The sequence below is a fragment of the Anas acuta genome, chromosome 18 (genome assembly GCF_963932015.1).
Source record: "Anas acuta chromosome 18, bAnaAcu1.1, whole genome shotgun sequence".
NCBI classification, from domain to species: Eukaryota; Metazoa; Chordata; class Aves; order Anseriformes; family Anatidae; genus Anas; species Anas acuta.
The window spans coordinates 6,199,724-6,324,976 of NC_088996.1; the positions used below are offsets into that span (position 1 = coordinate 6,199,724).

Below are 125,253 nucleotides of genomic sequence, written 5' to 3' on the forward strand. Positions count from 1 at the left end.
ATGGTGGGAAGGATAAAGTAAAAATAGGGAGTATTAAGCAATTGTATTGTTGGAGATGTTGTTCTCTAGTGAAAATGAGCTAGCTTATTGCTTTGATTACTTAATCTGCTTTTCCCTTTCAACGTTTTTTTAACCTAGTATTTTCTGTGTGTAAGTACTTGTTGCATGTTAGGTACTACACAACATCATTTATTTGCTTTTTAATTAAAAAGAATATATGCAGATACAAAAATAATAACTGATAAAAGGCTGAAGTTTTTTATCCCAAAGCTCGTAAGTGTAAAACAATTGAGATGTAATCAGTCATGTTCAGCAATGATCAACAAAATGTAAGAAATTCTACTTTTTTTTTTTTTTAATAAATAAATCAGATTGTTCTGAAAGCATTGAAAATTTTATCACAAGCACAATGACTTTTTGGGATGCATTCTGTGGTGATCACCATGATGGTTTTCAACCATGTTCTCATCTCTCTTTCCTTTAATAAATAGATGCTGTTAATTCTGTTGCAGGCTAGCAGGGAAACAGATGGGTTAAAGCTACTGATGGTGAGTGAGCTGTTAGTCCTTGCAGGGGCTAACAAATCTAACTGTTGTGATGCATTTTTTCAATTGGATATCAGTATTTTCTTGGAATAAGTATGACTTTGTATTTAGGGTCATAAATAATTTATTGTCTAGGAACATTTATTATTATTATTGTTATTATTATTATTATCATTATCATTATTATTATTTTGTAACAAATTGCTCCAAAAGCAAAATGAAGATCCACTGCCATAGGATACTATGAAGATTAAGTGGGTTCTAAAAGGGATGCAGTTCCTGGAGTATAGGACTTTCCATACCTGTTCAAGGTAATGGTTTGCATTCAGCCTCTCATCCTCAGAGTCCTTAAATCACTGATAACTGGAAACTGTGAGAATAAAACAGATAAAAGATTGAGCATCCCTATGCATTCTGGAAACAGGCTACTTAGATAACTATCTTTGTGTATTTGCCTGTGTATTTTTTTTAATGTATTACACAGATAAATTACTTTTATATGGAGAAGTTTGCATTAGCATTTACAGGGAACAGTTTTACATTCCTGTTTCACAAATATATGTAAAATGTGAAATAAGTGGGGTATTTAAACATTGCTGAATTTACTGATTGCTCTTGGAGCAACATAGTGCATTTTGTATTGAAAATTACATGCCTCATGAGACAGTAAGCTTCGTAAGTTTGTAAAGTACATTACTGCTGCATTTCTATGCTTACATTTGGAAGCTAAATATGCAGGAGCTCAACAGTAATATGCTTTGCGCTGAAAACTAATGATGCGTAGTAAAACATCAGAAAAAGGTGATAATAGAGCCAGGAGAGATGTAGTGGAGAGACTGCTATAAACCATGTAAACCTCTGAAACTCTTTCCTGCGTGGCTGCAGTTGTGGTTCAGAAGGAGGCAGTATGCTGCAGCTGGTGCCCTCAGTTAGATTTCTCTGCATTGCTGGAGAGAAAAACGAACCTTAACCTTTGAGCCTGGAGTATTGGCTTTGAAATTTCATTCCTAAGTGGCAGCTGCTCCTGTTTTGCAACGTACACCTCATTGTACTAGGAAAGCATGTTTAAAGGACTTGTGTGAGACAGTTCAGGACAAAATATAAAGCTTACTTGATGTAGACATCCAAGTGGTAAAATCAACATTAATGTGAATATTGGTGGGATTAAAACCATTCCCTTGCTGTGACTGTCACACAGTCAAAATGACGTGGAGCATGCAAAGTTAATACTGGCTAGCAGACCTCCTTAATGAAAGGAACATATTAATATGTGTATATTTGATAAGATACAGCTACTTCTTAAAAGCTTTGAAAATTTTCTTATCTGTTTAATTCATGATTGAGAACACAGACATGCAGCTTTATTTTTAAATGCTATTTTTAACTTTACAAGTGTGTTTAAGAGCATAAACTTGCTTAAGTTACTAAATTAGCATGAAAGGTGAGTCACTACATATTCGCTTATGTTTGGTAGAAAGAAACAGTGTTAGCATCCCCTTGTTTCTAGCAGCTTTGTTATTTTTAGATAAGCGGGAACTTAAAAGCACACAACTTTCAATAGCTTACACAGTAATGTTGTTTGGAATGTAGATCTATACAGATAATAGCTATATTTGTCAAGTAGATTGGAAGAAATAATTATAAAAGCCCCTTAAATAGCCATATTTCTTTGTGAGCATCAGCATCAAATATGTATTGCACATATATGATGGTGAGAGAAGAGGAATTATTGCATATTTTATATGAAAAAGGTGAAATACAAGGGATTATCTTCACATATGTTCATCACAGAGAATTTGTGCAATTCTGAGCAATTCTTATTAAACCCATAATTATACTACAATAATTATTTTAAAGCTTACAGTTCACAATTAACTTTCACTGAAATGAAAATCTGCTGACATACTCCTGTAAATGATTAAACATAATGACCTGTGTTTAAGTACATAGTGTCTTTTTTCTTTTGTTCTTTATTTTCAAGTGAAATCTTTTGATTTTTTTTACCACTATTTACTTTACTTGGGTCAAGTTGTTCAGCAGAGGCAAATAAATGCTTCTATATGCTAGAATCGTTTGCTATATGCTCGTCATCCATTAATTCTTAAGCTAACCCATTTGACTTATTATGGTGATTCTATTAAAACTGGCAGTAGAAATAAAATTATTAAAAAATGGCTGGTGCAATCGTCCTCATTGTTTAGATAAAATTACCCAGAAACATTGCTAGGAAATCTGCTTTGTCTTTTTAGTCATTTATTTCAAAATGTAGTATATGGAAGCACTGAGAAACTGGCAGAATGCCTGCTCTGTGTAATGCCTTTGTTATAATACATTGTGACAGCACAGGCTCTACATTTTAAATGTTTAAATTTTTTTTTTGGTATAATTTATTTAGTATTTCCCTTTCGACACGTAAGTCAAAATTCAAATGTTTCCTGCTGCTCAGGAGAACATTCTAGTTTTGTCCCTGAATCTGGCCTTTCAGAAGGTAAAATAGAGTTTTTGCAGTTCGTACTGGGAAACATCACTTGGAAGAAAAGCATTTTTTTGTTGTTTATAACGCCTTTACTGAAGTTATAAAAGGCAGATTTAAAGTTTTACTGTCATAATACCTTTTTACTGAGTACATAATACCTTTTCCTGAGTACTATTTGATCAGCCGAAACACTGCTGTGTGGCTGTGACACAGCTCGTGAGGTGACGGGTCGCCCACCAGTATAGGACAAAAGCCCAGTGTCACCAGTTGTAACTTGCTTTGTGGCTGCCTCTTGTTACCTCAGCATCCTTAAATTCTAGAATCATTAAGGCTGGACAAGACTTCCAGGATCATCTGCTCCAACCACCCCCTACCACCAATGTCACCACTGAACCATGTCCCCAAGCACCACATCCAACCTTGAACTCCCCCAGGGACAGTGAAGCCGCCTTGGGCAACCTGTCCCAACGCCTGACTGCTCTTTCTGAGCAGAAATGTCTCCTCATTTCCAACCTGAACCTCCCCCGGTGCAGCTTGAGGCCATTCCCTCTGGTCCTGTCACAGATACCCGTGAGAGGAACCTGACCCCAGCTCCCCACAGCTTCCTTCACGTAGCCGTATGCTGTGAGTGGATAGGAGCGTAATTAAGCGCATGCCTTAACATTTTAAACGTGATTTTAACACTTTAGAAGGGAATTTAACGTTTCAGCAGGGATTTTAACCCTCGGAACCGTTGACACCCCGTTATTCCCCGATTTATTTCCCCCCAACGTGCCCGGCGCTGAGGGACGGACGCGGCCCCGCCCCGTGCCCCTTCACGGGCGGCCGCTCGTCATCAGCGCGCGCGAGCCCCTGCTCTGGTCACGTGCCCCCCGTTTCCCTGAGGCGCCGAGCGGGCCGCGGGTGAGGGTCGGGGGGGCCCGGCCGGCTCAGGGCCCCCGGCCCGCTCCGCTCTGACTGGAAATTGCCGCCCGGGCGGCCCCTTCCCGCACGGAGCGGCTCGGGGGGACGGGGAGGGAACGGGTGGATCCCTCTTTAGGGCCGGGCCGCCGCGGTTCCCGTCAGCGCGGCCGCCTGGGGCTGGTTTCACCCTCACACAGCCTGGCAGGGCCTTAAAGTCGTGGGAGGGGAGGGCTCGCCGTGGTGGTGCCCGAGGGGGTTGCAGGCGGTCACCCGAGCTCTCGTAACGGCCTCTCCTCCGCTTCTAGGCTCGCCATGTCGCTGCCAACCAAGAGATGCGGAAGGCCCCCGGTGTTGTCGTTTTTGGAAAAGAAAAAGAGAAAGCAGAGCCTGGATAGGAGGAGGGGGAAGACGAGGATCTATGTGGGAAGCCACATCGACCGCTGGCTGACGCTCAAGGAGAAGCTGGACTTCAGGAACGATGCTGAAGTGGCGGGGTTTTTGTTGGACTTGTGAGTAGGCTGTCTCAGTTCTCCTCTGTTTACCAGTCCCAAGTAAATAACGCCTGGCATTAATTTAACACCGGTTGTATGTTTTCTTTATAGGTATGACAGTTACGACCCGTTGTTAAAAGCTCCGATCTGTTCCCTCCCAGGTGGTGTGAGGAGAAAGTGTGTGAGAGACGAAAAAGTGTTGTCAGACAGCACTTCCTTGATAGCAGCTGATGGAACGTTAGTATTATGCTCTCTTTGTGTGTGAATGGGGTAGATTAAATCTCTTTCTTGATAGCATTTAGAAGATGGCAACTGCTTTTAAAGAAAGGGGGTGGGTCATATGCAAGAGAAAATTGTACAGCTAATTTTATCAAATTGTATAATTTGGAGACCCTTTGTAGAAGCTTTTCTGTGTAGTTTGTTGTTTACATTGTTAAATATCTAGTAGTTTAGACAAAATAGAACTAAAACTTCCCGTAAAAAAAAAAAAAAAAAAACACATTCTAATTATAAATGTGGGTTGTATTTGCAGGTATGACAATGATGACCAGCTGTCTAAAGAATCTGCTTGTTCTGAACCTGGAGATTTAAGAATCATCACTGTGAAAGACGAGAGAGAGATGCCACATGATTGCTTGTCAACAGAGATGGATGACACGTTAGTGATACTATGGGGTTCTATTTGCATGGCTTACATTTGAAAATATTTTGTATGGATTTTAATTATCACTTTTAATTTTGCTTATTAGAAACTCATGTCATTCATGCTCTAATTTCTTACCTAAAAGCATCTCAGTAGTTAACGGTTGGTCCAGTCTTTGTGAGGCAAGAATCAATGAGAGATTTTGGAAAAGTTTTCTCTTGGAGTACACACAGTAAACTTGCTTGTTCAGTGACTGCCTTCCTTAATCATATATAATTTGTGAGTGGAACAAGAAAATAGCTGCTCTACGTATATTAGTCACTTTAGTAAATAATGAGCCTTCACGGTGATACAGTCTACAGGCACATGTGATTGTAGTGTGTGCTTTAACATTTCTAAAAAGAAAAATGTTTAATTGTTTACTGTTTGAGTAATAATACATACAAAGTGACATGTTAACCTGTTTAAAAATAGTGCTGTGCTCAACGAGGCAACCACACCGTCAGTCGACTGCTGATTTCTTTTACTGCAGTGTCATCAGTCACTAAGGCATTCACAGTTGAGATCAGAGGAGCCTCAAATAGGTATGCTTGTCCATTACTCTTTAGGTTTCAATTATCCACAAGTATTACTAAATAACTGTAATTTCATCCATGTCTTAGTTATCAGACCTTTAAAAATGTATCTTTTAATGTGTGCAGGGGGACACTGAGAACCTAGGACATTACATTGGCATTGCATGATGTGTCCAAACCCTTCGCTAATATGAAGTATGTAATGCATGTAGCATGTTTGTCTGAATCTTGTTTTCCACTGTTCTGTTTTTTTGCGACTTCCCTAATTCTTCTTACTTTTGATTTTAGTAGGTGAACATGTTGGGGTTCTGAAAGCAATTCAGTGGCTCAGAAGAATTCTTGGAAGCTAGGTCAGGAGAACACAAATATCAGTGCTGATGAAGCTGAAAATTTCAAGTGCATTCTTCAAAATAACATTTTTCTCTGGCACTATAGCTTTAGTTTGGAGTGCAGCCAACAATAATTGAATTCCTGGGATGGATTTTATTCAGGTGAGACAGAAACCTTGTTCTTACTTGATTGCTTATTTCTGCCCTTTGAGCTGTGAGAAATAATATGAAAAATTGTTTGGTGTGAGAAAAACTTTTTCATCTGAAAGGTAAGGTATGGGATGCTTCGTTACAGACTTATAGTGTGTGCGTGCTAAGATATTAAGTCACACTGATTATGTGAAATGCTGGACAAATGATCAGGCATGTATGCAGTGGTTGTACAAAGCCAAGGCAGCTGTTTGAGAACAAAGAGATTCAAAGAGAAGTAGTACTTTATAGAGCAGATACCTTAGTGCATACCGTGTTGTTCTGTGGAACATTCACCCACAAGAAGTAGTTGTATAGCCTGTCTGTGAGGATAAGAATTCTGTGTTTCAGTCTCTGAACACCACATCCTCAGTAATGCTTTTGTTTTTCATTCACAGTATACTGATGAGATAGAGTGATAATGTTACTGGAGGATTCTTAGTAGCTGTGGGAAATTCATACAGTGGTCAAGTGATTTGCCTAAAGTCATGTTGGTAGCTGAGCTTGGGTCTTAAAAGTAAGACTAAACTCAATATTAACTCAGTGTTTGTAGATGGATGTGCAAGATTCTTAGCTATTTTAGAAAATACTGGTTTACCTTCTGAAAGGAACAGTAGCTCTGTTGATGGATTTAAAAAAAAAAATCCAAGAAACCTACACTTCCTGTTGAAGGGTGGAGATGAAGTCAGGTAGCTCCTGCTTTCCAGGCATTTGGGTGTCATGTTTTTCTGTTGCTGTTACTGTTTTGAGGATGGTAGAGTATGTCTTTTCATTTTGTACAGCCGGGAAAGAGCCAGGAAAAGAACAATTTGAAGTACAGTTTCTGCAACAAGTTCTTGTTGAAGGTCCTTTCTTAACAAATTGTGCATTAATGATCATAATCATAAAGTGGCTGTTTTATTTTAGGCCTTTCATCTAGTCTACTAAGTTGGCTAAACACTAACTGTTGAGGAACTGGAAATAGCAAGTACAATGAGGAAGAACACTTAAATTCACCTGTTTCTTCAGTGGCTTTAATATTTGGTTCGTCTTGTTTTTGGAGTCTTGCCCACTGGTGTTAGCTTTCAGAGGTTGCTCTTGCTGGAGAGAAGTTGTTGGAGAAACGGTGAGGGAGTCAAGTAGTGGGGACTCTAGGATTTCAAGATTCTTGCCAGGTGAACTGGCATTGTATTTTGAGTTCTGGCTATTGTGAAGAGTTGGAATGTTGAAATAACGCAGGAAGAAAAGAACACACGGAAATTGCTTTAAAGCATTATTGGCAGGGCGTAGCCAAAGGGAAGTATTACGGAACCATGTCCAGTTAGGTTCCTGAATACATTCAGTTCTTCTATAATGCTTCTTCTGTTACTTACTTTCACCCTACATTTTAAAATTCAGAATACTAACCTAGATCTAACCTATCTAGATTCAAATTGTTTTTCTGGTTTTAATGTAAAAAGTGCAGAACTGTCGAAGCACATAATTGACTATTTTTTGTTTGTTTGTTTGTTTTCTTTAATATTTGTAATTTAATGTAAAGATTGAAGGTTGATTTAAAGTAGTTGACTAGGGAGTTTTCTTTGTTTTAAAGGAACTGTAGGGGATTTTAGATTATTTTTAAATCTCTGGCACTCAAATATTTCAGTAGTAAAACTCCTTTGGCTGGACTTCTGTTACTGAGATGTTGTCTTGATAGAGCTGGCTTTCCTGGAATTTGATTATTCAATGTATCTTTTACATTCATTAAGAAATAAACCAAGAACAATATATACAAAGAATGCAGATAGAAAATACTCAAAAGTGCCACAGCAGTTGGATGAGGAAGACTGAAACCTGTACAGTGGGTTGGTGTCAGTCACTAGTAAATGCTTAGTTGGGAAGCCCCTTCTTTGAAGTAGACTTCATCTCCAGTTCCTGTCTTCCCTGAAATGGTAGTGACAGCTCCTTTTATAACGATTTTTGCTATGTAGCTTTTCTTACAAGCGAGAGAGTCTGTATTGCAAAAGTTCTCTTAAGTAATCTGTTGTCTGAAAAGCTGTATGGCTGCTGTCCAGACAAGGTAATTGTAAATTGTAATTACCTAGCTTGAAAACAAAATAAACAATCATGAAGAAATGTCCAGCAGAATGTTAATACTGAAGGCTTGCCATGACAACAGTATGAACAGCTCAGTGATGGAAAATAGAGTGGAGTTTCTTAGCAAGCAGGAAAGTAAACCTTTAAATTACATTTTAAAATAAATTAACAAAATAATCTGCTTAACCAGGAGAGCTTCCTGTGTTCTACCAACAAATTGAATTTGAATCCCTTTTTTTCCAAAATTGTTCCAACTAGTCTACGTTTAGATCCTCTGAATATGACTGAAGTATGACACAACAATTCTTGATTGAACTAAAAGACTCTATGTGTATTGGTTTTGGTCTTCAGTATTCATAGTTTGTTTTTAATTACATCAAAAAAACATCAAACAAACAAAAAAGACAAACCACAATCAGTGATTATTTCTCTAATGTAACTTGAAAGTGAATGTAGAACAGTGCTTTTCCTTACAGAACATTGAGTGATTAGTCTAAGACACGGTGCACTTAATTAAGTAGTTGACTATTGTAATGCTAAATGTTGATCTGTATTTTGCTCTAATCAAGTCATGTGTATAAATCATCAGACCAGTATCTTTTATTTTATATACTGCAAGTACAAAAGCACAAATGGGTTGTTCATAATTTTCCATCATTTCAAAGTTAGACAAAAGTATTAGGGGAATGTATTAGTCATATTTCTTGAAATAATGCAAGCATACTTTGTATTTAGGTACTTGAATGTCACATAATAATTATAATCATTGTGTTACTTTTCAGGATAACCAGTAAGAAGAAAGTCAAGCACTTGAATGACAATACCGGGGCAGTTTTTGGTCTTTTTTGATTTTGTTGTGAGGGTATTGTGAACTACAGAGAATCACTGTAAATTCTAATATGAAATCCTGTGTTACTTGTTGAACAGCAAATTAAACTTAAATAAGTAAAGTTTTATTGTGTTACTTTAACACTAATAAAGCGTGTGGAGTGTATTTATTTCACTGTGAGAGTCTGTACATGGTTTTCTGAAATGGCAACAAGAAAAAAAAACGGTAATAATAATAGGTACATCTCAAGCTTATTCAGAATTTTATTTATTTTCTGTAGTTTGTATTAATGAAAACATTCCTCACATTTTATTTAAAGCTCAAAGGGTTAAAGTAGAAACAACTTTCTAGTAGCAGCATCAAGCATCTTTACTTCTTGATGTATTTATTTGAATGCTGTTTGCTAGGGAGCAAATTTAAAATATCCCACATAATGGAAGGCATTCTTGGAGGCTATTTATGCACTTAATATTGACGGTTAAAGTAATGGACTATAAAGTGTGTTGTGTTATTTCCCTCTAAAATATGAGTAATCAAGATCAGATATCATGTTGTTTATTTAAGTATATTTCATTACTGAATAATTTGATCTCTTGCTTTGGCTTTTGACACTGTGAAAGCTGATACGTAATGGTATTTATTATGCCTGTGATACGGTGCATCTTAATTATTTTCTCTAAAAAAGATAAATTAAATATGGAGTACTTTTAGTAATTGAAGCTCAATAGAGTGGAGTTTGCAGTTCTGATTTGGTTTTGTAGTTACTAGATATGAATAATCTTGGAAAGTTTTTAAAAGAGAAATTACTGTGATTGTATTCAACATATGTTTGTCAAAAGGCCAGAAACTCCCAATCTTCAGATTTTTTTCTTTAAACCACACATTTTCATAAGTATTTAGGTCCCAGTCTTACTCTATTCAAGCCAATTGGGATTTCCCATTGACTTGCAGCAGAACAGCCTTTCTCTATGGAGTAATTCCCCCAAGTAGGTCTTTCTATTCAATATTCTGTATTTTTAATGAGCTACTTCACCTGCAGTAAGAAACTTCTGCTCTTAAATATTCTTTTGTTGCATTTGAATTATAAAAGTTGTGTTAGCTTATTACTATAAGCTACATTGTCAAATGTTGGACAGGTAGTTTCAACAAATGATCTCCCGTTTATGTATAAAAAGAGCTTTCTTAACGATGAAAATGCTGTTTCCCATGCCTTTGTGTTCTCCTTGCTCTGCGCCGTTCAATGTTTTGACTACCAAGCTGTCACTTGTATGACTCAGTTTGGCCTGTGGAAAATAGCATGACTGGTGATACTAGTTGTCAGTTAACGTGACTTTCAGCACTTGCAGATTTTGTATTGTGTGTGTCAGTGAAAAGGGAAGAGAACTCAGCCTTCAGTAGAATCAGTTATGTTTGCCTCCAAAGGCGACAAGATCAACAGAATAATGTGCTACTGCAAGAGCTAATTGCAGTAAGGAGCTCTGTCCTTCTGTGGCATTTGAGCACCATTTGTCAGCCTTTTAGGCTAGTTCTTGTGCCTTTATAAATGAACAGTCCAAGTACTATTTAATGACATCCTCTTGGAAGTAAACTAATGCTGCAAATGCATTATGTTTTCAGGTGTATTCACTATTTAAAATCTTGTAGAATGGTTATTCTGATAGATGGTTCTTGAATCTGGTATGATTCCGCTCCTACTACTGTGTTTTCCCCAAAAACACTACCGTAAACTAGCAATTCAGGCTGAAGAAAAGTCAAGAGAAAAATAGACTTAAAATTTCTTTTTGTAATTTTTTAATATGCATGATATATTTGGGGCTGTTATATCAACATGTTTAAATATCTGACTTTTCTAGAACAGAATATTATCATTTGTATTGTCCAGTAAATTTTGCAGAATACTTGAATTGTAATGATTCTGACACAGATTTGTGCATCTGCTGAGAACAGGATGAGCAGTGGCTATCTTTTTGTCAACCATAAAACAGCACTGTCAGTTTTTCTGCATCTGTGCGTCTATGGCAATTGCTGAACAAGAATGTGCTTAAATGTAGAAACTAAATCTATAAATACTGCTTACACTGTTGTTCCAATTATGGGTTAAGGATATACATGTAGAATTACTCTAAGCAAAATAGTTGGGGTTTTTAGCAATATCGAGTATAGATTTCTAAACCAAGTACTGTGAAAATAAGGAAGTTTGTTATATGGGTTTAGAGTGAAAGGCAAACAAAGGCTGTAAAACACAAGGGGGTTTTGTTCTTTGTTTATAATGTGGCTTTGCTGTTCCATTTGTTTTCCTTAGGGCTGTGGCTCTATTAAATGTTTAAAATGTGATCAAGTACAGAAGCTGAGGAATTCTAGGAAACTTACATCCAGATATGGACAGGATTATGTTGGAATGTAAATTTCAGCCATTAGCCAAAAAACTTAACTGACAATACACCAATTTTCAGAATGCTAACCTCAAATCCCATTATTTTGCCTTGACAAGGCAAACTTTTTTAAATTGCAGAATTAAACTTCTTAATTGTTTTAAATTGCAACAGTGATTATTGTGCTTTTAGCTGAATAACAGTATCAAACAAAATCTTCACGTGTATGTTTTTTTCAGGAAAGGTGATCTGTTCTATATTATGACTTATGTTGTAGTTAATTACTACAAAATTTTGAGACAAGCTTATTTGAAACAGCTCTTGTAGCTCTTCAAAATGTAAAATAAGCAGCTTTGTAGGTAGCTGCAGACACGAGAGAGAAGTAGAGCTGAGGTGATAGACTGTGGTGTAGGTTGCTGTAGAAAATAATTGCATTTCAATACCCTTTTTTATTACCATTTAGAGTGGCTGTTTAATTCCGCACCTCTTTTTTTAGAGAACAAGTCTTATGAGGAGTAGCTGAGGGAGCTGGGGTTGCTTAGCTTGGAGAAAAGAAGGCTCAGGGGAGACCTTACTGTGCTCTACAGTGACCTTGAAGGAGCTTGTAGCAAGGTGGGCATCAGGCTCTTCTCCCAGGCACCAAGGGATCAGATGAGGGGAAATGCCCTCAAGTTGTGCAGGGGAGGTTTAGCTTGGATACAAGGAGAAATTTTGTTACTGGAAGGATTGTGCTGCATGGGACCAGGCTGCCCAGGGCAGTGGTTGGGTCACCATCCCTGGAGGTCTTCAAGAAACATGCAGATGTAGAACTTCGTAGCACGGTTTAGTGGTGGAATTAAGGGCTAGGTTACAGGTTGGGCTAGATGATCTTGGAGGTGTTTTCCAACCTAAAGGATTCTATGATCCTTTTCTTATTCTGAATGCCTGTTTATAAACTTGATTGCACAGCCCCATGTTCAGGATGAAGAAGAATCTTCCACCATATTATTTAAGAATATAACAGAATATAACATATTATTTAAGAATATAAAATATCACAGTGTGATATTTTAATTTTTTAAGTCTCAAGTCCTGTACCTGTTACCAGTGGCATGTTTTCTGTGTTTCTAAATCAACCCAGAAGAGTTTCAGCAGTGTGCTATGTTAAGCACGTTCTCATGAGTCACTGCTGAAAATACTGGTCAGTGGATGGTAGGAGGGGAGAGGCATCAAAGGAGGAATTACGAAGGTAGGAGTAGTGGAGTTTCAGTTTAAGATGTGTAAATGAAAAGTGGGTTAGAAAGGAATGGTGTACCTGAACGTTTTTTTGTGGTTTGAGAGGTTACCTGGCTCAGGACAAGCCTGTTTCCTCTCTTTTCTGTTGTCTCAGCAGAAGCAATTACTGTTTCATCCCTTTATGATTCTAGCAAGGTTCCTCACCACTCTTGGAGTCAGTGTCTGGGTAGTAAGGACTGTGTTTTTGTGAAGCCAAGGGTTTGACAGATAAATGGGATACTTCTGAGATTGAAGATAGAGAAGTCTTAGATCTTTGCCACCACATTTAGGTCATAAAGCAATACTTCTTTCTGTAGTTCTTTGTTTATATAAGTGTAAAATCCATGTCTTTTTAAGATAAGTCTACCACTTAGTGATATTTATAATCTTGCTTTACATGCAGGTGTTTGTGCATACATATGCGTCTACAAACACATTCCCACTCTGATTTTGTCATGAATGTATGTGGGTTGAAAGTGACCTCATGATGAAAGATCATCTCATCCAACCTTCTGCTCAGTGCGGGACTAACTTCAAGTTTGGATCAGGCTACTCAGGGCCTTGGCTAACTGTTCTGAAAGTTCTGAAAATAGTGTTTGTAGTATTTTGAAATGTTGTTTAATAGATTGTAGGATCCAGAATGGAAGACTCATATTGTTTACTGCTTTCCATTTCCTGTGTATTCTTTCATTTGTTGTTGTAGTGGTAAAAGCATTGACTTGCATTTTTTTAAGGTATGTGACCTGACAATATGGGGATGTTTAATATTTATTTGGACACGTAAATTATACAATTACAGGTAACTTCTTATTTTAGTAGCTTCATCTGTGCTAAATAAACACGCATGCACATAAAGCATGATGTGCCAAAAAGACCGTGTTTTCTCGGTCTGTAGGAGGATATGCTCTGAAGTGAGATGACCGCACATACTGTGTGTGGACACATACTACAGAAGTCCTCTTTCTTAATTATTACCATTATGTTTGGTGTTTGTAATCAGGTCATACTTACGTTAGTGAGAAAGCTTTGGTGAATGTGCTCTGAGTATGCAGTACAGGCATAGAAAAATCAGGGTATCCAGTATGGAGATAGGATGCTACTTAAAAAGTTATGCTTGATTTTAAGTTACATTTCTTTGCCTTTTAAACGTGTTCAGTGAAACTTTGCATATGCATCTTTTGGGAAAAGGTTTTTTAGACATATTAAAGCTAATGATTATAGAAGACATTGTTTTTCAAGATAGGATATTGTACCTTTTTGAAGTTAGTGTTTTCCTGTTCTTTCTCTCCATCCTCAGAGGTAAAGCATCCTAAGATATCTATGAAATTTTCCAGTAGGAAGAACCTTGGCAACTTAAGTGATAAGATCGGGGCCTGGAACTAAACCAGAATGTTCTGGTTTTGTAGTAGTTGATGGATGCAGTTTTCTTAAAATGCCTTTTGACAGGTCCAGCTTAACGTGTATCAGGCCTTACCTTTTCTATGTCGATTTTATATTTATGCCTACTTTCCTCTTGAGGCTCTACAGAATGAAATAGACAATAGGCTCCCTGTTTGTATCATAAATCAACAATGAATCCATATGCATCTGAGTAACCAGCATCACCTACTGTCTGTATCCCCCTAAGTCATTTGTGTTGTTCCAGGGCAAAATAGAGGAGGAAGTTTAAAGGCAAGAGCAAAAGCTGAATGATATTTAAACCACTGAAAGGTTCCAGTGCTTTTCAGTAACTTTTTCTTTCTCTACATGATTCTTTCCACAAAGTTTTGTTTTTGTTTTTGTTTCTATCCTATATGCTGCTGCTTGGATGGTCAGCCTCGTTGCAGACTTTAGAAGACGTTCTGGTAGAAGAATTTTATCTGTAAAGTTTGTTTAAGCAATCATTTCAAAATAGTTTTTTGAATTGGCCTGTTTTTCAAATGAAGACTTTCTGTGACATTAGGGCAGTAGGTAGTACCTTCAGTGGCAAAACAAAACAAACAAAACCTTCTGTGGTAGGATTTTATTGTGGTTTAAAAACTCACTGGTATTAGATAACCTCAGCCTGGCTTGAGATTAATAGTGGTGTTTGTGCTGTGCTTCAGATACTGATCTGAGATGACTTGAATTTATTCTGTGCAAAGCAGCTCTGATGCTTTTTGTGTCATTTTACAACCACAAATTAGATAAGCCTATTTGTGGATAACTACAACATATTTAGTATATCCTAGTAACTTGACTTCTTTTCTCACAGTTGAGAACCTTTCTTGTCTTTTAACATCCTGGCACTTGGATTTGTTATATTACTGTGGTCTCACAACCATCAGCTTTGAAAAGGGTAGGTTTGAGCACAAATACCTCAGCAGAATGCACTTTGAAGTTTGATGTACATTAAGACAGCTGCAGACATAGCATCTTGTGTGCTTTCATGTGCATCTAGAAAACATAATTGTTCTCTAATTCGTGTAGATGTTGCCTACCTATATCTAAATTAGTCCTAAAAGGGCATTTTTTGTTGAAGTCTAGCTATAAGATCAGGGGTTGTTTAATTTTATTTCAAGATTGTTCAGTTTACAGCAAATATACATGTGAGAATAAGGTACTTGATTTTTCTCCTTTTTTCTTTAGATAGCTTGCAAGAGTCATAGTCTCTAGCCAGAAAATGATCCTTAAGGCTGAAAATGCTGCAGCGAGCGTACATAGCGTTCTTGTAAGCTTTTCATACTGAGAGCGTATCCTTATTACAAGGCTGTCTATTCAGGGTAACTGGAATACAGCTACTGAATGGAGAGGCTGACGTGCGTTTGTAACAGGAGGCCAAGGCTCGCGTTTCAGCAGCACTGCTGACGCAGCTGCTCCGCTCCCCTCCTTTTCCTGGGCATTTATTCTGGGCTCACCATGGCCTCTCCCACTGGCAGCACAATTTCTGAGTCCATGGGGTGAACCAAACAGGGGAACTCATCTGGCTACAAAAATTCACCTTCAAAATGGTGTTGTAATTTCTCTTCATTCCTGTCAGTTTCTTAATCTGGTTTGTCACTTAGTCATACAAACATTTGCTGGCACAATGGGAGGTGCTGTAAGGATGGGAACTAGTGGCAAGAACAGGAAATGACACTACCATTGAACTGTTGGCTAAATATTTATCTTTGACATGAAATACCTTTTAATCTTGTAGTCATTCATGAAAGTGTTGAGGAAAAAGCCGATCCAGTTACTTAAGTTACTCCGGAATTTTAGAAAAATAGTACTTACTTACTTTCAATGACAAATTAAAAACTTGAACATTAGAAGCAGGATATGAAGATTCTAATTTAAAATTACTTCCAAAGCTTCCAAAAATGCTGCTTTTAAGAACATTCTTTTCTACATTTCCCTGCTTTGCCTCATCCTGTCTTTAAAAGGGAGGGGGGAAAAAGAGGGTTTGGGGATACTTTGTGGACATTTCAAGGTTTCAAATTAACTTGTTCAAAACTGATTACTTTGATATTGTCGGCAAGATAAGATGATTTTACTATATAGATCTTTTTTATTGTGTAAAACAGCAAAGGTGACTCCAAAATGCAATGTTGTGCCAATGCATTTAATGGTATAGTGAAACCACGAGTTCTCAAAGAGGGCAAGTTCTCTATTTAAAATTCTCTCCTGGGAATTGAAAAGGCCAAGAATGATGATTAGATAGGAGTGTGTTTCTGTTCGGATGTCTTGTGATTTGTTCTCCTCTCCTGCTTACCTCCATTCCAATCTTGTTGTATTCAGTTACGGTTTCTGTTCCTGTTGAGTCCTGCTTTCCAAACGTTTAACTATTAGTTGTTTTTGCCAACTTCAGACCGCCTGTTGGCTCACAAAGGAGTTAAAATTGACTGATGAATAATAGTACGCTGTATGTTTCTGTGATCGTTGTACATGTTTTTCTTCCCCTCTCATGTTCTTATTAAAAGCCTGGCTCAATAATTGCCATAGCTCCTGTATTGAAAAAAATAGCTTTTTGGTCTCTTCTTACAAAAGAAGAAAATGAATGGAGTGATTTTGAACGACATTTACATTTTTAAGCTTGCATAAAGATGGAAAGAATCGCAGGTGTCCAATCTTCAGAGTAAGTTGAAAACATGCACGGAAAATGGTATCTGGATATAATTCAAAACTTACTGCTGGTAATTTTAGGGTATGCTCTTATCTGTATTTTCCTTTTTTGTTTAATCAAAATGGAGAAATGAATGAATGAGAGCATGCAAATCTTATGACATTACAGAAACACACTTTGATTGTACATGGGCTATTGAAAAGGACAAGAGCCCTAAAAGGCATCTGAGATAATAGGTTAAGGACTGCAGTACTTAAGGGTATTGTCATACTGGCACAAAACACATTCATAATGCCACCTGCAAAGCATGTCCAACCTGAGATCAGCATCTTGGGATTAGTGTGAAATTAAAAAATAATAATAAAAAAATTATGTTGATCATAATTTCTATTAAAAGCTAGAGGAAGTAAAACACACACAACAAACCATAGAAAAACCCACTCACCTCATGTTCAATCTGACAAGTCTGTGAATTTGCAACTAAAATCATCACTGGGAATCGCTGTAGGAGTATGTCAAAAAGTAATTTAATTGTTATTTATCTCAGGCGAGATTGCATAATTGTGTGTACATCAGTAATTATTTGATTCCTGCTAATGCCTATTTACTAAATGGGTTTGGGTGTTCATGTTTTTTTTTTTTTTTTTTAATTATTTTTTGAGGGAGGACCTTTATTGAGCAAAATAAAGGTAATTTCATCCAAAAATGGTATTAGTGGTGTAACGAGGAAAAATAGTAATTTGAGATTCATTAGAATAAAGTTAGAAATTCAGTTTAATCCCAGAAGCCTGGCAACACACTAACTGAATCATTGAGTTGCTGGCATCATATTCATTGAACTTTTAAAGTCACCTACCAGCACTGACCAACCGCAAGGAAGCGAAAGCAGTAAGCAGTGTAGGATTTGGGTAGCAGATATATTTATGGGCATGTTCTAAAAGTAATAATCTCATAGGGAGGCATGTTTTGCAAAAATATTTTGAATTAGATAAGTTGATAGTGATGTGTAAAAGCTGATTTGTAAAAGCAAATTTTGAGTTTGTACCCTTGGGAGAGAGGGAAATACTATGTATACTTCAGCTGCTCCCTACTAGTATGACTGCTCTATTTCTAATCTGTTTTCGGTTTAGTTTGTATCTTCGGATCCTGTTAGAAAATTATTAGATTACTTCCACCATATTTAGGTTCTATGGTTGCTATATTACTGTCTTCAGTAGTAAACTGCAAAAGCTTTGTACTCAGCAAGTTTCAGGTTGCTTCTACCAGTCAGAAGCTGTTAATGCATAAAGCCCCATAGCTCATGCTACATATGCTGTTTGCTATGGAGTTGATGCATGTTACAGTTTTTCCTTCCGCTGCTGTAGTCTAGCCTCAGACAAGTTTTAAACATATATTTTAAATATTGTTTATTATTCCGTATATATTAAATGCATGTAAGTGCTTCTGTTTACATTAGTGTTCAATAGCTTCTGTTGAGAAACCATTTTTCTCCTGCTGCTTCTTTTTTGGAGCAATGTGTTTATTTTTCTTAGATGCATCTTTGCATCTGACAGAGTTATTAAGTAGCAAGTAAATGAAGGAACTGTAAAAATAAAGGAATTGCTTCACATTTTCCTTCTGTTCAGTTTTGTCCAAACAGGCAATTCCTTTTGGCAATGGGTCTGCTTTGCAGAATGCTGTATAATAAATGTCACAAGAACACTGGTAAGAAACTTCAGATCTGAGTCACGAGGAGGATTGTTTATTTGCTGCTTTGAATAGTCTGTTGCATGGATCCTTTTCGAAGAACGAAATGCAAATAGACCGGTATCACCTGATATTAACCACAGACTAATTCAACTAGCAAAATAAACAAATTGGGGTAGAGTAGTTGAGCTTTAGATATTTTCTTGAATGCTCAGAGATGAGAGATTTATTCCTCTGCCTGTTGAAAGACTGTCAGTAATTGGTGGCGTTCTGATCACAGACTCTGGATGGCTGTTCTCTAACACACTGTAATGGTCTGACTGCTGAGACTTCATTTTTTTGCTCTCAGTCTTGATATTTCAGTGACTGTATGTTGGGATTCTGAGTATCTGCAGGAGGGAAAAAAAGGATTTTGGTACTGATGCTTTGATAACCATTAAAAACAAACAAACAACAAAATCTAAGACCAGTCTATGCTGTCTTTTACATATTACTTTCCATGTTAAGGTGTCTGTGAATCTTGAAAAGATCCCTGCATGTTAGAAATGTTTGCAGTTTGTCCCCTCTGTGATATTTTTGGAGGCTGGTTGAACACCTGATGACTTGTGCAGGACTCAAATATAATCAGTACAGCCTGGCATTTGTTTGCTTTTTTTTTTTTAAAAAAAAAAAAAGGATTTTTTTTTCTCCTGCTGTTCAGATCATTTATGTAGTCTTTTTGTTTTATTCTCATCATCCACTTTGGGATAAAATAATAATTTAATTCTGCTGCATCCAGATTTCCATACATCAGTTTTGTTTCTCTAGTGGCCCACAGAGAATACAGTTTATGATAAGAAACTGTTCAGTTGTTCCCCTCCTCAAAAGAAGTTAATGCTCTTATTTTCTCCCCTCTATCAGATCTTTACACACTTGTATTTATAATTTGAAGATTAGGTGTAAACTTCATTCAGTTTCACAGAAATACCCTTACATGTGAGTACCATTCCAGTTGTTTTGAGACTTTATTAGGAACATAAGAATGTATCTTGGGCCAGACCTGAGGCTTCAGTACTTCAGTATTTTGTTTATGTATTCGGCAGAGAGATCTGCAAACAGCTCTGTCTTGTGTCTGTAGTACTTAGAAATGCAATCATGGTCAAGATGAAATCTTGTTAGGTTTTATATATACGTGGTAACTGGATGAAAATTGACTGTTTTAAATTGTTCAGTCTTTAGCTACACTGTTAAAACGACTAAAACCAAGTACATGATAAGGACATGAAAAATACTGTTACTATCGTCATATTCCTTACAGCATATTTTTGTGTGCTTTGAGTTTGAGTCTTAAGTCATTTTTTTTACCTTACAAGAACCTTCTAACATCTGTTTATGGAACATGAGATGTTTCTCACTGACCTTTGTCCTTGTTATATTATTTTGATAATGTTTGTCCCTTCACTACTGAAAACAATTGCAATTTCTTAACCTTTGTTTAAAAGTGTTCTTGTACTTAAATCATCTCAGTCACTCTTCTCTGAATCTTGCTTAGATCTGTAGCTATCCTTTGGGACAGGGTAAGAAGTATTTCAGAAAAGGCAGATGCACAAAAAAATACATCTGTTTTTAAATGATCTTCCTGTGGTTTTCTATTGGCTTAGGGAGTAGCACTGATCTATTTTTCAAAAAAAAAAAAAAAAAAGATTTGGATAAAACTTTGTTTTCTGAAAAGACAAGAATTAGAATGCTGTATCATGAAAAGAAGGTTTTAAATTACATTTTTCATACTGAATTTAACTACACTTTGTGGGTTTTTATTGAAATTTGCCTTCATCTTTTTAAAAAATTATTTAGCTTATTCACATTTATGTAACTTCTCTTTGATTTTTGACCAATGTAAAGGATTTTATCATGTACTTATTTGGCTATAGTCTTACTCTCCATTCCCACTTGTCAGCTATTTTTCTGCCATCTGAACTACAACTTCTATTATTGTTTTAGTAGAATTTGCATCTGGCATGTATGATATGGGTAACACTGCCGTTTCCTCCTTCAGATGCCAAAAACATATTCCAGATAAGCTGGACCTTGGCAACTTAACCTGCTTCATTTTCTTGGAAGGTTAGGTTTATTTACCATACCATATCATAAGTTATTATGTGACATGGAAGTGCTGGAAGGAGACTGAAGAAGAGTTCAGTTAAAAGTTAAAATTCTTCTATGGTGGTGAATAGATTTCATGGATTGTAATGGTGATGTTCCTCTAAAACAGAAGTGCCAGCCTTTCTGAGTTTTCATGGCAAGTTATATAATTTTATTCAAATACCTGTAGTGGCATATGCATAGCAAATAGTCTGAACAATTGGAGCTCTCAAAGAAATAAAAATCAGCAAACACCCTTTCCACAGTGATATTCCAGGACTGATGTATTCTGATAGCAAAAATGGAGAAGTCATTTCAGTCTGAGGTATGTTTTAACAGGTACTGTGAACTGTTGACTTGGAGTTATACAGCTCCTGATCAAGTGACCAGGTATGTAAAATATACAGTGGCAAAAATGGCAAAATAACGTGAAGAAAAATCAAAGAATTTTGCTTAGTTGCAATTATAACTAATAATAACTGTGATTCTCAATGTTAAGTATGGTAAATGTTGCATCTGGTAAAGGTCAGCTTCTCTGATTATTATACAAGCCTAGTGGTAAAACCAGTAACCTGTTGGGAAGTGGAGAGTTGCAAAGTAGTGGGGGTTCTCAGCTCCCAGTTAACATGCAGTACTGCTGCTGTGGCTTTTAAAGAAAAAAAAAATCCTGTGGTGTTTTTAGAGCTGCTGCTTTGTGAATAATTATCCTCTGAGGGTGAACGGGATATTTTAAATTTAGAGCGTTTGTCTGAATTTTGTCGTCTGCTGTTGCTTGCAACAAACCGAGGCGTTAAGGTTGTGTACTTTATCTTTATTTTTTGGTCGCCAGCAGCATCTTCTCTAACTCCATTGCAGTTTCAGGCGCGTGACCGCCTGCTTCCCAGAACCGCTCGAGGGTGACGGTGTCGCCTCCCAAAACTGCTCGTACAACCCAAGAAAACGTGTTTTAACTTCAGCCGGCAACGGGCTGTGGCGTAACCGTGAAATAATCCTGTCAGAAAACGCCGCTACGCCGCCCTCAGTCCTGCCCGGACCCGTTTTTCTCACAGAACCCTTGGGGCGGTGCCGGGACCGCGCTCCCGGCGCCGCCCACGGCCTCGTAGTGTTTACAAACAGCCGGTGGAGCCGAGCCCTGCTCGGTTCATCCCGTAAAATCCCCGGCCGGTGGAGCAAAGCCCCCCGTGGTGCCCGGCTCCAAGCTGTCAGAGCCCGGGGCGCCGCCGCCATGAGGCGTTGGGGGCGCGGAGCAGGCTGGGTAGCAGGGCGGGAAGCGAGCTTTCCTCACAGGAGAGACCCCGCGCCTGAGGGGGAGGTTGTACGGGTAGATGCCGGTTGACAGGACTGTCCTGGCTCTCGAAGCCCTCGTTTCCTTTCCTCCGAGGTCAATAGGATGCTGTAGAGTAGGGAAATGGGATAGCGGGCAAGGTTAAACATCCAGTTTTGGTCTCCTGTGGTGTGGCCACTCCGCACCCCAAAACCAGACTCTGAAACTAGGGGAGAGAAGTTCATCTTGGGGCCATTTCGGATAGAAAAGACCCTTAAGAGCAGGCACTTTAAAAAGTGTTACGCTTTCCAGTCTTTTTCTGTTATTACTTAAGTCGTGAGATCTGAAAGACTCCTTGGAAGAAAAAGACAAAACTCTTCTGAGGTAAAACACTATCTTCTATTAGTTCTTAATGTGAGGTAAAACACTATCTTCTATTCTTAGTTTAAGACATGATCTTCTATTAGTTCTTAATTTGAGGTAAAACACTCTTTTCTATTAATTCTTAAGTCACTTCAAGAGTTGGCTGGGTGTTTAACATGGGAGCTTCACACCATCCCGATCGTTTGGTATTTTTAACATTTTGCAGTACTTACATGATGCTTTTTTAATACTTACCCTTGACAAAAAAAAAATGCATTTGTGAGAAAACGAGCGAATCACAGCATGAATCCTAATAAGTTTTACACACATTGTTAAAGTTAAGCATGTAAGGAGTTCAAGTGTGGTTATCAGGATTACTTAAAAATGTGGTCTGCATAGCAGCAGTTTTGAGGCTGCGTTGGAAGGAGTTTTTACTGCTTACTAAGGTCTTCTCACCTAGTAAATAGAAAAAAATGTGTGCTTGGCAGGTGCTGAGGAAGGGGATATAAATACATGAAATCTTTATTCAATTGTGCAGGTTTTGATATTTGAGGTGCTTACCTTGTTAAACTGCACGTGAATGTTATTGAAGAGTGGTTTTGCAAATTTACTTTGTAGGTTTTTGTTTAACAAAAATCAAATCTCACTTGAAAGCTTGTGACACTTGCTGTAATAAAAAGATTATGGATAGCCCCTAATGGCTTTTAAAAGCTGTTTAATGCTGCTTGTGTCAAAGTAAGCAATTAAGGTCACTTAATCCATTTGATTATTCATCAAGTTGCTCTGGTAGCATCCCATGTGTTTGGATTGGTGAAAATATGCATCTTGAGAAGGCTGCTTTGTAGCCCTCCACACAGAGCACGTGTGTAATGTGAAAGCTGAGGAAAGAAAACCTCTGTTTATATGACAGTTCACTAGCCCCAAGCACAAGCAGACTGTAAATGGACACCCTTGGGTTGCCACAGCATGGGCTTCAGGAAAAAACGATCACATCCAGTGTAGTCATTTAAAGGAAGCTTGCTAATTAAAATAGTATTAATAAATTAGACCTTAATGTTTATACATTCCCGTTAAACTCCAGTCAGATTGTTGTAAGGTTAGAGGATGAAATAAGGTTTGCTGAGTCTCAGTTTCTGTGGTGCAAACACGCTGCTGCATAATTCGATGTGAACTGGAGAGCATTTGGCCACTTGGTACAGAGGGCCAGGAGTGGCGAAGTGCAGAGACTGCTCTGAAACCTTCATTTGCTTCAGTGGCAATGGCAGCACCTCAGAAGATTAAATTTTGGTCAGTAGGTTGGAGCCCCAGTTCTGTCCTCAATAGTCAAGGTAACCATAGGGCAGTTAGGGGAGATTCAAGTCTTTTTTGCTAACCCTTAAAGGTGATGGGTAAAAAAAATGTGTGGAATAATATGTATCTGCTGTACAGCTCTAAGATAAGGACCAGGTTATGTTCACTCAGTGGACTTCTGGGGAGTGCGGTGTCTTAGAACAGCTCAGGAGAATTGTGTGTAGATTGAATGGTTCTTCTACTTCCAACTGCTCCGCTCCCCGCCTTATCCAACAGAAAACAGAACTACAAGCGGGCAGGTTGGAATGACCTTAAAACTGTGATTTTGTATGGTCACAAAGAAAATGACTAAATCTGCACCAGTTTAGAAAAACATTGGCAGAAAGATGTCAACAAGATCTTAAAATGAGTATTACTTTTGACAACAGAATTTGTTGTTTGCTCTACAGTGTTGGAAATAGGGAAGTAAACAGACTTTCTGCTAGACGCTTTCCATCGGGTAGCATACTGATCGTTGGACACTCAAAGTATTTTCAGTGTATATTATAAAACTCTACTTGGCATTCTGTGTTAGCAACTGTTCTCTACCCCGTTCTGTTATGAGAAGCACAGGAACTAATATCAGCTTGTGAGTTTAAGATCGGATGTTATTAATAAATTAACACAAATTAAACAAAGTTGTGATTCACATAATGGAAAATGTTAAAAGTATCATTAATGCTTCGAAGCTTTGTGGACTGAGCAACCGTAAGAGCGGTAGAAAGTGCTGCTGGCCTGATGGGAATCTGCCTGGCTGCTGTCCCAATCGGCCTGTTTCCTCTCTCTGTGGGTGTGGGAGCGTGTTAGGAGATGGAAATCCATCGGTAATGTTCAGCTGCTGTACCCCTCAGGATCCCTCACCAATTGTTAGCAAAGCAGGCACAACATTGCTGTAGTCAGACCACAGCCAAGAGATTTAAAAAAAAAAAAACATTGAGAATCTGGGAGTCATAACTGGCTCTCTGATGCTGCATCTTTTCTGTGCCAAACATATGTTGGTATAGAAGAAACTCTGATTCTAAATAACAAAGTGTGGGCAAGATTTAACTGAAGTTTTCCGTAAAAGAAACCAGCTCTCTAAATGTTGCTATATTTTTCACTGTGTCTGATGTGATAATGCAATCAAATAAATGGACGTAACTGTTCTGGAACTGTATTGTAGTTGTTTATAGCACGTGTTGACACAAGCCTAGGAGTAAAAAATAAGGTTTGCCAGACCTTGCAGGTAGCGTGCACCGTGTGCTGTTCTGGCTCATACACGTAGGATTTCTACGATTAAAGCCTCTGTTGGCTCAGACGTGCAAAACCAGAAGTTTGAATTTCAAATTTAGTACTGGGTGTTAGTGAGTTGATTGGTTTTGACCAGAACATAAGAATGTTCTTAAAGATTATTGCCAATACTTGCAGAGCATGTACCACTGAGGAAAGTATTTATGTCTTCTGAATTAATAAATGAATTTCAGTACTGTCTGGGAAACAAACACAACTTAACTGCTTGGAAACCTTGTAAGGCTATTTGGGCTGTTGCGATGAGGAGTGCCGTGTATACATCTGTTTATAGGCATAGATAATTTCTAGCACCCACTTCACTGTTTATAGGCAAAAATGCTTCTTAATTGTTTTCTTCTCAATCCTGACAGTGCCTGGTCTTTGTAACAGAGGAGCACTGCGGATGTGTTGACAGGGTTTTGGTCAGGTACGCTGTTCCCAATGCAGGTGCTGCATTTGGGTGAGCACAACTAATGCCTTCCGTTTGGGAACCTGTAATATTCTGAAGCAGAAATGCTGATGTGGGTTCTTGATCGCTTTTTCGTATTTTCTGACACTTCTCTCTTTGTACTCTGACCCTCAGTGAGGAATCAGTTACAGTGATTGGAGGTCTAATTCTGTTTTGTCACGTCAGATCGCTTGCTTACTTTCTCGTGCCCTAGTTCTTAGAGAAAACTAGGGCTGAGTCAGGTGTACGCACAAATAGACTGTCTCGCCTGAAACTTTTAAATTCAAAGCACTGCACTTGTATGATGTGGATGTCATAGATGCGGAGTTGCCTCTAGCATCGCCCCCCTCTCAAAAGGCTGTCAAATTCCTGTGGTGTGCAAAACCTTATTATTATAATTTTTTTTTCTGTGATCATTTGAGGCTGACGGGGGGAGTTCCAGCACACGGCTTCCCAGGTGCAGCGTGGCTGGGTGCCCCCCCGCCTGCCTTCCTGGGGTCGGGCTGCTTTCCCCCGCAGCAGCCAGCCCCCGGCATGTGCCGCCCGCCCGACCTCGAGCTGCGGGCGGGGCCAGCGGCCTCCCGCAGGTGCCCCCGGCCCGGGGAGGAGGGCAGGGGCCGCGGGGGGCAGCCGGCAGCCCGCGGCCCCGGCGGGCAGAGCGAGCGCGCCCCGCCCGGTCCCGCCTCGCCTCCCGGCCCCGTTCTGCCCCGGCGCGGGGGCGCTGCCCGTTGCCGGCTCCGCTCCGGGCTCGCGGCTCCGCTCCGCGTTTTGCCGCCCTCCCCCGCGCTCCCGGCCCCCGCCAGCCGAACGTGCAGCGCGGCTCCGTCCTCAGCGCCGCTTCTCATTGGTTGCTCCGCCATAGCCCCATGGGCGTGCGGGCCGCCCATTGGCCCGGCGCCGCCGTCAATCAGCGGGCGGCGGAGTGCGTCAGGGCGGGCGGGGGGGGAGGGGGAGGAGGAGGAGGAGGGGGGAGCGGCGGCCCCTTCTCTGCCTGTGGCTGGCGGCGGCTGCGGCTGCGGGGCCGGTGCGGGCGGAGGGGCGCAGCGCAGGGCGGCCTCGCTGCCTCGCGGCCTCCCGGCCTCGCTCCCTCCCTCGCTCGCTAAGATGGCGGCGGCGGCGGCAGCGGCGGCGGCCGTGGCGCGGCTGGAGGGCCGGGAGTTCGAGTACCTGATGAAGAAGCGCTCGGTGACCATCGGCCGCAACTCGTCGCAGGGCTCGGTGGACGTGAGCATGGGCCACTCCAGCTTCATCTCCCGCCGCCACCTGGAGATCTTCACCGCCGCGCCCCCGCCGCCGCCACCGCCGCCGCCGCCGGCCGGCTCCGACGGGCCGCCGCCTCCTGCCCCTCAGGGCGACCCCGCGGCTGCTGCCGCTGCTACCGGCGGCGGCGGCGGGGGGGACTTCTACCTGCGCTGCCTCGGCAAGAACGGCGTCTTCGTGGACGGCGTCTTCCAGAGGCGGGGAGCGCCGCCGCTGCAGCTGCCCCGAGTGTGAGTACACCGGGGCCGGGCCTGCCGCCTGCCCCCGCCCGGCCGCGCTGCCCCGTGCTCGCCCCGGGTGTCGCGGCGGGGTGCTGCCCCCCCGGCTCGTCGCCGTTCGGCAGCCGCACGAGGGGTGACAGCCGGGGGACAGCGTCGCCGTGCCGGCTGCCTCCTAGGCCTCCTTCCCCGCCGCCCCTGCTCCCCTTGCGGCACCAGGGTAGCAGCCCCTCGGCCGCGTCCTCCCCGCCGTGTGCCCGCTCCGCCGCCCCCCGTGCTTGGCCCTCCAGGCCGCTGCAAAGCCGGGGAGCCTGAGGCTGGCGGCTGACAAACGGTGACCCTGCTCCAGCGCCCTGTCTTGCACGGAGCTGGTGTGAGTTTGGGAGCAAAGCTGTCTGCAGCAGTGCTCGGAGGTATTGTAATGAGCAAACAGAACTGGATACACCCTTGAGTATTGTTTACGTGCTTCAAAGGGAACCAGTCAAGTGGTTATCCGCATATCTGGGATTTTTGAATTGAGGATTGGTGCTGAGTAAACCTTGTGACACCCTCGGTGCTTTTACTGAATGTAGAGGGTTTATTTTTTTAGGGGGGGGGGATTGCCTACAGATTTTTTGTGGTGGTTTTTGCTCTGTGTCGGATTGTACCAGTGATTTTTTTTTAATGACTAAACTGAATCATCCATGTGAAATACTTTCGCTAGTGCTAGTGTTTTAAGACCTGTTTCCGTATGTGACAGTAAATGCATCAGGAGGCTTTAAACGGTAATACATTCCTTTGCCATTAGCAAATATTAACTGTCCTTGCAAAATAATTTTCTAGAAGAGTACGTGAGGCCTACCTACCGTGGTTAAGGCTATGTTGAGCTGTAAATAAGTGATCTGTGTTCTGAGGAGTCTCGTGGGAAAAGTGAAAGTGTTTTGGCTCAGAATAATTTTAGGTAGCTTGACTAAGAAGTACCTAAAAGGTTATGAGGTTTAGCTTTACAAAGCACGTGCCATTGGTGACACATTCTTAACGTCTTATAAGTTTTTAAACTTTCTTTAGGGCTTTGATGGTTTATATTTTCCACTTTGACGTCTTTGGCGTTAGTTTCCCCATCTTGTTTCTCTGTAAAAAATCAAATTGTCTTACCTTTCTGCTTTCTAGGAAGTGCTCATTCTGAGAGGCTTTAACAGTGCCAGTATGTGTGGAGTTGTATAATCATGAATACAGTTGGATGACTTGTTTGACCTTTAACTGTAACTTCTATTTTTGCTTTCTGCTTTTTAATATTAATAATTGTTTGGCATGTGGTTAGTCTATATTTTAATCTAAAGCATTTATGAAATACAGATCAAATACTTCCTTCTTTATAAACAGTTTGGTGCAATACACTAATTGTAAGTAAGTCATTGTGCATTACATATGTTGATTACAAACAGTCTAGAATTAGTTTGAGTAATTTAGTCAGTAGCATTCTGTTAAATGCTTAATTCCTCAGGAAAAAATTACTGCTGCTTCATGCTGTCCATGTAATTGTTGTCTTGTAATTTATTTTTTTCTGTCAGTGTTGTCTTTTTAAGGGAAAGAGAATACTGAAGGTTTTTTTTTTGTGTCGGTTTTTTAATGAACAATGATGAAAACTTCTCTACAGTTAATTTTTTTTCTTTTTCATGAGTGTATGTAGGTGGTGCTTACAGAAACTACACTTGCTTGAAACTTAGTGTGCTCAGTGATTACACCATTTGTTAGACTGCACACTTGTAGCTTTCCATTTCAAGATCTGTAAGCTGGTTAAAGTAGTTATCTCCTTACAAAATATAGGTGTGATCTTCCAATAAGTCGTGTAAATAAAAGGTGGCATACCTTCAGTCCTGGCTAGAAACAATGGAGCAGTGTGTGCACCAAATGTACTCGGATTTCTTTAGTCAACAAGCATGGGGACGAGTTTTAGCTTGAAGGGCAGGCATGTTCAACAGGGTCATAGTTAAATCAGTGGTTAAGCTCAAATGCTGCTTTATTGTTTTTTTTAAAAATACAGAACTTCATCAGAGAAGAAAAGTCTTACTGGTGTTGTATAGGGAAATAGTAGTTTCATTATTTACAAAGTCTTTTTCTTTTTTTTTTAGCATAGACGTCTTCAGACAAATTCAAAGCAGACGTTATCTGCTTATGGCAAGTCATTACTGTGAATTGCTGATGACTAATAACGTTGTAGCTGTGTTCTTGAATTTCATTGTAGATTTAACTGGTCACACTGAAGATGATCTCCTGGATTTTAAGAATCAAACTTAGTTACTGTGTAATGTACGCATTAACTGACACCTGAAACGTGACTGAAAGGAAAGCAGTTTTGGTGCAAGTTGAAGATTGATGATTGCTAACCTCCAGCTCAAGTAATCACTAGATCTATTTTTGGTGGTGGTGGTTAATCCTTCAGCGTTGCCAGTAATATGCTTTGCCTATGACTACGCAATCACTTGAATTTTATTTTCTTTAATGGCAGGTGAGGTTAAAACAAAAAAACACAGAGTGGCCTGTTCTTTCTATTGGTTTTGAAGCAATCTTGGAAACTAAGAATGAAGCATCCATCTCTGTCACTAATAAATAGTGGCTTACAGATGACTCCAAGTGAAATATTGTTACAGACATGAACTGTCTTATTTAATTGTCCCTAATATTTACATGTGATTCATGTCTCCTTGGCCTTTTTTGATTTCAGCACAGTGTTTAAACATGATTGCATTAATAATGTTACTGAACTTCCTGTTTTTGGAAGGGAAAAGCAGAAATACAACTCTAGTCTCCTGCAAACCACACGTTTTAAACATCTGGGGAAATTAAGTTATTAGAGTCTGCTTATACGTGCTCTAATAAAGGTATCTTTCTTTCTACAAATAAAAGTGCCAGTAACACAGAATTACTGCGCATTAAGATAACTGTTTTGGTCACTATTTTTAATGTTTCCCTGGAAGCTTCACTCACAGTTCAAGCATTTCAGTTATCAAGCAGGAGGTAATATCAGTGGGAAGTGTGTTTTTGTTTTTCTGATTCTTGACAGACTCACATTCGTCCTTGTGTGTATACAAACCAGCTGTCATCTTGTTAGATGATTAAAATGGACGCTAGGGAAAAAATAGCCTTTTTTTTGTTCGTGTCCAGTAAGTAGCTCTCCTGTCAAGGTCATAATGCACAGAGGCATGGGATTGAATAAGTGTTAGAACTGCATGTTAAATGCACACAAATCTGAGCAATTCAGTTAAGTCTCTTGCAGCTACCTTTAAGATCCATGGACTTTCACTGCTGCAGCTTATAAAGTCCATGTTTCTTAATTGTTTTCATTTGATGCTTGTCAAGTTTCCCCTGACTTCAGTAAAAGCATTTTAGGATATATCGCTAGATAAATAATAACATTGATGCTTGACTTTTGAGGTACTTGTTTTGAAAAATACCTTTTATGTTGGGCACTGCAGCTGTTGGTGACAGAGCTCTTGTATACAGCTTTTGGAGAGGCAGGATTGCAGACAGATGTAACTGTACAGCTGGAGAAAAACAGACTGACTTTTGGGTACAGCTTAGCTCTGAAAAAGGTTTGTTGTCTGTGTTGTTCCACCCCCCACCCCCTTTTTTTCCTTTCATGTTACAGTCAGTGGCTTGGATGTATTTTGCGTGGTAGCATTTAAATTCACAAAGATCCTGACATTTTAGGCCTGACTGTTCAAAGACAGAGTGTGTTCATTTGGACAAAAACATATTTTGTAGATTAATGATTATTTTTGGCTTTGGTCTTGTGGAAGTAGATTTGGGAACCATAAGACAAGATACCACTAGCACTGGAGCAGTATCTAAGGCAGAGCAAAGATGCATCCAGTCTGTTACCTGTCTTGAAGAGTGGCCAGCCGTAGATGCCTAGGGAGGAGTATAAAAAATGGACAAAATTAGTTATGCTTCTTTTGTTTATTCTTTTGGATCCCAGTTAGGTTTGATTTCTTTCTGAGTTCAAAACCATTTAATGTTTACATTTTTTTAATGACTTGCTCTTTCCCTCCCCCCCCCCCCCCCCAAATCTCTAAACTTCTTACATCCACATCACTTTCGGCAGTGAGTTCCACAGCTTAATTTGGAGCCTGTGATGATCTTTTTTGCTGAGCTTTTTGAGCTTTACACCTGGCAATTTCATTTGATACAACTGAAGTTAGCTCTTTTATAATAAGAAACTGCAAATAATTGTCCTATTCTGTCATTCATTTTATAGACTTCTTTATGTTTACTGAGTATAGGAGCTCTTATACTAAACCATGTCGAGTGCATCTCGCTTTAGCTTAACACCTATTGACTAATCCTAAGGCAGGTCTATATGGCTGAAAACTAAAAATACATCTGTTTGTGTACTAGTGCTTTTCCCCTTCGTGTACAAAGGGCTGAATCAATATTTTTAGTTTGGTGTTGTGGTCTGGAACTACAAAGTGCTTTTTAAGTAGTAGAAGCTTTCCTGGTGACGGAAGCCAGTAGATTCTGAACAAGGATCGAGTATATTCACTAAGTAAACTCTTCAGGAAGATTTTTTGTGTTCAGCATTACACATGCAGTATACTGCAACAGATTGTAAAGAACCTCTAATATATTAGTGTGCTTTTTTAATTTTTGGCGGTTGCTTAAATTATATGCAGAGATGTGATTGCTATATGCATTGTGGTTTCACACATGCTCAATGAAAATTTTTCACTGGAAGCAGTTCAGGTTTGGCTTACCAGTTGAGAGGAAAGGATTGCACTATCTCCTTAGATAGTGCTAGCTGCTCTTTTAGGAAGAACGTTGTATGCTTTTTTTTTTTTTTTTTTTTTTTTTGGCTTGAGCTTGGTTCATGTTTTAAAGAATTGCTTTATGAATATAAGTATTAGGAAATCAAACACTGCTTCCTCCCCCCCCCAAGGAATATAGTTGTAAGGATAGATCAATTATCTCAGGATTGGCACCTGCTTTTTCCCTTTTTTGATAACATTTCTGATAGATACAGTTGCTTGTAAGGAAGACAGCTGGCTGAATTGTTTGTGAGACCTTCTGATTGATTCAGGTTTAGATGAGTATGAAGGAGTTTCGTACTGGAATTAAAACTATGAATTACTTAGAGGTTATCTCACAGCAAAGAACTAAAATATTGGACTTGGCTGTGGCTTACAAATTGGACTCCAGAAACTTTTTTTTTTTTTTTACTTTCTGTAGCACACACTGTGTCCCATGGCATAAGAAATAATAATTTTAACTGGCTTATGTTTATAGGTCTTTTTTTGGCTACTTTAAAGTAAGATTCTCAAATGTCAAGCTCAGTGGCAGTAGTGTTCTCACTGTAACCGGATCTGATTGAAAGGAATGTAGGAGGAAGAAGGTAGAACGTGTACCATTTGAAATGAAAATAGAGATGAGTATGAAGTTTCTGTAGTCATCATTTGTGTAACAGTTGTTTCTGTCATCTCATTTTTTTTCACGTTTCTCTCTCAGCTGAACACACCTTATGAGAGAAATGGCTTTTGTTACTGAGACAATGCTACAAATTGTCACACACCAGTCCAGTAGCTGAGGTACGATTCACAGGTTTGGATTTGGATTAAGTTGCACTTGCCTTGCGTTTTCTGTTGGTATGATTGATATGCAGAATTGAGTATGGACATCTTGTATACAGTTCTACTGATCTTAGGAATGTTACATGAAATAATATAAACCAGGAAATCACCGTACAAATTGGTGGCTTCCCTCTCATTGCTTTCCAGTTCTGACAGAAGCATAATTAGTGTCATTGTGGTGTAACGGTGTAAAGTAAGGATTAAAACTGTCTGTTCTATTAATCTGTAGTTGAAAATGAGTTTTGAGATTCTTACCTTCAGTTACATTAATGAGGCAAGAGCTGTGTAAATTAAACCATTCTTTGCTCTGTACTAATTAAATACAATCCTGTTTGTCTGTTGTGAAATACCCTAGTCTTGAGCAGGGAGAGACAACTTCTGCTATCAGATGAGTATAAGGAAAGTAAGGTAATGTTTCACCCTTGCTTTTCAAAATGAATGTATGTGATTAATTTGCTTATAATCAGGAAATGACATTGTCTTGTAAATATTAGTCCTTCATGAAGGTACATGTGTTTTAGTGAATGATTCTGCTGTGGAGGAATTCTGCTGCTGTTTGTTTTTTTCCCAAGCATATGTAATTCTCACGCACTGAGCGAAGAATTTTTTGTCACAGTCATGCCTAAAGTATTCCAAGTAAGATGACTGTGCATCTGATTTACTGTATTTTTCTGTAAATACAGCAGTACCCTCAAGACCCCTTAAGCCCCATTATTTTATGTAAAGCTACATACAACACTTGGAAAAATCAAATATAATTTCAAAGAACATTGCAGTTTTGTCATGTAGCGGTGTGAAGTCATGTGTTTTGCAGAATATGATGAATTTTCACAACAGACTTGAGCTTACTAATAAGCTAGTGTCCTCCATGGAACTTCATACTGAAATACTGGGAAGGTGGTGGTTGTGTGTACTGTCTTGCTTATTTTCACGATAAAAAGTTGATGTGTAGTGACATTTGTTTCCTGCGACTTCCTGCCTTTAAGGAATTTTTTGACCTAGATAAAGCAGTTGGGAGGGGAGGAACCATATTTACTCCGCAGCTATTCCACACTGGATGGCAAGAAAATAAAAATTATGTTCTTCTGTTAAGATTTCATCAATGTTACCATCTTGTTGAACAGTGCTGGGGCTTTACTAGGTTACTCAAAATCTACTTTTGCGATAGATATTTTTTAATAGGGATAAAGAATGTCTCTCAGTGATTGGAGTCTGTGTTTCTTTGCGTTTGTTTGTGTGGTTGTGCTGCAGCTATTGATTGTGCTTGGGCAGTGTTCTGTACTTTCTCACCAGTACTGAGAATTGTAAACTTTTACAAAGGAGCATCTTTGTGTGCTGTACAGCTGAGTATTCGTGGAAATAAAATTTTTAACATTCAAAAGCTTCAATATTCAATAAACAAATCTTTATGCAAACGTATCACCTTTTTGTGTGTCCATGTGCATCAAATACAATGAAAAACATGAGCAAATTGACATAATTGTGTCCATGCTACACTGCAAATATTCCAGCTAACTTCAGCGAGACAGCTCACATGAGTAATGATGCACGTGCAATACAACATTTTTAGAATAAAAGCTGTAAGTTTAAAAAACAAATCAAACATGTCATTATCAAAGCTTTATGACGTACAACAAAATATAAAGTCGACTGGAATTGCATTTAATGTAGTGTTAATTTAAGGTTTTACATTAAAAATTAAGGAAGGGACTTGCAGCTGGACCACTGCTGGAAGCAGAGATGACTTCAGCATCAGGTCAGATGGCTCAGCACCTTGTCCATTTGAGCTCTGAGCATCTCCAGGGCTGGGAAATGGTTAATAATGAGGTGGTAGTTACACGAAACATTTAATTTTGAAAAAGTATTTTCCAAGCAGAATTTTGGGAATACACAGGTTTGCTAGCATAATGTAGAACTTCATGCAAAGTCATGAAAACGCTACTTGGTCACTATTTGATGTTTCTACTTGATACTTTCATTGGTGATCTGAAGTAAATGCAACTTCTGATAAACATTTACAGATATTTATGATGATGGTAAGTCACAAATAATGAAGGCAAAAAAATGGACTTGTGCAATCCATTAAAAAGAAGTAAAGAAAGAGAAAATGCATCTGAAAAGATACACAGGCCAGATCTGCAGGATAGGAAGCTAGTCTGAAAAGTAGAAGCAGAGTGCATTTACAAGTCCTGACTGAAGAGAAATTGTTTGATGCTTATCATGAGATGTGTCAGAGCAGAGTGATGTGATGAGTGTGTAGAAATAAGGGAACTGCAGCAGGGAGCAGTGATTAATGGTGGAGCTTCTGGGGTTCTGAACCAAAACTGGTATCGAAGAATCTTGGAAAACTGTAAGGTTTTAGGGGGGCAACTGCATAAAGGAATTGAGGGCTCAAGGATATACCAAGCAGTGAGGGACTTAAGGAGGTCAGTATGTTTGCCTTCTCAAAAAGGAGTGCAAGATGGTGTGATATCTATCTGTTTATGGGAAGGAATTAGACTACTGAAAGTCTTGCGAATGGATCAGCACAGGATGAAACCCCAGAGGGTGTAAACTGAAGTCTCAAGGTTTGAACTAAGCACATATTTTTAGCAGTGCTGGAATACAACTTAGAGGAAGGATTGAATCTCCATTTCACTACCTTCTGCTGATCAAAAGTAGAACCTTTTGGGAAAAGTTGCTTTAGTCAATAATAGTGATAATGATACACCTTTCTGTAGTCACACCTGATGTCTGGGTGCAGTATAGGTATGGCTGGATGAAATTTAATGCCCTAGGGCTAGGCGATGTACAAGTAGGTGAAGCTTCTTAACTCTTCAGGCTTTACTTCATCTAAAAGTCCTTCCTTAATACTCTTCCACTGGGTTATAGCAAGAGGCTTTTTTATTATATGTTAACAAGGAGTCACAACTTTTTTTCTTTTTTTTTTTTTTCTAATTAAAATTGCTTCTAAAGCATCAAACATCTAGTTGGGCATTTATTTATTTGCACTTGCCAGCAGTATTGTTACATGCAAATGATTTTGATGTTTATATTCATCATCATCGTAGTCTTCATATGGGAGTACACCATAAAAGTAGTTTTCTTATGATACTCAGGGATTCTCTGAAAAATGTTCTTCCTCAAGTAAATCTTAGATAATAGATCATGGGGGGTAAGCCTCCTAGTTCTTGCATTGGTAAGACAGGTTAGCAAGTAGTAGAAAAAGAGTTTACACATTCTTTTGAAATTAAATTCAGGTGTTCTAAATCACTAAGAGGAATATGTAGTTTTGGTTCAACTGGCACATTGATAGAAGTTGCTTTTAAGTTCTGCTTTTTACAGACATTACAATATGGGAGCAGATAATTTGCCGAACCTTTTCCTTCTTGAAACCTCTTAAATGGGGATAACAGATATCCCCCTCAGCAATGCAGGAATGAGTATATGCTGCTTGGAACTTCAGCTTACTGACAAAACAAAGGTTTGTTGTTGTTGTATTTAACTTGTGTTTTTAAAATTACATGTGTGTTTGTTAAAAAACAGCTTATTTGTGCTTGGAAATAGAGTAAGTGATATAAAGTGCTGGGGTTTTAGATAAATAATTACATATTCTGACTGCGACAGCTGGGAGAAATAGTTTAGCTTTCACAGAAACATCAGTTTCCTAAAAAAATATATATATCTGAAATGTTGGTGTCTTACCACTGTGGACACCACTGCATGATATGTTGTTGTACAATGTGGAAGGTAAAAGTTTGATTATGAAGGTACAAACACATAATTATCTGTTCTGTTTTGTTTTTTAAGGCTGAGAATTAAGTTAAGGACTACAAAGACATCTAGCCTCTGTCTTAATGAGAGTACTGTATAAACCTCCATATGTGGACAAAGATGACTTAGCATTTTACATTGTGTTATGGGCATATTTGGGGTATTCTAGCCCAAATATAACGTGAGCAGACAAGGAATGTACACACAGGCTGTATACCTTAACTTAGCTAAGTAGGCGGGTGCATTGATTACAAGTGTGGTAAACACAAAGAAAGTAGTTGGAAAGTATGAGTGATGGAAGCTGACTGTTAAAGAAAAGATTTCCCTCCTTAGGTGCTATCCTCTGTTCCAGTCTTGATAGGGGGGTGAAGAAGGCCTCTGTCGTGCTGAAGGGAGACAGGCTTAGAGAATGAGATGAAAAAGCATAAGGATTAGACAACAGAAGGGTGAATGTGCTTGTGCAGAATTCTGCCAAAAATGCTGTAAGAATGGTAAAGAGGAGGATTTTAGCATTGTGCTACGTACAGATTAGAAAACTGGAAGATGAGAATTCAGTTACTACATGGGGAGGATCAGGATGTTTGGCCAACATGTTTTGCACTAGGCAATGGACAGGAGAGTATTCATGGGGTTTGGAGTTACGTAAGGAGAACTGGAAGGGTTTGCTGGCAGGCTTGAGAAAGGATTGGACAAAGTTGAAGATCACCTCAAGTTTAAGATCTGTGATTGAGAGGTAATATAGTTATCATTACAGGAAGTAATGAGGCGCTGACATTGATGTTTAATTTGGCTAATGTGGTGATTCAGAAGAATCTTGGGTCTGACTGCTAAAAAGACGGGCAGAGCTGTCGTGAGCATCTGAGCTAACCTGGCGTTCCGCTTGCGGAGAAGGAGCGCAGGGGAGGGGAAGGTCTTGCTTTCTGCAGTGCTCCCACCTGCAGGTTGTGCTGGCCTCAAAGCACATCAGATGCTCCAAAAGCCACTGGCATCTGCTTTTTTTGGGTATTCTGGGGAGTTTTCTGGTGCATTGAAGTGGCTGATGGGAAAGGTCTGATGAGCGGTGGAGCTGGCATGAAGTATGTGGTGGGCTTGAACAGTCTTCATTAAGCTTGCTGTGTCTCATGGAGTCATATATAAAGGAATTGCTTTCTTAAGAGCTGTTACGCTTTATGAAATAAAAATGGAAACAAAAGAAGGATCCAAAACAGTGTAAGAGAAGACCAAACAAGTTCTTGTGAGACTATATATTTTGATAGAAGGGTATGCAAAGTATTTGTTTTTGTTTTAAGTGAAAAATATAAAAGCAAATCTAAGTAGCCTGCGTGTTGAGCTGACTCAGTTGTGTCATACCTTTTGGCTAATACATGCTTTCTGGCCCTTTTTTCAATCTCTGCATAAATGTAAATACATAGAGAAGACCACTAGAGGAAAAAAAAAGCACAAGTTCCTTGGCTGTGGATTATTTCACAGCAGAGGGACAGCACTGACGTATAGTCCTCATTCCATATGCTAAATCATCGTGTCTCTAATTTAAAGGTCATCAGTACGGCTGGCAGTTTAAGTTACATTGCAGGACTGGGGAAGACATGAGTTGTAGAGATTGAACATTAAGGATATAGTAGAGATAAAGGACCCTTAAGTTTATGTTTTTGGTTTTTTATTTCTTTGTGGAAAACCTTACCTCAGAAAATGGATTTCAATGCATTTAATACAGGTGACTGACTAGAGTTTGTGCAGCCTTCTATTATCTGTCTGAAAGAAGAAATGAATGTGAAAAAAATTCTAAAACTCTTCTGTTTTTTAAATGTCCCTTATTGCAGAGGTCACATGTAGCCTCTGCACTGTGTCAGGAAATATGTGAATCTGCTGCAGTTGACTCTGTAGGTAGGTGTGATGGGGATTTCCTGTGTTGGCTTTTGAGGTTCTATTTAATACCTGCTTGATAGGAGGTAGAAATATCTCAAAAAAAAAAAAAAAAAGTTTTTTTAGTTGTTTTTTTTTTTTTTTTTTTTTTTGAAGAGAGCTTTTTCTTTCCATTCTTTATGCAAGATAAGTAGCCAAGAAATCAGTTCAGTTGATCCAGCCTTCCAAAACAACTTTAGTGGGCTTGAAAGTAGCTGTGCATTTGGTCTCTGTTCTGATTTATCTGACTTCTCACTGTCACTCTGAGACTTGCTTCAGAGGAGACGTGGTGAAATGTTTAAGAAAAAAACAAAACAAAACAAAACAATAATTTAGAAGGGGATCAGATTATAGCAAATTTTTTTTTTTTCATTTACAGTACATTAGCCAGTGGACTTGGGTGCTGACGAAAGTCAGTAGGAGTCAATTACATAAATTATCATCAATCCAAGTACTGTTTATAACTTCCACTCATCTAAGTGTTAAATAACATTGAGCAAAGGCACGTTAAAGGAAGCAAGTTATTTCCTTTCCCTAGACGGTGTGAATAGGCTGGGTGTGGCTGGGTTAGGCTCAGATAAGTGTTCGGGTAGGTGTTGGGCCTGACCCGTCTTACACGGCCATCCATTGATCCACTTGTTCTGGGGCAGTCACCAACTGAAGTCCTTTCTGCTGCATGTGGTAGGAGGCCTGACCCAGGGTGCTCTGCTATCAGGTCAAGGGGGTTAAGGGCTTTGGTCCTCGCTGCCCTTTCATCTTAGTGAACGTATTCATTTTCTTGGTAGTATTTAAGGGTTACAAGCCAAACTGAACTGGTCTGCTGTTCAGATGGTATGGAAACATCGGTTTGCAGAGTTTGCAATCTATTCTTAAGTAACTTTATTAAAATGACTAGATTGGGTAACAAGATTCTCACAGAATGATGAAATTCATCCTCATACAGTCCAACTTCCAGTGATACTATCAGGAGTTCAAGCACAGCCTTTTTCCTGGCAGCACATTTGTGACTACATCACTGAGTTGAAGGCTACATGCAGTAGTTTAAGGTGGTTACCCTTTGCGCTGAATGTGGGTTCCAGAATGAATGCAGCAGTGAATTCCGTGTTCAGGGTGAGCTCCACAGTTTGTGGTTGGTGAGAGGCTTATTCATTTAGCTTTCTAGATATTGATAATCGCTGTAAACATTTTGGACCTGGAAACCACAGTGTGTATGTCAGTTGAAGTGTTCAGATGACAGGCACATTTAGCAACACAGGAAAGAGATGCAATAGGTAAAAACCGCCGTAGAACTTCAGTTGTTTATCTTCTTGAATTGAAATTCAAGCCTTTGTTTTTAAAATGTTTTCCTTGCACTGGTCTGTCCATAAAGCTGAGAAATGCAACAAGTCTGTATTATTAGCAAATTCCAGAACTGTTAACAGTGCTCAAGTGCCTTGTGGAACCCTAGCAAGACAAAGTAACTTACAGTAACTGGTACAAAGCTGTGTCGTTTCTTGGCTGTTTCATCATTTAGTTCTTAACTAGCTGCATCTCTGCTTTTTTCTACCCTTCCTGAAGGACTCTTGGCCTCTGAGGATTGCTGGTGTTTGAGCAGGATATGCAGAATGACTTCAAAAATTCTTTTGAGTGGTTAAGCAGAGGATTGGGGTGAGATGGAACAGTGAGCAGCAAGCTGACAACAAAACAGGCTTTTCTGGAACTGTTTCATTTGTAGCATGTCTTCTTTGCTCGCATACCCAATTCTATTAATGTCCAGGATTCTTGTAACAGAACTTGCTTCCTTATAACTCAAAAAAATGCCAGGATTCTGTTAGAATTTCTTTTAAAAGTAATTTCAGTAGCTATTTACCAGTTTGAATCTTTTTTTTTTTTTCTGTAAGCTGAAGTGCTGTTTCTTCATAGTCAATTGTCCTTCACTGTGTAAGGTTATAGAGAATATTACCTGTTTCAGAGAAAAAAAAATTGGCAATTATTAAATGTTAAAAGAACTAGTCCAAAGGTGAAATAGGAAAACTCATTCATGGTTAGGAGGAGAATTCAGATCCTCTCACCTGTCTCAGTGTTTTAAAGGCGTAAGTTAAATCTTGATCATAAATTCTTTTCAGAATTTTAAATTTCCTTCATGAATTTTGGCCTGTTATGAATAGCTTTTACTGTCTGCTGCAGTACAGGCAGCCAGGGCAATCATCTGCAAGCACACCCTAGTACACAAATGTTTACTTTTCTGTCAGTAGTGAAATAACCCTGGCTGTTTTATGGTGTGGTTATTCTGAGGTTGGAAGATTGTCGAGCCTGGAAGAGATCACGAACCCCAGCTTGCAACTTAGCTATAAATAAGTTTGGTCTGCTGTGGGTTAGTAAGTACCCAAGATTCTTATGTGAGGTTGTTAGCTATTATCTAGAGTTATCACCAAGAGGGGTGTTTTAAAATCATTTTTAAAAAGCAGCATGCAGACCATGTTAATAATAATTATAAAAGAAATGTGACTGTAAATATTTCAGCCCTCAGTTAGAAGGGTTAAATATTAAAGATCTAAAACTTTTAAAGTTTGGGTTTAATATTTTGAAGTTCTCTTGGCTTAGGAGCTGATGAAAACATATGTAATGTTTGTGTACACGTTTGTGTTAGCTGTAATGTAGCTGAGAAGTGGGCCATAAAATATTTAACTTCATCTGAAAAGCTTAAAAACATGGTTATATTGAATATGAAATAATGATAATGTGAGATGGTGTGATTTTTGACTACTTGGAGAAATACCATGATAGTGGAAAGGGAAAAGAGACCAAGGAAAGTGTTTCAATGGAATCAAAAGCAGTGGTTTAATCAGAAATGTTGGTTGTGGGAATTAGGCTTTTCTACAGTTTTTGAAATTAAAAAAAAAAAAAAAAGCTTCAGTTATAGTAATAAACACGGGAAATGGCAGTGTAGAAATGTGTTGCCCACGTCTCTTTTTGTTGAGGGGGAACTAGAGAAGGTAGGATGTGTTTTTGGTAATTTTCATAACACTTGCTTTGATTCCACATCTCTCATATTGAAATGTGTCTAACAGTTTATCTGCCTTATCTCCAAGGTAAACTATTGTCTGCAATTTTTTTTTCTTTATGAAAGAACATCTGATATTAGTAGAGTTAGGTGATCTTGTTCTTCCAGTTATATTTCTTGTCTTGAAGGTCTGAGTAGTTTAGGGTTAATTACTTGCCGATAAATATAGGTAAGCACCAGCGGGGCTGGCTGCCTGTTGCAGTGACATTGCACTTTGACTTGGAGCTCCCTGGGCTCCGATTAAGGAAGTGTTGGCTACTGTGGATGTGTTACACTAATGCAATTTTGTCCTACTTACGACTGTTTTGTTGTTGTGGTAGCTGCTTGTTCAAGCTTTTCATGAGGGATTTAAAGAAGAGAATATATATGACCACCCAGTGTTTTTATAGGGACTGTTTATGGCAAATTATTGGCTGAGGACAAACTGATTGTGTCTGATACAGAGAGAGCAAGAAGTTGGGCTGATAAAGTCCTTCACTGAGTGAAGGAGACTTTTATTTTTAAACACAACATGTCCTCAGATACTTGTATTGTGATGGTTCACACCACCTCTAAGTCATTAGAATAACCCTCTTAGAGGTGTTCTAAATGGAGACAGGATTTGACTTGTGTGGGTAATGATTTAATACAAAAATACAAAGGAAAGAGAAATCGCTCTAGGGGCCTTAAAATTCAAATACTACAGGATGGGTATTTAAAAGGAAGTAAATAGATCTAATCATAGCCACTGATTTGAATGCAGAAAGGGTTGATATGGTCGGCAATTAACATACAGTAGTGAGGCGCTGAGCCTTTCTCAGAATCTCTGTGTCAGCACCAGAAACACCTTTACTGTTACAGCTTTCACAGAAATGGAAATGGCTGCAGACTGGGGAGCCAGAGCCGGCTGCTACAGAAAGCCGTTATTTGAAGTTGCGTGATTGAACTCTGACAGAATTCTCTTCCTCCCCCGTGTTTTGGAGTCTTGAAGCTACACCACTGTGTGTAATTGTCACCTGGGCTAGGGGCTACGTCGTGCTAAGTATCGCTGTGTGCGAGACTGCGAATGCACAGAGAAATTGCACACAGCATCAAAGGATATTGCAGTTCTGAAGTCGAACGCATGCACGTCTGATCTATAGCATGGATCCAAGCAGAAAGTTGCCTCTAAGAATCACCGATACTACAATAGCCATTTTATATAATCTTGCATAAACTGAGTCTGCTGGTTTTAAAGTTGCTTCACACTACCACTAGTTCTATTTAATGTAAGCTCTTCAAATGAGTTGGTGCCAAGCAAAGCATTGTTTGGAGTATGGAGAAATAACCTGCAAGCCAAAATTAGCATGTATTCCTTTTGAGTGGTGTGTGTTTCGTCAGGGCTGCCCAGATCATGTCATCCCTGAAGGCAGCGCATTTCAAATTTAAATGTTTCAGCTATTACAACATGGAACATGGCGGTGAGCGGTGCCAGTAACACACGCTGAACATATGACCAGCACATGCCCCCCTCTTCAGTGTAGCCCGTGAACTATTTATTTTGTGTTCCAAGCAGTTTATTCTTGAGAGCTGTTTCACCCCTTCAGTGTCAGGCACTAAGTCTATTGTTTCCTTCTTTCTTTCGTTTTCTTCCTACTGTTGCTATTGATTCTGTATTTCCAAAATCTTCTGTTGTGGTTGCCACCACCATCACCCCTATTTTGTGTTAATTCTTTCGGGATGTGGTCCTTGGCATCTCCTGTGCTGGTGTCATTAAAACAGTGGAGACCATCCAATTATTTCCAGCTTGAAGTTAAGAGAGAAAATGACCTTGTATTCAGTCTTTTGGGGCTTGGTCTATATTCAGCAGTTAGCTGTGACAACTGTTCTTTATGTAAATTATTTACCATAACGTTTAATACTTGTGAAATGGATTCCCTTTTCCCTTCATTCCTTGTCATCTTTGGTTAGATAAACAACATAAAGATCAGAACAAATGATCCTTAAAAGCCATTTTTGCTCAGAGCTCAGCTTCCCAGACTGCTCGTGACTCTTCAGTCACAACTTTGGGCTGAGGCTTCCGATCCCAGACATCCAAGGGAGCGCTGACCCAGACTGGCTGTCTGGGGAGGACTTGGGAGCAACAGTAAACAAAACTGAAGTGTATGTATAAATATATGCATCTTTGCAGTGTATTTTACATTTTAGGGAATGTTACTTCACTGGTGGGGTCAGGCTTGATACAAAATTAATTTGACTTCGACAGTTTCTCAGAACGCATCATCTCTTATTATTTGTGTGTGCTGTGGGTAATGCATGTAAGCATTGCACACTTCTTTATATAGGTAAGTTTCTTAAATTCAGCTTTCTGCTGAGATAATGCATTGAGGTAAAGGACACACTGCTGTGGAAGGCTTATGCTTCTCATCTTAAGTATATTGGTAAACTTTATTAAATATTTAATACATCTGCAATAATTGTATCTTTGCTCCTAACGGAATTTCTAAAACCTTCACATTAGATGTATACAGTAGTAAAATGTTATTAAAACAGGAACAGCAATTTAATCCCTGGGTTTTGAGCATATCTGTGCATAGGATGCAGCCAGTGAAGATAAACTGTAACTAACCCTTTGGTTTCAAGGTCAGGTAAAACAAACTAATTGGGAATTACAGCTGAAAGAACCATCCTGTTCTGTCCCTTGTGTTAGCCATGGTAGTCAGATTGTGTACTCGTCAGGTTAGTTTACTGGTAGACCTGAAAAACAATCCCTTAAAAGAGGAGAGACCGAGGCTCAGGATTACTTTTCTGTCAAGTGAGAAGTGCAGGTTTTTTCAGTTGCCAGGTGGGAAGAAATCGATAAGATTGATAAAGTGTCTTCACAATATATTACATATCAATTTAATCAGCGTTTGAGCTGATCTAAAGGTTCTCTGCTCCTGAAAGGTCTTGCTTATTCTCTTTCCAATTCCTGATCCTGGCTCCGTTGGTCCAACCTTCCCGTTACACTGGCTTTGGCACCCATTAGGTCCCTGTTTACCCAGTTCAGTCTGGCTTGCCCCAGAGAATACTTTCTTCCTCTTAAAAAAGTTGGTTTGCTGTGTTAGTTGGTGCTGTGCTAGGGAGTTGAATCAGCTCATTGAGGGGCCTGACAAACCTCCTGCTTAGCCAAGAAATCCCTGGCACCCTACTCCACAGGCAAAAGAGCTGCATAATGTTTCTGGAGACTGCTTCTGCAAGGAGCATAAATCCGAAGTAAAAGATCTGTTCAAAGATGACATCAGGTACCTGAAGAGAAGAAGAAAAAACAAAGGATGTCCACTGTGGACAATGAAGATGGACAGGAAAAGCAATGAAATTGTGCTCGTACTATTTTTAGTAGTTTCCACGGTGCTGGTATGACTGTTGGTCCTCATTTTGCACTTCAGCACAGAAATATCTTCAGACAGGTATTTGATTACTGGTTTCTGCTGTTCTCTGTTGTGCTCTGTTTTTTTTTGTTTTTTTTTTTTTTTTTTGAATACAGATGAAGAGTTTTAAAGGTTTCATGTCACATTCTGAGTTTCGGTGTCAGGTGATGTTGTACTTTCTCATTGCCTTTACAGTTCTCACAGAAGAGTCACTAATTCTTGTGACAATTTTATATAAACTGACTATTGTTTTCTCAGGAGAGAGAGCAAAACTTGGTTGTGAGATACAGCTTTGTAACTGAACTAATTAGTGATCTTAAGATCTTTGTGATGTGATTCGTGATGATGATTAAAGGAGTCATAGTTTAGAAGTAACTGGTGAAGAAACTTCTTGACTCTAACAGAAACTTTTTGTGCAGAAAAGTTCATAGTTAATGACAAGCTTTGGGGGGGATTCCTGATTCTTTCATTCTTTTGGGAAGGATGTTAAAAAAAAAAAACAATTTTATACAGATTGTTTTTAATCACCTCAGGTGTCTGTTATATTTTTAGCTTTTCTGACTTCAAGCCTTTACATTCTTTTCTATATACCAGAGAAACTTACATGCTGTTAGAGTACAGGATAAGGCCGTGCTCGTGCCTTCCACAGCTGAAAATGTCTTTTGGATCTTCATATTTTAATCTTCTTTTCCATTTTTGCTTTGATTTTTTTTAATAGAATTTTAAAATAGAAGTATTTAATCTTATTTTTCCCGATGGGTGTTTCTAAGCTCATGAAATAATTTGTTATGTATGAGTGAAAAATGAGGGAAACGGGCTCCAAGTGTGTAGTAGTATTTGTTGCTGCTTCTGTATGTATGATAACTTTAATTTAACTTTAACTTTTTAACTTTAATTTAAATATCTAATCACATTAGATATTATGGTAAACAACATATTTTAATGGTGTTTCCTGTACTAATACGTGGATTTGAAAAAAACATTGTCAGGATTTTTTGTCTGTATTGAAGAAAGTATAATAAAATGCCTTACACATATAGAAATTGTGGAATGCATTCTGTAGGGATTAACATTTCATTGCAACATAATGCAACTTCAGAAAATCTAAATCTTTCAAATATTGGTTGATTTTCAAGATAAATGGAAACATGTTAATGTAAGTGCTGGGAAAGTTAGTGTTTGCAGTTTTTTTCAAGCAGTAACGTATGCATGAAGCATTTGCATCTTTACACCTTTGCTCTAAGAGTGGATTCTGCAGCAGAGCTCTGAAGAAATCGCATGACTGCTGTTGTCCTTAAATATGGAATCCCATGGTCAAATTTTGTTACAAAAACTGTTTTTATAGCAATTGGTATTTGTGCGTGGCAGAAATGAGGCAATAATGGTGAGTGGGTGTCTGAAATAGAGAATGTCCAGCAGATGGATACGTGGGGAGGGGAAAGTGGAGAATTTTTCATCTGGTCTTCTGGAGCGATCTTTTTATGACAGCTCTGACAGTTCCATTCAGGGAAGAGTGATGCTCGGCTGCCAAGCTGGGGAAGCCTGACTCAACAAACTGCACTTTCCTTTTGAGGGGGTGAAAGTCAGACACACTGATTTATATATAATATATATATGTAATATAAAAAAAAAGCTGTGCAGTTTCTGCTCATCCAGGGAAGTTGAATTGCTTGAGCAGCTCAGCAGCACATGTAGCTGTGTAAGAACCTCTTTGCAGTGGTTTGCTGCAGGTATACTTCTTTGACATTTCAAAGCATTTTATAGGCTGAACTATATCAATTTGGCTTTACAAGCCGAAGAGAAGACGAGTTGACATTAGCTTGTGTTCTGGAAGATTTTACCCAATGTTGTGTCAGTTACTACCTATAAAGTTGGTTTGGCTGCAGCATATCTCAAGGAAGGACCAGAATTTAAAGCAGAATGATTCAACATGGTGGGAGTCTGGTATTTTGGATTAAAAATGCACGAGTGTGTGGAAAGGTGCTACCTCTGCCAGCGTGCCTGCAGAGATGAAGCTTCATCTCCTTTCCTGGAGCACAGAATGGCTTGAGTGGCTGCAGCAGTGTTTTGAGTTGCCATACTGGCATCATGGTCATGCCCCACTCACTCCCACTTCATATACTGAAACAGTGCATGGTGTAATGGGACCATTTTTTCTGGTTTGAGCTTCTGGTTTTAGAAAACTTTATGGACTGGAAAAGCTAAATCACAGGATTACATTTTTTTTTAAAGTGTGGAATTTGAAGTTGAACAATAACCCCCCCACTCTTAAGACCTGGCTGCTTTAATATTGGAAATCCTCAGGTTTGGTTGGGTTTACACAACCAAGCTACATGCTTTTTGTCATTACCCTCCCATTGAGTGTTCTTGGTGGCATAAGATCAATCCAGTTGCTGCGAACTCTGCGGCCTGTCTGTAGGAATGTGGTTAAAGCAGAACCAAAAGTTGAATAGTGTACAACAGTGCTCTTGGTTTAAACAGGACCAGAAATTAAACATGAAGATAGTACTTGCCATATATTCCAAATTTGGCGCAGTTATTATTAAAAAATAAATACAAAATCTCTTTTTTTTATTTGTTGTTTTGGCCTGTGGAAGTTTTCTCAATTTAATTACATTTGTCTGAGGTGACATAGGAGTATGATTAATTAACAGTAGCTGAGAGAACATAGATAAAATTGAAGCAAGTCCTTCAATAGCGCAAGCAGGTAGGACTTCCTCTGTTACTTTCCAGCACCTCCAGCTCTGCTTCACTGGGACATTTGTAGGATCTTCATCACTGGTGCAAGTACAAGGAAATCAGTAACAGTTTTAATGGCTTGACAACTACTAATGATCATGACTGAGCAACTCCTGATTATTACTAAAGCTTATGTAAAGGAAAGTGTGAATGAAGAGTCTTTTTTTCTACTGATACTTTTCAGTATTCAGGGTAAAAATGTTAGTTTTTTTTTTTTTTCTTAAAAAAAGTGTTTTCTTTCTGTTTGATAATGGAAAAAATCCTTCTAATAGATACATAGGAAATAAGGTCTGTGTGACTTAAAATCTTCAATTACTTCAGAATATAACTATACAAGTTACATGTAAAAAGTTATACATACAATAAGTTATACTTGAGTATGTAACTATGTACAAGTTTCAGGTCTTAGAAGGAGCGGCTTGGGGGAGCTGGGGTTGCTTAGCTTGGAGAAAAGAAGGCTTGGGGGAGACCTTACTGTGCTTTACAATGACCTTAAAGGAGGTTGTATGGAGGTGGGGATCAGGCTCTTCTCCCAGACACCAGGTGATAAGACAAAGGGAAATGGCCTCAAGTTGTGCCAGGGGAGGTTTAGGTTGGATATGAGGAGAAATTTTGTTACTGGCAGGGTTGTGCTGCATGGGAACAGGCTGCCCGGGGCAGTGGTTGAGTCACCGTCCCTGGAGGTCTTCAAGAAACGTGCAGATGTAGAACTGCATAGCATGGTTTAGTGGTGGATGTTAGTGCTGGGTTACAGGTTGGGCTAGATGATCTTGGAGGTGTTTTCCAACCTGTAGGACTTGAAGATTCTGTAGATTTTAAGTAGAATGTATCCATCTAATGTGTAGCTTTATTGTCGAGTTTTTGTGGTGTAGTGAGAAAGAACTAATGAACTTAAAATTCCTTTAGCTCGTTTTCAGAGGACACAATATATTGCTAAAGATAACTTTCCATATGCAGATTTGGTGTTTGCTGTGTAGGCTTCACAGCTACTTCTGGTTTTGTTCCTTAATCAGATACTTGTGTGCGACAAACTGATCAAAATAATTCAGTCCTATTTAAGGAAATAATCTCTGCTTTACTGAAGACGAATCAGGTTCACCTGATTCTGCCTCTTAAAGTGGTTGTAGGAGAAGGAAGGCTTAAAAGAAGGGACGATCCAGTGGTTTAAACAAAGATCGGGTGTTGAGGGGGAAATATGTTCTGTTCCCAGCTCCGCTGCGTGCTTGCCAAAACGACTTGGCCAAGTCACAAATCTGTTTAATCTGTTTTTAAAAATGGGGATAATGCTTCATGGGCGGAGGCAGGGGGGATGATGAAATTTCAGTGCTCTTTTCTAGCACTTTTTATCAAGAACTGTGCCTCGCCTTTTAGAATTGATTCCATGCGTTTTGAAGCGGCTTGCTTCATGTCTGCAGCGCAAACACTGGAATTCTTCCCCTTTCCTGGTTCCCTGCCTCCCTGCTCTGTTTCTGAGGGCTACAGGTTCTCTTTGCCAGTGCTCCAGGCTGTCTTACATATCCAGCTTGGGGGAATGGTACTATCCCTAAGTTTTGGTGTGCCATAGGACTGCAAAGAACACATCTTTATGTGTTAATTTCTGTTCAATCCCTCAGTGTTCTGTAATGCAGGGTGTTACAGAAGTGCAGAGCGGTGTGTTTGTTCAGTTATGGTTGAGACCTTGAAAATTGTACGTATGTATTAGTTTTTTCTAAAAGATGATATATACGGTTATTGTTATCCAACAAGTTTTACTCCTATTGTAGTTTTTAGTACATGTGTGTTTTTGGAGTAATATAAATGTTTTTGTAAGGAAGGCTTAAGCGATGATGATCCATTCTGTTAGCAGGATCTGCAGTGAGAATACCGATACTCTTGGTCAAGCTGAAAGGTCCCAAGCAAACCCATCTTTAATTCTGTTGAAAAGCATTGAGCATGCACTCTTGTTTGCTGAGTTCTGTACTTCCTTTTATGACTAGTGTCTTCTGGAGGCTTATTTTTCGGTATTAGATGGTTCAAGTTTCAACTTTCAAAGAGAACAGTTGGAACAATTGCACAACAGAGCATTTTTTATGTAGTAAGTACTGTATGGCTTTTAAATTAAACTGTCATGACAGTTCTGCTTTACTTTTGAAGAAAGATTAGACTGTGAGCTGACTTAAATTTACTAAAACATAGCAAACTTATACGTTTTGGCTGGAGTGGTTTTCTGCTGGGTTAGTAAATTAACTGGAGATAGCAGTGGCTTCTGGCAGCAGGTACCTGGTGAGCAGAGGAACTGTGTCTGGGAACAGAACTGGTGCAAGAGACAGGGAAGAGCTTTCTCCATGTAGCAGTGCTGAGCTCTTATGTCGCTGTATCCCATGACACCTGCCCTGAGATCAGGTATTTATTCATAAGAGCCTAGTCTGCACTTTTCAGAAGTCGTGGCCTTGATTTTTCATGACTTCACTAGATGTTGTTTGGAGGGTTTCATTTTGCTTAGCAGTGTATTTATGTCTGGCTGTCTACACCTGGACTCCCTTTCTATTCAGTGACTAATAGACAGCCCTGGTACCTGACTTCTCCAAACCCTTTTAGGCTTTTCCCTTCTAGGGGTTTTGCACCCTTTAGTGCCTGCTCCCTTTCATTCACTGTAAAGACAGATGACTAACGCAGCTACAGGTTTACACTTGGAGAAGCTAATCCCATGCTTCATGTTTGTTTGCTGTACCCTTTCGTTCTCTGTGCTGTTGTTCCTTTATCAGAACAGTGACAGTGGTTAACATCCATTCTGACAAAGACTTTTGTTCAGTGCGTTCTTTTTATTCCTGGACAGATTTCCACTTGCGTGACTATCTGACTTGTTAAATCATGTCTGTTGTTCTTACTAGATTTTATCCTTCTGCACTTTCCTGCTGCCCCTTACAACATCCCACGATCTGAGAACTTGGCACGGGCTGAGAGGAACAGCTCAGGAGGAGTGCTTCTTGAGGAATATTTTCCAAAAACAATCTGCTTGTTGTAGATTAAATAGTTCCACTGCTTTGCAATCTTCAGGCTCTTTGGAGTCCTCGTTGGTTCTGGAGTGCCCCCATGAGTGATTAAGGAAAGTAAGTCCCTGTCTGCAGTCCATGTAGCTGCCTCTAAAGGGTCTGGACCTTCACCGAAAAAGTTTTAGAAATTTGCAAGTAGAAGAAGAATCGAAAAATGGTTTGAACAACCATTCTGCAGTGTGCAATTGGTTAAGAAAACAAACAAACAAAATGCTTTCAGAATATGATTTAAAATGTTGCTTTCCAATGAGGCAACGAGCCCATCAGTGTCACTAAAGCGAGCCACATATGGGATGGCTCTCGGACACCAAACATTCTTGGATGGCTGTGAATGTAATTAATGCTCATAGCTTTTTGCGAGGGCTGTGAAAAAACTCTGTTCTTTGACCAGGCAAGCAGATTGAGGGAGGAAATTAAACACTGCTGTGTACTCAGAACTGGAGTTGGTAGGAAGCAGTTTTTGTCACTTCTCAATGCCCTGAGTTAGTCATGGATTTGTAGGTGAAATAAAGGACTGTGCTGCTCTTGGAAGCAGAGCTCTATCTTGAAAAGCCCAGCTAAAATAAACTTCAGTGCCTTGATTCAGGAAGTCTTTTCTGTGCTGCCTTGCCCCTTTGGGTAGCTGTTCTTTTGGTAGTGATCGGGGAGTTTTGGCAGAATTCTGCAAGAGAGAGCAGGTCTCTGATGAGGTAATAAACCAAGTCTTTTGTTACTGAAGTAACTGATGTCTGTCTGAGTCACGGGGGGGGGGGTGTTGTTTTGTTTTGTTTTTTATGATTATGCTTATGTCCAAACACATCGTGACAGCACTTGTTCACTGTACTTCCCCCTACTGTTTTAATAGTAAGGAATAGTAAAATGCCAAGTGCCCTATCTTCGGCTTTAAGCAGTTGTGTCTGGTTTGCTCACAGCTTTCAGTGAGCACTGAATACTGTTATTATCTCTTCGGTGTTTGCAAATGAACTTCTGCACCCCCACAACTACCCCGCAACTGAGGGTGAGGTGCCAGGCACCTCTGTAGGCAGCTAAGCTGGTAATAAAGCATCTGGTGGTTTGGGGTTGTCTGCTCCAGCTTAGCTCCAACTGTAAATCTTGGGCCTTATGAAAAGTTCTTGAATGGTATTTACTGTTGTGGTGAAAGTTTGCGCTTGCTCATTTGGTAATAGGAAGCCATTGTTAAATGCAGCTATCTGGAAGGAAGGAGGAATGATGATTGATTTTCACTTTCCTGTTGCAAGTGTTTTGTTTCGTTTTTTTTTTAAACAGGAAGCTATTGTGTTATGGAGTTATGTATGTTCTGTTGGGACTCAAAATAGCCCTTTGAAATTTGGCAAAGATAGAGGCACGATCTTTTGGACAGATTTTAATTTGTTTTTACAGTTTAGAATGAAATTTAGGGGTAGAGACCACACAACCTGACTCTGCACACAGCTTTTGTGTACAGAGATGCTAAATACCCGAAAATGCAGTGTTTCCATAGGCGGAGTTTCTTTTGTATTCACAGGCTGGGGAGCCTCAAATTCCAGAGGCATTACATGAGCAGTTTTAATGAATTAGTGTCTGGTTTTCCTGCAGCAGATGTGACAAGCAGCTTTATAAGCTGCTTCCCATCGATCGCTGTTTTCCAGCTCTTTTGTGTCTTTCTTTTGCTTAGAGAAAAGCAACGAAGAGCTTGGTTTCTACAGTAACTGCTGCCTACATTCTTGCCTGCAGGCCAATTTCTTTCTCAGTTCCTGCAGCCTGTGCAGGGCTACTGTATTGAATTTCTTTAGGGTTTGTGTTTTGTTTTGGTTTGTGTTGTTTTTTTTTTCCTTCTTGATGGTTTATATGTTTAACTGTGTAAGAAGAGAGGAGAATGCAGTGGGAATTGGTGATTTTGAGATATGTATTTTTAATTAACCGTAGCACCCGTCCATGTCTGTAGGATAACCTAAATGTTTTTGCTACTGATCAATAGCGGTATTTGTGTGGTTGGTATTTAAAGAAAGTGAAAGGCCTGACTGCTAAAGCAAGAACCTTGGAAAATTTGTAAGGCTGCTTGCATTATTGCCTGGTCTGTGGCATAAACGTATAGGGGAAGGGTGAGATCAGCGTTTATAGAATCATTTACATTTGCAGCAAAATCCGTTGTGGTTGAACAACTTCAGGATGTGTTGTTTTTTTCAGTCTTGACTCTTAAATGCCCTTCACGAAACAATTGTGAACATAGGGTTAAAAGTGCCTCGTTTCTCACAAAGTTAGCTTTCTAATCAGCAAAGGAGTATGAAGCAGCATTTCAAACAGGAATGTGTGCTCATTACTCAGTTTCTGTTACGCTGTGAGTGGTTTGGGAATGTTCCCGTCATCGTCATCAATATTCTGTTGTCATAGGATCCGTTTTTGACGCAGACAGGCTTGTTCTAGAGCCTTCTCAAAGTGGGTTAGCACCATTCCTGTAGTGACTACCAATAACTTTTCAAACTTCTTACACAGTTGCTGAAACCTGAAGGAAGATGTATGTAAATGAGGTTTCTTATTGAGGAGCCATTAATTACAGCTAGGTCATGTTTCCAGCCTTTGCTTAGAATTTGATAAAACTATAATGTAGGCCAACTTGAATTAAAATGGGGCTAAAGCAATATTTTATCACTTCTGATGATGCATAGGTCTTTGCTTTGAATTTTATGACATTCAAGTGGATAGAAAGATCAGGGTGTTTTTTCTTTAGGGCAGTTTTCCTTGGTGGTTTATGGCATTCTGTGGGCGCTGGTGGCACACCTGAAAAAACACACCAACGCTCGTGAAAAATAGTGCACAAAATAAAAAGTCTTAATTCCTGGTTTAAAACTCTGAGGGTTTTTGTTGTTGTTCTTCATGATATTGGATGCTGAGATTGCTCCAGAGCCCTCACATCTGCTGTTTGTGGAGGACATGCTTTTCAAGCATCGATCTTTAGTCAACAGAAATCAATTGCAAAGGATACAGAGAATTAAGGGAAGCACACACGAGGCCATGACTCACGCCCCGGAGGAGAGAGTTGCCACTTTTTAAACAGCGGTTGCTTCTCGGCTAACCTCTAGCGGTGTCCTGACCAGTACTGGCCACATGGAATTGAATGCAACTTTGTGGTAAATTAACCAAATCAAGACTTAGCTTAAATCATGGAGGCACCTTTAAATCCTGCCTTTAAATCAAGCAAGCTGGGAGGAGGAATCTATACCAGGACAAGGTGCGTGTGTCTGTGTGCGTACACGTGTACCTGTAGGAAGTGATGCTGGTTCCTGCTGGGGAAGTTTTTCACCTTGCTGCACAGGGTGGGGTCGACTGCAAGCAGAAAAGCCTCAGAAACTTCCTCTCTAAAAGCTGGTAGAGGAGTCGGGCCTTGTGTCCCTCGAATTTAAATTCTATAAGTAATTTTTTTTTTTTTTTTTATTCCCTAATAGTCAATGGGGAAAAAGGGATATTGCTTTTATTCTGTTATGAACAGTTAGGTTTATAAATGAGGTTAGAGCTTTTATAAAAGGTTAGAGCTAACCTTTGTGGTAGGAGCACCTGGTGTAGGTGAACAAGTGTCTGTATAAAAGTTGACCAATGAAAAGGTTCTCTCTGTTCAGGACAATAAGAAACTAATTGTGACCTAATTGGTGTTACAACACACTGGATCACTGTGCTTCAGTGTATCTGTTACAAAGTTAACCATGCTCCCAGCATTTTTCTTATTATAGGAAAATTTTACAGGAATACCTTTCTGTGAACTCCTAGAAAATACTTGATAAAAGAAATCTCTGAACCATTACTTGTGTTTAAAAACTCAAGGAAATCCTTACTATAAAAATTGTGCAAGTTTTTTTTAATAACCTATATTTTATTAGTAATAACAACTTCTTAGTTTTATTTGTTTTCAGGGAGCTTTCACTGTGACTCTTTGATGGATTTATAATTCTACCTTCACTGTTAGTTTGGAAACGCAGATTTTTAACTGTTGGGTACTTTATCTTAGAATTTTGACTCAGTTTTAAAGCAGTTCAGTTCAATTTGTCTTATTAAGTTTTGTTTCTGTTGCTTCTGTGTAGGTCTAAAGAGGACGATTCTGTTCTGGAAAGTGCGGCAGTACTGACTTAGAGTTCAATTAATCATAGACCAAAGTCTTAAAAATAAATTCTGGAAGTGAATAATTTAGTATGCCTGTTCTTGGTGTTGAACCATTGGAAAGCTTTTGGTATAATATTCAGAAGATGAGAAAGCTAGGAAAAGTAATTGTCTCTTCTGGAGAATGTAGAAAACACTTTCTCCTTGGCAATGGAATTACTTTTTCTCTGAGCTGACAGGGGTTACTGCTTTCGGGTTTCTCCAAGAGATGGAGTCGCAGCCCTTCTTACCGATTTGTGAGTGTTTCACATGTGTCACTTTGAGCTGCAAGAGGAGCCAAGTTCAGCTCTTTCTGCAGAGACGCACCTTTTCTCAGGATGCAAAGGCACAATGCGCAGGTTTTACAGAGACTGAATTTGTATGTAATTGTACTTCAACTTGCTGTATCTTTTTTTTTCTCCTCTGTATTTATGGCTGTATTTATAAAGATATCTTTTAAGCTTTGCTTATTTAAAAATCTGTTAAAAATAACTGTTAGTTCTAGTTCAATTCATAATTAATTTCCTAATAATCTGTTGTGATGGAAATAATAAATGGAGCAGCAATGGAGAAAAGATGGAATTGGGGACCGTGTTCTTGCACGCTGACATTTGTCCATTAGCAGGAGGCGCCACATGTAATTTCCAAATACTGTGTTCCCATGGATGTTTGAATGCTGCCCGGTTTTGATTTGCTGTTCTTAGATTTCATTTGCAGACGTCGCTTAGGACAGCACAGATGAAGCAGGACCCTTGTGGAGCTTTCTGACCTTGCAGGACTGGGCTCAGTGACCTGGGATGCGGGGCAGAGAGCACCCTGAGCAGCTTGCAGGCAGCACCGGAGCAGGGCTGGTGTTCAGAAGGACAGCAGCAGGCTGGGGGGAAGCCGTCAGGCACTTTGTGAGGCTCAGCAAAGGCTAACGCCAAATTCTGCGTCCGGGCTGGGTTTGGCTGGGAAATGCCTGCCTGGGAGCAGCTCTGCCGAGGAGGAACCATGGAGGAGCTCCCAACGGAGGGGCAGGCACACATGTTTCAGCGCTGCACCCTTGTGATGATGGAGGCTGGCCTTGTGCTGGGCAGTAACTGTGTCTGCTTTGGGGCCCTCAAAAATGCAACCACAGCAAAAAGACAGACCAGAGGGGGTGGTGGAGGGCTGCTGAGGTGCTCTGGGAACCAGCACACTGCATACGAGGAGAGGATCTGGATTCCTTTTGCCTGGGGAAGCCCAGAGGTGGATCTCATTGCAGTCTGTCCCTGCCTGAGGTGCAATTATGGAAAAGATGGTGCAAGGCAGCGCTGAGAGGATCAGAGGCTGAGGATGGATGGCTGTAACAAGTTGCAACTAAAGCAACTAAAGAATTATACCCTGACAAACGGGAAAAACCGTTCACCATTAGGGAGGCTAATTACAGGAATGGATTGCCCAACTCCATCTGTTGAACACTTCAAAATTTGATAAGCCACGGCCCAGAAAAACCTGATGTAGTTTGGAAAATAGCCCTGCTGTCAGCAGGAGGTTGGGTTAGAGACCTTCAAAAGTCCCTCCCAAACTCAGTTTCTCATTTGTCCTTTGTGAATGATGTAGAAAAGTTTTTGCTTGACTTTTAAAACGCAATGGAGTCAAATATGCACTTGTAACTGTGCATCATAGTATCTTACTGGCAACTTAAGCTTCAAAGTGTGCACATCTTCTACTAGGAGTATAAATTAAGTAATTGGTTGTGTAGATTGGTTTTATTGGAGCGATGGGGAGAGAGCAGCTAGGACATGGTTCTTAAGTGAGAATTAGCCATTAGAGAATGGGTTAGTTGTGAATCTCCCTTCCCTGGAAGGGAGGCCCTGTCTCGAGGTGTGATGGTTTCTAGGCTGCTGGGGAGGAGAGGGAGGAATGAACAGCATCATCTTAGCCTGCTGTATTGTCAAAGGAGGCATAAGCTGGAGGAAGTCTGGTGGTTCAGGTGGTGGTGTTAATTACCTCAGTTCCTCCTGGAGGTGAGCTACTCTGCTGCCTGTGCTTGTATTTAAAGCATTTGAAGTCAAAAATTGGCAATAAACAAACAAATCTCTCAGATGCTGGCTGGGTTCTTTTTTTCTAACCTTTTAAATATGAAAGTTTGAGGCTTTCCTTGGCTCTTGGTAAGCAAGGGTTTGAAAACCTCACATCTTGTTATTCTTCTCAGTCTGTTTAAAACTTAGGGAATCCTTGAAGTTATTGGAGTTCAGTGGCATTATGGATATAAAGGAATTGAACAGGAATGTTGGGAGTACCATGACATACGGAGCTATTAGTGTTGAACCCCCATAATCTATTTGAATGGAGAATCTGGAAGTGCTGATAACAGGAGCACAAGAGAGCGGCTTCTGTCCAATTTCTGCCCTGTTTTTTAAGAGGCAATGAGAACAGACTGATTCAAAGGATACCAAGGCACTGAGTTTCATTGCAGGGCTTACGGAGGGGGAGAAAATTGAATTCCTGCTTCTGTGTTTCAGCTCCCCAGATGGAGACAGAACATTTCCTCATTTTCAGTCAGACAGTAATTTCATACAGGCAGACCTACAGGTGTATAATTAGCTTCTCCCTGCAGTACAGACAGAACTGCTGAGGGAAAGTGAGGAAATATTAGAAATACGGATGTGACAGAACTAGAACTTAAGCCACCCGGCACCCTACGGAGTTGCTAAGCGTTCTCAGCAGAGGTAGTGCCCAGATCAGCAGGTCTCCGTGTTGCTGGGAGCTGTACAGGTAGGAATGGTTTTCCAAGGAATTGTTGGAAATGGCTAGGTGCTGCTCATCTGTCCTCCCTATCTCACCTTTTCCCATAGTTAACCCAGAATTAACTTTTTAAAAGAAAATTAGGATCCTGAGGTGCATTTTAAGTGTGACACCTTTGCTGCAGTTTCCTAGATTGTAAATATCTGTCCTCCTTTTTGATACTCTGTAGGAAGTATGACCCAAGACCTTTTCGTAGTAAACAAATAAAATTACTCAAATGTGGGTACAGTGAGTAGTTGTTTGAAATACATACAGTGCAACAGTGGCACGTCAGCTAAATAGTCTGTTTGTTTTCTTCGCTTGGATACCTACCACACAAGTGTTTCATCATGTAACTCTTTAGTAACTCTTTAAACACAGATGTTTTGTAAACTTTTTTTTCTGTTGGTCCAGTCATGGCTCTGTTGATTTCCTACCCTGAATGGCATCAGCCTCTAAAGGAGGAATGGGAGTTAGCTGAGTAAGTGAGCTATAGAGCGACCATTTGCAGTACTATGCCTTTATTTTTTCAGTTTTATTCTTTTAAAGTGGGTTGTATAGATGAGGTTATTCTATACCAACCATCGTGTGCTAGCACATCAGAAAACTATTGTAAACACTTTAAAGAGTGAGTAAAGTTGACTTCAGCTTGCTATAGACTAAATGTTTGAGCAAGTCTCTGCCTCTGGGTGTGCCGTGGGGTTTGTTTAGGCCATGGTTTAATTCAAGAATATGCCCAAACCAACTTGGTTCTGATTTTGGAAGTAAATGCAGTATGTATGCATTAATTTAAGTTACGCAGAAAATCTCTTAGTAGACACTTCTTGTTTTGCTTTTTGGCCATATTCCAGTTATTAAAAATATGCTTCTATTAAAAACCTGTTTGCAAACATGAATCAATTGACAGATATGGTATTTGATAACACGATTCAGGTGCTCACATGTTTAAGCCAGAGAGTGATGTGTAAGCAGCGCCTCAGCAACGCTGTCCTTTGACTCAGCATGTGAAACATGAACTACAGCAGTGACAGCTTTGGGTTTGGTATTAAAACTGGATTCGTGGCACTTTTGTAACCTATACGTTTTATAACCTGTACTGTACCTGTAGTTAGTCAAGCTCCTCGTTTGGTTTTGTTTTTTTTCCCAAAGCCAGCTGACGTTTTGGACTAACATTTGTCAGCTTTGCTTTGGAATCTCTGCTTTAGTCTCATCTACAACAATCCTCCCTTTCTTTTTTGCAAAAGATGCCCACGGGGCAGATAATACCTGAAGGCAGAGCGGTAGTTTGAGAAGGGAGCTGTTTGTGTGCATACCGATGCAGAACATCGGGAGCCTTGTGTGTGTGTATTTCTGGTAGGTGTTGAAGCTCTAAGACCCACCTCCTCCCCACTGTGCCCGGCACTGGGGGACACCGGCTGGTCTTTATTTGCTGCTGGCCCCAAGGCCCTGAGCCAGTGAATGAGAATCTGAAGTCACATCCAGTTGCTCCTGCGTTTCTTTTAGGTTGAAATAAGCTTGGTCTGTAGTAACTCTGCAGGTATGGACTAGCCTTGTAAAATATGTCAAACAGGTGATTCTGAAGTTTGAGCCTGTCTCTGTCAAAGAAATATTGCTGTTGAGTTTCCCACAGCGATTTTCATTTAATCTTCCTGATTAGGTTTTTAGCAAAAAGGTCCCCTTTGGCTACCCTCTTCTGGCATAAACTTAGGGAGTGGTGGTGTCATTATTGCTGATGAACTGAAATGTTTGGAAAACATTTTTAGTAGCCAAACAGCTGAGACCTCTTTCAATGATTGCTGAAACAATACAGGCAGAAAATACTTCTACTGGAAAAAGCACGTTAGTGAGCTGATCCTGAAGATACTAAATAAAAAATAAAAAAACACACAAATTGGTCCACGACTTTCCCAGTGAAATGCATCTATGCTTTTTGGTGTGGATTCTGTTCCTAATTTAGTACGTTGAGCATGTTTCAGAAATAGGTCACCTGTTAAATTTGGACGTAGGCCATACTGAGACACAAGAGGGAAGAGGAAGGTCGTTGTTGCGCCTTTCTCTTTTTCCTCATGCTTGGGTGTGAATTGTAGGAAAAAAGAATCATTGCAACACGTGTGTATTACAAGAAATGTAGTAAAAATCAAATGTTTTCTTTGTTTTCTAAACATCCTTTAAGACACAGAAACCCAAACATGTGAGAATTAATGTTTTTAAGACTACTCTTCAGCTTGATATGCCTTCCAATTCTTGCATCATTTTCATGTTGTGTATTTTTTCAGAGAAATGATGGCTTTTGTTTGCAGTCTGTATCTTGCTTTCATAGCTACATTTCTTAGGCCTGTTCCAGTATCATAGCTTCCCTCCTTTATAAAACCAGGTCTACATAAAATCACTTTAAAAACATTTCCTAAGGTTTGTTTCTAGGTAATGTATGACTGGAAAGTCCTCTTCCTTGTGTGGAAGAGGTGAGTAAATACAGTCGTGGGATTTAGTGCTGTGTAGGCTAGCAGCTTAATTAAGAAAGAAGATAGTAAAGTTATTTGAACTGCGTTTCTGTAAATGCTTTTGTTGAGAGAAAATTAAGTTTCTTGTTTGCTCAACCTGTTTATTTACTCAGAAGTTATAAATAGCCTGTTCCCTTTAATTGGGTTAACAGCTAAATGCTTACACAGAGGGATGAAAAAAGGAAAATGTTCAAAGGTGCATTAATTGCATTTTATTTTCCACCTGTGAAAACAAACCAAAAAAACCACATAGGTAATTTCAATCATATTACGATTATAATCAGTCTTTAAATTTGGGGGTGCAATACTTGGTAATATATGAAATTTGAAAGTTTATTGAATTTCATTCTTAAATTCACCTTTACATAACGGATAGTTGAATGTGGCACTGCAGCAGCTGTATACCCTGAAAATGGTCAGAATTAGGACTGCTAGGAGTTTAACATGTTTAAGAGAAAAGAAAACGGAGCTTTTGTGAAAACAGTCTATGAAGCTGGTTAGGCCTCAGATTTGCTCCTGATTAGTTTTGATTGTCATGGACATACTTGTTGGTTTGCAGCAGCCATTCTTTGACACCACAAAATAATAGCCTTTTGTCTTCAAAATAGTACTACTTTTAGGGATAGCTGCAAGATCAGGATGAACCTCAGAAAGTTTAGCAATTACAAACAAACTGCCCTCGTTACAGATAATTGCATTTGCTTATATTTCCTTGTAAATTTTAAAGTTATTTACGTGGGGATCTTTTTCTGGTCATGTTGATCTCTATGGCCAGTAAGATGAAGGTGGATACAACTAATTATGTAAATAGCATAACTTTTAAATACGATGATATGTGCAAGTTATGCAAAACAAAACAAAAGAAAAACAAAAAAACGTACTTTCTGTAAACAACTGGCTTACATACTTGTTTTTCATTTTTCAGCTGTACTTTCAGGTTTCCCAGCACAAATATAAAGATAACATTCACAGCTCTGTCCAATGAAAAGAGAGAAAAACAGGAGGCCCCGGAGTCCCCAGTGAAGCCTGTGCAACCCCAGATCTCTCCCTTAACGATAAACATTCCAGACAACATGGCTCACCTGATCAGCCCTCTCCCTTCTCCCACAGGAACCATCAGGTATTTAAACCCCGCAGATTGAATATAGGGCAATATGTGTTTACAAAATTGAAGCAGTTTTCTATTTCATTTTACGTATTTTGCTTTTGCAGTGAAAGTTAAGCTCAGCGTACCCTGCCTTGGAGAAAACTACCACTCTGCTACCTGTGAAAATAGTTGTATGAGCAGACGTTAGTATCCAAATGTCATTTGATCAGTGTGTACCAGTTTGCTCAGGATTCTTGCAACAAAGGAACATATGTTTTATTTGCATTCCAGATGATTTAGATTGCTTTTTGCTCTTGAATGCTTATGGGAAGACTTGAGATAAGTCCCAATTATACCATTTTAAACATCCTGATATTCACTGTCCCCCTTAAAGTTTACCAACAGAAAAAATATTTTTTGGTTATCATTAGAGTGTGGAAAACAGACTGATTTCTTGCTCCAAAAGCTGATTTAGTTTTGATTGGTCATTACTGGACATAAACAGAGGATTTACTTAAAATGAAGTGTAACATAAGAGTTCACTGTAGGGAGGTCTTCTGCAAGGGAGGTTAACTTGGGCTTTTTACTTGCTTGTCCTCCTTAATTTGATAATTGTAGCGATTGTTTGATTTATTTGGGATGAAATTCAATTAAACATAAGCTAGCTGTGCTCACAAATTAGTAAAATTAGTTTAAATAGAACTTTGAAAATTCACAGAAGGTTTAGGAGCAAAAATTTCACTTACAGTTATTTTTCAAAACCACACATGTCTTTGAAGGTTCTTTAACTTCCTGTGTCTTCATGTGAGTGAAGGGCTGTTAATGACTGATCTTTAAAAATGTAGATCCTATTAATGAAATATAAGTGTAAGGATAATTGACTTCTCTCATGCTTGCGACAAAATTGACTTATTTTGTGCTTGTGATCTCAATGCAACATTGAGATGTTGTAGTGTTTAATGTGATCTATATAAATAGTGGAAGCAGAGAGAAAAGGGATCTAGACTTGACTGTATAACAGGTTTGCGTTCTTATTAAAATTCAAGGAAAACATATTTTGCCCAAGAAATGACAGAGCAGCTCATAAATATTTCAGATAATATCACGTATATCACCACAGTCTTTGCCTCACTATGAATTTTGTAATTCTCTTTGGGGCTTTCATGCACCTGTTGAGTACAGTTTATTACAAACAAAAAAAAAGATGACAGTTTTGAGTCTATTTTGAGAGCAAAGCATGACAGTTTCTCTTCAAATCATCCTGTTTTATAGAAGACCTGTAAACTTGCTTTGATTATACCATATGTGTCGCTTTGTCAATATATGCTAAAGGGAGCTCAGGAGAAGGATGTTGTCAGTTGATATGTAAAAACACAGAACAGCAGTGACCTATATTTAAAAAATAAAATAAAAAAATAGTTGCCTGTTTTGGCTCTAATCAAGGATTCTTCCATAAAACACATCAAAAAAAAAACAAAAACACATCAGTCTCCTTTGTACAGCATATCACTGGGGGCAAATTATTAGTGCTGGATTTCCAATGGTGTGAAACTCAAGTCCAATAATATTTTTTTTTAAATATATTGCCCAGTCTGTAGTGCCTGCCATGTTTCTGTACGTATAGAGGATGATAGCAAGAAACCTTAGAGGTCAGACATAAACAAAACTTGGCAGATGTCAATTTATTAGTGTTAATGTGTAAATCCAAATGCTGTTTTCTAGCTTTATTTTTTCTTTATTTGAAACCATAGATTCAAGTTAGGTTAAAAATTGTCATTGAGGATAGGCTGGTTCTGGGGGCACAGCAGCCTTTGCCATTCTAACTCTTAGTTACGTTTTAGAATTGCTGCGGACTCTGCTGAAATCAGTTGCAATATAAATCTCTGCCAAGTATGTGCCCTTGCAGAGAGCTGCCAGTGTTTTTTCAGGGAAGGGCACAGACATTGCCCACTGAGTGCCTCTTGTTGGCGAAATGGGAGTTGTAGAAGGAAAACTATTTTTGTGTGCAGCTGTAGTTACTGTGAGACAGGGGAACAACCTTGAGGAGCATGTTCAGTGGAATCAACACACTTTTAGCTTTGTTTTTCTGTGACGGATGGCAAAATGTGAGGTATCCGGATGGACTTCTTTCCTTCAATTGGTAGTTTTACTTTGTAACAGTGTATTTGCTCTGTTGACCTAATACTGAGTGAAATCAGATTAAGTCAGTGCTGAAGTAGCCTATTTATAGAGTTTAGATATGTTTGTGTATGTATATGAACACACCTGCAAACAATTAAAATAATGTTTTAGATTTCAATGAGAATCATTTTTTGCCTCACTGCTTGTTATATTTTCTCAACTGTGCAAAAATAGTGCACAGGAGAGGATCTTTTTTGAGCAGACTAAATACAAACATATGGTAGAAATTTCAGGCACGATGTGTTTCTTGTTTCAAATGAGGGGCTTAATACATAAGCAACCGCTCATTTTAAAATGGACTTTTCTGTTGGCAAATCTTACATGAATAAAGTGCAACCTAATAAATCAGTTAATCCTTTTTCCTTTGAGGAGCAAAGCCTGAGCTTCATTTGACAGGTTTCTTCCCGCAGTGATTTTAATTCTCATGGATGAGTTAGAAAGGCTTGGAAAATGGGGGTTTATATTGGAAATACTGACAGGCCTTTAACTCTGCTCTGGAAGTGCTGGTAGTGGCCTTTTCTGCAATAAGAGCTTTTTGATTAAATATAATGTGGTGATATACTGTATAACAAAATAGTAGGATCTTCTTTTTATGCTCTACAGTGCTGCAAATTCCTGCCCATCTAGCCCTCGTGGTGCAGGCTCTTCAGGGTACAAAATGAGTCGTGTAATACCATCTGACCTACATTTAATGGCTGACAATTCACAGTCAGAAAATGACAAGGAAGCATCGGGTGGAGATAGCCCAAAGGTAAGCATTGTTTGAAATCAAAACTGTAAATTAAGTCTTAACTGAATGCAATACTTTTGAAATACTAATTTTGTTACTGGAGTATATGCACTAAGTCACAATGCAACTTCTTTTTTTTCCCAACTTTTAACTTTTAGGATTTTGTGATTAGACGTGACATTTATTTTGACACCTCCCTTCCCCCTCACCTTTGGAGAGGGGCTGTATGTGTATGCAGTTACATATCTATTTACAGGCGTTTGAAAATTCTTTAATGTTTGTTTCTCCACATTTTAGTCTTATCTTAAAATCTACTAAACAGAAGAGCACAATTGTAGCTTTTCTGCTTGAAAATTTCGGTTGTCCAGAATTACCTTAAATCAAGTTAATTGTGTTTTGTACCTTTTAATTTATAAAAGGATGCGTGTATTGTTAAATTTTATTGACCCGGACTTTTCTTTTTCTTCTGTAGGACGACTCTAAACCACCTTACTCCTATGCACAGTTAATAGTACAAGCAATTACAATGGCACCTGATAAGCAGCTTACACTAAATGGAATTTATACGCACATAACTAAAAATTATCCATACTACAGGACAGCAGACAAGGGCTGGCAGGTAAACTTGATTTCTAGAATGTTTTTTATTGTTGCTTCAAGAAACATCTTGGTCATAAGTCAATTGGTGAGCCTAGCAGCCCTTCGTAAATAGGATTTGTTAAATGAGTGAAATTGTCTCTCTTTTCTGATTGTAACATGTCCAACAAAGTAGGGAATACACCTTATTTGTTACTTGAAATATCACTTTATTCCTGTTACAGTATTCTCTAAACCTGCGGGAGCAATACATACAGACTTCTGGGAGCAAGACAGTTAGCATAGTGGATTTAAGTATATGTATGCTATCCAGGAATGTGGTTATGCTTTGTAACTTAATTGCATAAGCATATGTATTGTTATCTCAGGATAAAATTAAGATACTAAATATGACAAGTACAAGTTTATTTGCAGAGGGGGATCTTGACCATGCAACACAGTGAAGGAGCAAGCATGTGTTACCTGTTGTCTAGCACTATGTGCCTTTTATTTCCACGGTAGCCCACTTGTGAACTTGACTGATTCTGTACTGCGTTAGCCCAAACCCTTCAATTCTGTAGAATTAATTTCTGCTTTCTTTTCCTTTTTAAAGAGACCAGCCCCAGCATTTGCCAGGATGACTAACTGAGTATGAATCAGTCTGGCATAGTCTTTCCAGATCGTGTAAAGGTTCAATGCCTTTGCTGCTGTTTTTAGTTTCAGTGAAGGACAGAAGAGCACAATTAGCAGGATTGGCCAGTTTGCCCGTGTAACGTTCAGACTGCCCTGTCGATCACCAAGTATCAGTTTCACAGTGCTGCTCTTAGTACAGTCATGATCTGCAACAGAGGCATGCTCTGGAGTTATTTCAGGGAAATAAAATTTGGAGAGACTGGGGGAGGGGTAAAGCGAGGAAGCATTAATACGCTGCTTGCTCTACAATAGAAGACTAAAGAGTATATGACCTCTCATGGAGGAATAGATTTTAAATATTAATCACATACTTATTTGTCATAGAGTCTATGTGAAAGTTGACTCATTCTTAATGAGAATTCCAAGGTTAATGGGGAATGTCACTTCTACAAACTTTTTCTAATGGTTTGGCTAGTGAAGGACTTAACTCTTGTTCTGGCTAGGAAGCACCTAGAAGATTTTTTTCCCTTTCTCACATAATGCAGAATTCTGGCTGCAGTCGTACTAACAGATCTGTTTTAGCAGTAGGATTCTGTTTATGAAATGTTGGTCTGCTTTTTGCTTCCTATTCTGAAATATGTTGAGTATCTGTGTGTATAATGCTTCCTTATGTAAGCATCATGTAACCACACATACATTGCAACGCAGTTAAAGAATTCCGTCTTAGAACAGCGTATGCATTTAGATGTAGAATGATTAACAAAGCCAGGATAATAGACACAGCAGACATATGTTCTGGAATAAATAATTAGCACCTGTTTCTAAATCAATAAATAAAGCAAAAAGCCGAAAATTAGATGCTGATCAGTCACTAGTAGTTACTGCTATAACAGTAACAGGTGTACCTCATGTATCAGCGGCTTTGCTAGTTCTTATCCTTCAAGTATTAGATTATAGTTAAGGTGATTTTATCTGATTGATGTCTTAAATAATATTTGAGGCCATATATGCATATTATTCAAACCAGAGAGTATATACATGTGTATAATGTCCAAATCCTATACCTTAGTAAGTACTGTTGAGGTATTAATATCTTTTAGTATATAAAACTCTCATTTTGACTAGAGGACTCTTTGTGAATGTATTTTAGCAGGTACTTTTGGATCTACTCTTTTATTCTAGCATACGGAGAAATAAATACAGTTTATAGGCATGTTCTTGGCATCTTTCTAGTTGTGTTTCAATTTTTGGCAACAAAAACCATTTCTGGTTTCATCAGTTTGCATTTAAGAAACCATACATGGTTATCATTTCTTTAAGTTTTTGAAATTTGCCTTCAGGGTCATGAATACATACGTCTAAGAAGGATTTTGAGGAGCTTTTGTTAATGTAAAGCCTTTTCTCCATTTTCCCCTGTTCTCCCACAAGTATGTCAGTATGTATTCTTACACTTACTTTCTTCTGCTTCGGTGATAATGTTTTGAAAGATTTTAGGTTTATGTATTTAAATTTAAAAAGCACGTGCACAAAGCCGAGCATAGATAGATACTTCAGAGCGTTAGCTGTTTTCTGCATCTTTTTGATCAGGGTTGTGTGTTACAGCAAAGTGAGGATAAAGCAATGCGCAAACTAGAGCGGAGTGGCAGAGATCTCACTGAAGAGCTGTTTTAGAACCCACTGCCATTTGTTGTTTTTCTAGACAAACTAAATCCTTGGCTCCTCTGTTGAGACAGAGACTGTGGGTGAACTCCCAACAATCTAGCTGTATTTGGATCTTGTGTAATTTAATCTTCTCTTTCTGTATTATGGAACAGTAACAGAGGGGAATTGTGTAAGATCAGAATCAGCATATTCTGTGTTTTGCTGGCCCTTGTAGTACAACCTGATATTTTCCTTGACACCTGGGGAAGGGTGGTATATGAGGACTGCTAATTCTTGATTTTTTTACACTGCATTATGCTCAAGTATTTGTAGTGTTCTAACAGTGTTGCAATCACCGTGTTTCACGTTAACATACTGGTTTTTAACTGTTGGCAAAGATTTGAAAAATGCAAGAGTACCTTCCAGGTTTATGGCACTACCTTGGCAGTGCTCTGACTCCTGTTGAATTAAGGAATGAAAGAGCTGAACCCCGAGTCTCCTGTAGTACAAACTGCTGCAGTAGGCCACATTCTGACTTGAAAAAGTTATATGAATTCTACATATTTTTTTATGTTCCATAGAATTCAATACGTCACAATCTCTCTCTGAATCGTTATTTCATCAAAGTACCACGTTCCCAGGAAGAACCAGGCAAAGGCTCATTCTGGAGGATAGACCCTGCCTCTGAAAGCAAATTAATAGAGCAGGCTTTTAGGAAAAGGCGGCCTAGGGGAGTACCTTGCTTTAGAACCCCTCTGGGACCACTCTCTTCTAGGTAAGGAAAAACAGATGAACAAAAAGACTATGGCTGTTGTTTAATCTTCAGGCTGATACAGACTTGATAGTTTTGGATACAGTCACAAGTTCAGTAATTTAATTTCATCCAGACTCATTATTTGAATTCTGTATGATTTACGAGGAGGCTGCCAAAACACTAGGTTTGTTTTTATTGATTATTTTCAGTATTAAAGAACTGACTCAATTTACATAACTAACTGTCAGATTGTTAATGTAAGCAAGTCTTGCTGTACCTTTGGGTTGTGTTGTTGTTTTTCTTTTTTTTTTTAACAGAATTATAATTTTAATTTCTAACTGCCATTTAAACTGCACTTTAAATCAGCAAAGAAAATTATCAAAAAACAGTTACCGTTTTGTTGAACTTAGAAATTACAAGTATGCATCTAGTTTGATAATGTTCAAGCAGAATTTGATGGGAAAATACAAGGGTTTTACTTACTCCCTTTGTGAAGTTATGGCCTTTCTACTGGTGTATTTTTTTTGGCTTGCCCTTTAGACAGATTTGCTCACCATCTTTCTCCACCAGAAGAAATGTTCATGTTTCACAGATTGTGTAGAGAGTCACATTAAGAAGGCATCCAGCCACTTCTGTTCCATTAACTATACCTGAAGTTTGCTTTTTAAATCCTGTTCTTGTTTAACAAAAGCTTTTTAAAAGATCATCAAAACTGCTTTGGGTTGTAACTGTACTTGCCAGAAGGCAGAGGTGCCCTCCTGTGGGCAGTGTGTGTTACAGTCTCTGTAGAGGAAGGTCACTGTCTGTCACAGTTCAGAAGTTAAAACACATCAGCTGCTGCTTTCATTTTTAAATGCAGAAGTGCCCCAGCCTCTCCTAATCACTCTGGAGTGTTGTCTGCGCACTCCAGTGGAGTCCAGACCCCCGAGAGTCTGTCCCGGGAAGGATCTCCAGTCCCAATGGAACCTGAGCCTAGTGCTATCCAGCCAAAACTAGCGGTAATACAAGAAGCACGATTTGCACAGAGTGCCCCAGGTGAGGAATCCTGAAATAAGCATTTGGGGGTTGGAGATGGGAGAGGGCTAATATATAATACAAGTGTGTGTGTGTATGTGTATATATATTTATATGCACGCACTACCAAGATTTCACAAGTACACCAAAAATCAGTAAAAATATTTAAGCCCTTCACATTTAGAGCAATCACTGTAAAGCATGTAAACATAGCAGGTAAACAGCTTTTTGCAGACATAGAGGCTGCATTATCTGTGTGTATCAGAACCCTTAATGGCTTTATTATTAAGCAGGGATTGTGCTTCTGTCCTGTATAGGATTGTACTGTCTTGCAATACTTGTCACTTCCTTTGGATACAACATATTCTTTCTGGTTTAGAAAAATAAATACATTAACTGGGGGGTTACAGAAATAAGCAAATATCTGACATACATCTGTGGTCATTTCAACCTTTCAATGCTGGGGAGTGAAAGAGTTGCAAGGCTAAAGAGAGAGAACAAATATGCATGATAAGAATTTTCCTTTTTTTTAAACATGAACAAAAAAACCCAACAAACAAAAAAGCAAGGGCAAGGTGTGATGGAATACATATTTATTTGTTTAGATGATATACTTTTGCCATCCATTTTGTTGGTGATGCACCTGGAAGAGTAGCAGTGACCATTCTGTGACAAAGGCAACCAGTCCTTAGCAGAGACCGTGCATCCCCAGCCTAGGAAGCTGGGAGTTCTGCCACTGCAGAGGTCCTTCACACAGTACATGAAGCACACTTTAATTCCCATCTACAGAAGGCAGTTTTACCGAATGAATATTAAGCATAGCTTTGGCAGTACAGTTGCATTTGCAGGGGCATGGCAAGGGGGTTTTGCCGAAATAGTTACAGCTTGTGCCGAGCTAATCCAGCACTGAATGCCATGTGGCATGATCTTCATTATCCATTTTTATCTTTTGGATCACTCAGGCATTAATGAAGAAGGTTGTTAATCTTATGAGGCTTTAACATTAACTTAAAAGAATGACTGACTTAAATTAAATAATTAAAATTAGCAGCCTAATTTTTGTCTCTTTCTTGATAGGATCACCTCTATCTAGCCAACCAGTTTTAATTACTGTACAACGGCAGCTACCACAAACTATTAAACCCGTCACCTACACTGTTGCAACTCCTGTGACAACATCAACATCCCAGCAGCCTGTAGTTCAGACAGTTCATGTTGTTCACCAGATACCAGCTGTGTCTGTCACAAACGTGACTGGATTAGCACCAGCAAACACTTACACTGTAGCTGGACAGGCAGTAGTCACGCAAGCTGCGATGGTAACCCAGCCCAAGGTAGAACCTCAAGAGAATGGAGATCACAAGGAAGTAAAAGGTGAGAACCTGGGGGGTTAGTTGCTGTGGGAGGTCTTTATATGGAAGGATTATTATTTGAAATTTACTTCCAGTTTGAAGTGTAGTACTTGAAATGCATCGTAATTCCTCATGCATCTTGGAGCTAGTAATTAAACAGTATGCATCTGCACTGAGTAGTGAAGTAAAACTACTTTCCTGTAGTAAAAGTAAATGAATTTTTAATGTGTTCTTGTCTTTACCAATGTTTTATCATCTGTTTTTCAGTTAAAGTGGAGCCTATACCTGCTATTAGTCATGCTACAATAGGAGCTGCTAGTCGTATCATTCAGACATCTCAGACCACCCCCTTACAGACAGTTACCATAGTGCAACAGGCACCTCTAGGTCAACACCAGCTACCAATAAAAACTGTAACACAGAACGGAACGCACATAGTACCTATCACCACTGCGATCCAAGGACAGGGCAACGCTGGTATGTATTGTGCCAAGATGTTCTGTTGCTTTGCAAAAGTGGTCGCTGCTGAATTTTTGAAATGTTCTCGTGTATTTTGTAGTTGTACTGAAAACTAAGTTGTACAGAAAATTTTGATTACGGTCTTGTATGAGTTTGTTCTCTCCCTCTTGGTAAGAACCAGCATTTCTCTTCAATGATGATTACTTGAAGAGCTATTTATTCTCTTGTAGTCATTACAGTGATGTGTTTAGTGGTGACCAACCTCTCATCATTAAACCCAGGATATAAACAAGTTTTAAAAGAAGTTCCTGTAAGACAATGCCATTAAAATGGTAACTGCTCCCCAGATGATTTGTCAAGAACCAACCAGCAAGAAGGCAGGACAGACTGGCTTTTTGAGCAGTTATCTTTTTCTTCTGTTGCTACTGAACCTGTACAAGAGCAAGGCACTAAAGTGAAGGAGAATTCTCCAAGATTTTGAGATTCTTATTCTGTCTGCATACCCTCTTTCCCCTCTCAGATTCAGTGGTCTAACTGGGTAGCAGTATTTCTATCACAATTTTAATTGTTCAGGATTTATCATAACTTAAACAGATGTATTCAGTTTTGTTTGCTCTGCAGGTGCATAGAGATTGATTCAGCAGTTTCACTTTGAGATGTTATCTGATGCTGCAGTAGCTTTTTTGTTATAGAGTATGCTTATGGAAATTGATATAAGATAGCCTAAAACTATTTCTACATGTATTTCTGCTCTAAAATCTTAATAATGGAGTAAATTATTTGTTTTGTTTCCTTTTTACTCTTTTTCCATCTCTGATGTTGGTTCTCCTACTAAAGTTCAATATTTATAGGTCAGTGTTCTGCCTCCTTCCACTTCATTTTAGTGTAAGTAAAGCAAAAGCAGTTACTGCCAGACCTGATATGCACCTTTTTTGTTCAGAATTGAGCTGAGAGTCACGTGAAACTATTTCTGAAGTATTTGTTCTACAAATGCATACTAAATACAAAACCGTTTGCTTACTTGCCCTCGTGATATTCCAGGTATTCTCTAGGATAGTTTACTAAGAACAAATATAACAACTTCTTTTTGTACATCTCACATTTCAGCTCCTGCAAAGCTGTGGTGCTCAGGAAAGGGAACTTGTGTGTGAAAAGCAGGTAGATTGATAATGTTTAGATAAAGTTTCTTGAAATGCAATGAACAAATTAATGTTAGTATTTTGTATTTGAAATTTAAATGAAACTGACATTTGAATAGTTGGTTTAATAAAGTCAGAGTTGATAGTGAGAAACAGACTCCTGTCAAGTAGAGGGAAAGAACCCTTGGATGTCTCAGAAGATCGAGGGGACTGCACTTGCCTGTTAGTGGTGACTGGTGCACTGTTTTGTCCATGTAACGACAAAGATTACAAAGATTAAGATCTGGCGTAGCACGTTTGAGCTATGTACATCTCTGTCAGTGTAGTTCAGTTGTACTCTTGAATCTAATCAGGTCATTTCCCAACCTTTCTTGTAAGGAAAAAGGCAGTGGTCTAACACTTTGGGTAAGTGCCTATCTGTCAAAAAAGAATTGATGCTTGAGTTGTCTGCATCTCCTGGTGGTGTGAGTTGCACAGGTTTTGTTTAATAACTTGTGGCTAGAGGTGAGTGTGGCGTGGTGCTGCTCTCCTTCCCAGCCAAACATTCTGCAATGATCCGTAGACATGGCCAGACCTCCTCAAAGGGGATCTTGATTTCCCTTCCCAGTTCTGTCACAAATTACTGCGTAGATTGGCTTTAAATCATTTAATATTTGTCTGTCTTTAGCTCCACATTAACAAAACTGAGATACTTTCCCTTTCTCCCACCTTTGTCTGTACCTGTATGGTTGCTGAGTGATTTAGAGCAATGTCTTTCAGATTTGTACAAAGGTTAAATGACAGGACCTGAATCTCAACTGGGATTGCTGATACCCACCATAGTACAAAGAAAAGAACTCATCATTTTGATGAAAATGCAAATTTGATTTCAGTATCATCTGTTTTGACAAGGATTAGGGTGCTGAAATTTCTATTATCTTTTTGCAGCTGCTGCAAGTCCTTTGCATATGTTAGCAACCCATGCGTCCGCATCGGCATCTCTTCCAACAAAGCGCCAGAACGGAGACCAGTCGGAACAGCAGGAACTCAAACGTATCAAAACAGAAGATGGAGAGAGCATAGTCATAGCAGTTAACGTGGACACCCCGTCTGTGGCAGTGAGCGATAAAGGCAGCCAGAACTAGAAACTTAGAGGAGTTTTCTTTTTTCTTTTTTCCTTTTTTTTTTTTAAATAAACTCCATGGTGCCAAAAGGAGACACTTAAATATAACACCTAAAATGTTGGAACATGTTCTCACGCAGTGGGGAAAGGGGCCCTGTGATCAGACTTCAACTTTCAGCACTGAAAAAAACAAAAACAAAAACAAAAACAAAAAAACAAACAACACAGGTGGCCTTAAAACTTGGTAATTTAAAGTCAAACTGCAAAACATCTTGTTCCAGAGGCTGTGACCCCCGCTCCTCCCTGCCCCCTACTGAACTGTGTACACTGAGAAATACAGTGTTGGGGAGGGCTGCAGCTTTAAAAAATCTTTATCAGATTATTTTAAGGACTGAGTATCTCAGTGTAACGGCAGCATGATAAGCGCTTAGTGTGAACTGGTTTCAAACGATTGTATATTCCTTAAAGGGAACAGAGGCAAGGAGCCATTTCCTACATCTTGGCAGCTAGCCTTTCATAATGACCTACCCGATGCAGTTGTTGGTAGATATGCAGTATTTTGTTGTTCACATGTGGAATTAGAAATTTTTGAGGTGTATTTTCATTTCTTTGCAAAATAATGGGGTCTTTGACATTTCAAATCACTCCATTTCTACTCCGGAAACTTTGGAATCACACAATACTTTTCATGTGAAATTTTGTTTGGTAAAAAACTGAATGTAGGGTTTTTTTAACCAATGGAATGATTTACTTTTGTCTGTCCTGTTAAAGTTCAGATAAAGCTACTTTATTACATCTGCAAATTTTCATATTTTAGCAGTTGCCTGATAAATTTAATCAAATTTTATTACCATGTGTAGTGATCAAATGCTTCTTCGGGCTTGCATGTAACTGATTAGAAATTACAATGTAAATGAGCCGTTAACTGACGTTAAAGAACTGCTATGAATTTGACCAGAGCTGCACTTATCTGTTTCTCTTTCTGCTACCTTTTGCTGTTTGTTACTTTGTGTTGACTTTGACTGTCCCTGGCATATTTTTCCAGTCTAAAGTAAAACAAGAGTCTCGCTTAATATTGTGTATGTTTAAGATAACAGACTGTTCTTCATTTAGAAAAGATTAAATTCTTTATCACGAGTCCTTTTAAAAAGAAAGTAAAATTATCTTGTCAGAGGTATATTCGATATTTTTAAGCTTAAGCACCCATCCGTAGAAATTAATCTGACCAGTTTCTTCGTAACACTTTTGATGTCATATACACTGACCTTTTGGGGTCTCCATTAAGAGTAGCTGTTGTGGTTTTCTAACAGTGGCTACCATATTATTATAATAAAAACAAATTTTTAAGTGTGTGTTCTGCAGTTGAACATTTTAAAATGTATTGGAAATTTCTCACTTTTAATTGTGGTAATAGATTCCACTTTACATTTCAAAATTAAATTTAAACGTAAGGCTGCTGTTCAGTCTTCAATTCACATAACGTCTTATTTCTTCATGCAGTAAGGTGAGTGAAAGCTAGATAGTTGGCTTAATTTCAATCTCATTTTTGTCACTTTCTGTAATAATGATGCATTATTTATATTTCCTTTTCCACTACAAAAGGAAAAAAATGTATTTTCTTGATGGACTGAACAGTTTGGAGTGGTTTATTTAGGCAGCTTTTGGGAACTATTTACCTAAAGACCAAATATGAGAAATCTGTACAAGTTTTGTGTTCATCCACAAAATGGAACTGTTACAATGTCTCTGCAGATAATACATATTAAAAATCTATGAAAAAAACACTCTACACAAGCTGAATTTATAACAGGCATTTAAAAAAAAAGCATAACCTGAAAAAGAAATGTTTCTGTAAAACTGCAAGATTTTCTTTAGAGGTTTTAAAAAATAAAAAAGTAAAGTTTTAACATACTTTTTTTAAGAAAAAAAAAATCCAGTACTAGTAATTTAATTTGGTGTTGAATGAATTGACTAGAATGTGGTTTATTTTCAGAAGTGAGAATCTGTTCACAACTAGGGCTAGGTGAATAATAGTGTATAAGATTTTTTAAATAAAATTAAATTTTATTCAGCAAATTAACTAAGTTGAAATTACTCAACAAGTGTGTTTGAAATATGTATGTATATTTGGTGATTAATCCAATTTATGTTGTCAGTGCCAAAGGAAACTGTATGCACCCAAACGAGCCGAGGTGATGCCTCCTGTCCGATAATGGTAGGCAAGCTGTAAATTGTAACTGCTCGGGTAGAGGGGATGTGAGAAGCCTGGGCCCTGTGCTGTAGCATGTCGTTGTTTTTGTGCTTTTTGGTGCCCGTGGAATTTGAGAGAAGAACACAGCTTTGTTCCGATGGGTGACCTCTTTGGAAAAGCTGTGCAGCGTGAGGACACTGCTTGGGTTCTCGCGTAAGCAGCGTGCTCCCCCCTGCTCTTGGTGAGACTGAAAAGTGACAGTTTGGGATAATGTCTGGTCGTCCCGACTATTGCAGACTTGTCTGTCTTGCAGGTCAGGCCTTACTAAACTGAGTAGTGGGGTGGTTCAGGCAGTGCTGTTCCCTGGTCTGTGTATGTATTTACACGCTTCCCACGACTGGCACAGTGGTGATTGCTGAATGATACCAAAGGCTGAATGGGACTTGCCGTCTCACTGCTGCTCTTGAGGTGCTGCTCCTGACCTTTCCTCAGTTGTTGTATGTGCTGATCATCCTGCGCTCCTGTAGTCGATAGCATCTTTCTTGTGCAAACGGAAAACTTTTTTCAGGTTTCTTGTACCTGGAGATTTGACCTCTTAAGATTGATGTAACCTGTCCCGTTGTTTGTGTTTTGTGGTGAGTGGTGTTATTTCTTTTTGTGCTCCATCTAGGCTGCCTGTTCAGTATTCTTTCTGTTTAAAGCTTTCATGTAATCATTGAAAATGACTGGCTATAAGGAAATAACATGTGATGTTCTAACCAGGATTTAATGACATCCTAAAATGTAACCCAGCTTAATTTTCTTTACAGCTGGGACTAATTTTCATTGCCTGTCATTGGGTTTTCCGTTATGTTTAAAAGATTCAGGAAGCTGATCTCATTTTTTTCCCCTTTCCCAGTTCTAACATGAAGACCTAGACGTGCATTTATGCCTAGCCACAGAAGTGTTTATCTCCACTGTCAGTGTGTCGTGTCTTCCTTGCCCAAGGTGTCCCTGTCCTTAACACCACTGGGGTTTTGATGCAGCTGCCTGTTGCGTTGCCCCCAGGTCCCAGCAGGGACAAATTCGGGGTTGGGAAGGAGGCAGCTCAGCACCCGGGGCAGTGGCATGTTCTTGCTTTTGGATGCTCAGTTCTGCCTTTGTGCTGGCCATGGTTACGGGAGCTGTGGAGTACCTCGGGACATGGCAAAGCAACAGAGTCCTCAGTCAGAGGGCTGTGGACGGACTGAATCAGAAAGGCTGATTCTGTGCGATCAGTGTGTTGTCTCAGTTCTGAACTGCTGCCTTGCCTTCCCTCCTACCCCCCAGTTATTCCAGCATAGGACCATGTGGTTGCGGTCCTTTCTATGCTGCTTTTCCTTCTGGTGATTTAGGTGAATACTTTAACTGTGCTAAGCCCCAGCATGCCTGCAAAAGCGCTGCTGCTTCAGAAAGCACTTCTCAGTGTGGATTGCTGCGCAGGAGACAAAACTGGGAAGACTTTGCCTTTACTTTCACAGTGGTTATAATACAGGTTCATTTTAAACTGTTGGTTTTTATAATTATGTCAAAAAGTGGAACTTCAGGTAACAGCCTGCATTCAGGTGTGTTTTGTGTCTTGATTTAATTTTCTCCAGAAGGTAAATTTTGAGTGGTTCATGGTCGTTAATGCAGGTCGTGATTTTATGTATCATGCAGTTTTAGAGTTACATGTATTATATATAATACATATGATGTATATTATATAATATATATGTATTATATACATTATATATATAATACATATGTGTGCTTATATATGCATATTAGCATTTACACCATATTGAGTGCTTCTATTAATTTGGGCGATTCTTTTCTATACACTTAACTGCATTAGCATTCTTACTAACACTCTTCCAGTTCATAAATAAGTTCATAAATGAGGCCTTAACTTATTAAGACTGGCTAGATCTGTTTATCTGTGTATCTTAAATGTGCCGATACTTTTAGAGGAAAGTGTTTAGTTGTTTGTTTTAAAAGTCTGACACAAAAATAATTGATAGAGCATCTAAAGTTGGTAGGTGCATGGGTTGATTTAACCATCAGGCTCTTCTTCATCTTTCTGCACTGCAGATGAAAACAAGCTTGCCTCCTGCCTGTGCTTCTACTTGTTTCTTTCCCAACTAATATTCAAGCCAGACTTTTTTTTTTTTTTTTCCTTTTTCATGTATCAGAGTTTGTTCTGCTAGAACCAGTGTTAGCATCTGAGGCTGATATCAGGTACGTAGGCAAGGATTTGCTTAATGGTTTGACTTCTTAAAAATGTTGGCTACAAATTAGAGTTTTAGCACCAATTGCCATAATTATTTGTAAGTCTATTTGTAGATTTAAAAAATAATAATAGATGTGTATTTCCTAGAAAGGATTTGCATTAATGTTGATTTGGTTTTTAAAGTTATGTTATTTTTGTCTGATCAGAAGTGGGAAAATGCCTAAAGTACTAGAAAGATTTACAAGAATGCTGGGTCTTGTTTTCATGTCAATACTTTCTTGAAAGTCTTGGAAATGTTGGTCAGAAATAAAAGGAGAGCCACGGGACAGCCGTAACGGATTAGAATATCTGAAAGAGCATAAACTGTTTCTTTGAGAAAAAGCATGGACTTGTGTGAAATTCCACAGGATCTCCTACAGATGAGAACATCACCATCAGTGGCTTGTTTCAACAAATAAAACCTTTGGGGAGGAAGGAAAAAAATGGCAGTAAAACTGGGGCATCTAAAGGGCTTAATAATAAGGAGATGGATTCAATAGTGTGTGACTCTAAAACAAGACAGCCTTTGTATTTAGGTCAGCAGAGGCTGCCACAGTCCTTTTGGCCTATATATACGTAGAAAATGCTGGACGCAGGACTAACTTTACTGATTTATCTTCTACTTTCTGCTTTAATTTGAATACCTAAAGGCTTGGAAATAAATACTCTGTGGCTCCTGCTGCCTGCTGGCAAATACCTGGGAATTACCACTTACATTGCAGTGGCTAATCTACTTTTCCTTTCAGCATTTAGAACTGTGACACAGGCACTATGGAAGGAGATAGGAAAAGAGGGGGAGAGGAGGTGTTTTGTTCCTTTTAAACATCAAAAATCCATTTACTTAAATAGCTGCTGGTGGTAGACGTAGATTGTTTTTCAGAAATGGTCATAATTTTAGACTTACTATGCAAAATGTGCAACTTCCTCGTGGTTGTCAGATTAGCACAGTCTGCCCCACTGGCATGTTGCCCTCTCAGTCAGCGGGCTCCTCTCCTAAAGGCACACGTCCCTAGCTAAGAGTTAAGACAGCTGTACTGAAAGAAATAAATGCCATTGGACCTCTGGACTATAATACTCATCTTAAGCTAACAATTCGTCATTTTTAAATACATTTAATCCTCTTTTGTCACATAACCTAGACTGCTGACAGTTTGCCTTGCCTGCCTTTTGCTCTTCAGCCTCATGTAGAGCTATGGTTATGCTCAGAATGTGACTGGTTGCTTATTCTGGTATTGTAAGACTTGCCTTCAGTTAAGTGCCCCCTCCATTTGAAGAAACTGAATCTTTAGCAGCCTGCCTGTGAGGACTGTGTCATTGTGTAAGGCCCAAAACATGGGTGAGTATTACTGCTGTGTATCACAGCACAAGTGAGTATGCTCCTGCCAGGCTTAGTACTGAGCTTTGCGGTGTACCTGGTCCCTTCAGCCATGTGGTGTCAACTAAACCAACGTGCTGGATACGTCATCTGCCTAACACTTAAAGTACTGTGTATTTACCAAAAAGTAACTAAAATTCTATTACATTTGATTATAGAGATCTGCTTATCCAGTACTGCATTTACTGCAGATTTTGGTTAAAGGTGCCTGCATAAAGCTGTACAGCAGCAGAAAGTGATGTAATGACGAACGGGCAGAGCAACGTGGAGCCTACAGCAGGTGGGGAGACATTCTTTTATCTATTTTTCAATCCCTGTAAAATATAAAGATTTGCAACTAGTAAAATAAAGCAGCATGGGAGATGAAGTATGATTAGGTATGTATTAAGGCTGCAGGACTCCAGTGTTTGTACAGTGGTATTATCTGGAAATGTAGTTGGTGTCATGCAAGAACAGGTGTTCAGAGGAAGTTTTACACATTTGGAAGAGCTTTAATTGTCCAAGAAATGCTCATAGACTCTCCGGTCACCTCTGTGGTTGCTTTAATGGACAAGGGGATGGTGCTTGAGCAGATTAAGAAACGTAAAACCTTCAAAGCAGTGTGCAGAAGGCTTAATGTTTTAGTTAGTCTCCTTGCTATTTAAAGTGAGTGCAGCTGACTGGATCATAAACAGCTTACAACTGCACCAGATATTCTTGCTGCAGAGAAAAAGGATTTAAATCATCCTTAGAGAATAGTTTCTAATGCCTTCCTGCACCCCCCCTTCTCTGAGGAGAGTGCAGTTTGGGCATTCTGCTAACCCAGCGGTTAAAAGGTAAGCTTCAGCACAGCTGGTGTGAATAGTGTGGTAAATAGCGATAGATGAGGGGGATATGTAACAAGTACTGGTTTGCACCAGGAGTCAGAATGGGTCTGAGCTGGTCTTCTTTTGGTATAACCACCACTGTGTACTTGATGCTCTCCATGAACATGCCCCAGGCAGTGTGAATCAGTTTGTCGTTCAATGGCCACCACCTTTTACTCAATTGACTATTCTCCCAAACCTGTGGCAATAGGAATTTCATGTGTGAGCATAAGTGAATACAGCAAAATTAGTCACTTTTATTTAAAAGAAATAACATATTACAAATAAGTGTGCAAAACAATTTCTGTGATTAAATACACATAAAAGCAACATGCAACCTTGACATCAAAATCGGCATAGAAGTTAGTCCTCAGTATGTTACATGATACTAAAAGAAACTTGTCAAATGTAGAGAGTTTGCAGCTAAACAGTCTTAAAGTGAACTGGGATGTCAGATTTGAAGCATCTGTGAAATAAAGTTTCAGAAGAGCAAGACTTCCCTCCCCCCAGATATTTAGTGCTATTAATTGAGAGCTTGTGTCTATTTCAGTTTCTAGTTTAGTATCTTATGCCTTAGTTCAGCAGTAAATATTAATTGCTGTGTAACAATTTAGGGGAAAGAGTTTGCAAGTGGTTTAGTCTAACCTAACTTTCCTTAGGCAAACATTATTTAGTATGCAACATCTCAAAAAAAAAAAAAAAAAAAAAAAAAAGTTTGCACATTTAAAGCCATTGCAGAGAAGTATACTTTGTGCCACTGCATTCATATATTGTGCTGGATGTGTAAGTGGCCTGTCCACTCTTCCAGTTGAAGCACAGGAATTTTAGAAGCAGTCAGTACAACTGACACCAGTACCAGCAGTGTTTTTTTTAAACCTGGAATGGCTGCTTTCCCTACAGGAGCAATTGCCTCTACAGCTGCAGGAGTTCCACATGCCCTGGGTACTTGCTTCACACACTATAGAGAGGTCAGTTAGGTCAGCAACTGCCCAAAAGTGCCATCAGCAACTGCATACAGACAATTAGTGCTGACTCTTCAACTTAACCAACAGTGGTGTGGTTACTACACAAACAGTAGTGTAGAGCTGCAGGATTACCTCCACCCCTCAAGCAGGATTCAGGCTACAGGCCGCTGTGGCTCCATGCTTGTCCCCTCTTCCCTGCTAGGCTAAGATGTGCTGGGGAGAGAGGGGAAAGGCAGTACTCCTGTTCTGAAAAAGGCTGGTAGAGTTTTATTTGAGTATGATACTTGAGTATTTTCCCTACTTCCAGCAATGCCTGAAATCTTCTGTTTTCACATCCCTTTTTCTAAGGCTAGTCCTGACATTTGTACAGCCCCCTGCAGATCTCTTAGTTGGCAGGCACTCGTGTTTTATCTAAAGTCGTTTCACAGTTGAGATTAAAGAGAAACCCAATAGGCACAAGCTTGTTGAAAGCCACATCTTGAAAACTTGAGTTGATGACAGTAACCCAAAGAGACTTTAATGATGAATGCTTGCAGAAATGAGAATAAACATATGTAGTCCCCTACTTCAGAGCTTGTTCAGATCATGTTGGGCCAGGCTTCTCAGTGAGGTCTGCTAAACTTCTCGATCAGTATTGGACGTTCATATACTGTCCTTCCAAAGATCCAGAATAGCCAAGGCAGTACTTTGACCCGTGCACTCCCTTGATGCAGTCAAAGCTTGTCATCAGTCATTTCTAGAAACTGAGCATAGACATCCCTTGAGCATTCCCCTTTTTGGTTGAATAAGAACTTGTAGTAGCTGCCATCTGCACATATTGCTGAAACAAAAAACAAAGTCACTTTCAGTTCAGCTGTTCAAGCAGCACTGTTCTCTTACCTTAGCTAGAGTTTAAGCTGGCCTTTCAAGCCAACAGAAGACACAGGTGTTATGGAGGTACAGTGTATCTCATGCAGTGTGTGCCACCTAGCCTGGAGTCTGCCAGGTGGCTTAGCACTGCACCCAGCCTCACTCCCTTACATCCAGCGTGCGCCCAGACAGCTTACTCTGGTGCAGCATTGGGCAGTGATGGCTCCTGGTCACAGCTGACATGGGCACACAGCACTGCCTCGCCTGAGTGCTCCCCACAGCTCAAAGTAAGTGCGTTTCAGAGGCTGGTTCTCCAGCCAGAACCTCAAGGAGCTGCTGTTACTCACCTAAGACAGCATTTGGCTCTGTTCCAAAGGCACAAATGCATGGAGAGCCTGAGGGAACCTGAAATTTGGAAAAACTCCATTTGGAACTGAAGTATTTGGGGAGAAAGCTGGCTGAGGCCAAACTGAAAGAAAAAAAAGTAACAATTTGGTAAGGCGTTCATTAGAGTCAGTTTAGAACTGCTAGCATGTTTGCACAAGTCAGGGTCCCGCTAACTGCTCTTACACTGCATTCTTGTTTTCTCCAATTAAGTATCAGGCAATATGAACAGTCCTGCTTCCATGGAAGGGTGACCCTATAACTACCTTTTTGTTACTTTACATGTTTAAGTGACTGCAGAAACTGCCAAAAGGATTGATTTTAGTAGAGTGTGGTTTGTTTGTTTTTTAAGTAGAAATTGTAAAAGTTACCAGAGTTAATGCATGATTATGCATGAGTTAATACCATGTTAATGCAGAGACTAAACATCTCACTAGGAAAAAAACAAACAACTTTCTACTGGAAGAACTCTACAACTCCATAAGGGACAGTAGAAGCAGGGCAGTTGCTAAACAGTCCTAAATTTACAACTTCATTCAAACAGCAAAACAGATTACTGTTAGCAGCTCAAGAAGTGCAGCTATTAGCTGCTGCTACTGCCAACAATTTAAACCCTATTAAAAGCCAACCAATCCCCCCATACAAGCCTTAGAATGGCTCAATCCATACCTTGACTGCTTATTTCTTTTGGGGTCTTCTGCAGCAAAAATATGTACTGTGCCATGGTCACTGGATACGCAGATTAGGGAAGCATCCTGATTGAAGTTAATGCTGCGGGTAGTAAGGACAGTTGCAGTATTTCCACTGGAAGCTACTCCCTGGTTTCCAGTGTGTACAATCCCAGTTCTGGGGCTGCCTGCAGCAGCTGCTAGCCTGCCAGGTGAGGTGTTAATTGCTCCTCTCAGGGAGGAGAGGGGAATTCTCCCATTCAGAGCAGCTCTGCTGACATGAACGAACACCCTCTTTGGTGGTGAGCACACATCAGAACATGGAAGGCCAGGTTTAGCAGCAGCAGACTGCCCTGGAACAGACACTACTGGCTGCCACCTCTGCTGAAAGAAGGCAAGGACTTTGCTCCAAGGAGCAGGCATGTTGGCGTTAAAGTGTGCAACATTCCTACCCTGATAACCAGGGTTCAGTGGAAGAACACGTTACCCACCTCTCCAGGGAGTGCATCAAGCAGGGGACTGAATCAAACTTCTGCATACAAGAGCCTGAGGCAGAGCAGCACTGAGTTATAATGAATGTTACTCACCCCCAGGTGCCTCAGCCTAGTCTCTGGGGGAAGTGTTACATTGCAGCACTGCATTCTCTGTATGCTGGTGTCAAGTGTCCACCCAGCTGCAGTGCATTCAATGCAGAGAAATGAACCTGTCAAAGCATGCATTTCATCCCATGCCCTGTTCACACAGCTGCAGCTCTTCTAGCACTGGGCCAAGAGGAAGAAGCACAGCCCGGTGCAGCACTGGCCCCTCTGTCTGAGTCCTGCTGTGTGCCTGCGGGACTGCAACTCTCTGCGTTCTCAGAGAGGCTCAGGTGCCACATACCAAGCTGCTTCAGCACCACACTGCCCACACAGACACAAAACATAAGCAATTAAACGTACCAGTATATATTGGCTGCCTGTGATCCTCTTCTTAGCTCCTGGATTAAATGCCCTGATGAAGTATCAAATATTCTTATGAGGGTCCCCTTGAGAAGGAATCAAACATTATATTAGGAATTACAGAAGACTACTTGGACAGTATCTTTACATCTGTGAATACATTCTAGCATGCCCCCAGACAGACAGTTGGGTTTTTCATCTCAATAGATTTAGAATCCTCTTAGAGTTAGTTTTGGGGAAGAATTTTCTTTCCCCCCCCCCGCCTCAATACATTGTTATAACACTTTGGTATACAATCTTAGTAACTACTCAGTAAGTCTTATCCAAGTTATATTCTAAAGTCCTAGTGCAGCCCCAACATTGGTTTGCAAGCATTAAAAGTAGACATGGGGATACCTTCTCATGCCCAGATTCTGGGGATCATTTCTTGCCTGTTCCCCATATTCTGTACTATTTTGATTGCTATTTTTTCCCCTCAACTTGAATATAATCAGGTAGTTTTGCTCTTGCAAATTAGTTCTGTTGAATTCACCTAGAAAAATTATTTACCTACTTACTACATACTCGTTTTCTGTGTTAATCCAAATCTAAGAGACCTCTTAGACAAGTCAGGTTACAGATAGAAGACTGCCTTAGATAACTGTACTTCAGAGAGTAAGCTACACATGACACCAGAGACTTAAAACAAGTTAGTGCATCTCAAAGCAGCCAACCATCTAGTAGCACTTTCATCTGATGAAGAGCATATATATGTTGTCAGCTACAATTCATGTTATACACCTGGTTAACAAATGCCTCTCTCCAACCTCACATCAGTAAATAACATCACCCAACAAATTAAGTTGACATTTGCCTCAATGTAAGATGTGATGTTCAGTGTGTTCAAATGTGGTGTTCTGCCTATATACTTCTCTCAGTCTGCAAATGCTGTTTGAACTTACTCTATACAAAAAAAAAGTTCTAGCGTCATCCAGTAGATCATTATTCTATTTAGCAATGGTGTTTGCAGCTTAAGAGCTTTGTTTAGAGGACTTACAGTATCTGTGCCTAGTTAAGAGAGACTATGTCTGCTTTTACTTTAAGCTTCTTGAGCTATTGGCTCTGTAGTAGAACCTAATCTAAACAGACTGCTTAGATTAATTTAGCTCATCCTTGAAAAACTTGTTTTAATTGAGTAGAAGAAGGCAGCAAGTACTCAGCTCTCCTCCTGCCCATCTACTATACATTTATTTGGACACTTTGGAGCCAGACTTTGGGAGATGCAGCTCACTAGCAGATTCCACTCAAGTTCTTAAGGGGAAGGCAGGTCTGACTTGCTTTGCAAAGAAACTTCAGTTTTTTGTTTTTTTTTTTCCAGTGTACAGCATTCTGTAGTCCTATGAAACTCAAGACCACACAGTGTGGTCAATATTCCAAGAACCTTTCTATTGTTACACACTGTATAAAAACACCTGGAACAAGCACATGAGGAAAACAGTTATGCCATAGCAGACCTCAAGCCCTCCAGTATGACAGTCCTATTTGCAAGTATTTCTTCAACAGTGGTTTTAAAGTTCAACAGGAACTAACAAAGGTGAAAGAATGTAGATAAACATTATTGAAGAAAACACGAAACACGTGAACTGCTTGGGCCAAATTTTGTTCAAGTGCTACTGAAGAGTCACAGCTACAGTCAGCTAGAATAGAAATGCTACCTCAAGCACTGCATTGGGATCGCTGTTTGGGTATCCTGAAGAAACAGTAAGGATGATGATAAAAACTGAGAATGCATATTTCCAAAGACAAATTGTCCATTTAGTTACTCCTATGCCTTTCCTATGAAAGGATGTGACTTCCTATTTTATGAGGAGTTACTACACTAGAATGCATAGTCAGTCAGAGGTAAGAGGATATTCTTACTTTTTCTGATGCTGTTGCAATTCTTGTTCCCTGCAGGTTTAAAGCTATACAGCTCAAGACTCCTTCATGAGCTGGTATGTCTACAGGAGGCTTCTCTGTATTAGCCAGATCCACAATCTGCACGTGCCCGGTATGTGTTCCAGGAAATGCAAGGAGAGAATTATTACTATTTGGACAAAGGACACAGAGACCTAAAAGACAAAAAGGGAAAAGGAAAGTAACTGCAGTTTCTGTAACCTAATAAATTTTTCAAACAAGTTCCTAAAAATCAATAATTTAAAAATAAACAAACGTGCACATAGTAAATGGTAAATTAATTTTAATGGCTACTGCAGTATCCCAAAACATGAACCATCCATAAGAGCAGAGTACTCCTGAGGTCCTGGTGATACCAAATAGATTTTTGCCCACTCAGTCCACAGCTAGCAGAGCGATGGGTGGGTATTCCAAGAACCAACATGCTACTTTATCTTCCACCTTATGCCTAACAGTTTGTAAGTCACTGGGCTAACTCCCAGTAACTGGGTATTTACATTGTACTGCCTTGAATGCAACCAGAAATTCCATGTTTGCTTCTAGTAGGCTTGAAAACCTCAGAAGATGGGGTTCCTGAGCTCCTACCAGAGAGGACATCATCCTTATCTCCAAGCTGATCCTCCCAAGATACAAAGCACGGCCAGTATCCCTTGTTATAGTGTCCCTCACTTTCAGGAAGAGTTCAGCTCCATCCTTTCTCTAACTGTCCTTCGAGTAGGCGTAGGCCACCAGCTGTGGATAAGCCCTTCAGTTTCCTTTCTGCAAGACTAAACAGGCCCAGCTCCCAGAGCCTCGCTCGCATGTGCTTTGGGACCCTGACAACCATCACAGCTGCACACAGCTGTGCCTGGAGGCAGAGAATCACAGTCACTATTACACCCCTCCAGGTTTAGCCCTTCACTTACACAGCTTGTCCTAAGTGTGCAGATCTCCTTGTTCTCCAGGCTCTTCTTCCAAGAAGCACCCTCTCCTTTTCTATAAGTAATGCCACTGCAAAGAGCCTATTCCTCAGGGTCAAACCTGAGCCCTGTCCCAGCCACACGTACTCAAGAGCCTAGAGCTGGCAGCACTGCACTAGACGGTATTCAGCCTGGGGCACTAATACTCTGCTTGGTTCAGGATACTGCCTGACATTTCAGATTCAGCTCGTTTCCACAAAGGAGCGGTCATTCCTTGCTAATTAGTCTCTCCTTGACACTGTGGAGAGTAACTCTCTAGACACTCTAACTTGATTAGAAAAGAGGGATGATGCACTTTAATATTTTGTGTTGACAATTAAGCTTTTAGCATTACGTTCACAGATTCTTTACCTAAGAAAACACACAGCTTCTCCACAAATCAACTGTAACATAATAGGAGCACATGAAAAAGCTTTTCTGTGCCAAGCGTGAATATATTTTAATAACCATTTTATAAAAACAAAAACATCTCCAAAGGGCATGGCTGTAATGTTGTAAGTAAACTGTTTAATGACTTACTAAGTGAAACAGATTCAGGCATCTAAACATAAATAGCATTAAAAGAACAGAATAAAACTGTTTCCATCCCCCAGCCCACAGACACCACTAACCTTTAGGGTTGTAGCAGGTTTCAAAGACATGCAACTGGTGGGGATTGTGTGTGAACGTGAAAACTTTAATCATGGAGTCCAGGACTACCACAATTCTGCAAGAGACAATAAATTCTTACGACTTGGTGGGGGTTAAGGGTTAAAAGAGGGACCTGTATATTAATTCAGGACTGCAAAGGCTTTCAAGATTTAATGGCTATATTATTTCCTCCCACTCTACAGACTTGCAAAAAGCACAGCTACGAGCCTGCAAAGCACTTTTATCTAAAGCTATGGCAGCAGAACCCCCCCCCACCCACACTTACACAAAACTCCAACTCCTAATAACAGCTCTTGCTCTAGAGATTCACTTGAATTCCCTTCGCACTCCATACATGGAAAAAACCACTGTCAACAGTAGCCACTTGAGAATGTCTCCCTTTATTAGGGGGCTAAAAAGTCCTACAGGCTTTTCATCAAGGTTTCAGATTCTTGGGTTGTGATCTATTAACATACAACGCTTGCCCCTGAAAGCCTGTTTTAGATAAGCATTAGCAGTTAGAGCTAAGAGTTAACCAAAATCTATTCCTATGTACAGTCAGAAATGCGTGCACAAGGCCAATCCGTGCATTTGAAACAAGTGTGTTGCACCTACCTGTCTCTTCGCAGCTTAACTGCTTTGACTTCTGTAGAAAATTCTATCTCAATGACAGTCTTCTTCTTCAGATCATCCCAGATCATTACTGGAACAGTGCAGAGACTGCATTAGTTCATCAAGGCATATCTGAAGATCCAGTGTCTGCATTACAACAACTTCTAGTTCCTGAGACTAGGAGGCGCATCCAGTAACTGAAGCAGTTACAGCCTGGCATGCTGCTAGCCATAAGGTATTTAGCAAGTGCATACCAACCCATGGCTCCTGCAGGTAGGAGCTGGTAAACAAAATTCAAAAGCTGATAATAAAAATACCTTTTTCTAAAGACACGATTTTTTTTTTTGGGGGGGGGGGGGGGGGGGGGGGGGGAGTGGAAGGGGGGACTGTTTCTTTATTTCACTGACAACCCTTAGAATAAAACAATGTTTTCCTAATAAGCCTGCCAGCCAGGGCCCTCTTCCCCCCTTAGGCTGCTGAGCCACAGGACTGTTGAGCTACAGGATACCCTTTGCAAAGTTAACAGAAGCACAGAGGGCTCTGCTCTGAGAGAGCAGTCATTGCAGATCCCTGCTTGTTAGCACTGCAGCAGCAATAATACAACAAATTTCACCACACCTACCTAGACCTGCTGCAGCCTCCCTTCCCACCCAACCTTCAGAATACTTGACCCCAGCTCAAGGCTGGTATTTTGGAGTTCTTTTGACAGTTCCACACAGCCTAGCAAGACACACATTACAGACAATTCCTGGAGACTCACGGCAGTACCTTTGTTAGGTGGGTACTTCGGCTTTTTTCCTCCACCTACTAGTGCTAAATAGTTGCAACGAAACAGCATTTCGACATGGCCAACACCGCCTTCTAAAAATTCTGGAAGACAAATGTATTTTATTGAAGAGCATCACAACCTGTTAAAATGTCTTCTAATTTTTACTGAAGTTACAACAGAAGTTTGCATTATCTAGCACGCCGCTCAGACACCCAAAAAGACTTCTTACCCCAACTAACTTAAAAACAACAAAAGCCACCATACGGAATCCTCCAGAAGTGGAGGTGACAGACATGAGGTATCTTTGTTGCCCTAACACCACGTAACTAGAGGTTTTTGTTTGTTTTATTTAAGATTAGGATTCTTATTAAAGCTGTTTTATCCCTCACAGCAAAGATCACTGCTGCTGTTGTCAGCCAGTTGGGACAGGCCTCATTTCATAATATAGAGCAAACAACACAGCAACATTTTAAAACTCCATAGAAACACTCTGTGAGAGGTCAAGCAATATCATGGTAGCTTAATTATTTCTATTACATAGTGGTTTTGTAAAAACATTTAGAAACACTGATTAATTCATTGAAGTTATTTCCCCAACTAATTCCCCTCACGCACTCTTCAAGTCTGGCATTGCTCTCTTACGCTAAAGCTGTGTGTTTAAATAAGGCCAACACTACAACCAACAAGGCCATGAACCTTTTTATTTAAAAGGAGCTTTGTCTTTATAGTCTTGGTGGATTTGAGGAAAGAAGACAAAAACCACACATACATGTAGGAAGTGAACCAGAATCTCTAATTATGTTCTCTGGAACATCCCATAGCTGCTAGAACAGTAAAGCGTGGTCCAGCCCCACTGAGCCTCCACTCAAGTTTTACACCATGCAGGAAACGTAACAAAAGCAAAACAGATCAGCTGGTACAGTCAGTTTCTTAATTACAGTGCTAGGAATTTTTTTTTCTTCTTAACCTTATCTGCAGAGGAAGTAGAATGAGACACCATGCTCATGAAAGAATAAAGCATCAACCAGGGGATTTCATAGACAAATTCTCTTATTATCTGATGACATTTGAGTGGGGTCTTGGTTTTGTTTACGTATCTTAGAGGGAAGCTTGGCATTCCACAGGGGAAGAGAGGCCATAACTGTGGTCTTCAGATGATCTGAGTCAAAAACCAAACCTCCTTTAACAGACTGTCCAACACCTCCTCACAGGGACAGGCTCCAGTAAGACTCCTGGTTTCATCTGTCTTTCTATTTCAAAGCTAGAGGGAAAGTTGAAATTTCACAAGGAATCAAGAAAGACCTACTGTCAGAAACAGGGATAGGAGAAAGAAAAAAAAATAACGGATGTGGGAGGAAATACTACAATGGAAAGATTAAGACATATGCATGAAGGATACGATGAAGGTAGATTCAGGCATCAAGAGGCACTACAGCACATCTGGATGTTAGGGCTTGGCCACACAATGCTGAAAATAGATGCCTGGAAAGATACTCACGTTGGAGCAGTTAAACCTTGGATTTTGTACAAGTCATTGTGGTTTCTTCAACATGACTTTTGACTGCTGAATTTCCATCCAGAACAGATGTATGTGACCACTACCCCTGTGTCCACCAGATCCTCCTCTTAACTCCATTAAAGCATTAAAAGCCTGACAGCACATGCTGCTATGAGGTATTACCACTGGGAGTCTGAAAATACTTGTCAGTACGATAACTTGAGACTTTAAGAACGTGTGGTAAGGTGAATCTATGGTAGAACAGACACTTGATTCATTAGATTTACAGCTCTGACAGCTGATGCTTAGATGAGTGACTTTATGGAAAACCATAAGGTACAAGAATTAAAACTTGGTTTCATGCTGAGTTAACAGATATCAAACAAGTAGATTAGTTCCACCTGGGACACTGCTCCACTGACTCATAGAGTAAAACACCTGAGCGGTGAACAAGACTGATATTGAGAGGTCAGACTATGCTGGATGTAGAAATACACAGAACAAAGTGTGAAAGGGAATCTGACTCATTTCTTATGAGTCACAGCAGTTTTCTAGAGGCCTTGAAAAATGTCCAGAGGTACCATCAGGGAGAGTTTTGGCGATGAACTCAACGGGACTTCAACCTGACTTCTGATTCTTTTAGCACACTACCACAGATGACAGCTCCAAGACACGATGCTCACAGAATGATTTACTGTTCAGAACGGAAAATGGCTTGTCGGCTTTGGCCATGTGAACAGTGGTTTCACAGGAATTGCAGAGCTATTTAAAGTACATTTTTCCTTTTCTAAATCTCCTTTCTAGTTTATCACCACAGACTGAAAGCACTGGGAAACCTGTTTAGCATGTCAGTTTTCCTCCTACACTTGGAGTTAGCATCACATTGTTGGATTTCATTTTCCCTTATTTTGACTCAATTACATTTGCTTTCTGGTGAGAGCCCCATTACCTGTTAACACAGCTCACCTACTCGTTTCTGTTAAGGCACAATAGGTGTTCTACTGCACTGAGATCAGCCTAGATTTTTTAGAAATATAGAGAATATGTAGTATAGAGCATTAGAGGTCTGAATTCAGTGCTCTTGCAAGCAGTAATCTAAGCAAGTACAAAGTGTTACGCTCAGATCTCTGGTAAAAAGGCAGTAGTTTTATTGCTATGCTAGATCACCCACCGCACAAGAACAGAACAACTTCTCTTGGTGACACACAATATTGTTGCAGCAAGCAACTCTTCTCCCACTTGTGAGCAGCCAGACAACTTATCTCCTACCCAGGGCAACAAACATTAGCAACAGCTACTGCAGTTCAGCTGCTGCAAGAAGGTGAGAACTTCATCAGCAGCCAGCTTTATGCAAATTAATAGCATCTGAACATCTGACAAGGCAGTGGCATAAGTAAGAGTCCCCCTGAGACCAACCTGGATTTCCTTCCTGAGGCTTGATTGTAAGCCTTGCAGTGATGTAAAAGCGAGAGCTAGGCAAGAATCTTACAGAAAAAAAAAAAAAAAAGCTCAGGAGACTGAGCTTCCAACACAGAACTAGCATGGTAGAATAATTAAGCATTTTACCTTGTTTCTCTTTTTCTTTGAGTGGATCTGCATTATAAACTCGGAATCCATTTTCCATTCCACATGCAAAGCATCCTGTAGTAAAAAGCACATACACAGATATATACACACACATATAGTCATCGTGAGGTCTGCTGAAGATCTACGCCAGAACCAGAAGGTTAGGAGAGCATTACTCAATAACTGCAGGGTTAAAAGGAGGCCCATGACCACTTGCCAGCTTTGTTAGCATTTGCACGTGAAAAGCATTCAGAGAAGTTGTCCTCTGTGGTGGTTCCTATTCAACGTGGAAAGTTCTTGGTATTCTTTTTTGACAGGTGAGGAAACAATAGAAGGAAAGGGGAGCGATTCACAACCCATCTGTGTCCTACATGCAATGCCAAGGGAAGGAAACTTGCCTCTTAAAAGTTATGGTCCCACAGTTGTTACGGAGCAAAACCCTTCCTTTCTTACTAGGTCAGAATTTACCCCATGATTACAAGATATCAAACACAACCCATTGTTTGTGTTTCTGCAGAAGAGAGCTTATCAAGAATAGCTTTTTAAGAAAGCTCCAAGAGAGCCCAGGAGTGTCGGATGCTAATAACAAACATAACAAGAGCTTGGGTCTAAACGAGGAAAATAATTGGAAAAATTACATTTTAGAACTGGAAAAGTAAAACAAAAAAAGTAAAATTTCAGCTATACTTGCATACAGAAGCACAAACATGCCTTTTTAGCAGAATCCATCAAACCATCAGCATCCCATCCTGCTGCTTTATCCGCTAGAGGGTGAATGCAGTTACTGACATAAAGAAGTGCCAGTGCGAGGTCAGAGCAATTACAAGTCATTAAGCAGCAGCAAGCATCACTGAGACAGACTGACAGAACATCAGTTGCTACACACCGTATATTCACTGCATCAAAAATTCTGTTACAGTCTTCAAATTGGAAGAGAGTCATCAGAGCCCGGCCGCATCCTGACACATTGCGGTGGCTGCAATGGTTTCACCCCCAACTGAAAGCCAGGGAGACGTGTTGAAAGGCCCCCAGAGGGGAAGGAGGCCCTCAGGCCCAGCCTGCCTGCAGTGCTTACACCACCTGCTCAGATCCATGCACCCAGCGCCTTCCTCCCACCTCATGGCTGCGGGGCTGTGCCTCAGAGGCTGCCACAAGGACTCAGAAGGAAAGGGTCACACGTGGCCAGACAAGATGGTAACAGGCCTGGCTGTGTTGTGGGCAAACCATACCTGCACGAAAGCTCAAAGGACAAGGCACATGTGCTCACTGAAGGGCAAGCAAGCAGCATTCACTACATCTTCTGCCGCTCATTTCTTCATACGGTTTAAGGTATCAGAAGAAACAACACAATTGGTAACACCCTTTTCCACACAGATTGAATGTCACAGCAGTAGCTGTTATATGGGAAAGCCACAACACAAAGAATAATAAAATAATAATAATAAAATCAGTGTTCTCACATAACAGTACAGGAACACGTAACAAACTTGATCCTGACAACAGCGCTAACTTAAAACCCCCACAGCTTCAGAGGGACGGGGAGAAGATGACCAAAAATGCCAGTTTTAGGTTCTTTCTTAATACTTCAGGAGTTTCACTCCAAACAGTACTTAAAGAACAAACCAAACAACAACAGAAAAAGCACTACATCTGTGCTCTGCTTTACAGACCAGTATCTCTATCTCACAAGTGTGTGGGTGTAAGCTTGGAAGCATCCTTAGGGTTCCTGTTCAATGAGCTCATACATACAAAGGAAAAACTCCTCTAAAATCCACCTCTGCAAGCCTCAGTATAGAAAGGGAAAAACCCTTTTTATGTATCATCGTTAAAAGCAGAGTCACAGGCACAATATACTAATTTCTTCTAACAGCACAATAGTCAGTGAACAGGAAAAACAAACCCAAAACAAACCCTAAAACAAACAAAACAAAAACCACAAACCCCCAAGCCCAGAAGACTCACGGGCACTTTACCCTGTCCAAACTGCTGTAATGAATTAAGCGTGCGAAGTTCTTCTTTACCCACGTAAATGCACAGGAAATGAAAACAAATCAAACACACACATGCACGAAAACATAATAATTACAGAAAGATTAATAAACATATTGAAGTAGATATTTAAGTAAACTAAATTAATTCCCCTTCTCCCTTCCTGGTGCATCACTCTTTAGCTTGCTCTGACAGCTGAATACGTAAGAGCTCCCTGCACGGAAACAACAGCACTAACAAGCTGCCACCTCTTTCAGTATACTTCACTCGGATTACCAGAAGAGAAATGATAATGGAAAACATTTCTTGCTACAGGAAGTAATACTGCACAGGATGAGAACTAATCTGCTTCTGGTACCTGCAGTCTGTATCCATATAATTATTTCTCCAGTGATAGTTTTAAATCAGCATATCTTATTTCCAGGAAAGCGGAAGAAGAAGGATGGTGAAACTGTTCTATACTAAAAGAGCTCAGAAGTTTTCCTTGTGTTAACACCCAAAGCTTATGACAGACCCAAACAGAACACGCCTAATGCAATAAAATGCAGACGTAACATTTCCTGTAGCACTGCTACAGCTTTTCTGCAGGGCTAACCTTGTGACAAAGACATCAGCTGCACTTCATTTCTTGGGAATATCTCCATTTTAACTGGTGACACCATAACAAAAAATAATTAAAAAAGAGGGAATGGGGTCAATGTTGATACTCCACATACAGTTGATTGCTATTGACAGATACACAAAGTTCTTAGTCATGGCAATCTCTGAGCCAGGCAAGGGGAAAAAAAACAAAGATGACCGCACATTTCGATTCCAGGTTATGGAACCAGCTTTGGAGCCCAGTGTTTCCTACCTGATCCCAGTATTTACCAGTGTGATCACAAGTCCACCAGTTCACCTGTACCACTGTGACTTGTAAGCTGTATGTGTAATTGGGAAGGGGCTGCCAGAAGCAGAGAGTGGGAATTGTTGCAATAACAGCTATGCTTCCCTCAGCAGCAAGCCCACATCTCATTTTTGAGAAGGGACAGGCACGCTGTCAGAGAGCCACTGACAGAGAAGACAACTCAGATGCTGTTAAAAGTTTTGATTCAGATGCAAGGTAAAACTGAATCTCCCCAGAATTATTACCCTAACCTGGAGCTGTGCCTGGTCCTGCAGTAAGTATTACTTGTCAACAGTCCCTGCGAGGCCATGGGGGCTTTTGTCTGCTCTTCTAAAAACAAAGAAAAAGAAAGGGTTAAATTCATGACTAAGCTAGAAGGTGCCAAAAGCTGACAGAGAGACCTGCACGCTGTAGGGCCTAAGATCCAAAAAACACCATAGTGAAGCCTGGGGACATTAGTATGGCAGAAGCAGCTCCTAGCACATTCAATTTCCTTGCAACGGGAAGCTTTGTCTAAAGCCATAAAGGAAAGCACAGAAACCTACTCACATCCTAATTTATGGGGTCCTATAGCCAAGCATTTCAGTTCACTACACGAGCTCAAATGAATAAGCCAAGTGTTCCTACACCAGAAAAAGTCCACACCTCAGCTCTCAAACTAGCTTTAGACTACAGCAGCAACAAGAGAAACCTGTCAGTGACTGACAGGTATGCTTTCTGGTATGGAGCTTATTATTGAGTTTGTCTATTCATTTCTATCAAGTGCTTTAATGTTCCTCTGAAAGCATTAGAAAAGTGAAATTAAGAGCATTCTCTTTTTGAACACCTGAGAACACCGCGCAACACAGGCTGCTTTGTATGTTTCTAAAGTTAAAAACAAAAAGATGGGAAGGGTACCCAGTATGAAGACACGGGATTGCTCAAAACAGAGCAAGGGAAGTATGCCTCAGAAAAACTGCGGACGTTAGCTTTATCACTCGTCAGCCACGGAAGTTAAGACTGGAAGAGCCTTATTAGATCATTCCTCCCATCTTCCTATCGTTATGGGATTGGCTCGTCTTAAATTACTAAGAAATTAGGTTATTGTGACAATATATGCAGACACCCACACTACTAAGCTTCAGCACTCAAGTGACTCATATTTCTATTTTTGGGAGAAGCAACATGGAAGAAATGAGCTTTTCCTCTTATCAACTTGCCTTTGAGCAGCCGAGGACTTGTCCTTCCAGAACACTTGGAAAAAGGCCCTAACCTAACACAGAGTTTGCATGCTACCTACAGTCCACAAGTCACCACCACAACCACGAAGAGCTGCTGGAGCTTGCAAGTGAAAACCAAACTTGTTTTTTGTTCACTTCTTTTTGGTTGTTGTTATCCAGGTGGCTGGCCAGACTATGTGGGACAGGACTTGAATACTGTTGGGAGTAAGCACCTCAGTTCACAGAGCACACAGATACCGCAGACAAGTTCCTTAACATACTTTGGATTCCACATTTCAAAAGAGTGTTTAATTTGTGTTAACTGCTACAGAATTTAGGGAAGCCTTTGCAACAAGAACATGTTTTACATGGTAAAATGATGTTCTAAAGGCATCTCGCAGGAGAAGAAATTCCTACCTTCTTATATAGTTCTTCTGTACAATCCAACCATCACAGGCCAAGTATCAAACACTACAGACCCCACAGATCTGCAGTGAAGCACATCCTTGCTAATCTTTTTCCATCTCTGCTGTAGATGCAAGACAAAAGCACGTGCAAACAGAGTTGCTCGAGAACAGACTATGCTATTGTTTTTGAGTTAACAGGGTTGCTTGAGCAGAGCTACCAAGAAGCTCACTTCATTAACAGCTTGATATACTACCAACAAGAGCCTCAGCAGAGACGTTAGCTTGGAATCGCTGGGTAAGCCTCGTTAACACATCACTTCGAGAGCACCGGCAACAGGTATGGGAACTGCCACCTGCAGTGACAGAGGCTGCAAGACTGTCTTAAGCAAGAGCACTATTTGGTAAGAGTTGGGGGGTGTTACAAAATGATGACTTCCCATTCCTTTTTCCACAAGAGGACACTTATTCATAGGGCCGGTGCTATTTTTATGTTGTAAGAGCCAGACGAGGCACGGGGAGCCCCTCTCTAGCACAGGGCCTCCCCCTCTCCACACAAAGAAGTAAATAAACCCAGCGCGCAGCCCTGCGGCTCGCTGGCGGTCCGCAGACGGCACCCTGCGCTCCCCCACGGCTACGATCAGCATTTTAACAAACACTTCACAGCTCCAGCCAGACACAAAGTCACAGCTCGAAGCAGTTACCCCAGAAAGCGGCACTCCGCGCCTCACCCCTCGAGCAGCACGGCTCCGGGACGCCCGTTCAGCCCGCTTCTTGAGGCGAGGCCGCGCACCCTGCGGGGGGCCAGGCCAGCACCCGGCCTCTGGGGCACCCCAGGGCGCCCACCCCCAGCCCCCAGCCCCCCCCGGGCCCTCTGAGGGCCGGCAGGGCACGGGAGGGACTGAGCCCCCCTCACACGCGAGGATTCAACCCGGGGCTGCCCCTCACAGGGCCCCAGCCCCCTCAGGGCGCCCCCAGCCCCCTCAGGGCGCCCCCAGCCCCCTCAGGGCGCCCCCAGCCCCCTCAGGGCGCCCCCAGCCCCCTCAGGGCGCCTCACCCGCCCCCCTCACCGTGGTCCTGGTTGAAGCCGGCGTAGAGCAGCCCGTTGCCGTGCGGGTTGGCCGGCAGCAGGTTCATGGCTCCGTCCCGCTGCCCTCCTCCTCCTCCTCCTCCCCTCACGGCCCCTTTAAACCATGGCGGCCCCCGCCCGGGCCGAGCCGAGCCGAGCCGGGCCGAGCCGGGCCGAGCAGACGGCGCCGCTTCCGCCCCGCCAGGCCGCGCCGCCGAGCGCCGAGCCCGATGCGGCCGGGCGGGGAGCGCCGAGCGATCGAGCCGCGCCCGTCGGGAATGGCGGCGGGAGGCGGGAGCGCGGCCGGGGCTCTGAGGGGAGCTCTGGGGAGGCTCTGAGGCGGCTGCACCGAGCGTGGGGGGCGGGGGTGGGGGGAGCACTTCACAGAAAGCTCGCGTATGTGGCTGAGCAGGTTAGAGACAGGATCTGTGGCTTGAGCCTGCCCCCCAAAGAAGGGCAGAAATATGGAGCATCGTGATATAAAACGGGGGGGCAAAGTTCTTCGACGTTTCAAGACCCAAAGCCCGAGCAAATCGATCCGAGTTGTGCGGTGAATGCCGCTGGAGCAGGACGCTGCCCCCCGACCCGAAACGCTCCGGGCTGAGAGGAGCCCAAAGCCCCTGCTCAGTGCCAGCTCCTGCCTGCCCTTCACGGGCGTTAAATTCCCTTTCTGTGCTTGCTCTGTGCCTTCCACATCCATGGCTGAATGACGAATTTCAGATTTGTGACCTACTTTTCTCCAGCATTCAGCTGGAAGCTGCCACAGCTGTTCATGTCGGTGGCTCACCAGAGCCCAGGAGCTGTGTCAGGTGCTGGGCTGCAGTGAGCTCTGGTGCCCTCCTCTTCATGCACAAAGTCACTTGTACCTCCACAATACTCTGTGTTCTCAGACAGTCATGATATCTGGTACCTCCTACATGAAAAAAACACCTTCCCCCCCCCCTCGCTTTTTTGTTTTTTTTAATAAAAAAAATCTCTTTCCACCTAAAGGCTCAGGCTTTACTTAGTTCATTTGGCAGTGCTGCTCCAGCCTCTCTTTGGAATGTCTTTACACTCACTAGCAGGAGGAACATAGAACCTGACCTTGAATCACAGATTCTGAATACAGGTGTTCATATTAATGGTCTCTCCTGTTAGGTCTTCAAACTACACCGTACATACAGAAAGGATACAAACTATTGACCCAGTGATTGAGGGGACCAAGATAATGATTTAAACAAAACTTAATCAAAACGGGATACAAATGTGTATAGCCGAATTCTTCTTCCAGGACACATAGCCAGTCCCAAAGAATGGGTGCCTTGGGCTCAGCTCTAGCTTCTTGTAGCCGGAGGCTGCTAGGTGTATTTCCTTAAGCTGTAGGGGGATGTGATTTCTACAGCACGACAGCTTTGTCCGACACATGCAGCACTTCTACATGTATGCATGGTAAATGTACGCAGCTTTCCCTGTGGAGCTCACACCAGCAGGTGGAGCCTGCTTGTCACCGAGGGAGTGGGAGCAAAGAAAGCAATGTGACAGAAACTGCTTACACTGCACTGTTTTGCCGTTTAGACTCTAGATACAAGAACATGTGGTTTTGATCATGCTTTTCTTTTAATGTAGTGTTGCATTTATTGGTCTAGGTGCTGACATAACTAAGCCCTTTTATAACGGTTTTAATTTTCTCTACTCACATACAGAGGCTATGGAGATCCAGTCTGGTTCAGGGGGAATATCAATATTTAACTTGATGCTATCTCACATTTGTGAAGACACCTAGAAAAAAACGGGGTCAAGTCACACCATCACCTCAAAGGACTCATTGCTCAGGAGAACAAGTCACACTGTTCTTCACAAAGAGGGGGAAGACCTGACCTGTGTATTATGCTTCCGTACTTGAGCTCACACTCTTCAAGACAAGTGCATCAAAAGCGTTACATTGTTCTTTCAGGATGGCTTCATGTTCCTGGCATCTAATTCATGTATATTGTTCTTCAAATTCTTCTAAAGGAAGATAAAGAAAGCCTTCTGCAATTAAAGAAAGCATAAAAGGATTTCTTTTCCAGAAACATTTATTTATTTATTTTTAAATAGTGTTCTTTTCTTATAAAGCAGCTTTCAAGTCACGTTCCCTTAACTGCAGTGTCTTTGGCATTTTCCTCCTAGAACTTTCTTATACAGTGGTATAAAATGTATTTTATTTTTTTTCTTTACAGAAAAATAAGTATTTAAAGCACAAATTAATTCTCTGAAGTATTAAATAACATACCAAAAACTTTATCAAATCCATTACATACACTAATGAGACAAAACCTTGTTGTGTATGTGCATAGTAATTATATACACATTTTTAGCTTAGATAAATTAGTGCTTTGAAGTTATCAAGGAAGCTTTACAAAATATCCAAATGCACAATTGCAGTATTACCAGAATTTGTCACACTATTTGTAGAATTTACAATGTATACATTGCATTTAAAAACCTCTGCCTGAATATGCAAACCAATGACTTTTTTTATGTATCTATTTTTGAATTGTTTGCAAAAAGACAGGATTTTATACAATTAAATGTAAGTCACTTCCCAGGTTTCATGGAATTAAGAACTCAATATGATGATAATTACCCCCTATAGGAAAACACATCAAATAGTGAAAACAGTGGCATCATGCACACAGAAACTAAAATACAGTATGCGAGTGAGCAAAATGTCACATCCTTTCAGTTGCACTGAACACGTCACTCATTCTGAAGCAGCATTACTGTAGTGAGCAAGCTCTAAAATAGGACTTATTTTTCTTATTTTTGTCAGTGTAGTAGAATACATACATAGAGTATGCTCAACTATTAAACAAGTAGTCCTTGCATTCAACACTTCACATGAAGGGATTCCATCCAGGTTCCTTTTCTCACAGAGTTTAAGAAATTTTACAGCTGTTTCTTGTACAGTTTTTTGGCGGGCTCTGTGGCGGACGGATAATTTTAGCTTTCTTTAAGCTGTTCCTTTTATTGATGTTGCTGGAAGTGAGGGAATATGAGCGTCCATGCATCATCCTGGCATTAAGGCCGTTGGCCATGGAGAAGGATTTGAGATGGCTTCTTAAGGCAACAGGGAGAGGGAGCTTGTCAACAAGATGCACAGGGGTACAGGAAACTATGGCACGGCAACAAAGGTCTTGCAGACTCAGTACTTGAAAACAGACATAAAACTTGCATTATAATAGCACGCTTTTGTCAGCCACATGGCAGCAGCATACCCAGCACTCTGCATGCATGCTTTACTTAGGATGAATTCTTGTTCCTCCTCCCACACCCGTTCTCACACCTGTATTATTCAAAAAATCTACTGCTTCAAGTTCTTAGTTGTGTCACAATACTTAGATGATTGAGAATGCAAGATCTAGGAAAGAGATGTTTGTTATTCCCTACAAAATCAAGAGCAGGTTATACCCGCATATATATTTTCTCTGTTTATAAAGCTAGTTGTACAAGATTCCTGGTTCTACTTATTAATGTTTTTGCATCAGTCAGCCAAGTAATCATACTCTGGAAATTATTTTATATTAAGGGAACCACAAGCCTTTGCTAGGACTACATTTAAATATTTTCAGCGTATTTTGCTTACCCTTGTTTGGCCTCCACAGTCTGTCCATTCCATGTCTCATCAATACTATTCTTGCTAGCTCAGTAAAGGACTCTGTAATATTGAAATTACAAAGTGGACTGACTTCAAAAAAAGTCATGCCCAGCCTCTCAGCATAGGCTTGTGCTTGTTCAGTAGATACTTGGCGTTTGAAAGCTAAGTGAAGGCGGTTTCCAACCAGGATTTTTGGTACACCAGGAGCATGCTGAGGAAAGAGAAACATTTAAAAAAAAGAAAAAAGTTTAGCTCATTTCCCCCTTCCATCAATTAAAACAAACAAAAGCTTTCTCAAGATTTAAAGACCAAGTGGTAGGTTGGACAAGATGATCACTAGAGGTCCCTTTCAGCTTAAATTATTCTATGATTCTCTGATCAAAAAACATCCCTTCCTCAGAGAAAAGAGACTTGCACAGATGATGTGGCAAATCCATAGCAAGAGTGGGACTACAATATGTAATCTTTGCCCTCCATATGCCTACTGTCAACACCTTTAAAGAAATCAGACACTTTAGCCGATATGTTTCCTACATTCTAGAAATATAAACATAGAAACAAAATGGTAAGCTTGGCATCTTGGATAACTCTGTAGTAAGCATTGCCTGCAAATGCCAGTAAAAACAGCAGAAAATATCATAAGCAGTCAGTCTGAGTCATCTGTTACAGACTAGAGACAGTCTGGGACTGTACCTTACCTCATCTATTTCTTTTATCCATCGATCAATTCCATCAAATGACCAACGATTGGTGATGTCATACACTAGAATTACTCCCTGTATAAAATACATATATATATAATTAAAAAAAAATGTAAGCTTAACAGAGTCACAACATAGAAAACACTACCTGCAAATTCTCTGATTCTGAAATTATCTTATAAGATGCTGAGAAAACCCTAAATGGAGCAGAAACTCAACATCCTATGAAGTCATGCCATCTCTCTATGTAGATTACTGATACGGTAAGGGGCAGAAAACCTGACAGTTGCTTTGAACAATTCTGTAACATAACCTATGCAACTCATCAGAACCAATACACGTAACTAATAACAGCAATACTTTGAAATCTGAAGCTATCGTGACTTTTAGCGTGTCTGTTTTGATGAAATGAGTTTTTTCAAACTCATTTCATTACAAGTCATTACACTTCATTATATTTTTTGACTTCTCCTCATATCTCCCGTTACTCTTGACAGTTCTGTTACCAGTTTATCTTACCTGACACACAATTTAAAAAAATAGCATTAGCATATTTATTTGCATGATTAAAGTATGGTAACAGGCTTAAGTTGTTGATATAGCCAACAAGAAGACCTGAGAATATACATCATCATGCTTTTTTTCTGGTTCAACTTCATTCTCAATCTCATTGGTTTCTGCCCCTTCCTCTCCTTTCAAAAAAGGGAATCCTGCCCCTTGTTATTTCCCAAGGTTCATATTATCTTCACTGTATTAGTGGATCTGCAGACAATCCACAGGTGAGCTACAGAAGCTGTCACAATGGTTTGCTAACTCTGCTTTCATTCATCCAACAACCATTACCCGGATGTACTTAGCTTACCTGAGCACCTCTCGAGTATGACCGAAATATGGTGCAGAATCTCCCTTGCCCTGATGTATCCCTAAAAAAAATACATTTAAAATATATATTTAAAAGAAGTAGGTGACCTCCTACATTAAGAGTCCAGCTAGATTAACTCATTTGTGCTGATCAATATCACCTCTTATTCCATTAGTCATGCAATAGCAATCACTAATGTATAAGAGCTCTTCTTGCTCTCAGCAGTTTCCCCCCAGTGGCATTCTGTCCTTTCCTCTACATTTTTCAGATTTCTCAGGATGAGAGGACAAGAACTTCAAATTTTATTCTTGTGATTGCCCTTGGAAAACAAAGGCTACTAGTCAAGTGCACAACATATGCCACTAGACATTGCATTTAGCTCAGCTTGAAGAAAGGTTGTTTTCACAGCAGAAGAAAAGTGGGAGGAAACAATAGCTATCACCAAGGAGACTAATGGGAAAACACAAAATTCTTGATTACAGCAACAGTAGTTTATCATGAGCCTAGTATGATGAAGGAATCTTTACAGAGACATAGAGAGCACAGATTCTCGGAAAATCATGCACACAGACAAAAAATCACTGCATGAAGCATTCAGAAGCAAAATTTTAAAGAGTGCAGAATCAGGCTGATAGTGAAGGGTGTAGTAAGAAGTGAAATTCCATACAGAATTTTTGAGATAGATTACAGATCTTCAAATGCAAGGCACATATTTTTGTATATGGTCAACTGTAGAAACACTTCCAATCTGTTATTTTTGGGAATCCAAAGAACTTTCCCTTCACAGAAAGGATTGAGACATCTCTTTCCTGCCTGCTTCTCAGATGAGCTTTATGTGGTATTTTTACTAAGTTATACAAAATGGAAGGCAGAAGAAGAAAAAGAAAGTAGGTGAACAAAATATCAAGTAATCAAGACACCATATGGCAGAGTACTATTACATGTCATTACATTTAACATTTGAAATGTTACCTTAAAATTCTTAAGGGCAAAAACAACCAACATGGAATAAATTAAAAATAAATCTGACAGGCACCCAGACATTTAATTCAAGTATTTAAAAAAAAATTCAAACAAAAATAAACACTGACTGCATTGGTACAAGATCATCCATTTCTTGGAGGAAAAGGATATAAGCATAACAACTCATTTTGTATTCTTTTGTGCCTTTCTCCTGCATTTATTATGCATCTCTCATACAGAGAAACTGTAGTGTTCCCCATTACACATGAAACAGCTAGAAAAGGAGGTAAAGACTAAGTAAGTGACTTGCTCAAAGCACTAGCTATCTGGATCATTCTTCCTCACTTGGCTAAATATTTCTCATGTATAACGGAAACCTCATGCCCACAAGAGTTATATTCTTTGTATCTTTGAAGTATAAGTCATGAGGAAAGGCAGAACACATACCAGAGTTGTAGCTTGATTCGTCGGCCATCCAGAAGAATTGTTGTAGTCTTATAATCTATACCTGAGGGGAAAACAGTCATGGAAGTCTTAGATCAGCTTGCACGTGCACAACATACATACAGACAGTTACAGACTTTGAAGAAGCTGACCATAAACCAAAAGATTTTTCACCAGTACTTTATGAAGTGAATATGGAGAAGAATAACTTGTTAATGTGAAGTTCTGAAGATCTTGTATTATTTAAGCAAGGTCCAGAAATCAAAGCAGATTTCTCACGTTGCCTTCGTGTTGTTAACCAATCTGTTTTATTCATTATCATGACAATATAACATGCTTCAAGTTTTATTTCTTTTCAACAGAAAAACGTAGGTGTTAGCCTTTCCTCTCAAACGTATGTTGTGAACTAAATGCCATTCTCTTCCTCTGTTCCTCAGCTTTACTGCCTCTAATATTTATTCCTTTCTTATCTGCTCTAACTCACAGACAGCTCTTACAGAGTGGGTGTAGAGGGCATACACATGCCCCCCTCACATAAAAGCAGTAGATAGTGCAAGAAGAGGATGTTATCTATACATGCACACATTACTTAATCTATTAATGTAAAAACAAACAAACAAACAACAAACAACATATTGATGCATTTAGCTTAGCTTACGTCTTTATTGTTCATCTTACAGCCTTTGCAAACAATCATCAGTGACCTATGGCACTAGCTTTTTTAATGCTAACCTGGCATACCAGGTTTTAAACTAGAGTAAAAATAATCTGGAGTCTAGCTTTGCTGTTTTCCTGGTCAGAACAGGCAAACAGGTGTCTCCTTCCCCACCCCCGCCCCCATTAGATTAGGGGGGACAGGAGCAATCAGCAGCAGTTACGTAGCTACAGTTGACCTCTAAAAATATCCACCATCATGCCAATGGTCAATGGCTTTGAACACTGGGCTGCAGTACTGCATCCACAAAGTGCGTAATTATAAACATTAAAAGAAAGAGAGGCCTTTATTTTATTAAATGCTATTTGAAAAGTGTGCATTCAGTATTCACATGGTGCAGCCAAGCAACAGGTTCACTGGTAGATGTGTTCTCACATTTTCTTAACTATGACAAAGCCAAATAACTTCTTGAATTGAACATTTATTCACAGTCTTCCAAAGGAAGTTATAAAAGCATTAAATCTCTGAAAATGTACTGAAATGTAACGAGACTCGTGCTTTGAAAAACAGGGATGTTTTATTTTCTGAGTGTAAACAAAATAAGGTGAGAAAAACACACTGACAAGGAAAAACAAATGCATGGGGAAGAGTGTCCTAATTACTAAAGATTTCAGCAAATCTTCATTAGAGGAAGAGGAATGACAGTGGTGAAGACGATCCTGCTGATTGCCTGTACCCTTGCTGCAGGCAGGCAATTACAAAACACTGCGGGGGCGTGGAGAAACTCACTGCATCCCAGGAGAGTACTGGTGGGTAGGAAGAAGGCAACAAACTGACACAGCAGTGGAAGTACCAGCACTTGAAAAAATCTATATATACCAGGGTTTGTACTGATGCACAGATCAAATGCTTACTAACAAGATTTTTTTTTTTTTGCTGTACTTAAGTGGAGAAAAAGAAGTTTGAAAATTTAATAAGAATGGTATCAATTACTTATACTCTTCTTCCGAAGAAAGAATTCAGCGCAGCATGGCACATCAACAACAACAAACAACCTGTCCTGGCTGCAAGCACAGCTCTGGAGAGGCAACCACCATGCAGGAAGTTTGCTCTTGGCCTACAAACACGACGTGGTCACCACATTCACAAAATGGACTTCCTTCTGCTCCTTCAGGTGGAGTACTGCCAACTCCTACCAGCTGTCATGAAGAGGCCCTGAAAGCAGACACTGTTAGCCAGTTCCCTCTGTTTTTATCAACAACAAATAATAGGTTTAAAGGGCTCTGACATGGTAAGCAGTCACAGAAAAGGAAGCTGTACCTGTCTCCCTTTCCACAAGGACAGGAGTTTGTTCAGAGTAGGTCCGGAATAAAGAACTGGTGTTAAATTACCAAACAGAAGTTACCGCAAGGTAACAGCTGCCATCCGAGCCAGCTTTCCTGGCAGCAACAGGCAAACAAAAGAGATGCTGCTTTTGTGCTTCTTCTAAAATTTGCACCACTCTAAGCTGCTCAAATGGCATTTGCCATGTGCAATTGAAAAATACATGTATGCTATGTGGGACAAATCAAAGAAACCCTCCTGGTGTGATACGAAGACAAGGTGAGTAAGCAGGAAGACAGAGGCACGGCCACCCGTAGATCAGTCACACGCTATCAGGAACCGTATTTCAGCGATGCCACTTCACTGCCTGCAGGATATTTCACTTGACTCACATCTGCCTACAGCTCCACTCCTCTCATTTCTTACAAACTGATGAGGACATGCTGCAGTCAGGCAGGAGTATATTAGAGTGTGCTCTCTTGATGCAGACCTTCCTAGGCTAACTTCCTAACCTACAGACAAAGCCTTGGGACACTGAACAGATCAGGACATAAAAATTGTTTGTGCACTGAAAGAACAAGTTTCATCATTTCAGAAACTCTTGAAAACACAAAACATAGAGCAAACCCTGCATATCACTACAGCACTTTTTCCAGCATACTGATATTTCTCAGAGGGTGAAATACCTCCACTAGTTTCTCTGAAGTGAATGAAGAGGCACATGTTTAGCCAACCGTGACACATCCCACACAGGGACTGGACATCCTGCATTCTGCTTAAAGACATACTAAACACAGAAAAATCAGTCCTGCATAGCTGGAGGAGACACAGCTGAGCATGCTCGACACTACAGACCACACACTACTGCAAGTCATTCTTGTTTAGCTGCATATAAAGCAAAATATTCCATCTTTTCCCTTAAATGGCATGCATAAGACATGCCTGAAAAAACACACTACCCATCTTTTATGGGTTTCTCTTTGGGGTTTGTGGGTTTCTCAAAAGATTTTTGAAGAGATAGATTCAGAAGCGTGTTCTTCAGCTGTTGTACAGATAGAAGCAGTTGATAACACAACCTGCATATCGCTGCAATTAGCATTTATCACTGATTAAGAATCAAAACAAAAAGTCTTTTCACATGAATCATCAGGAACAGCATGCAGCTATAACAATGAGACCAACAGATGTGGATTGTGCTGTTGTACAAATCAAATGTCCTTCCAGAACATTATTCACTCATTTAGTAAGACAGAATAGCTTTGTTGGGATACACAAATGAAAAGTATCTCCACAGAGGAAAGGGGAGAAAAAGGCATCTAAATAAATAATTCAACTTTGTGAAGTGAACCAGAAAAACCTCTCAGTGCTTAATGCTTTCGTGTGTTTTTTTTAAAGTCAAAATTATCTACCTAAAGCCACAAGTTGAAATTAAATAACCTCAAACAAGCCGCACCCCTTGCTGGAGGTTTTTTTTAATTGAATTGCTTTTTAATATTTTTTTTTCCCCTCCAACACAAAATGAGTATCTAGAGAACTGAAAGAAATATTACCAGATCCAGGAATGGAGTAAAATTTACAAAAAAGCATTTGGCTGTTCGGTAACAACTGCACTAAAGAGGAAGCCATCCTCTCTGCGCTGCTGCCTTGTAGCCATTGCCGTGCTATCACTTACGCTTCACTGCCTACACTGCAGTCACGTCAACAGTGATTGTTTGAAGGTCTCTTGTGAATTTTGTTTTCTCTTGAAGCTTATAGCCGTGTTCCTGAATTTCCCATTGTCTCTCTTTAGTAGAGAATCCTGCAATCATTTACATTGCTCATTTTGCGTTACACCAAAGGCAAGGTTGGTTAGCCAAAAATCTTTTCTGTTCAGTTTAATAACGGAGGTTCAATGACTGACGGTGTGACGACCAGCCAGTCTCAGCTTTGCAGCAGTGAAGAACTGGCTCGACTTGAACAAAGCTTGAACACAACTGAGTACAGACAAACCATTGGTCATATTTTGATAATAAGACAACATTCTACCGAATAAACCCCAGACTGGTCCCTCCGAATTTTTCAAAGGAAGTAAATGTCAGTCAAATATTCTAATGTTTTGGAGCTTGTTCTGAGTTTTCTTTGGATCTGCATTTCAATTTAACAAACAAACCTTAACCACTGCTTTGCAGTGAAAGACTTTATTCAGTGCTACATTTGTCCCTACAAACAACACTTTCTGTATCTGAGAAAGTACAGAACACATTACTTTGTCTCTGAGCCTGGTGTACCCTTAAATTTTACTTCACACTGAAAACATCTTTCAAAGACTTTTGACCACACCTTGAAAAAATAGTTTTAGGTTTTGGAGAGTGCTTAAAAACATGTTCTCACAGGCATAATGAGAATTCAGCGGTCCCATTGCTTCCCATGTTATCTCCTTTTCATAGACATTAACAATTACAGCCTGATGTTTCTCTTCAGAACACCTCTGTGACTATCTTCAACATATTTGGCAAGTGACACAGTTTCCAACTCCATTCATTTATCATCCCAAGCAAGTGGATCCACATCATGCTTTTGATTCAAAATTCATTGAATCTTTAAAAACTAAGCCCAGTGTTTCTGCTGCAAAGATAAACTCCTGACAATAAAACTGGTCCGTGTCTTGTGACATGTGAGTACAAAGGTCAGGTTATCTGACAGCCATATTTGCCTTCTGCTTGTGATTTCAGAATAACCATCATTTTCCAAATTCCAGTCTCTTGTATTACACTTAATTACTGCAATAAAAGCCATCTGTTTGAAGAACACAGATTGCCTATTCACATTGAAATGGGGACACTGAAATTCTGGATATGAACTGTCTTCTTCAACTCATTAATCAAGTCATAAACCACAATTAAACTTAAGTCTTATACATAATTCACTCATTTTAAAGACGTGACAATTTTCCCATCTATTTTCAAAAGAGATTTATATCAGACAGCTCCAGCTTTATGTTTAGCTTTGTTTATGGTCAGACATGCCAATTAGAAAGCCACCTTTAAAAATCCAAGTGATCCTTAATGATTACACTGAAGCTTTCTATGGTTGCACATTTTTAGGGCATCAGGTCAGAATTGGAAGGTCTCTGAGCACTTCTAGCTGGCTCTAGTCCAGATGGTTGTCCTCACAACCAAAGCAAGTGGCACAGCAGTAAGAAGTTTGTTGCAACTTTATGGCCTACCTCCAGTACTAACTTGGAAACCATATTAACAACTGAACCACTCCAAAACCTGCATAAGCCACAGAATTTAATTAGGCAGAAGCAGTACCTGAATAAGTGTCTGCTCACTCTCTTATCAGCATTAGCAAGTAAACTAAATCCCACACTTTGCATGTTTAAATCATGCCCTACCCCAAAAAGAATATGCAAACAACTCTTTCAATACGTGATTTCCTTTTTTAAGATCATACCTTAGTTTGCAGTATTTCTGCTAAGATAGATAAATAAAAAACTATACATTCAAAGCAGGCAGTTGCTCGGAAAGAAGAAAATACTATTTGACATCAGCTAACAATCAACTTTTAACCAGAACTTGTAAGCAATTCATTTCTATTCATATTAAGAGGAAAGGAAAATAAAGATTCTGAGATCATGCTCCATTTTCATCTGTCTTAAAACGCACTTGTCAACAAATAAATAGCCTCTTTTGTAGTCTAAATTTATTTTACATGAAGAAAGAGAAGTGTCCCCATCCTCCAGGTCAGGAAGAAGCAGCAACTGCAAGCTTCAGTTCATCATTTCCTTTCTCCCACTCCTCCAAAAGAAAAGGATATCAGAGGCACATGGTAAGCTTGCTAACTCAAATGTTTGCTACAGGTTGCAGTTTACATCCTCAGATGAAAGCTACGATATATAAACATGTTATTGTTTATAAACAGGAGCACTGCAGGAAAAGGGAATGCTATTATTAGCATTATGGGGAAGAGTGTCATCCTTTGGTTCAGTGCATTTTATTAATAAGCTTGAAAGAAGAGATTCATCTATCAATCCCAGGAACCTCTTAAGTGAGACGTTTATTCCTCATCCCCTTATTTCCTCCACGGATGTAAAAAATTAAATTGAAACAAGGAGCCCATGGTGCTCATTGATCCCAGAACACTTCTGGTGCCTTACAGATTGATCTTCTGCAACTCGATCCAGCTGCTACTGCACAGCCTCACATGACGCACTACTGACTAGTGAATCTGCGTGAAAAGTCCGGGTCTCCAGAGCTACAGACCAGACTGGAATGGCTGTCACCAGTTCTACACAGAAACGAGGACCTGACAGAACACTGCTTTACATGCTAAGAGTGGTCTGACAAAGACACAGGGATGAAGATGGAGCTAAAGCAGGGACAAGACACTGAAGAGGAGAGGCTGAGAAGGGGAGCTGACCAGAAACACAGAGCAAGGAACCTGGGGGAACAGCCAAGAGGCAAAGGGCAAAGGACAGGTAGCAACCAAACTGTAACTGATCAAGGAAAGAAGCAGAGGCTTTCAAAAGGACACAGCTTGAGTGAGGTGAAGAGAGAAGGAAAACAGGTTAACAGTCAAATTCTACAAAAGGGAGCATGCCTTCCTTCGAGATCAAAGGTGTAGGACTTCTGGTCCATTTGATGGTCATCTTTCCTGTGATATGACGTAGCACCACTGAATTTGCATTAGAAATTAAATTCTCTGTTATCATGCACAGTTAAAAAATAATAATTATCCCCCCCATGCGATCTTCTCACTGCTACTGCTTCTGTTCACCAGTTCCTACAAGAGTTGGGCTGTATCATGAAGGAGGTTCCTTTGCATGTATCGGGCTTGTTGTTAGCAAGCACCCTCTCTTCCTAAAAACCTGTTCCATTACTTTCAGAGAGCATCAGCTCTCAAGGGCAGTCTATTATTCACAGTATCACCATGTCCCCTACACTCCCTGTAATTCAATAAAGTTTCAAACATGATTCTTTCACATCTCTTGAAACATGCTCGTAGCTCAAGCAATGGCTATGATGTGGAGCTCTGCACACCCATGGCAAGTATCATGAAGAGAATCTTGGCCAGGCTACAATAACTGACCAGAAAAAAAGTGGAATAGGTTTTAGGTAAGAATTGATCATCCGATGCTCCTAGTGCGTGTGGATATCTTCCTGGTGCAGTAATTCTTTATCCCATAGCTTAGCGGTAGGGACAAATCATCCTGGTGCATGAGAAAGAGCAGAAGGCAGGGTACATATCTTTTACAAAATCTACAAATCAAGAAAGAAATGAGAGCAGCTACACAGAACTTGCCCTCACTTACATGTTGAACGCTAGGTTGAATTATGGCCAGAATCTGGAAGGAAGAATAGCTTAGAAACTACTATAAAATATTAAAACCAGATGCAGTATTTCACATTTTACAACGTTTTCCAAAAAGAGAACAATGACCTTTTCTGTCTTGACACTTCATTAGCAATAAACCAGTTCAAAAATACTTGGCATGAGAAGAATCCCAAGACCATCCAGTAGCCATTATTGTGAGTGATGGGCCTAGAAGCTCACTGTGAACAGTTGCAAACTTCTCCAAAATTTCCCTAGGCTTTAAATCAAGTCTCAAATAAATGCTTCTGAAAAGTTAAACCACCACTATCAATTAAGCATATCATTATATCATACCAATTATAAAATCAGAATTCTGTTTCAGAAGTATATTGCCATATATTATGAAAAATATGTGATATAACCAAGATTTGCAAAAAGAACTCCCAAAAAAACAAGTTGCCATCAGTCCTCCCAGAATTCACAGCAGTGTTTGTCACCAAGTAGTAAACTTTAACAGAACAAGAGATCCAAAGTACTGCTGTAGGGAGAAAGTGGGGGGAAAAAAAGGTAATTTCTTTCCCCACCCCATGAAGCACTGCATGTTCAAAGAGGGAAAAAGTTTACTTAAAAATAATTCTTTGTGCTGAACAAGTAATGAATTCTGTTATTATGAAGAACTAGAGATCAAAGCTGGAATTCACAGCAAGTAGGTGTAAGTGCAATAATTCTGCTTTAAAGATACCAAAGACTAAAATTAATAGCATTATTTAAAAATTACTGTGGCTTAAAAGCTATATTCCAGAAAGCATACAGCCACCATTTCCAAAGCACAGATACTTGAAGAGCTTTCAAACTATGCCTCCAAACAGAAAACCAATCGCACTTCTTCAATTCGAAATTCCATGCAAAACACATGCCGCAGTAAAGTGGGCTTTATAAGTAATGTTAACAAGAACTCAAGGAATTACCAAGTCACAATGCATCTCCCATTATGAAAATGAGGAAAACTAAGTCTGGCTTGGATTGTGTTTCCAGTTCTCTCCTCTTCTCCTCCCCAGATATTCCAGCAGAAGAGCTGCCAAAATTGTAACTGTACTCCTTTTCCAGGAGAAAAACACAAAATGCTAGCAAGCAATCATTTGGATTTAAAGGAGAAAGACAGACTATACAGATACAAAGCTCTTGTTCCACTGATCATTTAGTTGGTTTCAATTTTCCATGACATCAAAATAAACTGATTTCATTGGAATAGGACACAGGAAATTTCAGGTGGGAGCAAACTCAGGAGGTCATCTAGCTCAACCTCCTACTCAAACCAGGATCAGCTAAGAGAACTGGAGACCCCTCTGCACAACCTGTTTCACAGATTGACTGTCCTCATGGTTAAAAAAAAGTTTTTTCCTCTTACCCATTCTGAATTTCTCTTGTTTCAACTTAGATCTGTTGTCTCCTAAGCTCCTACCACATACAAAGCCCATCTGTCCTCTCGATGGCCTCCTTATGGGTACCAGAAGGCTGCTCTTTGGTCCCCTGTAAAGCTTTCTTTTCTCCACAGAGGTGACTCATCAGTCTGTGGCCAAACTTCATTTAAATTATTAGAACTGCAGACTTTTCTTCACTCAAAAACTATGTAATTACTTTTCTCATAGTCCTCTGCATAAAACTACCCTGTCTTGCAGATGTTGAAGACAAAGTAAAAAGACTGTCTATAAGATTCCAGTTCTCAAACACCATCGGATTAAACTCCTGTTTGGAGACAAAAACTAGTACTTATATGGAAAAAATATTATGCTACATGTATCCTTGGACTCTAGAATCTTCTTGCTCCAAGACTAGCATCACTATATAACGGCTGTTTCTTATCCAAACTGAAAAAGAAAATAAAATTAAAAGTTTAGAGGTTTTGAACTTGATTAAAATTCCATTTATCATACGTCTATTTTATCAGGTGTGTGTTCAAGTTGAACCATGATTTTCTAATTCTGAAGTGGTTTGAAAAGCCGGGGTTGTGCTTTATGCAAACATCACTTGGTGTATTTACAAAAGCAAACACAGAAAAATGAGAACAGAACCCTGACTCACTGAGATGATGCAGAGTGAATAGGGATAGCATTTCCTCGCTAAAAGCAACTAGAATAGAAATACACATTTCCAGCTATCCATGTAAAGATTTTGCACCACAACTCTCCTTATATTGACTCAATTATTCCACTGAATGCATCAGCTACATGAGCTTCTTTTCCTCAGTCTGGACTTGAGTGAGCATTAAAAAGGCTGCCAGACCTGCTGGGTCTCTTCTGGGCTTTCCAGCTGGCAGCTTCATATTTCACACACTTATATCCCATTTTAAGGCACCACATAAAGTCAGCTTACAAATAAAGTATAAGCGCACAGGAGTTACATTAACACATCACTGTCTCTATTATTTTATTTTGAGGTCTATGGACTAAAGTATCCCCCCCTCCCCCTTTAAATTAAACTGTTGCTTTTTTATTAATACAAATACATTTTCTGTTTCATACAAACATCTATAATGGTTCACTTTCTATAATAACAGGCAAATTAAATATACATTCCTCAAACAGACTTATAACCATTCCTTCAGTATATTCTTTCAGAGCACAGAAGCATTCTTTGCTGTTTCAGCTTTGCTGATGCGAGATCACAACAAAACCTATCGGTGAGGTCAGGGCAAGGCTTACTGCTCGAAGGCTTAGGCCAGAGGAAAAACGAGAGCAATGGCAGGAGCGCAGCGGTGAGATGCGAGCTGCGACCTCGCGCTGAACATGCACGGGATGAAACTGCAGCAAGGGCTGGGGAGAGGTAAAGGCTGAACCACAAGCCTGGAAAAAACACCCGGTAAACAAATTATGGTCACTAAATGCAAGTGGTCAGGCTGCTTCTGAACATGTCAGAGATCAGCTGCAATTCATCTGAGGCAAAGGTGTCACTCTTGGATTGCAGCTCACTTTTAAATGTTGCCGCATGTTCAGTCTCTAGCTTTACATAGTCACACGTGTGGGACTTGAACTAGCCATGTATTAATAACTGGGGCTTTTATTAAATAGGTTATCCTCCTCTGACCCAAGAACGAAAATAGCTTTTTATAAAAGCCATTTCTCCATGTGTATAAAAACACATTTCTCTACACAGTTTTGTGTGCTTCAGCACACTTAAAAAACATGTACTGTTTTGACCAACACAGTTAAAACAGATATGGATGGCATTGGGGGGTTATATTATATGAATATGAAAGTGTGATCCAGAAATAACTTACTTGGAGATACTCTGGATAGTTTGATTTTGCATGAACTCAAGCCATCACTTCTTAAGCTCTTTTAGAAACAGCTTCAGGCACTTTGTTATTTTATGCCTGATAAGACACATGCAAATCTCCATTCTAGAAATTCTCAGCACAGTTACTCCACCTCTGTATGTTAAACTACCAGTTCCTACTTCGAAATCCAATGTTCCAAAAACATTTTAATGTCCAAGGTAACTCTGGAGTAACAGCCTTGGCTCTCCTAGCTACATCATGCTCACCACCTATTGTTTAGCCACCTCCATCTCCAGGTAACACTTGCTGGTTCTGCACAGTGCCTTTCCTTTGATGGCAAATCCCATGCAAAGAAAAACTGCAAAGCTGTTATATCTGCTTTCAGCTTAGCAAAAAACTATATTTCACAAGGAATAAACAGCTTTCCCATTTCCATGCTTCTGATAATAAACACGATTCCCAAATCCTTTATCTTCCCTGTTTACATGCCTACAGAGCAGCCGCAAATTACTGACCTGACAAATGTTTCTGTCTGTGTGTAAAGGTGTTTTCACTGCTAGATCCTTCTTCTTCCCCAGATGGCAAGCAATTACCTTTCTGTACTACAGGATTCTCACCTTGCCTTGGCACACTTAGGAAATTTTGTCCAGCCAATCTGAACACTGTAAGAACCGATTCCTTAGTTTTACAGCCCTTAGGGCTCAAAAAAACCCACGCCTCCTGCAAAGAACAACCAACAAGATCCTGAGAAAGTCTCAGCTGAACACTGTACACGTATTCCTTCTACCAACATGCAGACAGATTTACGGTCTCATCAACATCAAACAAGAAGTCAATTACACCAAGAGCGGGATGCATCACATTAAAGCCCTAAGGCAGCTGTTCAGTACACTTTGTCACTCGGCAGGACCTGTTATCGATGGCACTCTCTCTTCTCTTCCTACCCCACCCAGCTCAACGAGGATGCTCTCCTGCTTGCTGCAAGCTCCTGTAAAGTTGGGAGTGACGCTGGTTTCTGGACCTTTAAACCCTCTCCAATCCTGGGCAACATGAGAATGTAACTTCCTAATAATTAGCCTGTAACTTTCCACAGATTTGAGCAGCAGTGTAGAGACATAACCAATTGTGAAAAACAATATATTTTGGGGACTTTGCCCCAAGCAAGTACTAGATTATAGTCCGTACTGAGTTCACTTCACCTTTCTCAAGAACGGACATTTAATATATGTCAGTAAATCAGTGTTTTATTTGTAACAGCTTCATTTAGCCAATGAACTTGCAGTTTGGAGAATCTGCCTACTTAACCAGTTCATAGTTTCATGTTGCAACATATGAAAACATAAAAGGGAACAACTATTTGTCCAGATGCGTTCCACTGTATCAACAGATTTAGATATGGATGAAAAAAAGCATAGCAAGCGCAAAACAAACATGCTTGGTGTATTACATTTGAGATTTTCCTTAAATCAAACTAGCATAACAAACGCTAGCTCATGTCAAGTATTTTGTGTAAATACTGCATCAATTTTCCGTATTTTCAGTCTCACATTAAACAAAATCCAGAAGAGCTGAATAAAATGGGATGGAAATATAACTTTTAACACTTGCCAATTTCTACTCTTAATCCCATTTTCCATTCCTGTTATGTTCCCAGAACAAAAACAAATTTAAAGCAAAATGTAATTTAACCAACATATTGGTTGTAAAACTTCATCCTGGCACAGGCAAACACGATTTTGGTTAGGCCAAAGCAGCTTAAAAGGACTCAGTTACTTTGAAGTCTGACCACTTTTCAAAATAACCTGGACTTTTTGTTTCATGTTGCACACCTGTCTGGGAGCCTCAGGGTATTATTATTATTTTTTAAGTCACTTTCCCACTCTTGCATATCTGTGAAAAATTAGGGGGAAAAAAAAAGGACACCAGTAGCCCAAGGGAAATGGAGACAGGCAGTACACAGAGCTATTGAACAGGCATGAGAAAGACAAAGAATAAAGTAAGCTGTAGTCTCTTTTGCCACAACAATCTGAAGTATTACTTGTAGCAACAGCAGATATCAAATTCAGACATGTGAGTACACGTTGGTCTTTGGCAGGAATCTGAAAAACATTTGTATGATTTGCAAGATTTTAAGGCTTCTTCTTTCTGAAACTATACAACACAATAATATGCTTGACCAAAAATTATGTTTTCTTTGGTCTTTTTTTTTTTTTTTTTTTTTGTTGCTGTTGAATAGGCTTTGTTAAGAGACATAAAGGGCACCTACTGAAAAAAGAACAAGCTAGACAAATACCTGATTTGAACATGTGCACACAGGGTCAATGCTGCACCCCCCTCCTCCCCACTCCCCCTGCAAAAATCTACCAGCATGGATAGGGTGAAGAGAGAGCTAGGGAGAAAAGTACTTCCAACCTACTGATACAGCCAAAGAAATATTAATAACATATTAAGCTGAAGAAAGCTGGTTGAGTAGAAAAAAGCATATAACAAAGCAAAACTAATTTTTGAAAGGTTCAAAGAAACATATGAAAACCCATAAACTGCTAAGCAAGCCTAGGATCAAGCCAGGTGAACATTTGTTGTTTCAACAAATGCACAAGACCAGCTAACACTACAAACAAACCAAAAAAACTACTAAATTGGACCTGACAATCACAGAAGATGCTAAAGGACCCTTTACTACACTGATTATGAAGAACGTAGACAAAGAGTTACAAAAAAATTAAAAAAAAAATTGGGGCTCAAGTCTGCAGCCACGTATCAGGGAAAACACTATGCACTGGTCTCATGAGATGGGCAATTCTTAGCATGATAAAGTAACACAGGAGTTAGCACAAGGCTCCAAACTTGAGATTTGTGGAGGGAGACAGGTACATGAAAAGTACCGAATAAGAAAACCAATCTCAATTAGATTATAAGCTTTCTTCTTTTACAGAGGGCAAATTTTCTGTCTAAGTAAGAACAAAGGGAACAGAGCCAACCTGGGATCCACATTCTCAGCTACCACGCACCTCTCCTAAGTGACTGCATTTTACAAAGAATTGCTATTCTGCAGTGCTGTCCCCTGGAAGAGACAAAATACAATTAATTTTGGTGATAAAGGGAGAGTTACTTCTATTTTTCTGTTTCAAACACAGTGAAAGGGAAAGAGCAAGTACAAAGTGGGTAGCTCTTTCTGTTACTGATCTTTTCACCTGCACAGTTTTCACCTCTGCATTAGGCTTGCAAGATACCAGGACAGGCCAACATGACCTAAAAATTTGTCTGTGGGGAGGTAAGCAGCAGACAAGCATCCCAGCCAACGATTAACACCAACTATTACACACCAGCATCTTTTTAAGCATTCAAATAAGACAACCCTTATCCAGGAAGTTCTCAACCTAAGGACAGGGGAAGACAAACAACTGTGACAGGAACTTAAGAGGACATACATGTAAAATGGTCACTAAGTGAAAGAGGATGCAAGAATTTCTGTTTTAACCTGATGTTCCTGCAAGAAAAGGAGTAGGAGTACATAGGTTTGAGCAATCATTCCTTGCAGTCCCTGCAATGAACAATCACACTGCGAGCACAATTTTCTCTATTTTAATATGAAAGCAAACACAGAATCGAGCTGAATAAAAATCCGTTAGCCTAAGACATCAAAATATTGTTCTACCTTGTGACAGCACATCTCAGGTATTATGTTCTAGTCTAGAAGCAATTATTTCTTCTGAATATATTCTGCTGATAGATTAACGATACTTAAAAGCAAATTTTCTGCAGCTCTCTAAAACAATTTTTGGGCAGTTTTTCCTACTAGGTGAGAGACCAAGCGTGTCCAAGCTATTGGAATTTCAGTTTTAAGCAAAACGTGGGAAACCCATAAAGGCAGGTTATCCAGACCACTAACCATACTGCTACCCACCCGTCTCCAGGATAACTGCTTCCTAAATCATCTCTGTCAATCACACTCACCAACACATCTTCCAAGGCAGTCCTTACTTTGCTATGTTAATAAAGCTTTTTCCCTTCTTTTCAACCCAGAGCCCTTCAGTCATTAAGAAGAATTTAGAGACCAAGAGACTGTATTTGTTCTTAATAAAAGCATTTTTATTGTGCGAAATGCTTTCATGCCACGGCTCGTGGACCAGCAGCAGCTTGCAGGGACTTGACTGATCACACGATGCTGGCTTGCCTCCCGGCCTCCAGATTTTATATCACTTTTGTGTACCGACAAAAAAGGAGTAAGACATATGATGCTGTATTTTCCCAGGAATGAGAGAAATGGAAGGTTTATTTTTGATGAGTTAAGAAAGTGTCTATGAAAAATTAATTTGTTGTTTATATTATTAAAGTTTGAGCCCATACACACGAGAAGAGACAGTTACATAGCTCATAGCTACGCACAAAGCCTTCAGGCATCCAATGGCTAAACAGAAAAATAGCTAACCACCACATCAAAACCAAAACAAACACAACACACTGTTCTAGTCAGCTCTGGGTTCTACTTTATCTTTATTTTCCTTGTCTGCTTAGCTGTCTTTGATGCTGCTGAAGACGACCAGCAGCCCTCTTTGCTGATGTGTCCACCCTCACTTAGTCTTTCTTCAACCTCTCTTAAAGTTCTGGGGGGCTCACTTGGATTCTCCTCCTTCCCCAAGGAGCAGTCGCAGGCTGTTCAACACCTTGTCTTTTCCCATAATTCCTTTAAAAATAGTCTGTCTACTTCTGAGAGCGCTGCAGTGCATCTTGCTGGTACCTTCCATCACTTTGCACAGAAAAGGACCCTAATGCTACACCAAAGCTAAATTCTAATGTTTCGTCCTCAGCTCTAACGCCGCTGTCCTTCCTGAAACCCAGCACTGTAACCCCATGTCTGCATCCTAACCACCCATTATAGCTCACTCCTCCCAAACTTCTCAATATTCATATTCTCACCTTCAATTTTAGGAAGTTACTGCAGCAGGAAGAGCCTTTTTCATGTTGCTGTAAACAACAAATTCTGTCTTGAATGTTCAAATTCAAACAACTGCCCAAATGCCCTTCCTTCATCAATCTGTTCCTTCTCATTTTCAAGGCCCTTCAGAGCTCTTCTCTCACCACAAATGCTCTCATCTCTTACTGCATCGTCCCTCCCCTCCAGAGCGTATCAAAGCTACTCCCTCTCATCAAGCTCTGCAACAAAGTTTTGTCAGTTCAAAGCTTATACACGTGGCACATTTTGACTGGACCCATCATACTCCTAGACTTTCCAATTCAGAGACCTAGTTGGCATTATGAGATTGGAAGATCCTAGCCAGTGAACTAAGTACTTGAAAGTGGTCAAAAAAGTCCGTTTATCAAGCTTTTAACTGAAATTAAAAAAAAAAAAAATCATAACACCAACAGGATGTTTAGCTCTCTCCCTTTCCCTGCATCTCTATTTTCATAGCCTGCACAGATTCCCTGCAGCTAAATCCTACGTTGTCATGCTCAAGTGATGGAGGACAGGCTGAGGGGATCCAGGCAGAGTAGGGCTATCAGGTACAGAGCCTAAAAATAAACTGGGTGGTGTCCAGGCAAGTTCTGAAGTGTTCAAAGTTTGGCGCATTCGAGAACATCATACATTGAAGAAATGGATTAAGACCAAGAAAATATTTTCTACAAACTTTCACAGTTTAAGTCAATATCCTTCCTTAAGTGAGATGCGGTGGTATGCTATGATCGTGCAAACACTGGAGCTCAGAATGCTAAGAGAATTCTTAAATATGACACTAGTTGCACAAAATGTAAAATCAGATTATATTCCATTACAGTCTCCTTTTACATCCTCTGCTTTATCTGACCTGCTCTTTTAACTCCCACCCCTTTTTTTCAGACATGCTCATATTCTCCTGTCTAAAAACTCCTTTCACTCTCTGTGAAACACAGGCCTTTGCACAGCACAGCTCGTGAGGACCTGAATTTCCATATTTCTCTAACCCTGTATAGTTAAGATTGATAAATAAGCTGATGCTAAATAAGCATAGACTACAGTCTATGAAGCTGTCTATGAAACATAGCACTTACAACCCTGTATGTACATAAAGTTATTAATAACAATGAAGAATTTCCAAGCTGCACGTTTAATACTTGCTAAGTAATTCTAAGAGAACATTTGTATTTCTTGGCTGTCAAGGAATACGTTCACTGAGATAGTGTTAGCCACGCAATTTAAACACTATTTAAGAGCAAAGCACAAGTATCACAAGGTTTACACGCAGAAGACCGAAGACCTATGAGCTTTGGAGCAGGTCAAACATTCTCTCTCTGTTACGTCAAGATACATTGGAGACTAAAGTGCTTCTTCAGCAGAAGAATTTATAAACTTAGACTGCGAGTACAGAAGGCGCCAGACTCCACACACTCTCCCCAAGCTTCTGTCCCTGTTCTCCAACCACTTGCAGAGCACAGAGTGAGCAGACTTAAACATCCCAAGAAAGTAATTTAGCAAAACTACTAGGCAAACAGCTTCAAATGCATGCTGATGCCTTCAAGGTGCAATGTGACTCATAAGCAATCATCCAAAGAACTCTCCTCCCCCACCCACTCCTTCGCCTTGAATCAGTACTATGAACCCACCACAATAACAAACCCTGAGTCAACGCAAAGCCTTCCAAATGAATTAACCAGTCACAGACTCATGCGAGCAGTAATTTAAAGCAATGGGTAATTTTACAACATAACTTGCTTTTTAATATCCCACGCAATATTTTTGCATGAGGAAGAAAATTGCAGAGTTGTGCTCTAGGAAAACAAGGCTGGGGAAGTGAAAAGACTAGGAAGAAATAGAAAGTAAAAGTCCCTTCTAGCAAAGCCATTATAAGCTAGCCTTACATCAGTTTGCTATGAGCACAACTCTTTATTCTGCAGGGAGAACACATCTGGCACGGAGGAAGCTCTTCAGTGTCGCCCTTTAAAAAGCTGAAGCAAAAGGACACGCCGCGAACGTGAACCTTGGTCTTAAAGGGCTGCTCTTCTGGTGCGAAAAACATGACGGGGCGATAAGGGAGAGAAAAACCTCCTTTTCTGCTCTTTCAGTGAAAGCAATCTCACGGGATTCACAGTTACTGATTAACTGCGCTCCTTTACTGTAAGATTTTTGTCAGGATTTGCTTTTTGGGGGCTGGCGCTGGCTGACCTTTGGGGTCTCTTCCAACCCCCTTCACGACCCCCTTCCCCCAAGGCACCTCAGCGACCCTCGTCCCCCATCTCCCCCCCGAGGCGCACCTCAGCGCCTGGCCCCGGGCAAAGCCACGTCCCCCAGCCCGAGCCGCCCCTTCCCCATTAGGGGGAAGCCCCCAACCCCAACCCTAAACCCTAACCCCAACCCTGACGGCGCTCACCGGCTGGGTGCCCGTAGGGGGACTCAGCGGCGCCTCCCTGCAGGCTGCCCAGGATCTCGCCCTTGCCCACGTCGCTGTCGCCCACCAGCAGGAATTTCAGCAGGAAATCGTAGGCTCTCGCCGGGCTGCCCGCCTGGCTCATCCTCCGCCGCGGCTCAGCTGCCCCGGCCCATGCCCTCGGGGAGCGGGGCTGCCGGGCTGCCGCATGCCCGGGGCTCGCTGACGGGAGGCGACGGCGGCGGCGGCCCCGTCCCGCTCCGCCGGCAGCCTCCCGCCGGCCGCTCTCTGACAGAAAGCGCAGCCCCGCCCCCCGGGCTCCGCCATTGGGCGGCTCAACTCGGCCCCCCAGTTGCTAGGGGGTTCTGAGGATGCCATTGGCTCTCTCGCCCATCAATCGCGGGGAAGTCTCCCCGCCCCAGAGGGGCGGAGGACTGAGGTCGCGGGTTCGAGTCCCGGCCCAGGCAAAACAACCGCTGAACTATAGAGAGAGCAGGAGGGGAAATGCTCACTTTTCGTGTGCCACGAGCAGCAAAATACACTCAGGAACTTTCTAAAATTAGGTGCAGCAACGCATCACCTCTATGTCCAGATGCTGACAGGAAAATCTTCCTCCCCATAGAGCAGGTGTTCACCCCCCAAGCTCTATGCCAGGCCTTCATGACTTTGTTGGTTTGTAGCCTATCTACCAAATATGATTTGAAAATTTTTTTAAAAAAAGCAAAACACCCCTTCAAAAAGGCCTCAAGCCTGCTAGCCCTATTTACTTCCCAAATATTAAGAGAATATTTAGTATAGTCAAATTGGTACAAACACGCATTTGTACAAAGACAGAAAGAAACAAAAAATAGAGCTGCGTGCAGAAGGTGTCACACCAGGTAGAAACGACAGCTTCATGAAATTTAGGGCTTTACTTTACTGGAACAACCGCCCCACACAGGGACACACAAACACTGCCCAAATCACATCTAATTCCAAGGAAGTATTTACATGCACATTGGACCTAGTCTGCATTATCTACAGCCAAACATAAACTTTAATTGAAATATATATGTGTATATCTTATATTTCTACTCAAAATAAAAAACAAGTCCTTGACTAAGAAAATCTGTTTGTATGGATATGATGCAATGTCAAGTTATTGATCTCTGGGAGAAAAAAAAAAAGTCTTGATGTGCTTATTTCATGATTGCAAAGAAAGCTGTCAACTCATAAATACCACGGTATCATTCCTTGCTGTTATTAATACAGTGCAACAAAAAGATAGCAAACAAAGGTTCCTGCACAGTTCATCTGTGGACACGAAAGTGCCACATTGCACACGTAAGACAGGCCATTTTTTCAGTAGCGTTGCTATGCATCCACTAGTTATGCATTGTTTATAGTCCAGTCATTATTTTATGGAACCAAAGTCCTGTTGGAGGTGGGGATGATACATTTTCAACAATAAACTACAGTTTCACAGGCTCACGTGTTTTATTGATGAAAGTCCACAAAAGGATGTGTGCTCCTCTTCCAGATGTGTCATCTGTCTGAGCTTACGCTTCGTTTTTAAATTTGAGACAGGCCAACTGCAGCCATAGTAGTCATTTGTTCTTTTCCCGTGGAAGCAACTTCTAGACAACTGGAGCACAGTCCTGGGCACCAGGAAAATAGTACTCAAATCCCAATTCTAACAGATTTCCGTTACAAACTCAGCCAACTTACTCAAAATTATTTATTCCTCAGCCTTCCAGACCTATCAAAGCTATTTGCCCACAGCTAATGCAAAGGAGTGTCATGGGATTTGAAACATGCATTTCAGTGGAGTGCTTAGAGATGCCATAAGAAAAAGGATGAAGTACAAATTTAATCACTGTACCTTGTTTTACTGAAACTGTGTTTGATTTTTCCCAAAGTTCACTATGGAAGAGAAAAAATAAAAAGAAAAAAAAATAGCATTTTCATAAAAATAAGCTCGTAACAGTAAGTTTGTGTTTGTGTTTGTGTTTTTTGTTGTTGTTGTTGTTGTTTTTTATATATTAAGTTTTCAATTGTTAAAAAAAATAAAGAAAATGCTTGTCAAGTTCCTGTTTTGATGCCATAAATAGTAGAATTCTGAAATATTTCAATTTTTCTGAGTAGTTCCACTTATCTGACATTTATGTGTAATCACATATAGAACACAGATCTGTGCCAAGCCCAGGTTTATTTTGAGGGCAGCTCATGGCTGTACTTTATACAGGAACTAGGAGGCTAGAATACACCCACAAATCCTTAACCCATCATCTGACTGAAAAGAAAAGAAAATGCATTTTCTAACCCACTTTCAAGCACTAAGACAACCTGTTCAGGGGGCAACTGAAAGTATTATTTTTAAGAGAAGAAATAATGATACACATTACCACTCTTTTGCTGTGCCATATACAAATAGGCTAAGCTTAAGTCAGAACTGCAAATAATAACCTCTTGATCAGGATGTATTAAAACATCCTAACATTCTCTCAAGCATCCAATTGGGAGCTACACTTGTTGAAAACAAACTAAACAACGAAAAAAGCCAAAACTTTTTTACCTTCACTTATTACTAAAATGATTAAAAATAATAATAATAAAAAAAATCTCTCTCAATTTTTTGTTGACAAGCAGAAATTTCCGAACAACTAAACACATTGGCAATATGGCAGAGTCTGTATCAAAAACAGAGGAAGACAAAACCTAAAAACTAAGCCCCGGAAAAAAAAAAAAAAAAAACGGATTTCTCTTATTGCAGCAAGTAACAAGTCCTCTGGCTTTGGTGTCACTTTCATTTAGATTCTAGCCCAGATCAGACCCATGAAACAGCTACAGAAACTGCTCAAAACTAGTCCATGAAGGCATTAACGCCACAGTAAACAGACACAGTGACACTCCAATGTCTCTGCATGATCAGAACAATAGCCAAATTCTGCTCTTAAGGTCTATTCCAGTCTGTTATTTTGATAACAGAACTTCTCCGTTCATTTCTGTTTACCTGCTCATACAGCTGACTTGAGAAATTTAAAAAAATATGTATCTCTCTCTCAGGGCAAATTACATTTAGAGAGAAAGAAAACCAAGCAATAACAGCAAATGCCAATGACTGTCTTATAAATCATCTCTTTCTGTAATGGAAATTCCTACATCCTTCCTGATCCACCCTCTCAGCTTATCCATGGATGTGGGAGAGGAAAAAAGACAGAGTCAACAGTACATTTCTCTTATGTTCACAGAAATAGAGGCTTGGATCCTGAAAAACTCTAATGCATATTTTCCACTTATATATATAAACCAACCAATAAAAGGCTGCACATACCAATTACCTTTTCTTTTCTTGTGCATACTGTCAAGCAGTAAACAGAAATTAGCAGCTGCAGTGCTTTTCTATTCAGGATGTGTATATTAACTGATGACTCACCAAATAATTTGCAGCCCAGCATGCCAGTTATCTTCTCCTCCACAGAAAGAAACACTATTTTAAACAGAAAGCTAACTGCTGTGGATCTTGCCGGCAAGCCAACATGTACCAGAACATAATAAATATTGTTGGTAAACCCCAAGAGGGCAGAGGAAAGGGGGGTGGTTCCAATAGCATATGGCAAGTTTTTCAAAATACTCAACTAGTAATGAATGATACAGGGGAGAAAGAGTGGAGGCAGGGAAGAAAGGATTATTGCAAAGTCAACCCACACTGCCACGGGGCCTTTTGTGGTATACGCTGTCTTTGCTCAGCAGGCAAAACCTGCACTGCATGAACACCTACAGTATATGGCTAATGTGCTGTGTTTTTTTTTTTTAATCCTCTGTAAGTACTTTTGCAGCCTTCATAATCTATGGTTTAGTCATAAGTAATCTATGGCACAGAGACCAAAGATGGCACACAGCTGTCTTACCAAAGATGCTGAAGCTGGAACTCACACTGAAAAGGATGTCTATGAAAGAACAGTTTCCAAATCCTGGTTCTCCAACTCATGGAGCAGTTGAGAACTAGTGCCTCCTGTGAACAGATGCCCTGTAGTGCCTTCAGGAATATACTGTCTTGTGGGTCTTGCTTTCTTCCAGAACACTTAACCTCTAATTTGTAAAGCAAGCTGACAGTTGCTCCTTCATATCATGTCCACCAAGTAATTAATGAACATGGCATCATTATTTTAGCCAAACTTCTGTTACATCCTATCTGATCAGATGCAATCAGAAAGAAGTATAACCCAATAAAATTCTACGGAATTAAGGCCAATTGCTCTCTACTCCTACAATATTCGTTATGTTGTTTTTTAGCATGGCATGAAAAAAATTATTTACTGACAGTTTAGAAAATTCACTACAACTTAGAATTTGAAGACTGAACCACATATTTTCATGCTATTCAAACTCCACTGAGTCTACTCAACATTAATTCCAATTGATTTCTAAATGCCTTGTCAAAGGAATAAATAAAATACATAAATCAGACAACGGGAATTTTCCAAAATTTGCAAAAGTATTATTTAATAAAGAAGGGTTTGAATCCTTCCAAATCTCATAGTTCTTTAAAAACTGCAAAAGGAAAAAGCAAATCTTCTTGATGGACATTACGCTTTATCCTCTCAATAAGAAAGAATAATAAGAAATAAAACTCACAGTATCAT

At 40.0% G+C, this 125,253-nt stretch overlaps 4 protein-coding genes across 7 annotated transcripts; 2 read left to right on the forward strand and 2 right to left on the reverse strand.

The window, feature by feature from the left end:
• Positions 1-3,818: 3,818 nt before the first annotated feature.
• Positions 3,819-9,200, forward strand: LOC137841863 (zinc finger protein 692-like). 2 transcript variants are annotated; one of them, XM_068655260.1, is made up of 8 exons: positions 3,819-3,924; positions 4,230-4,433; positions 4,527-4,652; positions 4,948-5,073; positions 5,533-5,642; positions 5,760-5,828; positions 5,922-6,124; positions 8,989-9,200. In XM_068655260.1, the coding sequence occupies exons 2-5, from the start codon at positions 4,237-4,239 to the stop codon at positions 5,573-5,575; spliced, it is 492 nt and encodes a 163-aa protein (XP_068511361.1). In that variant the 5' UTR covers positions 3,819-3,924; positions 4,230-4,236; the 3' UTR covers positions 5,576-5,642; positions 5,760-5,828; positions 5,922-6,124; positions 8,989-9,200. The 2 variants fall into 2 exon arrangements, with proteins under 2 accessions (XP_068511361.1, XP_068511363.1); XM_068655262.1 differs by having other exon boundaries at positions 5,591-5,642.
• Positions 9,201-25,723: 16,523 nt separating this feature from the next.
• On the forward strand, positions 25,724-73,501 carry FOXK2 (forkhead box K2). 2 transcript variants are annotated; one of them, XM_068655256.1, is made up of 10 exons: positions 26,056-26,198; positions 26,335-26,694; positions 60,407-60,601; positions 63,353-63,500; positions 63,952-64,098; positions 66,911-67,104; positions 67,943-68,118; positions 69,175-69,471; positions 69,717-69,926; positions 71,975-73,501. In XM_068655256.1, exons 1-10 carry the CDS (start codon positions 26,071-26,073, stop codon positions 72,169-72,171), a joined length of 2,052 nt encoding a protein of 683 aa, XP_068511357.1. In that variant the 5' UTR covers positions 26,056-26,070; the 3' UTR covers positions 72,172-73,501. The 2 variants fall into 2 exon arrangements, with proteins under 2 accessions (XP_068511356.1, XP_068511357.1); XM_068655255.1 differs by having other exon boundaries at positions 25,724-26,694.
• A 5,565-nt stretch (positions 73,502-79,066) lies between these two features.
• On the reverse strand, positions 79,067-96,387 carry WDR45B (WD repeat domain 45B). Of its 2 annotated transcripts, XM_068655257.1 has the most exons (10): positions 96,151-96,384; positions 90,603-90,677; positions 87,538-87,639; positions 86,773-86,860; positions 86,139-86,233; positions 84,533-84,723; positions 82,634-82,719; positions 81,697-81,798; positions 80,991-81,112; positions 79,067-80,614 (listed from the first exon to the last, which is right to left on the reverse strand). In XM_068655257.1, the coding sequence occupies exons 1-10, from the start codon at positions 96,215-96,217 to the stop codon at positions 80,508-80,510; spliced, it is 1,035 nt and encodes a 344-aa protein (XP_068511358.1). In that variant the 5' UTR covers positions 96,218-96,384; the 3' UTR covers positions 79,067-80,507. The 2 variants fall into 2 exon arrangements, with proteins under 2 accessions (XP_068511358.1, XP_068511359.1); XM_068655258.1 differs by lacking the exon at positions 90,603-90,677 and having other exon boundaries at positions 96,151-96,387.
• Positions 96,388-98,185: 1,798 nt separating this feature from the next.
• On the reverse strand, positions 98,186-120,932 carry RAB40B (RAB40B, member RAS oncogene family). The gene is made up of 6 exons (XM_068655259.1): positions 120,632-120,932; positions 102,739-102,799; positions 101,329-101,389; positions 100,464-100,541; positions 99,754-99,976; positions 98,186-99,318 (listed from the first exon to the last, which is right to left on the reverse strand). Exons 1-6 carry the CDS (start codon positions 120,771-120,773, stop codon positions 99,047-99,049), a joined length of 837 nt encoding a protein of 278 aa, XP_068511360.1. The 5' UTR covers positions 120,774-120,932; the 3' UTR covers positions 98,186-99,046.
• Positions 120,933-125,253: the final 4,321 nt, after the last annotated feature.

Coding starts and splice junctions, on each gene's coding strand:
- WDR45B (XM_068655257.1), bottom strand. CDS start 96,217: ATGAACCTGCTGCCGGCCAACCCGCACGGCAACGGGCTGCTCTACGCC. Junction 86,861..87,537: donor GAAGTACCCACCTAACAAAG/GTACTGCCGTGA, acceptor GCACTGTTCCAG/TAATGATCTGGGATGATCTG. Junction 81,799..82,633: donor CAGGCAGCCAATATATACTG/GTACGTTTAATT, acceptor TACTACCCGCAG/CATTAACTTCAATCAGGATG.
- LOC137841863 (XM_068655260.1), top strand. CDS start 4,237: ATGTCGCTGCCAACCAAGAGATGCGGAAGGCCCCCGGTGTTGTCGTTT. Junction 4,653..4,947: donor TTGATAGCAGCTGATGGAAC/GTTAGTATTATG, acceptor TTGTATTTGCAG/GTATGACAATGATGACCAGC. Junction 5,074..5,532: donor TCAACAGAGATGGATGACAC/GTTAGTGATACT, acceptor GTTTAAAAATAG/TGCTGTGCTCAACGAGGCAA.
- FOXK2 (XM_068655255.1), top strand. CDS start 25,739: ATGTGCCGCCCGCCCGACCTCGAGCTGCGGGCGGGGCCAGCGGCCTCC. Junction 63,501..63,951: donor CGGGTGGAGATAGCCCAAAG/GTAAGCATTGTT, acceptor TTTCTTCTGTAG/GACGACTCTAAACCACCTTA. Junction 68,119..69,174: donor ATTTGCACAGAGTGCCCCAG/GTGAGGAATCCT, acceptor CTTTCTTGATAG/GATCACCTCTATCTAGCCAA.
- RAB40B (XM_068655259.1), bottom strand. CDS start 120,773: ATGAGCCAGGCGGGCAGCCCGGCGAGAGCCTACGATTTCCTGCTGAAA. Junction 100,542..101,328: donor CATACTCGAGAGGTGCTCAG/GTAAGCTAAGTA, acceptor TATTTTATACAG/GGAGTAATTCTAGTGTATGA. Junction 99,977..100,463: donor GGATAAAAGAAATAGATGAG/GTAAGGTACAGT, acceptor CTCTTTCCTCAG/CATGCTCCTGGTGTACCAAA.